Raw genomic sequence first — 126,191 nt, forward strand, 5'->3', positions numbered from 1 at the left:
GCAAAGTACGGCAAAGTAGTGGCAAAGTACTTCAAAGTAGTGGCAAAGTAGTGGCAAAGTACTTCAAAGTAGTGGCAAAGTTCGGCAAAGTTGTGGCAAAGTACTTCAAAGTAGTGGCAAAGTACGGCAAAGTAGTGGCAAAGTACTGCAAAGTAGTGGCAAATTACGGAAAAGTAGTGGCAAAATATTTCAAAGTAGTGGCAAATCATGACAAAGTAGTGGCAAAGCACGGAAAAGTGGTGGCAAAGTGCGGCAAAGTAGTGGCAAAGTACGGCAAAGTAGTGGCAAAATACTGCAAAGTAGTGGCAAAGTACGGTAAAGTAGTGGCAAAGTATTTCAAAGTAGTGGCAAAGCATGACAAAGTAGTGGCAAAGTACGGCAAAGTAGTGGCAAAGTACGGCAAAGTAGTGGCAAAGTACGGAAAAGTAGTGGCAAAATTCTGCAAAGTAGTGGCAAAGTACGGTAAAGTAGTGGCAAAGTATTTCAAAGTAGTGGCAAAGCATGACAAATTAGTGGCAAAGTACGGCAAAGTAGTGGCAAAGTACGGCAAAGTAGTGGCAAAATACTGCAAAGTAGTGGCAAAGTACGGTAAAGTAGTGGCAAAGTATTTCAAAGTAGTGGCAAAGCATGACAAAGTAGTGGCAAAGTACGGCAAAGTAGTGGCAAAGTACGGCAAAGTAGTGGCAAAGTGGTGGCCAAATACTACAAAGTAGTGACAAAGTATGGTAAGGTAGTGGCAAAGTAGTGGCAAAGTACGGCAAAGTAGTGGCAAAGTACTTCAAAGTAGTGGCAAAGTTCGGCAAGGTAGTGGCAAAGTACTGCAAAGTAGTGGCAAAGTACGGCAAAGTAGTGGCAAAGTACAGCAAAGTAGTGGCAAATTACGGAAAAGTAGTGGCAAAGTATTTCAAAGTAGTGGCAAAGCATGACAAAGTAATGGCAAAGCACGGAAAAGTGGTGGCAAAGTACGGCAAAGTAGTGGCAAAGTATGGCAAAGTAGTGGCAAAATACTGCAAAGTAGTGGCAAAGTACGGCAAAGTAGTGGCAAAGTATTTCAAAGTAGTGGCAAAGCATGACAAAGTAGTGGCAAAGCACAGCAAAGTGGTGGCAAAGTACGGCAAAGTAGCGGCAAAGTACTACAAAGTAGTAACAAAGTATGGTAAGGTAGTTGCAAAGTAGTGGCAAAGTACGGCAAAGTAGTGGCAAAGTACTTCAAAGTAGTGGCAAAGTAGTGGCAAAGTACTTCAAAGTAGTGGCAAAGTTCGGCAAAGTTGTGGCAAAGTACTTCAAAGTAGTGGCAAAGTACGGCAAAGTAGTGGCAAAGTACTGCAAAGTAGTGGCAAATTACGGAAAAGTAGTGGCAAAATATTTCAAAGTAGTGGCAAAGCATGACAAAGTAGTGGCAAAGCACAGCAAAGTGGTGGCAAAGTACGGCAAAGTAGCGGCAAAGTACTACAAAGTAGTAACAAAGTATGGTAAGGTAGTTGCAAAGTAGTGGCAAAGTACGGCAAAGTAGTGGCAAAGTACTTCAAAGTAGTGGCAAAGTAGTGGCAAAGTACTTCAAAGTAGTGGCAAAGTTCGGCAAAGTTGTGGCAAAGTACTTCAAAGTAGTGGCAAAGTACGGCAAAGTAGTGGCAAAGTACTGCAAAGTAGTGGCAAATTACGGAAAAGTAGTGGCAAAATATTTCAAAGTAGTGGCAAAGCATGACAAAGTAGTGGCAAAGCACGGAAAAGTGGTGGCAAAGTGCGGCAAAGTAGTGGCAAAGTACGGCAAAGTAGTGGCAAAATACTGCAAAGTAGTGGCAAAGTACGGTAAAGTAGTGGCAAAGTATTTCAAAGTAGTGGCAAAGCATGACAAAGTAGTGGCAAAGTACGGCAAAGTAGTGGCAAAGTACGGCAAAGTAGTGGCAAAATACTGCAAAGTAGTGGCAAAGTATTTCAAAGTAGTGGCAAAGCATGACAAAGTAGTGGCAAAGTACGGCAAAGTAGTGGCAAAGTACGGCAAAGTAGTGGCAAAGTACGGAAAAGTAGTGGCAAAATTCTGCAAAGTAGTGGCAAAGTACGGTAAAGTAGTGGCAAAGTATTTCAAAGTAGTGGCAAAGCATGACAAAGTAGTGGCAAAGTACGGCAAAGTAGTGGCAAAGTACGGCAAAGTAGTGGCAAAATACTGCAAAGTAGTGGCAAAGTACGGTAAAGTAGTGGCAAAGTATTTCAAAGTAGTGGCAAAGCATGACAAAGTAGTGGCAAAGTACGGCAAAGTAGTGGCAAAGTACGGCAAAGTAGTGGCAAAGTGGTGGCCAAATACTACAAAGTAGTGACAAAGTATGGTAAGGTAGTGGCAAAGTAGTGGCAAAGTACGGCAAAGTAGTGGCAAAGTACTTCAAAGTAGTGGCAAAGTTCGGCAAGGTAGTGGCAAAGTACTGCAAAGTAGTGGCAAATTACGGCAAAGTAGTGGCAAAGTACAGCAAAGTAGTGGCAAATTACGGAAAAGTAGTGGCAAAGTATTTCAAAGTAGTGGCAAAGCATGACAAAGTAGTGGCAAAGCACGGAAAAGTGGTGGCAAAGTACGGCAAAGTAGTGGCAAAGTACGGCAAAGTAGTGGCAAAATACTGCAAAGTAGTGGCAAAGTATGGTAAAGTAGTGGCAAAGTATTTCAAAGTAGTGGCAAAGCATGACAAAGTAGTGGCAAAGTACGGCAAAGTAGTGGCAAAGTATGGCAAAGTAGTGGCAAAGTGGTGGCCAAATACTACAAAGTAGTGACAAAGTATGGTAAGGTAGTGGCAAAGTAGTGGCAAAGTACGGCAAAGTAGTGGCAAAGTACTTCAAAGTAGTGGCAAAGTTCGGCAAGGTAGTGGCAAAGTACTGCAAAGTAGTGGCAAAGTACGGCAAAGTGGTGGCAAAGTATTTCAAAGTAGTGGCAAAGCATGACAAAGTAGTGGCAAAGCACAGCAAAGTGGTGGCAAAGTACGGCAAAGTAGTGGCAAAGTACGGCAAAGTAGTGGCAAAATACTTCAAAGTAGTGGCAAAGCACGGCAAAGTAGTGGCAAAGTACGGCAAAGTAGTGGCAAAATACGGCAAAGTAGTGGCAAAGTACGGCAAAGTAGTGGCAAAGTGGTGGCAAAGTAGTGGCAAAGTACGTCAAAGTAGTGGCAAAGCACGGCAAAGTAGTGGCAAAGTACTTCAAAGTAGTGGCAAAGTAGTGGCAAAGTACTGCAAAGTAGTGGCAAATTACGGAAAAGTAGTGGCAAAATATTTCAAAGTAGTGGCAAAGCATGACAAAGTAGTGGCAAAGCACGGAAAAGTGGTGGCAAAGTACGGCAAAGTAGTGGCAAAGTACGGCAAAGTAGTGGCAAAATACTTCAAAGTAGTGGCAAAGAACGGCAAAGTAGAAGCAAAGTACGGAAAAGTAGTGGCAAAGTAGTGGCAAAGTTCAGCAAAGTAGTGACAAAGTAGTGGCAAAGTACGTCAAAGTAGTGGCAAAGCACGGCAAAGTAGTGGCAAAGTACTTCAAAGTAGTGGCAAAGTACGGCAAAGTAGTGGCAAAGTACTGCAAAGTAGTGGCAAATTACGGAAAAGTAGTGGCAAAGTATTTCAAAGTAGTGGCAAAGCATGACAAAGTAGTGGCAAAGCACGGAAAAGTGGTGGCAAAGTACGGCAAAGTAGTGGCAAAGTACGGCAAAGTAGTGGCAAAATACTGCAAAGTAGTGGCAAAGTACGGTAAAGTAGTGGCAAAGTATTTCAAAGTAGTGGCAAAGTATTTCAAAGTAGTGGCAAAGTATTTCAAAGTAGTGGCAAAGCATGACAAAGTAGTGGCAAAGTACGGCAAAGTAGTGGCAAAGTACGGCAAAGTAGTGGCAAAATACTGCAAAGTAGTGGCAAAGTACGGTAAAGTAGTGGCAAAGTATTTCAAAGTAGTGGCAAAGCATGACAAAGTAGTGGCAAAGTACGGCAAAGTAGTGGCAAAGTAGTGGCAAAGTACGTCAAAGTAGTGGCAAAGCACGGCAAAGTAGTGGCAAAGTACTTCAAAGTAGTGGCAAAGTACGGCAAAGTAGTGGCAAAGTACTGCAAAGTAGTGGCAAAGTACGGCAAAGTAGTGGCAAAGTACTTCAAAGTAGTGGCAAAGTATGGCAAAGTAGTGGCAAAGTACTGCAAAGTAGTGGCAAAGTGGTGGCAAAGTAGTGGCAAAGTATGTCAAAGTAGTGGCAAAGTACGGCAAAGTAGTGGCAAAGTACGGCAAAGTAGTGGCAAAGTAGTGGCAAAGTACCGCAAACTAGTGGCAAAGTACGGCAAAGTTGTGTCAAAGTACGGCAAAGTAGTGGCAAAGTGGTGGCAAAATACTACAAAGTAGTGACAAAGTATGGTAAGGTAGTGGCAAAGTAGCGGCAAAGTACGGCAAAGTAGTGGCAAAGTACTTCAAAGTAGTGGCAAAGTATGGCAAAGTAGTGGCAAAGTATGGTAAAGTAGTGGCAAAGTATTTCAAAGTAGTGGCAAAGTATGACAAAGTAGTGGCAAAGTACGGCAAAGTAGTGGCAAAGTACTTCAAAGTAGTGGCAAAGTATGGCAAAGTAGTGGCAAAGTACTGCAAAGTAGTGGCAAAGTGGTGGCAAAGTAGTGGCAAAGTATGACAAAGTAGTGGCAAAGTACGGCAAAGTAGTGGCAAAGTACGGCAAAGTTGTGTCAAAGTACGGCAAAGTAGTGGCAAAGTGGTGGCAAAATACTACAAAGTAGTGACAAAGTATGGTAAGGTAGTGGCAAAGTAGCGGCAAAGTACGGCAAAGTAGTGGCAAAGTACTTCAAAGTAGTGGCAAAGTATGGCAAAGTAGTGGCAAAGTATGGTAAAGTAGTGGCAAAGTATTTCAAAGTAGTGGCAAAGTATGACAAAGTAGTGGCAAAGTACGGCAAAGTAGTGGCAAAGTACGGCAAAGTAGTGGCAAAGTGGTGGCCAAATACTACAAAGTAGTGACAAAGTATGGTAAGGTAGTGGCAAAGTAGTGGCAAAGTACGGCAAAGTAGTGGCAAAGTACATCAAAGTAGTGGCAAAGTACTACAAAGTAGTGGCAAAGTACGGAAAAGTAGTGGGAAAGTATTTCAAAGTAGTGGAAAAGCATGACAAAGTAGTGGCAAAGCACAGCAAAGTTGTGGCAAAGTACAGCAAAGTAGTGGCAAAGTTTGGCAAAGTAGTGGCAAAGTACGGCAAAGTAGTGGCAAAGTACGGCAAAGTTGTGTCAAAGTACGGCAAAGTAGTGGCAAAGTGGTGGCAAAATACTACAAAGTAGTGACAAAGTATCGGCAAAGTACGACAAAGTAGTGGCAAAGTATGGCAAAGTAGTGGCAAAGTATGGTAAAGTAGTGGCAAAGTATTTCAAAGTAGTGGCAAAGTATGACAAAGTAGTGGCAAAGTACGACAAAGTAGTGGCAAAGTAAGGCAAAGTAGTGGCAAAGTGGTGGCCAAATACTACAAAGTAGTGACAAAGTATGGTAAGGTAGTGGCAAAGTAGTGGCAAAGTACGGCAAAGTAGTGGCAAAGTACATCAAAGTAGTGGCAAAGTACTACAAAGTAGTGGCAAAGTACGGAAAAGTAGTGGGAAAGTATTTCAAAGTAGTGGAAAAGCATGACAAAGTAGTGGCAAAGCACAGCAAAGTTGTGGCAAAGTACAGCAAAGTAGTGGCAAAGTTTGGCAAAGTAGTGGCAAAGTACGGCAAAGTAGTGGCAAAGTACGGCAAAGTTGTGTCAAAGTACGGCAAAGTAGTGGCAAAGTGGTGGCAAAATACTACAAAGTAGTGACAAAGTATCGGCAAAGTACGACAAAGTAGTGGCAAAGTATGGCAAAGTAGTGGCAAAGTATGGTAAAGTAGTGGCAAAGTATTTCAAAGTAGTGGCAAAGTATGACAAAGTAGTGGCAAAGTACGGCAAAGTAGTGGCAAAGTAAGGCAAAGTAGTGGCAAAGTGGTGGCCAAATACTACAAAGTAGTGACAAAGTATGGTAAGGTAGTGGCAAAGTAGTGGCAAAGTACGGCAAAGTAGTGGCAAAGTACATCAAAGTAGTGGCAAAGTACTACAAAGTAGTGGCAAAGTACGGAAAAGTAGTGGGAAAGTATTTCAAAGTAGTGGAAAAGCATGACAAAGTAGTGGCAAAGCACAGCAAAGTTGTGGCAAAGTACAGCAAAGTAGTGGCAAAGTTTGGCAAAGTAGTGGCAAAGTACGGCAAAGTAGTGGCAAAGTACCGCAAAGTAGTGGCAAAGTACGGCAAAGTTGTGTCAAAGTACGGCAAAGTAGTGGCAAAGTGGTGGCAAAATACTACAAAGTAGTGACAAAGTATCGGCAAAGTACGACAAAGTAGTGGCAAAGTATGGCAAAGTAGTGGCAAAGTATGGTAAAGTAGTGGCAAAGTATTTCAAAGTAGTGGCAAAGTATGACAAAGTAGTGGCAAAGTACGGCAAAGTAGTGGCAAAGTAAGGCAAAGTAGTGGCAAAGTGGTGGCCAAATACTACAAAGTAGTGACAAAGTATGGTAAGGTAGTGGCAAAGTAGTGGCAAAGTACGGCAAAGTAGTGGCAAAGTACATCAAAGTAGTGGCAAACTAGTGGCAAAGTACTGCAAAGTAGTGGCAAAGTACGGCAAAGTAGTGGCAAAGTAAGGCAAAGTAGTGGCAAAGTGGTGGCAAAGTGGTGGCCAAATACTACAAAGTAGTGACAAAGTATGGTAAGGTAGTGGCAAAGTAGTGGCAAAGTACGGCAAAGTAGTGGCAAAGTACATCAAAGTAGTGGCAAAGTACTACAAAGTAGTGGCAAAGTACGGAAAAGTAGTGGGAAAGTATTTCAAAGTAGTGGAAAAGCATGACAAAGTAGTGGCAAAGCACAGCAAAGTTGTGGCAAAGTACAGCAAAGTAGTGGCAAAGTTTGGCAAAGTAGTGGCAAAGTACGGCAAAGTAGTGGCAAAGTACGGCAAAGTTGTGTCAAAGTACGGCAAAGTAGTGGCAAAGTGGTGGCAAAATACTACAAAGTAGTGACAAAGTATCGGCAAAGTACGACAAAGTAGTGGCAAAGTATGGCAAAGTAGTGGCAAAGTATGGTAAAGTAGTGGCAAAGTATTTCAAAGTAGTGGCAAAGTATGACAAAGTAGTGGCAAAGTACGGCAAAGTAGTGGCAAAGTAAGGCAAAGTAGTGGCAAAGTGGTGGCCAAATACTACAAAGTAGTGACAAAGTATGGTAAGGTAGTGGCAAAGTAGTGGCAAAGTACGGCAAAGTAGTGGCAAAGTACATCAAAGTAGTGGCAAAGTACTACAAAGTAGTGGCAAAGTACGGAAAAGTAGTGGGAAAGTATTTCAAAGTAGTGGAAAAGCATGACAAAGTAGTGGCAAAGCACAGCAAAGTTGTGGCAAAGTACAGCAAAGTAGTGGCAAAGTACTACAAAGTAGTGGCAAAGTACGGAAAAGTAGTGGGAAAGTATTTCAAAGTAGTGGAAAAGCATGACAAAGTAGTGGCAAAGCACAGCAAAGTTGTGGCAAAGTACAGCAAAGTAGTGGCAAAGTTTGGCAAAGTAGTGGCAAAGTACGGCAAAGTAGTGGCAAAGTACGGCAAAGTTGTGTCAAAGTACGGCAAAGTAGTGGCAAAGTGGTGGCAAAATACTACAAAGTAGTGACAAAGTATCGGCAAAGTACGACAAAGTAGTGGCAAAGTATGGCAAAGTAGTGGCAAAGTATGGTAAAGTAGTGGCAAAGTATTTCAAAGTAGTGGCAAAGTATGACAAAGTAGTGGCAAAGTACGGCAAAGTAGTGGCAAAGTAAGGCAAAGTAGTGGCAAAGTGGTGGCCAAATACTACAAAGTAGTGACAAAGTATGGTAAGGTAGTGGCAAAGTAGTGGCAAAGTACGGCAAAGTAGTGGCAAAGTACATCAAAGTAGTGGCAAAGTACTACAAAGTAGTGGCAAAGTACGGAAAAGTAGTGGGAAAGTATTTCAAAGTAGTGGAAAAGCATGACAAAGTAGTGGCAAAGCACAGCAAAGTTGTGGCAAAGTACAGCAAAGTAGTGGCAAAGTTTGGCAAAGTAGTGGCAAAGTACGGCAAAGTAGTGGCAAAGTACCGCAAAGTAGTGGCAAAGTACGGCAAAGTTGTGTCAAAGTACGGCAAAGTAGTGGCAAAGTGGTGGCAAAATACTACAAAGTAGTGACAAAGTATCGGCAAAGTACGACAAAGTAGTGGCAAAGTATGGCAAAGTAGTGGCAAAGTATGGTAAAGTAGTGGCAAAGTATTTCAAAGTAGTGGCAAAGTATGACAAAGTAGTGGCAAAGTACGGCAAAGTAGTGGCAAAGTAAGGCAAAGTAGTGGCAAAGTGGTGGCCAAATACTACAAAGTAGTGACAAAGTATGGTAAGGTAGTGGCAAAGTAGTGGCAAAGTACGGCAAAGTAGTGGCAAAGTGCATCAAAGTAGTGGCAAACTAGTGGCAAAGTACTGCAAAGTAGTGGCAAAGTACGGCAAAGTAGTGGCAAAGTATTTCAAAGTAGTGGCGAAGCAGGACAATGTAGTGGCAAAGCACGGCAAAGTGGTGGCAAAGTACGGCAAAGTAGTGGCAAAGTACGGTAAAGTAGTGGCAAAGTATTTCAAAGTAGTGGCAAAGCATGACAAAGTAGTGGCAAAGTACGGCAAAGTAGTGGCAAAGTACGGCAAAGTAGTGGCAAAGCACGGCAAAGTATTGGTAAAGAACGGAAAAATAGAGGCAATGTACTGCAAAGTAGTGGCAAAGTAGAAGCAAAGTACGGCAAAGTAATGGCAAAGTAGTGGCAAATTACAGCAAAGTAGTGGCAAAGTAGTGGCAAAGTACGTCAAAGTAGTGGCAAAGCACGACAAAGTAGTGGCAAAGTAGAAGCAAAGTACGGCAAAGTAGTGGCAAAGTAGTGGCAAAGCACGGCAAAGTAGTGGCAAAGTACTTCAAAGTAGTGTCAAAGCACGGCAAAGTAGTGGCAAAGAACGGCAAAGTAGAAGCAAAGTACGGCAAAGTAGTGGCAAAGTACAGCAAAGTAGTGGCAAAGTACAGCAAAGTAGTGGCAAAGTACGTCAAAGTAGTGGCAAAGTACTTCAAAGTTGTGGCAAAGCACGGCAAGTAGTGGCAAAGTACGGCAAAGTAGAGGCAAAGTATGTCAAATTAGTGGCAAAGCACGGCAAAGTAGTGGCAAAGCACGGCAAAGTAGTGGCAAAGCACGGCAAAGTAGTGGCAAAGTAGAAGCAAAGTACGGCAAAGTAGTGGCAAAGTAGTGGCAAAGTACAGCAAAGTAGTGGCAAAGTACAGCAAAGTAGTGGCAAAGTACGTCAAAGTAGTGGCAAAGTACGTCAAAGTAGTGGCAAAGCACGGCAAAGTAGTGGCAAAGTACGGCAAAGCAGTGGCAAAGTACGGCAAAGTAGTGTCAAAGTACGGCAAAGTAGTGGCAAAGTTGTGGCAAAATACTACAAAGTAGTGGCAAAGTACTGCAAAGTAGTGGCAAAGTACTTCAAAGTAGTGGCAAAGTACGGAAAAGTAGTGGCAAAGTATTTCAAAATAGTGGCAATGCATGACAAAGTAGTGGCAAAGCACGGCAAAGTGGTGGCAAAGTACGACAAAGTAGTGGCAAAGTACGGCAAAGTAGTGGCAAAGTACAGTAAAGTAGTGGCAAAGTATTTCAAAGTAGTTGCAAATTATGACAAAGTAGTGGCAAAGTGTGGCAAAGTAGTGGCAAAGTGGTGGCCAAATACTACAAAGTAGTGACAAAGTATGGTATGGTAGTGGCAAAGTAGTGGCAAAGTACGTCAAAGTACTTCAAAGTAGTGCCAAAGTACGGCAAAGTAGTGGCAAATTTAGGTAAAGTAGTGGCAAAGTATTTCAAATAGTGGCAAAGTATGACAAAGTAGTGGCAAAGTACGGCAAATTAGTGGCAAAGTACGGCAAAGTAGTGGCAAAGTACGGCAAAGTAGTGACAAAGTGGTGGCCAAATACTACAAAGTAGTGACAAAGTATGGTAAGGTAGTGGCAAAGTAGTGGCAAAGTACGGCAAAGTAGTGGCAAAGTACTTCAAAGTAGTGGCAAAGTACGGCAAAGTAGTGGCAAAGTACTGCAAAGTAGTGGCAAAGTACGGCAAAATAGTGGCAAAGTAGTGGCAAAGTACGGCAAAGTAGTGGCAAAGTATTTCAAAGTAGTGGCAAAGCATGACAAAGTAGTGGCAAAGCACAGCAAAGTGGTGGCAAAGCACAGCAAAGTGGTGGCAAAGTAGGGCAAAGTAGTGGCAAAGTACGGCAAAGTAGTGGCAAAATACTTCAAAGTAGTGGCAAAGCACGGCAAAGTAGTGGCAAAGTACGGCAAAGTAGTGGCAAAGTAGTGTCAAAGTACGTCAAAGTAGTGGCAAAGCACGGCAAAGTAGTGGCAAAGTACTTCAAAGTAGTGGCAAAGTAGTGGCAAAGCATGACAAAGTAGTGGCAAAGCACGGAAAAGTGGTGGCAAAGTACGGCAAAGTAGTGGCAAAGTACAGCAAAGTAGTGGCAAAATACTTCAAAGTAGTGGCAAAGAACGGCAAAGTAGAAGCAAAGTACGGAAAAGTAGTGGCAAAGTAGTGGCAAAGTTCAGCAAAGTAGTGACAAAGTAGTGGCAAAGTACGTCAAAGTAGTGGCAAAGCACGGCAAAGTAGTGGCAAAGTACTTCAAAGTAGTGGCAAAGTACGGCAAAGTAGTGGCAAAGTACTGCAAAGTAGTGGCAAATTACGGAAAAGTAGTGGCAAAGTATTTCAAAGTAGTGGCAAAGCATGACAAAGTAGTGGCAAAGCACGGAAAAGTGGTGGCAAAGTACGGCAAAGTAGTGGCAAAGTACGGCAAAGTAGTGGCAAAATACTGCAAAGTAGTGGCAAAGTACGGTAAAGTAGTGGCAAAGTATTTCAAAGTAGTGGCAAAGTATTTCAAAGTAGTGGCAAAGTATTTCAAAGTAGTGGCAAAGCATGACAAAGTAGTGGCAAAGTACGGCAAAGTAGTGGCAAAGTACGGCAAAGTAGTGGCAAAATACTGCAAAGTAGTGGCAAAGTACGGTAAAGTAGTGGCAAAGTATTTCAAAGTAGTGGCAAAGCATGACAAAGTAGTGGCAAAGTACGGCAAAGTAGTGGCAAAGTAGTGGCAAAGTACGTCAAAGTAGTGGCAAAGCACGGCAAAGTAGTGGCAAAGTACTTCAAAGTAGTGGCAAAGTACGGCAAAGTAGTGGCAAAGTACTGCAAAGTAGTGGCAAATTACGGAAAAGTAGTGGCAAAATATTTCAAAGTAGTGGCAAAGCATGACAAAGTAGTGGCAAAGCACGGAAAAGTGGTGGCAAAGTACGGCAAAGTAGTGGCAAAGTACGGCAAAGTAGTGGCAAAATACATCAAAGTAGTGGCAAAGCACGGCAAAGTAGAAGCAAAGTACGAAAAAGTAGTGGCAAAGTAGTGGCAAAGTTCAGCAAAGTAGTGACAAAGTATGGTAAGGTAGTGGCAAAGTAGTGGCAAAGTACGGCAAAGTAGTGGCAAAGTACATCAAAGTAGTGGCAAACTAGTGGCAAAGTACTGCAAAGTAGTGGCAAATTACGGCAAAGTAGTGGCAAAGTATTTCAAAGTAGTGGCGAAGCAGGACAATGTAGTGGCAAAGCACGGCAAAGTGGTGGCAAAGTACGGCAAAGTAGTGGCAAAGTACGGTAAAGTAGTGGCAAAGTATTTCAAAGTAGTGGCAAAGCATGACAAAGTAGTGGCAAAGTACGGCAAAGTAGTGGCAAAGTACGGCAAAGTAGTGGCAAAGCACGGCAAAGTATTGGTAAAGAACGGAAAAATAGAGGCAATGTACTGCAAAGTAGTGGCAAAGTAGAAGCAAAGTACGGCAAAGTAATGGCAAAGTAGTGGCAAATTACAGCAAAGTAGTGGCAAAGTAGTGGCAAAGTACGTCAAAGTAGTGGCAAAGCACGACAAAGTAGTGGCAAAGTAGAAGCAAAGTACGGCAAAGTAGTGGCAAAGTAGTGGCAAAGCACGGCAAAGTAGTGGCAAAGTACTTCAAAGTAGTGTCAAAGCACGGCAAAGTAGTGGCAAAGAACGGCAAAGTAGAAGCAAAGTACGGCAAAGTAGTGGCAAAGTACAGCAAAGTAGTGGCAAAGTACAGCAAAGTAGTGGCAAAGTACGTCAAAGTAGTGGCAAAGTACTTCAAAGTTGTGGCAAAGCACGGCAAGTAGTGGCAAAGTACGGCAAAGTAGAGGCAAAGTATGTCAAATTAGTGGCAAAGCACGGCAAAGTAGTGGCAAAGCACGGCAAAGTAGTGGCAAAGCACGGCAACGTAGTGGCAAAGTAGAAGCAAAGTACGGCAAAGTAGTGGCAAAGTAGTGGCAAAGTACAGCAAAGTAGTGGCAAAGTACAGCAAAGTAGTGGCAAAGTACGTCAAAGTAGTGGCAAAGTACGTCAAAGTAGTGGCAAAGCACGGCAAAGTAGTGGCAAAGTACGGCAAAGCAGTGGCAAAGTACGGCAAAGTAGTGTCAAAGTACGGCAAAGTAGTGGCAAAGTTGTGGCAAAATACTACAAAGTAGTGGCAAAGTACTGCAAAGTAGTGGCAAAGTACTTCAAAGTAGTGGCAAAGTACGGAAAAGTAGTGGCAAAGTATTTCAAAATAGTGGCAATGCATGACAAAGTAGTGGCAAAGCACGGCAAAGTGGTGGCAAAGTACGACAAAGTAGTGGCAAAGTACGGCAAAGTAGTGGCAAAGTACAGTAAAGTAGTGGCAAAGTATTTCAAAGTAGTTGCAAATTATGACAAAGTAGTGGCAAAGTGTGGCAAAGTAGTGGCAAAGTGGTGGCCAAATACTACAAAGTAGTGACAAAGTATGGTATGGTAGTGGCAAAGTAGTGGCAAAGTACGTCAAAGTACTTCAAAGTAGTGCCAAAGTACGGCAAAGTAGTGGCAAATTTAGGTAAAGTAGTGGCAAAGTATTTCAAATAGTGGCAAAGTATGACAAAGTAGTGGCAAAGTACGGCAAATTAGTGGCAAAGTACGGCAAAGTAGTGGCAAAGTACGGCAAAGTAGTGACAAAGTGGTGGCCAAATACTACAAAGTAGTGACAAAGTATGGTAAGGTAGTGGCAAAGTAGTGGCAAAGTACGGCAAAGTAGTGGCAAAGTACTTCAAAGTAGTGGCAAAGTACGGCAAAGTAGTGGCAAAGTACTGCAAAGTAGTGGCAAAGTACGGCAAAATAGTGGCAAAGTAGTGGCAAAGTACGGCAAAGTAGTGGCAAAGTATTTCAAAGTAGTGGCAAAGCATGACAAAGTAGTGGCAAAGCACAGCAAAGTGGTGGCAAAGCACAGCAAAGTGGTGGCAAAGTACGGCAAAGTAGTGGCAAAGTACGGCAAAGTAGTGGCAAAATACTTCAAAGTAGTGGCAAAGCACGGCAAAGTAGTGGCAAAGTACGGCAAAGTAGTGGCAAAGTAGTGTCAAAGTACGTCAAAGTAGTGGCAAAGCACGGCAAAGTAGTGGCAAAGTACTTCAAAGTAGTGGCAAAGTAGTGGCAAAGCATGACAAAGTAGTGGCAAAGCACGGAAAAGTGGTGGCAAAGTACGGCAAAGTAGTGGCAAAGTACAGCAAAGTAGTGGCAAAATACTTCAAAGTAGTGGCAAAGAACGGCAAAGTAGAAGCAAAGTACGGAAAAGTAGTGGCAAAGTAGTGGCAAAGTTCAGCAAAGTAGTGACAAAGTAGTGGCAAAGTACGTCAAAGTAGTGGCAAAGCACGGCAAAGTAGTGGCAAAGTACTTCAAAGTAGTGGCAAAGTACGGCAAAGTAGTGGCAAAGTACTGCAAAGTAGTGGCAAATTACGGAAAAGTAGTGGCAAAGTATTTCAAAGTAGTGGCAAAGCATGACAAAGTAGTGGCAAAGCACGGAAAAGTGGTGGCAAAGTACGGCAAAGTAGTGGCAAAGTACGGCAAAGTAGTGGCAAAATACTGCAAAGTAGTGGCAAAGTACGGTAAAGTAGTGGCAAAGTATTTCAAAGTAGTGGCAAAGTATTTCAAAGTAGTGGCAAAGTATTTCAAAGTAGTGGCAAAGCATGACAAAGTAGTGGCAAAGTACGGCAAAGTAGTGGCAAAGTACGGCAAAGTAGTGGCAAAATACTGCAAAGTAGTGGCAAAGTACGGTAAAGTAGTGGCAAAGTATTTCAAAGTAGTGGCAAAGCATGACAAAGTAGTGGCAAAGTACGGTAAAGTAGTGGCAAAGTATTTCAAAGTAGTGGCAAAGCATGACAAAGTAGTGGCAAAGTACGGCAAAGTAGTGGCAAAGTACGGCAAAGTAGTGGCAAAGTAGTGGCAAAGTACTTCAAAGTAGTGGCAAAGTTCGGCAAAGTTGTGGCAAAGTACTTCAAAGTAGTGGCAAAGTAGTGGCAAAGTACTTCAAAGTAGTGGCAAAGTAGTGGCAAAGTACTTCAAAGTAGTGGCAAAGTTCGGCAAAGTTGTGGCAAAGTACTTCAAAGTAGTGGCAAAGTACGGCAAAGTAGTGGCAAAGTACTGCAAAGTAGTGGCAAATTACGGAAAAGTAGTGGCAAAATATTTCAAAGTAGTGGCAAATCATGACAAAGTAGTGGCAAAGCACGGAAAAGTGGTGGCAAAGTGCGGCAAAGTAGTGGCAAAGTACGGCAAAGTAGTGGCAAAATACTGCAAAGTAGTGGCAAAGTACGGTAAAGTAGTGGCAAAGTATTTCAAAGTAGTGGCAAAGCATGACAAAGTAGTGGCAAAGTACGGCAAAGTAGTGGCAAAGTACGGCAAAGTAGTGGCAAAGTACGGAAAAGTAGTGGCAAAATTCTGCAAAGTAGTGGCAAAGTACGGTAAAGTAGTGGCAAAGTATTTCAAAGTAGTGGCAAAGCATGACAAAGTAGTGGCAAAGTACGGCAAAGTAGTGGCAAAGTACGGCAAAGTAGTGGCAAAATACTGCAAAGTAGTGGCAAAGTACGGTAAAGTAGTGGCAAAGTATTTCAAAGTAGTGGCAAAGTTCGGCAAGGTAGTGGCAAAGTACTGCAAAGTAGTGGCAAAGTACGGCAAAGTAGTGGCAAAGTACAGCAAAGTAGTGGCAAATTACGGAAAAGTAGTGGCAAAGTATTTCAATGTAGTGGCAAAGCATGACAAAGTAATGGCAAAGCACGGAAAAGTGGTGGCAAAGTACGGCAAAGTAGTGGCAAAGTATGGCAAAGTAGTGGCAAAATACTGCAAAGTAGTGGCAAAGTACGGCAAAGTAGTGGCAAAGTATTTCAAAGTAGTGGCAAAGCATGACAAAGTAGTGGCAAAGCACAGCAAAGTGGTGGCAAAGTACGGCAAAGTAGCGGCAAAGTACTACAAAGTAGTAACAAAGTATGGTAAGGTAGTTGCAAAGTAGTGGCAAAGTACGGCAAAGTAGTGGCAAAGTACTTCAAAGTAGTGGCAAAGTAGTGGCAAAGTACTTCAAAGTAGTGGCAAAGTTCGGCAAAGTTGTGGCAAAGTACTTCAAAGTAGTGGCAAAGTACGGCAAAGTAGTGGCAAAGTACTGCAAAGTAGTGGCAAATTACGGAAAAGTAGTGGCAAAATATTTCAAAGTAGTGGCAAAGCATGACAAAGTAGTGGCAAAGCACGGAAAAGTGGTGGCAAAGTGCGGCAAAGTAGTGGCAAAGTACGGCAAAGTAGTGGCAAAATACTGCAAAGTAGTGGCAAAGTACGGTAAAGTAGTGGCAAAGTATTTCAAAGTAGTGGCAAAGCATGACAAAGTAGTGGCAAAGTACGGCAAAGTAGTGGCAAAGTACGGCAAAGTAGTGGCAAAATACTGCAAAGTAGTGGCAAAGTATTTCAAAGTAGTGGCAAAGCATGACAAAGTAGTGGCAAAGTACGGCAAAGTAGTGGCAAAGTACGGCAAAGTAGTGGCAAAGTACGGAAAAGTAGTGGCAAAATTCTGCAAAGTAGTGGCAAAGTACGGTAAAGTAGTGGCAAAGTATTTCAAAGTAGTGGCAAAGCATGACAAAGTAGTGGCAAAGTACGGCAAAGTAGTGGCAAAGTACGGCAAAGTAGTGGCAAAATACTGCAAAGTAGTGGCAAAGTACGGTAAAGTAGTGGCAAAGTATTTCAAAGTAGTGGCAAAGCATGACAAAGTAGTGGCAAAGTACGGCAAAGTAGTGGCAAAGTACGGCAAAGTAGTGGCAAAGTGGTGGCCAAATACTACAAAGTAGTGACAAAGTATGGTAAGGTAGTGGCAAAGTAGTGGCAAAGTACGGCAAAGTAGTGGCAAAGTACTTCAAAGTAGTGGCAAAGTTCGGCAAGGTAGTGGCAAAGTACTGCAAAGTAGTGGCAAAGTACGGCAAAGTAGTGGCAAAGTACAGCAAAGTAGTGGCAAATTACGGAAAAGTAGTGGCAAAGTATTTCAAAGTAGTGGCAAAGCATGACAATGTAGTGGCAAAGCACGGAAAAGTGGTGGCAAAGTACCGCAAAGTAGTGGCAAAGTACGGCAAAGTAGTGGCAAAATACTGCAAAGTAGTGGCAAAGTATGGTAAAGTAGTGGCAAAGTATTTCAAAGTAGTGGCAAAGCATGACAAAGTAGTGGCAAAGTACGGCAAAGTAGTGGCAAAGTATGGCAAAGTAATGGCAAAGTGGTGGCCAAATACTACAAAGTAGTGACAAAGTATGGTAAGGTAGTGGCAAAGTAGTGGCAAAGTACGGCAAAGTAGTGGCAAAGTACTTCAAAGTAGTGGCAAAGTTCGGCAAGGTAGTGGCAAAGTACTGCAAAGTAGTGGCAAAGTACGGCAAAGTGGTGGCAAAGTATTTCAAAGTAGTGGCAAAGCATGACAAAGTAGTGGCAAAGCACAGCAAAGTGGTGGCAAAGTACGGCAAAGTAGTGGCAAAGTACGGCAAAGTAGTGGCAAAATACTTCAAAGTAGTGGCAAAGCACGGCAAAGTAGTGGCAAAGTACGGCAAAGTAGTGGCAAAATACGGCAAAGTAGTGGCAAAGTACGGCAAAGTAGTGGCAAAGTGGTGGCAAAGTAGTGGCAAAGTACGTGAAAGTAGTGGCAAAGCACGGCAAAGTAGTGGCAAAGTACTTCAAAGTAGTGGCAAAGCACCGCAAAATAGTGGCAAAGTACGGCAAAGTAGTGGCAAAGCACGGCAAAGTAGTGGCAAAGTACGTCATAGTAGTGGCAAAGAACAGAAAAATAGAGGCAAAGTACTGCAAAGTAGTGGCAAAGTACGGCAAGGTAGTGGCAAAGTACTTCAAAGTAGTGGCAAAGTACGGCAAAGTAGTGGCAAAGTACTGCAAAGTAGTGGCAAAGTACGGTAAAGTAGTGGCAAAGTATTTCAAAGTAGTGGCAAAGCATGACAAAGTAGTGGCAAAGTATTTCAAAGTAGTGGCAAAGCATGACAAAGTAGTGGCAAAGTACGTCAAAGTAGTGGCAAAGTACGGCAATGTAGTGGCAAAGTGGTGGCCAAATACAACAAAGTAGTGGCAAAGTATGGTAAGGTAGTGGCAAAGTAGAGGCAAAGTACTTCAAAGTAGTGACAAAGTACGGCAAGGTAGTGGCAAAGTACTGCAAAGTAGTGGCAATGTACGGCAAAGTAGTGGCAAAGTATTTCAAAGTAGTGGCAAAGCATGACAAAGTAGTGGCAAAGCACAGCAAAGTGGTGGCAAAGTGCGGCAAAGTAGTGGCAAAGTACTGCAAAGTAGTTGCAAAATACTTCAAAGTGGTGGCAAAGCACGGCAAAGTAGTGGCAAAGTACGGCAAAGTAGTGGCAAAGTACTTCAAAGTAGTGGCAAAGTTCGGCAAGGTAGTGGCAAAGTACTGCAAAGTAGTTGCAAAGTACGGCAAAGTAGTGGCAAAGTACAGCAAAGTAGTGGCAAATTACGGAAAAGTAGTGGCAAAGTATTTCAAAGTAGTGGCAAAGCATGACAAAGTAGTGGCAAAGCACGGAAAAGTGGTGGCAAAGTACGGCAAAGTAGTGGCAAAGTACGGCAAAGTAGTGGCAAAATACTGCAAAGTAGTGGCAAAGTATGGTAAAGTAGTGGCAAAGTATTTCAAAGTAGTGGCAAAGCATGAAAAAGTAGTGGCAAAGTACGGCAAAGTAGTGGCAAAGTACGGCAAAGTAGTGGCAAAGTGGTGGCCAAATACTACAAAGTAGTGACAAAGTATGGTAAGGTAGTGGCAAAGTAGTGGCAAAGTACGGCAAAGTAGTGGCAAAGTACTTCAAAGTAGTGGCAAAGTTCGGCAAGGTAGTGGCAAAGTACTGCAAAGTAGTGGCAAAGTACGGCAAAGTAGTGGCAAAGTACAGCAAAGTAGTGGCAAATTACGGAAAAGTAGTGGCAAAGTATTTCAAAGTAGTGGCAAAGCATGACAAAGTAGTGGCAAAGCACGGAAAAGTGGTGGCAAAGTACGGCAAAGTAGTGGCAAAGTACGGCAAAGTAGTGGCAAAATACTGCAAAGTAGTGGCAAAGTATGGTAAAGTAGTGGCAAAGTATTTCAAAGTAGTGGCAAAGCATGACAAAGTAGTGGCAAAGTACGGCAAAGTAGTGGCAAAGTATGGCAAAGTAGTGGCAAAGTGGTGGCCAAATACTACAAAGTAGTGACAAAGTATGGTAAGGTAGTGGCAAAGTAGTGGCAAAGTACGGCAAAGTAGTGGCAAATTACTTCAAAGTAGTGGCAAAGTTCGGCAAGGTAGTGGCAAAGTACTGCAAAGTAGTGGCAAAGTACGGCAAAGTGGTGGCAAAGTATTTCAAAGTAGTGGCAAAGCATGACAAAGTAGTGGCAAAGCACAGCAAAGTGGTGGCAAAGTACGGCAAAGTAGTGGCAAAGTACGGCAAAGTAGTGGCAAAATACTTCAAAGTAGTGGCAAAGCACGGCAAAGTAGTGGCAAAGTACGGCAAAGTAGTGGCAAAATACGGCAAAGTAGTGGCAAAGTACGGCAAAGTAGTGGCAAAGTGGTGGCAAAGTAGTGGCAAAGTACGTCAAAGTAGTGGCAAAGCACGGCAAAGTAGTGGCAAAGTACTTCAAAGTAGTGGCAAAGCACGGCAAAATAGTGGCAAAGTACGGCAAAGTAGTGGCAAAGCACGGCAAAGTAGTGGCAAAGTACGTCATAGTAGTGGCAAAGAACGGAAAAATAGAGGCAAAGTACTGCAAAGTAGTGGCAAAGTGCGGCAAGGTAGTGGCAAAGTACTTCAAAGTAGTGGCAGAGTACGGCAAAGTAGTGGCAAAGTACTGCAAAGTAGTGGCAAAGTACGGTAAAGTAGTGGCAAAGTATTTCAAAGTAGTGGCAAAGCATGACAAAGTAGTGGCAAAGTATTTCAAAGTAGTGGCAAAGCATGACAAAGTAGTGGCAAAGTACGTCAAAGTAGTGGCAAAGTACGGCAATGTAGTGGCAAAGTGGTGGCCAAATACAACAAAGTAGTGGCAAAGTATGGTAAGGTAGTGGCAAAGTAGAGGCAAAGTACTTCAAAGTAGTGACAAAGTACGGCAAGGTAGTGGCAAAGTACTGCAAAGTAGTGGCAATGTACGGCAAAGTAGTGGCAAAGCATGACAAAGTAGTGGCAAAGCACAGCAAAGTGGTGGCAAAGTACGGCAAAGTAGCGGCAAAGTACTACAAAGTAGTAACAAAGTATGGTAAGGTAGTTGCAAAGTAGTGGCAAAGTACGGCAAAGTAGTGGCAAAGTACTTCAAAGTAGTGGCAAAGTAGTGGCAAAGTACTTCAAAGTAGTGGCAAAGTTCGGCAAAGTTGTGGCAAAGTACTTCAAAGTAGTGGCAAAGTACGGCAAAGTAGTGGCAAAGTACTGCAAAGTAGTGGCAAATTACGGAAAAGTAGTGGCAAAATATTTCAAAGTAGTGGCAAAGCATGACAAAGTAGTGGCAAAGCAGGGAAAAGTGGTGGCAAAGTGCGGCAAAGTAGTGGCAAAGTACGGCAAAGTAGTGGCAAAATACTGCAAAGTAGTGGCAAAGTACGGTAAAGTAGTGGCAAAGTATTTGAAAGTAGTGGCAAAGCATGACAAAGTAGTGGCAAAGTACGGCAAAGTAGTGGCAAAGTACGGCAAAGTAGTGGCAAAATACTGCAAAGTAGTGGCAAAGTATTTCAAAGTAGTGGCAAAGCATGACAAAGTAGTGGCAAAGTACGGCAAAGTAGTGGCAAAGTACGGCAAAGTAGTGGCAAAGTACGGAAAAGTAGTGGCAAAATTCTGCAAAGTAGTGGCAAAGTACGGTAAAGTAGTGGCAAAGTATTTCAAAGTAGTGGCAAAGCATGACAAAGTAGTGGCAAAGTACGGCAAAGTAGTGGCAAAGTACGGCAAAGTAGTGGCAAAATACTGCAAAGTAGTGGCAAAGTACGGTAAAGTAGTGGCAAAGTATTTCAAAGTAGTGGCAAAGCATGACAAAGTAGTGGCAAAGTACGGCAAAGTAGTGGCAAAGTACGGCAAAGTAGTGGCAAAGTGGTGGCCAAATACTACAAAGTAGTGACAAAGTATGGTAAGGTAGTGGCAAAGTAGTGGCAAAGTACGGCAAAGTAGTGGCAAAGTACTTCAAAGTAGTGGCAAAGTTCGGCAAGGTAGTGGCAAAGTACTGCAAAGTAGTGGCAAAGTACGGCAAAGTAGTGGCAAAGTACAGCAAAGTAGTGGCAAATTACGGAAAAGTAGTGGCAAAGTATTTCAAAGTAGTGGCAAAGCATGACAATGTAGTGGCAAAGCACGGAAAAGTGGTGGCAAAGTACGGCAAAGTAGTGGCAAAGTACGGCAAAGTAGTGGCAAAATACTGCAAAGTAGTGGCAAAGTATGGTAAAGTAGTGGCAAAGTATTTCAAAGTAGTGGCAAAGCATGACAAAGTAGTGGCAAAGTACGGCAAAGTAGTGGCAAAGTATGGCAAAGTAGTGGCAAAGTGGTGGCCAAATACTACAAAGTAGTGACAAAGTATGGTAAGGTAGTGGCAAAGTAGTGGCAAAGTACGGCAAAGTAGTGGCAAAGTACTTCAAAGTAGTGGCAAAGTTCGGCAAGGTAGTGGCAAAGTACTGCAAAGTAGTGGCAAAGTACGGCAAAGTGGTGGCAAAGTATTTCAAAGTAGTGGCAAAGCATGACAAAGTAGTGGCAAAGCACAGCAAAGTGGTGGCAAAGTACGGCAAAGTAGTGGCAAAGTACGGCAAAGTAGTGGCAAAATACTTCAAAGTAGTGGCAAAGCACGGCAAAGTAGTGGCAAAGTACGGCAAAGTAGTGGCAAAATACGGCAAAGTAGTGGCAAAGTACGGCAAAGTAGTGGCAAAGTGGTGGCAAAGTAGTGGCAAAGTACGTGAAAGTAGTGGCAAAGCACGGCAAAGTAGTGGCAAAGTACTTCAAAGTAGTGGCAAAGCACCGCAAAATAGTGGCAAAGTACGGCAAAGTAGTGGCAAAGCACGGCAAAGTAGTGGCAAAGTACGTCATAGTAGTGGCAAAGAACAGAAAAATAGAGGCAAAGTACTGCAAAGTAGTGGCAAAGTACGGCAAGGTAGTGGCAAAGTACTTCAAAGTAGTGGCAAAGTACGGCAAAGTAGTGGCAAAGTACTGCAAAGTAGTGGCAAAGTACGGTAAAGTAGTGGCAAAGTATTTCAAAGTAGTGGCAAAGCATGACAAAGTAGTGGCAAAGTATTTCAAAGTAGTGGCAAAGCATGACAAAGTAGTGGCAAAGTACGTCAAAGTAGTGGCAAAGTACGGCAATGTAGTGGCAAAGTGGTGGCCAAATACAACAAAGTAGTGGCAAAGTATGGTAAGGTAGTGGCAAAGTAGAGGCAAAGTACTTCAAAGTAGTGACAAAGTACGGCAAGGTAGTGGCAAAGTACTGCAAAGTAGTGGCAATGTACGGCAAAGTAGTGGCAAAGTATTTCAAAGTAGTGGCAAAGCATGACAAAGTAGTGGCAAAGCACAGCAAAGTGGTGGCAAAGTGCGGCAAAGTAGTGGCAAAGTACTGCAAAGTAGTTGCAAAATACTTCAAAGTGGTGGCAAAGCACGGCAAAGTAGTGGCAAAGTACGGCAAAGTAGTGGCAAAGTACTTCAAAGTAGTGGCAAAGTTCGGCAAGGTAGTGGCAAAGTACTGCAAAGTAGTTGCAAAGTACGGCAAAGTAGTGGCAAAGTACAGCAAAGTAGTGGCAAATTACGGAAAAGTAGTGGCAAAGTATTTCAAAGTAGTGGCAAAGCATGACAAAGTAGTGGCAAAGCACGGAAAAGTGGTGGCAAAGTACGGCAAAGTAGTGGCAAAGTACGGCAAAGTAGTGGCAAAATACTGCAAAGTAGTGGCAAAGTATGGTAAAGTAGTGGCAAAGTATTTCAAAGTAGTGGCAAAGCATGAAAAAGTAGTGGCAAAGTACGGCAAAGTAGTGGCAAAGTACGGCAAAGTAGTGGCAAAGTGGTGGCCAAATACTACAAAGTAGTGACAAAGTATGGTAAGGTAGTGGCAAAGTAGTGGCAAAGTACGGCAAAGTAGTGGCAAAGTACTTCAAAGTAGTGGCAAAGTTCGGCAAGGTAGTGGCAAAGTACTGCAAAGTAGTGGCAAAGTACGGCAAAGTAGTGGCAAAGTACAGCAAAGTAGTGGCAAATTACGGAAAAGTAGTGGCAAAGTATTTCAAAGTAGTGGCAAAGCATGACAAAGTAGTGGCAAAGCACGGAAAAGTGGTGGCAAAGTACGGCAAAGTAGTGGCAAAGTACGGCAAAGTAGTGGCAAAATACTGCAAAGTAGTGGCAAAGTATGGTAAAGTAGTGGCAAAGTATTTCAAAGTAGTGGCAAAGCATGACAAAGTAGTGGCAAAGTACGGCAAAGTAGTGGCAAAGTATGGCAAAGTAGTGGCAAAGTGGTGGCCAAATACTACAAAGTAGTGACAAAGTATGGTAAGGTAGTGGCAAAGTAGTGGCAAAGTACGGCAAAGTAGTGGCAAATTACTTCAAAGTAGTGGCAAAGTTCGGCAAGGTAGTGGCAAAGTACTGCAAAGTAGTGGCAAAGTACGGCAAAGTGGTGGCAAAGTATTTCAAAGTAGTGGCAAAGCATGACAAAGTAGTGGCAAAGCACAGCAAAGTGGTGGCAAAGTACGGCAAAGTAGTGGCAAAGTACGGCAAAGTAGTGGCAAAATACTTCAAAGTAGTGGCAAAGCACGGCAAAGTAGTGGCAAAGTACGGCAAAGTAGTGGCAAAATACGGCAAAGTAGTGGCAAAGTACGGCAAAGTAGTGGCAAAGTGGTGGCAAAGTAGTGGCAAAGTACGTCAAAGTAGTGGCAAAGCACGGCAAAGTAGTGGCAAAGTACTTCAAAGTAGTGGCAAAGCACGGCAAAATAGTGGCAAAGTACGGCAAAGTAGTGGCAAAGCACGGCAAAGTAGTGGCAAAGTACGTCATAGTAGTGGCAAAGAACGGAAAAATAGAGGCAAAGTACTGCAAAGTAGTGGCAAAGTGCGGCAAGGTAGTGGCAAAGTACTTCAAAGTAGTGGCAGAGTACGGCAAAGTAGTGGCAAAGTACTGCAAAGTAGTGGCAAAGTACGGTAAAGTAGTGGCAAAGTATTTCAAAGTAGTGGCAAAGCATGACAAAGTAGTGGCAAAGTATTTCAAAGTAGTGGCAAAGCATGACAAAGTAGTGGCAAAGTACGTCAAAGTAGTGGCAAAGTACGGCAATGTAGTGGCAAAGTGGTGGCCAAATACAACAAAGTAGTGGCAAAGTATGGTAAGGTAGTGGCAAAGTAGAGGCAAAGTACTTCAAAGTAGTGACAAAGTACGGCAAGGTAGTGGCAAAGTACTGCAAAGTAGTGGCAATGTACGGCAAAGTAGTGGCAAAGTATTTCAAAGTAGTGGCAAAGCATGACAAAGTAGTGGCAAAGCACAGCAAAGTGGTGGCAAAGTACGGCAAAGTAGTGGCAAAGTACTGCAAAGTAGTTGCAAAATACTTCAAAGTGGTGGCAAAGCATGGCAAAGTAGTGGCAAAGTACGGCAAAGTAGTGGCAAAGTACTTCAAAGTAGTGGCAAAGTTCGGCAAGGTAGTGGCAAAGTACTGCAAAGTAGTGGCAAAGTACGGCAAAGTAGTGGCAAAGTACAGCAAAGTAGTGGCAAATTACGGAAAAGTAGTGGCAAAGTATTTCAAAGTAGTGGCAAAGCATGACAAAGTAGTGGCAAAGCACGGAAAAGTGGTGGCAAAGTACGGCAAAGTAGTGGCAAAGTACGGCAAAGTAGTGGCAAAATACTGCAAAGTAGTGGCAAAGTATGGTAAAGTAGTGGCAAAGTATTTCAAAGTAGTGGCAAAGCATGAAAAAGTAGTGGCAAAGTACGGCAAAGTAGTGGCAAAGTACGGCAAAGTAGTGGCAAAGTGGTGGCCAAATACTACAAAGTAGTGACAAAGTATGGTAAGGTAGTGGCAAAGTAGTGGCAAAGTACGGCAAATTAGTGGCAAAGTACTTCAAAGTAGTGGCAAAGTTCGGCAAGGTAGTGGCAAAGTACTGCAAAGTAGTGGCAAAGTACGGCAAAGTAGTGGCAAAGTACAGCAAAGTAGTGGCAAATTACGGAAAAGTAGTGGCAAAGTATTTCAAAGTAGTGGCAAAGCATGACAAAGTAGTGGCAAAGCACGGAAAAGTGGTGGCAAAGTACGGCAAAGTAGTGGCAAAGTACGGCAAAGTAGTGGCAAAATACTGCAAAGTAGTGGCAAAGTATGGTAAAGTAGTGGCAAAGTATTTCAAAGTAGTGGCAAAGCATGACAAAGTAGTGGCAAAGTACGGCAAAGTAGTGGCAAAGTATGGCAAAGTAGTGGCAAAGTGGTGGCCAAATACTACAAAGTAGTGACAAAGTATGGTAAGGTAGTGGCAAAGTAGTGGCAAAGTACGGCAAAGTAGTGGCAAATTACTTCAAAGTAGTGGCAAAGTTCGGCAAGGTAGTGGCAAAGTACTGCAAAGTAGTGGCAAAGTACGGCAAAGTGGTGGCAAAGTATTTCAAAGTAGTGGCAAAGCATGACAAAGTAGTGGCAAAGCACAGCAAAGTGGTGGCAAAGTACGGCAAAGTAGTGGCAAAGTACGGCAAAGTAGTGGCAAAATACTTCAAAGTAGTGGCAAAGCACGGCAAAGTAGTGGCAAAGTACGGCAAAGTAGTGGCAAAATACGGCAAAGTAGTGGCAAAGTACGGCAAAGTAGTGGCAAAGTGGTGGCAAAGTAGGGGCAAAGTACGTCAAAGTAGTGGCAAAGCACGGCAAAGTAGTGGCAAAGTACTTCAAAGTAGTGGCAAAGCACGCCAAAATAGTGGCAAAGTACGGCAAAGTAGTGGCAAAGCACGGCAAAGTAGTGGCAAAGTACGTCATAGTAGTGGCAAAGAACGGAAAAATAGAGGCAAAGTACTGCAAAGTAGTGGCAAAGTACGGCAAGGTAGTGGCAAAGTACTTCAAAGTAGTGGCAAAGTACGGCAAAGTAGTGGCAAAGTACTGCAAAGTAGTGGCAAAGTACGGTAAAGTAGTGGCAAAGTATTTCAAAGTAGTGGCAAAGCATGACAAAGTAGTGGCAAAGTATTTCAAAGTAGTGGCAAAGCATGACAAAATAGTGGCAAAGTATGTCAAAGTAGTGGCAAAGTACGGCAATGTAGTGGCAAAGTGGTGGCCAAATACAACAAAGTAGTGGCAAAGTATGGTAAGGTAGTGGCAAAGTAGAGGCAAAGAACTTCAAAGTAGTGACAAAGTACGGCAAGGTAGTGGCAAAGTACTGCAAAGTAGTGGCAATGTACGGCAAAGTAGTGGCAAAGTATTTCAAAGTAGTGGCAAAGCATGACAAAGTAGTGGCAAAGCACAGCAAAGTGGTGGCAAAGTACGGCAAAGTAGTGGCAAAGTACTGCAAAGTAGTTGCAAAATACTTCAAAGTGGTGGCAAAGCACGGCAAAGTAGTGGCAAAGTACGGCGAAGTAGTGGCAAAGTACTTCAAAGTAGTGGCAAAGTTCGGCAAGGTAGTGGCAAAGTACTGCAAAGTAGTGGCAAAGTACGGCAAAGTAGTGGCAAAGTACAGCAAAGTAGTGGCAAATTACGGAAAAGTAGTGGCAAAGTATTTCAAAGTAGTGGCAAAGCATGACAAAGTAGTGGCAAAGCACGGAAAAGTGGTGGCAAAGTACGGCAAAGTAGTGGCAAAGTACGGCAAAGTAGTGGCAAAATACTGCAAAGTAGTGGCAAAGTATGGTAAAGTAGTGGCAAAGTATTTCAAAGTAGTGGCAAAGCATGACAAAGTAGTGGCAAAGTACGGCAAAGTAGTGGCAAAGTATGGCAAAGTAGTGGCAAAGTGGTGGCCAAATACTACAAAGTAGTGACAAAGTATGGTAAGGTAGTGGCAAAGTAGTGGCAAAGTACGGCAAAGTAGTGGCAAAGTACTTCAAAGTAGTGGCAAAGTTCGGCAAGGTAGTGGCAAAGTACTGCAAAGTAGTGGCAAAGTACGGCAAAGTGGTGGCAAAGTATTTCAAAGTAGTGGCAAAGCATGACAAAGTAGTGGCAAAGCACAGCAAAGTGGTGGCAAAGTACGGCAAAGTAGTGGCAAAGTACGGCAAAGTAGTGGCAAAATACTTCAAAGTAGTGGCAAAGCACGGCAAAGTAGTGGCAAAGTACGGCAAAGTAGTGGCAAAATACGGCAAAGTAGTGGCAAAGTACGGCAAAGTAGTGGCAAAGTGGTGGCAAAGTAGTGGCAAAGTACGTCAAAGTAGTGGCAAAGCACGGCAAAGTAGTGGCAAAGTACTTCAAAGTAGTGGCAAAGCACGGCAAAATAGTGGCAAAGTACGGCCAAGTAATGGCAACGCACGGCAAAGTAGTGGCAAAGTACGTCATAGTAGTGGCAAAGAACGGAAAAATAGAGGCAAAGTACTGCAAAGTAGAGGCAAAGTAGAAGCAAAGTACGGAAAAGTAGTGGCAAAGTAGTGGCAAAGTTCAGCAAAGTAGTGACAAAGTAGTGGCAAAGTACGTCAAAGTAGTGGCAAAGCACGGCAAAGTAGTGACAAAGTACTTCAAAGTAGTGGCAAAGCACGGCAAAGTAGTGGCAAAGTACGGCAAAGTAATGGCAAAGCACGGCAAAGTAGTGGCAAAGCCCGGCAAAGTATTGACAAAGAACGGAAAAATAGAGGCAAAGTACTGCAAAGTAGTGGCAAAGTAGAAGCAAAATACGGCAAAGTAGTGGCAAAGTACAGCAAAGTAGTGGCAAAGTAGTGGCAAAGTACGTCAAAGTAGTGGCAAAGCACGGCAAAGTAGTGGCAAAGTACTTCAAAGTAGAGGCAAAGCACGGCAAAGTAGTGGCAAAGTACGGCAAAGTAGAGGCAAAGTACAGCAAAGTAGTGGCAAAGTACGGCAAAAGTAGTGGCAAAGTATGGCAAAGTAGTGGCAAAGTGGTGGCAAAATACTACAAAGTAGTGACAAAGTATGGTAAGATAATGGCAAAGTAGTGGCAAAGTACGGCAAAGTAGTGGCAAAGTACTTCAAAGTAGTGGCAAAGCACGGCAAAGTGGTGGCAAAGTACGGCAAAGTAGTGGCAAAGTACGGCAAAGTAGTGGCAAAGTACTGCAAAGTAGTGGCAAAGTACGGTAATGTAGTGGCAAAGTATTTCAAAGTAGTGGCAAAGCATGACAAAGTAGTGGCAAAGTACGGCAAAGTAGTGGCAAAGTACGGCAATGTAGTGGCAAAGTGGTGGCCAAATACAACAAAGTAGTGGCAAAGTATGGTAAGGTAGTGGCAAAGTAGAGGCAAAGTACTGCAAAGTAGTGGCAATGTACGGCAAAGTAGTGGCAAAGTATTTCAAAGTAGTGGCAAAGCATGACAAAGTAGTGGCAAAGCACAGCAAAGTGGTGGCAAAGTACGGCAAAGTAGTGGCAAAGTACGGCAAAGTAGTGGCAAAGTACGGCAAAGTGGTGGCAAAGCCCGGCAAAGTAGTGGCAAACTACTTCAAAGTAGTGGCAAAGTACGGAAAAGTAGTGGCAAAGTACTGCAAAGTAGTGGCAAAGTACGGTAAAGTAGTGGCAAAGTATTTCAAAGTAGTGGCAAAGCATGACAAAATAGTGGCAAAGCACGCCAAAGTGGTGGCAAAGTACGGCATAGTAGTGGCAAAGAACGGAAAAATAGAGGCAAAGTACTGCAAAGTAGTGGCAAAGTAGAAGCAAAGTACGGAAAAGTAGTGGAAAGTAGTGGCAAAGTTCAGCAAAGTAGTGGCAAAGTGCGGTAAAGTAGTGGCAAAGTATTTCAAAGTAGTGGCAACGCATGACAAAGTAGTGGCAAAGTACGGCAAAGTAGTGGCAAAGTACGGCAAAGTAGTGGCAAAGTACGGCAAAGTAGTGGCAAAGTATTTCAAAGTAGTGGCAAAGCATGACAAAGTAGTGGCAAAGCCCAGCAAAGTGGTGCCAAAGTACGGCAAAGTAGTGGCAAAGTACGGCAAAGTAGTGGCAAAATGCTTCAAAGTAGTGGCAAAGCATGACAAAGTAGTGGCAAAGTATGGCAAAGTAGTGGCAAAGTGGTGGCCAAATACTTCAAAGTAGTGACAAAGTATGGTAAGGTAGTGGCAAAGTAGTGGCAAAGTACTTCAAAGTAGTGGCAAAGTACTTCAAAGTAGTGGCAAAGTACGGCAAGGTAGTGGCAAAGTACTGCAAAGTAGTGGCAAAGTACGGCAAAGTAGTGGCAAAGTATTTCAAAGTCGTGGCAAAGCATGACAAAGTAGTGGCAAAGCACAGCAAAGTGGTGCCAAAGTACGGCAAAGTAGTGGCAAAGTATGGCTAAGTAGTGGCAAAATGCTTCAAAGTAGTGGCAAAGCACGGCAAAGAAGTGGCAAAGTACGGCAAAGTAGTGGCAAAGCACGGCAAAGTGGTGGCAAAGTACGGCAAAGTGGTGGCAAAGTGCTTCAAATTAGTGGCAAAGTACGGCAAGGTAGTGGCAAAGTACTGCAAAGTAGTGGCAAAGTACGGCAAAGTAGTGGCAAAGTATTTCAAAGTAGTGGCAAAGCATGACAAAGTAGTGGCAAAGCACAGCAAAGTGGTGGCAAAGTACGGCAAAATAGTGGCAAAGTATGGCAAAGTAGTGGCAAAATACTTCAAAGTCGTGGCAAAGCACGGCAAAGTAGTGGCAAAGTACGGCAAAGTAGTGGCAAAGTACGGCAAAGTAGTGGCAAAGTACGGCAAAGTAGTGGCAAAGTACGTCAAAGTAGTGGCAAAGCACGGCAAAGTAGTCGCAAAGTACTTCAAAGTAGTGGCAAAGCACGGCAAAGTAGTGGCAAAGTACGGCAAAGTAGTGGCAAAGTACTTCAAAGTAGTGGCAATGTACGGAAAAGTAGTGGCAAAGTACTGCAAAGTAGTGGCAAAGTACGGTAAAGTAGTGGCAAAGTATTTCAAAGTAGTGGCAAAGCAAGACAAAATAGTGGCAAAGCACGCCAAAGTGGTGGCAAAGTACGGCATAGTAGTGGCAAAGAACGGAAAAATAGAGGCAAAGTACTGCAAAGTAGTGGCAAAGTAGAAGCAAAGTACGGAAAAGTAGTGGAAAGTAGTGGCAAAGTTCAGCAAAGTAGTGACAAAGTAGTGGCAAAGTATGGCAAAGTAGTGGCACAATACTGCAAAGTAGTGGCAAAGTGCGGTAAAGTAGTGGCAAAGTATTTCAAAGTAGTGGCAAAGCAGGACAAAGTAGTGGCAAAGTACGGCAAAGTAGTGGCAAAGTACGGCAAAGTAGTGGCAAAGTACGGCAAAGTAGTGGCAAAGTATTTCAAAGTAGTGGCAAAGCATGACAAAGTAGTGGCAAAGCCCAGCAAAGTGGTGCCAAAGTACAGCAAAGTAGTGGCAAAGTACGGCAAAGTAGTGGCAAAATGCTTCAAAGTAGTGGCAAAGCATGACAAAGTAGTGGCAAAGTATGGCAAAGTAGTGGCAAAGTGGTGGCCAAATACTTCAAAGTAGTGACAAAGTATGGTAAGGTAGTGGCAAAGTAGTGGCAAAGTACTTCAAAGTAGTGGCAAAGTACGGCAAGGTAGTGGCAAAGTACTGCAAAGTAGTGGCAAAGTACGGCAAAGTAGTGGCAAAGTATTTCAAAGTCGTGGCAAAGCATGACAAAGTAGTGGCAAAGCACAGCAAAGTGGTGCCAAAGTACGGCAAAGTAGTGGCAAAGTATGGCTAAGTAGTGGCAAAATGCTTCAAAGTAGTGGCAAAGCACGGCAAAGTAGTGGCAAAGTACGGCAAAGTGGTGGCAAAGTGCTTCAAATTAGTGGCAAAGTACGGCAAGGTAGTGGCAAAGTACTGCAAAGTAGTGGCAAAGTACGGCAAAGTAGTGGCAAAGTATTTCAAAGTAGTGGCAAAGCATGACAAAGTAGTGGCAAAGCACAGCAAAATGGTGGCAAAGTACGGCAAAGTAGTGGCAAAGTATGGCAAAGTAGTGGCAAAATACTTCAAAGTCGTGGCAAAGCACGGCAAAGTAGTGGCAAAGTACGGCAAAGTAGTGGCAAAGTACGGCAAAGTAGTGGCAAAGTACGGCAAAGTAGTGGCAAAGTACGTCAAAGTAGTGGCAAAGCACGGCAAAGTAGTCGCAAAGTACTTCAAAGTAGTGGCAAAGCACGGCAAAGTAGTGGCAAAGTACGGCAAAGTAGTGGCAAAGTACTTCAAAGTAGTGGCAATGTACGGAAAAGTAGTGGCAAAGTGCTGCAAATTAGTGGCAAAGTATGGCAAAGTAGTGGCAAAGTATTTCAAAGTAGTGGCAAAGCATGACAAAGTAGTGGCAAAGCACGGCAAAGTGGTGGCAAAGTACGGCATAGTAGTGGCAAAGGACGGAAAAATAGAGGCAAAGTACTGCAAACTAGTGGCAAAGAAGAAGCAAAGTACGGAAAAGTAGTGGCAAAGTAGTGGCAAAGTTCAGCAAAGTAGTGACAAAGTAGTGGCAAAGTACGTCAAAGTAGTGGCAAAGCACGGCAAAGTAGTGGCAAAGTAGTGGCAAAGTTCAGCAAAGTAGTGACAAAGTAGTGGCAAAGTACGGCAAAGTAGTGGCAAAATACTGCAAAGTAGTGGCAAAGTGTGGTAAAGTAGTGGCAAAGTATTTCAAAGTAGTGGCAAAGCATGACAAAGTAGTGGCAAAGTACGGCAAAGTAGTGGCAACGTACGGCAAAGTAATGGCAAACTGGTGGCCAAATACTACAAAGTAGTGACAAAGTATGGTAAGGTAGTGGCAAAGTAGTGGCAAAGTAGTGGCAAAGTACTTCAACGCAGTGGCAAAGTACGGCAAGGTAGTGGCAAAGTACTGCAAAGTAGAGGCAAAGTACGGCAAAGTAGTGGCAAAGTATTTCAAAGTAGTGGCAAAGCATGACAAAGTAGTGGCAAAGCCCAGCAAAGTGGTGCCAAAGTACGGCAAAGTAGTGGCAAAGTACGGCAAAGTAGTGGCAAAATGCTTCAAAGTAGTGGCAAAGCATGACAAAGTAGTGGCAAAGTACAGCAAAGTAGTGGCAAAGTACTTCAAAGTAGTGGCAAAGTGGTGGCCAAATACTTCAAAGTAGTGACAAAGTATGGTAAGGTAGTGGCAAAGTAGTGGCAAAGTACGGCAAAGTAGTGGTAAAGTACTTCAAAGTAGTGGCAAAGTACGGCAAGGTAGTGGCAAAGTACTGCAAAGTAGTCGCAAAGCACGGCAAAGTAGTGGCAAAGCACGGCAAAGTGGTGGCAAAGTACGGCAAAGTGGTGGCATAGTGCTTCAAAGAAGTGGCAAAGTACGGCAAGGTAGTGGCAAAGTACTGCAAAGTAGTGGCAAAGTACGGCAAAGTAGTGGCAAAGTATTTCAAAATAGTGGCAAAGCATGACAAAGTAGTGGCAAAGCACAGCAAAGTGGTGGCAAAGTACGGCAAATTAGTGGCAAAGTATGGCAAAGTAGTGGCAAAATACTTCAAAGTCGTGGCAAAGCACGGCAAAGTAGTGGCAAAGTACGGCAAAGTAGTGGCAAAGTACGGCAAAGTAGTGGCAAAGTACGGCAAAGTAGTGGCAAAGTACGTCAAAGTAGTGGCAAAGCACGGCAAAGTAGTGGCAAAGTACTTCAAAGTAGTGGCAAAGCACGGCAAAGTAGTGGCAAAGTACTTCAAAGTGGTGGCAAAGCACGGCAAAGTAGTGGCAAAGTACGGCAATGTAGTGGCAAAATACTTCAAAGTTGTGGCAAAGCACGGCAAAGTAGTGGCAAAGTTCGGCAAAGTAGTGGCAAAGTACGGCAAAGTAGTGGCAAAGTACGGCAAAGTAGTGGCAAAGTACGTCAAAGTAGTGGCAAAGCACGGCAAAGTAGTAGCAAAGTACTTCAAAGTAGTGGCAAAGCACGGCAAAGTAGTGGCAAAGTACGGCAAAGTAGTGGCAAAGTACTTCAAAGTAGTGGCAATGTACGGAAAAGTAGTGGCAAAGTGCTGCAAAGTAGTGGCAAAGTATGGCAAAGTAGTGGCAAAGTATTTCAAAGTAGTGGCAAAGCATGACAAAGTAGTGGCAAAGCACGGCAAAGTGGTGGCAAAGTACGGCATAGTAGTGGCAAAGAACGGAAAAATAGAGGCAAAGTACTGCAAACTAGTGGCAAAGTAGAAGCAAAGTACGGAAAAGTAGTGGCAAAGTAGTGGCAAAGTTCAGCAAAGTAGTGACAAAGTAGTGGCAAAGTACGTCAAAGTAGTGGCAAAGCACGGCAAAGTAGTGGCAAAGTAGTGGCAAAGTTCAGCAAAGTAGTGACAAAGTAGTGGCAAAGTACGGCAAGGTAGTGGCAAAGTACTGCAAAGTAGTGGCAAAGTACGGCAAAGTAGTGGCAAAGTATTTCAAAGTAGTGGCAAAGCATGACAAAGTAGTGGCAAAGCACAGCAAAGTGGTGGCAAAGTACGGCAAAGTAGTGGCAAAGTATGGCAAAGTAGTGGCAAAATACTTCAAAGTCGTGGCAAAGCACGGCAAAGTAGTGGCAAAGTACGGCAAAGTAGTGGCAAAGTACGGCAAAGTAGTGGCAAAGTACGGCAAAGTAGTGGCAAAGTACGTCAAAGTAGTGGCAAAGCACGGCAAAGTAGTCGCAAAGTACTTCAAAGTAGTGGCAAAGCACGGCAAAGTAGTGGCAAAGTACGGCAAAGTAGTGGCAAAGTACTTCAAAGTAGTGGCAATGTACGGAAAAGTAGTGGCAAAGTGCTGCAAATTAGTGGCAAAGTATGGCAAAGTAGTGGCAAAGTATTTCAAAGTAGTGGCAAAGCATGACAAAGTAGTGGCAAAGCACGGCAAAGTGGTGGCAAAGTACGGCATAGTAGTGGCAAAGGACGGAAAAATAGAGGCAAAGTACTGCAAACTAGTGGCAAAGTAGAAGCAAAGTACGGAAAAGTAGTGGCAAAGTAGTGGCAAAGTTCAGCAAAGTAGTGACAAAGTAGTGGCAAAGTACGTCAAAGTAGTGGCAAAGCACGGCAAAGTAGTGGCAAAGTAGTGGCAAAGTTCAGCAAAGTAGTGACAAAGTAGTGGCAAAGTACGGCAAAGTAGTGGCAAAATACTGCAAAGTAGTGGCAAAGTGCGGTAAAGTAGTGGCAAAGTATTTCAAAGTAGTGGCAAAGCATGACAAAGTAGTGGCAAAGTACGGCAAAGTAGTGGCAAAGTACGGCAAAGTAATGGCAAACTGGTGGCCAAATACTACAAAGTAGTGACAAAGTATGGTAAGGTAGTGGCAAAGTAGTGGCAAAGTACGGCAAAGTAGTGGCAAAGTACTTCAACGCAGTGGCAAAGTACGGCAAGGTAGTGGCAAAGTACTGCAAAGTAGAGGCAAAGTACGGCAAAGTAGTGGCAAAGTATTTCAAAGTAGTGGCAAAGCATGACAAAGTAGTGGCAAAGCCCAGCAAAGTGGTGCCAAAGTACGGCAAAGTAGTGGCAAAGTACGGCAAAGTAGAAGCAAAATGCTTCAAAGTAGTGGCAAAGCATGACAAAGTAGTGGCAAAGTACAGCAAAGTAGTGGCAAAGTACTTCAAAGTAGTGGCAAAGTGGTGGCCAAATACTTCAAAGTAGTGACAAAGTATGGTAAGGTAGTGGCAAAGTAGTGGCAAAGTACGGCAAAGTAGTGGTAAAGTACTTCAAAGTAGTGGCAAAGTACGGCAAGGTAGTGGCAAAGTACTGCAAAGTAGTCGCAAAGCACGGCAAAGTAGTGGCAAAGCACGGCAAAGTGGTGGCAAAGTACGGCAAAGTGGTGGCAAAGTGCTTCAAAGAAGTGGCAAAGTACGGCAAGGTAGTGGCAAAGTACTGCAAAGTAGTGGCAAAGTACGGCAAAGTAGTGGCAAAGTATTTCAAAATAGTGGCAAAGCATGACAAAGTAGTGGCAAAGCACAGCAAAGTGGTGGCAAAGTACGGCAAATTAGTGGCAAAGTATGGCAAAGTAGTGGCAAAATACTTCAAAGTCGTGGCAAAGCACGGCAAAGTAGTGGCAAAGTACGGCAAAGTAGTGGCAAAGTACGTCAAAGTAGTGGCAAAGTACGGCAAAGTTGTGGCAAAGTACTTCAAAGTTGTGGCAAAGCACGGCAAAGTAGTGGCAAAGTACGGCAATGTAGTGGCAAAGTACTTCAAAGTAGTGGCAAAGTACGGAAAAGTAGTGTCAAAGTACTGCAAATTAGTGGCAAAGTACGGCAAAGTAGTGGCAAAGTATTTCAAAGTAGTGGCAAAGCATGACAAAGTAGTGGCAAAGCACGCCAAAGTGGTGGCAAAGTACGGCATAGTAGTGGCAAAGAACGGAAAAATAGAGGCAAAGTACTGCAAAGTAGTGGCAAAGTAGAAGCAAAGTACGGAAAAGTAGTGGCAAAGTAGTGGCAAAGTTCAGCAAAGTAGTGAGAAAGTAGTGGCAAAGTACGTCAAAGTAGTGGCAAAGCACGGCAAAGCTGTGGCAAAGTACTTCAAAGTAGTGGCAAAGCACGGCAAAGTAGTGGCAAAGTACGGCAAAGTAGTGGCAAAGTACGGCAAGGTAGTGGCAAAGTACTGCAAAGTAGTGGCAAAGTACGGCAAAGTAGTGGCAAAGTATTTCAAAGTAGTGGCAAAGCATGACAAAGTAGTGGCAAAGCACAGCAAAGTGGTGCCAAAGTACGGCAAAGTAGTGGCAAAGTACGGCTAAGTAGTGGCAAAATGCTTCAAAGTAGTGGCAAAGCACAGCAAAGTAGTGGCAAAGTACGGCAAAGTAGTGGCAAAGTACGGCAAAGTAGTGGCAAAGTGGTGGCAAAATACTACAAAGTAGTGATAAAGTATGTAAGGTAGTGGAAAATACTTCAAAGTAGTCGCAAAGCACGGCAAAGTAGTCGCAAAGCACGGCAAAGTGGTGGCAAAGTACGGCAAAGTGGTGGCAAAGTGCTTCAAAGTAGTGGCAAAGTACGGCAAGGGAGTGGCAAAGTACTGCAAAGTAGTGGCAAAGTACGGCAAAGTAGTGGCAAAGTATTTCAAAATAGTGGCAAAGCATGACAAAGTAGTGGCAAAACACAGCAAAGTGGTGGCAAAGTACGGCAAATTAGTGGCAAAGCACGGCAAAGTAGTGGCAAAGTACTTCAAAGTTGTGGCAAAGCACGGCAAAGTAGTGGCAAAGTACGGCAATGTAGTGGCAAAGTACTTCAAAGTAGTGGCAAAGTACGGAAAAGTAGTGGCAAAGTACTGCAAAGTAGTGGCAAAGTACGGCAAAGTAGTGGCAAAGTATTTCAAAGTAGTGGCAAAGCATGACAAAGTAGTGGCAAAGCACGCCAAAGTTGTGGCAAAGTACGGCATAGTAGTGGCAAAGAACGGAAAAATAGAGGCAAAGTACTGCAAAGTAGTGGCAAAGTAGAAGCAAAGTACGGAAAAGTAGTGGCAAAGTAGTGGCAAAGTTCAGCAAAGTAGTGAGAAAGTAGTGGCAAAGTACGTCAAAGTAGTGGCAAAGCACGGCAAAGCAGTGGCAAAGTACTTCAAAGTAGTGGCAAAGCACGGCAAAGTAGTGGCAAAGTACGGCAAAGTAGTGGCAAAGTACTTCAAAGTAGTGGCAAAGTACGGAAAAGTAGTGGCAAAGTACTGCAAAGTAGTGGCAAAGCACGGCAAAGTAGCGGCAAAGTAGCGGCAAAGTAGCGGCAAAGTATTTCAAAGTAGTGGCAAAGCATGACAAAGTAGTGGCATAGCACGGCAAAGTGGTGGCAAAGTACGGCATAGTAGTGGCAAAGAACGGAAAAATAGAGGCAAAGTACTGCAAAGTAGTGGCAAAGTAGATGCAAAGTACGGAAAAGTAGTGGAAAGTAGTGGCAAAGTTCAGCAAAGTAGTGACAAAGTAGTGGCAAAGTACGGCAAAGTAGTGGCAAAATACTGCAAAGTAGTGGCAAAGTACGGTAAAGAAGTGGCAAAGTAGAAGCAAAGTACGGAAAAGTAGTGGCAAAGTAGTGGCAAAGTTCAGCAAAGTAGTGACAAAGTAGTGGCAAAGTACGTCAAAGTAGTGGCAAAGCACGGCAAAGTAGTGGCAAAGTACTTCAAAGTAGTGGCAAAGCACGGCAAAGTAGTGGCAAAGTACGGCAAAGTAGTGGCAAAGTACTTCAAAGTAGTGGCAAAGTACGGAAAAGTAGTGGCAAAGTACTGCAAAGTAGTGGCAAAGTACGGCAAAGTAGTGGCAAAGTATTTCAAAGTAGTGGCAAAGCCTGACAAAGTAGTGGCAAAGAACGGAAAAATAGAGGCAAAGTACTGCAAAGTAGTGGCAAAGTAGAAGCAAAGTACGGAAAAGTAGTGGAAAGTAGTGGCAAAGTTCAGCAAAGTAGTGACAAAGTAGTGGCAAAGTACTGCAAAGTAGTGGCAAAGTACGGCAAAGTAGTGGCAAAGTATTTCAAAGTAGTGGCAAAGCATGACAAAGTAGTGGCAAAGCACAGCAAAGTGGTGGCAAAGTACGGCAAAGTAGTGGCAAAGTATGGCAAAGTATGGCAAAGTAGTGGCAAACAAACTTCAAAATCGTGGCAAAGCACGGCAAAGTAGTGGCAAAGTACGGCAAAGTAGTGGCAAAGTACGGCAAAGTAGTGGCAAAGTACGGCAAAGTAGTGGCAAAGTACGTCAAAGTAGTGGCAAAACACGGCAAAGTAGTGGCAAAGTACTTCAAAGTAGTGGCAAAGCACGGCAAAGTAGTGGCAAAGTACGGCAAAGTAGTGGCAAAGTACTTCAAAGTAGTGGCAAAGCACGGAAAAGTAGTGGCAAATTACTGCAAAGTAGTGGCAAAGTATGGCAAAGTAGTGGCAAAGTATTTCAAAGTAGTGGCAAAGCATGACAAAGTAGTGGCAAAGCACGCCAAAGTGGTGGCAAAGTACGGCATAGTAGTGGCAAAGAACGGAAAAATAGAGGCAAAGTACTGCAAAGTAGTGGCAAAGTAGAACAAAGTACGGAAAAGTAGTGGCAAAGTAGTGGCAAAGTTCAGCAAAGTAGTGACAAAGTAGTGGCAAAGTACGTCAAAGTAGTGGCAAAGCATGGCAAAGTAGTGGCAAAGTACTTCAAGTAGTGGCAAAGCACGGCAAAGTAGTGGCAAAGTACGGCAAAGTAGTGGCAAAGTACTTCAAAGTAGTGGCAAAGTACGGAAAAGTAGTGGCAAAGAACTGCAAAGTAGTGGCAAAGTACGGCAAAGTAGCGGCAAAGTATTTCAAAGTAGTGGCAAAGCATGACAAAGTAGTGGCAAAGCATGACAAAGTAGTGGCAAAGCACGGCAAAGTGGTGGCAAAGTACGGCATAGTAGTGGCAAAGAACGGAAAAATAGAGGCAAAGTACTGCAAAGTAGTGGCAAAGTAGAAGCAAAGTAAGGAAAAGTAGTGGAAAGTAGTGGCAAAGTTCAGCAAAGTAGTGACAAAGTAGTGGCAAAGTACGGCAAAGTAGTGGCAGAATACTGCAAAGTAGTGGCAAAGTACGGTAAAGAAGTGGCAAAGTATTTCAAAGTAGTGGCAAAGCATGGCAAAGTAGTGGCAAAGTACGGCAAAGTAGTGGCAAAGTACGGCAAAGTAGTGGCAAAGTGGTGGCCAAATACTACAAAGTAGTGACAAAGTATGGTAAGGTAGTGGAAAAGTACGGCAAAATAGTGGCAAAGTACTTCAAAGTAGTGGCAAAGTACGGCAAGGTAGTGGCAAAGTATTCAAAGTAGTGGCAAAGCATGACAAAGTAGTGGCAAAGCACAGCAAAGTAGTGGCAAATTATTTCAAAGTAGTGGCAAAGCACGGCAAAGTAGTGGCAAAGTACGGCAAAGTAGTGGCAAAGTACGGCAAAGTAGTGGCAAAGTACGGCAAAGTAGTGGCAAAGTGGTGGCAAAATACTACAAAGTAGTGATAAAGTATGTAAGGTAGTGGAAAGTACTTCAAAGTAGTGGCAAAGCACGGCAAAGTAGAGGCAAAGCACGGCAAAGTGGTGGCAAAGTACGGCAAAGTAGTGGCAAAGTGTTTCAAAGTAGTGGCAAAGCACGGCAAAGTAGTGGCAAAGTACGGCAAAGTAAGGGCAAAGTACTTCAAAGTAGTGGCAAAGTACGGAAAAGTAGTGGCAAAGTACTGCAAAGTAGTGGCAGAGTACGGCAAAGTAGCAGCAAAGTATTTCAAAGTAGTGGCAAAATACTTCAAAGTCGTGGCAAAGCACGGCAAAGTAGTGGCAAAGTACGGCAAAGTAGTGGCAAAGTACGGCAAAGTAGTGGCAAAGTACGGCAAAGTAGTGGCAAAGTACTTCAAAGTAGTGGCAAAGCACGGCAAAGTAGTGGCAAAGTACGGCAAAGTAGTGGTAAAGTACTTCAAAGTAGTGGCAAAGCACGAAAAGTAGTGGCAAATTACTGCAAGTAGTGGCAAAGTACGGCAAAGTAGTGGCAAAGTATTTCAAAGTAGTGGCAAAGCATGACAAAGTAGTGGCAAAGCACGCCAAAGTGGTGGCAAAGTACGGCATAGTAGTGGCAAAGAACGGAAAAATAGAGGCAAAGTACTGCAAAGTAGTGGCAAAGTAGAAGCAAAGTACGGAAAAGTAGTGGCAAAGCAGTGGCAAAGTTCAGCAAAGTAGTGACAAAGTAGTGGCAAAGTACGTCAAAGTAGTGGCAAAGCACGGCAAAGTAGTGGCAAAGTACTTCAAAGTAGTGGCAAAGCACGGCAAAGTAGTGGCAAAGTACGGCAAAGTAGTGGCAAAGTACTTCAAAGTAGTGGCAAAGTACGGAAAAGTAGTGGCAAAGTACTGCAAAGTAGTGGCAAAGTACGGCAAAGTAGCGGCAATGTATTTCAAAGTAGTGGCAAAGCATGACAAAGTAGTGGCAAATCACGGAAAAGTGGTGGCAAAGTACGGCAAAGTAGTGGCAAAGTACGGCAAAGTAGTGGAATATGTTAATATGTTTGGTGGAATAAAAATGTTGATGAGCCTAATGCACGTGGTATTCCCAGCCGGTCTCGCATGCAAGTACTAACCACGCCCGATGCAGCTTAACTAAAGTGATCGGACGAGAACTGTTGTATTCTGCAATGGTTTGGCTGTAGGCCGATTATTCGTCCGACTTGTATGTCATTTAATTCTTCGTCTATGCAAAAAATCATGGGAAAAAGTTAGTATGTAATGTGGAATAAAAATGTTGATGAGCCTAATGCACGTGGCATTCCCAGCCGGTCTCCCATTCAAGTACTAACCATGCCCGATGAAGCTTAACTTCAGTGATCGGACAAGAACTGGTGTGTTCTGCAATGGTTTGACAGTAGGCTGGATATTCGTCGGAATTGGATGTAATTTAATACATCGGCTAGGCAAACAATCCCGGGAAAAATTTAGTATGTACGGTGGAATAAAAATGTTGATGAGCCTAATGCACGTGGTATTCCCAGCCGGTCTCCCATGCAAATACTAACAACGCCCGATACAGTATAACTTCAGTGATCGGACGAGAACTGGTGTATTCTGCAATGGTTTGGCAGTAGGCTGAATATTCGTCCAAATTGCATGTCATTTAATGCTTCGTCTAGGCAAAAAAATCATGGGTAAAAGTTAGTATGTAATGTGGAATAAAAATGTTGATGAGCCTACTGCACGTGGTATTCCCAGCCGGTCTCCCGTGCAAGAACTAACCACGCCCTATGCGGCTTAACTTCAGTGATCGGACGAGAACTGGTGTATTCTGAAATAAAAATGTTCATCAGTCTACTGCACGTGGTATTCCCAGCCGGTCTCCCATGCAAGTACTAACCAAGCCTGATGCAGCTTAACTTCAGTGATCGGACAAGAACATGTGTATTCTGCAATGGTTTGGCAGTAGGCTTAATATTCGTCGGAATTGGATGTCATTTAATGCTACGGCTAGGCAAAAAATCATAGGAAAAAGGTAGTATGTAATGTGGAATAAAAATGTTGATGAGCCTACTGCACGTGGCATTCCCAGCCGGTCTCCAATTCAAGTACTTACCACGTCCAATGCAGCTTAACTTCAGTGATCGGACGAAAACTGGTGTGTTCTGCAATGGTTTGGCAGTAAGCTGAGTGTTCGTCAGAATTGGATGTCGTTTAACGCTTCGGCTAGGCAAAAAATCCCGGGAAAATGTTGGTATGTACGGTGGAATAAACATGTTGATAAGCCTACTGCTCGTGGTATTCCCAATCGGTCTCCCATGCAAGTACTAACCACGCCAGATGCAGCTTAACTTCAGTGATCGGAGGAGAACTGGTGTATTCCGCAATGGTTTGGCAGTAGGCTGGATATTCGTCGGAATTGGATGTAATTTAATACATCGGCTAGGCAAAAAATCCCGGAAAAAAGTTAGTATGTATGGTGGAATAAAAATGTTGATGAGCCTACTGCAAGTGGTATTCCCAGCCGGTCTCCCATGCAAGTACTAACCACGCCCGATACAGCTTAACTTCAGTGATCGGACGAGAACTGGTGTATTCTGCAATGGTTTGGCAGTAGGCTGAATATTCGTCGCAATTGGATGTCGTTTAACGCTTCGGCTAAGCAAAAAATCCCGGGAAAAAGTTGCTATGTACGGTGGAATCAAAATGTTGATAAGCCTACTGCACGTGATATTCCAAGCCGTTGTCCCATGCAAGTACTAACCACGCCCCGTGCAGCTTAACTTCAGTGATCGGATGAGAACTGGTGTATTCTGCAATGGTTTGGCCGTAGGCCGAATATTCGTCCGAATTGTATGTAATTTAATGCCTCGTCTAGGCAAAAAATCATGGGAAAAAGTTAGTATGTAATGTGGAATAAAAATGTTGATGAGCCTACTGCAAGTGGTATTCCCAGCCAGTCTTCCATGCAAGTACTAACCACGCCCGATGCCGCTTAACTTTAGTGATCGGACGAGAACTGGTGTATTCTGTAATGGTTTGGCAGTAGGCTGAATATTTGTCGGAATTGGATTTCAATTAATGCTTCGGCTAGGCAAAAAATCACGTGAAAAAGATAGTATGTATGGTGGAATAAAAATGTTGATAAGCTTACTGCACGTGGTATTCCCAGCAGGTCTCCCATGCAAGTACTAACCACGCCCGATACAGCTTAACTACAGTGATCGGACGAGAACTGCTGTATTCTGGAATGGTTTGGCAGCAGGCTGAATATTCGTCGGAATTGGATGTAATTTAATATTTCGGCTAGGCAAAAAATCCTGGGAAAAAGTTAGTATGTATGGTGGAATAAAAATGTTGATGAGCCTACTGCAAGTGGTATTCCCAGCCGGTCTCCCATGCAAGGGCTAACCACGCCCGATACAGCTTAACTTCAGTGATCGGACGAGAACTGGTGTATTCTGCAATAAAAAAGTTAATCAGCCTACTGCACGTGGTATTCCCAGTCCGTCTCCCATGCAAGTACTAACCACACCCGATGCAGCTTAACTTCAGTGATCGGACGAGAACTGGTGTATTCCGCAATGGTTTGGCAGTAGGCTGGATATTCGTCGGAATTGGATGTAATTTAATACATCGGCTAGGCAAAAAATCCCGGAAGAAAGTTAGTATGTACGGTGGAATCAAAATGTTGATGAGCCTAATGCACGTGGTATTCCCAGCCAGTCTCCCATGCAAGTACTAACCACGCCCGATACAGTATAACTTCAGTGATCGGACGAGAACTGGTGTATTCTGCAATGGTTTGGCAGTAGCCTGAATATTCGTCCGAATTGCATGTCATTTAATGCTTCGTCTAGTCAAAAAATCATGGGAAAAAGTTAGTATGTAATGTGGAATAAAAATGTTGATGAGCCTACTGCACGTGGTATTCCCAGCCGGTCTCCCATTCAAGTACTAACCATGGCCGATGCAGATTTACTTCAGTGATCAGACGAGAACTGGTGTATTCTGCATTGGTTTGGCAGTAGGTTGAATATTCGTCGGAATTGGATGTCATTTAATGCTACGGCTAGGCAAAAAAAATTTTTGGGTAAAAGTTAGTATGTAATGTGGAATAAAAATGTTGATGAGCCTACTGCACGTGGTATTCCCAGCCGGTCTCACATGCAAGTACTAACCACGCTCGATGCAGCTTAACTTCAGTGATCGGACAAGAACTGGTGTGTTCTGCAATGGTTTGACAGTAGGCTGGATATTCGTCGGAATTGGATGTAATTTAATACATCGGCTAGGCAAACAATCCCGGGAAAAAGTTAGTATGTACGGTGGAATAAAATTGTTGAGAAGCCTACTGCACATGATATTCCCAGCCGGTCTCCCATGCAAGAACTAACCACGCCCGATGCAGCTTAACTTCAGTGATCGGACGAGAACTGGTGTATTCTGTAATGGTTTGGCAGTAGGCTGAATATTTGTCGGAATTGGATTTCAATTAATGCTTCGGCTAGGCAAAAAATCACGTGAAAAAGATAGTATGTATGGTGGAATAAAAATGTTGATAAGCTTACTGCACGTGGTATTCCCAGCAGGTCTCCCATGCAAGTACTAACCACGCCCGATACAGCTTAACTACAGTGATCGGACGAGAACTGCTGTATTCTGGAATGGTTTGGCAGCAGGCTGAATATTTGTCGAAATTGGATGTAATTTAATATTTCGGCTAGGCAAAAAATCCTGGGAAAAAGTTAGTATGTATGGTGGAATAAAAATGTTGATGAGCCTACTGCAAGTGGTATTCCCAGCCGGTCTCCCATGCAAGGGCTAACCACGCCCGATACAGCTTAACTTCAGTGATCGGACGAGAACTGGTGTATTCTGCAATAAAAAAGTTAATCAGCCTACTGCACGTGGTATTCCCAGTCCGTCTCCCATGCAAGTACTAACCACACCCGATGCAGCTTAACTTCAGTGATCGGACGAGAACTGGTGTATTCCGCAATGGTTTGGCAGTAGGCTGGATATTCGTCGGAATTGGATGTAATTTAATACATCGGCTAGGCAAAAAATCCCGGAAGAAAGTTAGTATGTACGGTGGAATAAAAATGTTGATGAGCCTAATGCACGTGGTATTCCCAGCCAGTCTCCCATGCAAGTACTAACCACGCCCGATACAGTATAACTTCAGTGATCGGACGAGAACTGGTGTATTCTGCAATGGTTTGGCAGTAGCCTGAATATTCGTCCGAATTGCATGTCATTTAATGCTTCGTCTAGTCAAAAAATCATGGGAAAAAGTTAGTATGTAATGTGGAATAAAAATGTTGATGAGCCTACTGCACGTGGTATTCCCAGCCGGTCTCCCATTCAAGTACTAACCATGGCCGATGCAGATTTACTTCAGTGATCAGACGAGAACTGGTGTATTCTGCATTGGTTTGGCAGTAGGTTGAATATTCGTCGGAATTGGATGTCATTTAATGCTACGGCTAGGCAAAAAAAAATTTTGGGTAAAAGTTAGTATGTAATGTGGAATAAAAATGTTGATGAGCCTACTGCACGTGGTATTCCCAGCCGGTCTCACATGCAAGTACTAACCACGCTCGATGCAGCTTAACTTCAGTGATCGGACAAGAACTGGTGTGTTCTGCAATGGTTTGACAGTAGGCTGGATATTCGTCGGAATTGGATGTAATTTAATACATCGGCTAGGCAAACAATCCCGGGAAAAAGTTAGTATGTACGGTGGAATAAAATTGTTGAGAAGCCTACTGCACATGATATTCCCAGCCGGTCTCCCATGCAAGAACTAACCACGCCCGATGCAGCTTAACTTCAGTGATCGGACGAGAACTGGTGTATTCTGCAATGGTTTGGTAGTAGGCTGGATATTCGTCGGAATTGGATGTAATTTAATACTTCGGCTAGGCAAAAAATCCCGGAAAAAAGTTAGTATGTACGGTGGAATAAAAATGTTGATGAGCCTAATGCACGTGGTATTCCCAGCCGGTCTCCCATGCAAGTACTAACCACGCCCGATACAGTATAACTTCAGTGATGGGACGAGAACTGGTGTATTCTGCAATGGTTTGGCAGTAGGCTGAATATTTGTCCGAATTGCATGTCATTTAATGCTTCGTCTAGGCAAAAAATCATGGGAAAAAGTTAGTATGTAATGTGGAATAAAAATGTTGATGAGCCTACTGCACGTGGTATTCCCTGCCGGTCTCCCGTGCAAGAACTAACCACGCCCTATGCGGCTTAACTTCAGTGATCGGACGAGAACTGGTGTATTCTGCAATAAAAATGTTCATCAGCCTACTGCACGTGGTATTCCCAGCCGGTCTCCCATGCAAGTACTAACCATGCCTCATGCAGCTTAACTTCAGTGATCGGACAAGAACAGGTGTATTCTGCAATGGTTTGGCAGTAGGCTTAATATTCGTTGGAATTGGATGTCATTTAATGCTACGGCTAGGCAAAAAATCATAGGAAAAAGGTAGTATGTAATGTGGAATAAAAATGTTGATGAGCTTACTGCACGTGGCATTCCCAGCCGGTCTCCCATTCAAGTACTTACCACGTCCATTGCAGATTAACTTCAGTGATCGGACGAGAACTGGTGTGTTCTGCAATGGTTTGGCAGTAGGCTGAGTGTTCGTCAGAATTGGATGTCGTTTAACGCTTCGGCTAGGCAAAAAATTCCGGGAAAAAGTTAGTATGTACGGTGGAATAAAAATGTTGATGATCCTACTGCATGTAGTATTCTCAGCCGGTCTCCCATGCAAGTACTAACCACGTCCAGTGGGCTTAACTTCAGTGATCGGTGGAGAACTGGTGTATTCTGCAATGGTTTGTCAGTAGGCTGAATATTCGTCGGAATTTGATGTAATTTAATACTTCGGCTAGTCAAAAAATCCCGTTAAAAAGTTAGAATGTACGGTGGAATAAAAATGTTGATGAGCCTAATGCACATTGTATTCCCAGCCGGTCTCCCATGCAAGTACTAACCACGCCCGATGCAGGTTAACTTCAGCAATCGGACAAGAACTGGTGTATTCTGCAATGGTTTGGCAGTAGGCTGAATATTCGCCAGAATTGGATGTCATTTAATGCTACGGCTTGGCAAAAAATCATGGGAAAAACTTAGTATCAAATGAGGAATAAAAATGTTGATGGGCCTACTGCACATGGTATTCCCAGCCGGTCTCTCATGCAAGTACTGTCCACGCCCGATGCAGCTTAACTTCAGTGATCGGAAGAGAACTGGTGTATTCTGCAATGGAGTGGCAGTATGCTGAATATTCGCCGGAATTGGATGTCATTTAATGCTACGGCTTGGCAAAAAATCATGGGAAAAAGTTAGTATGTAATGTGGAATAAAAATGTTGATGAGCCTACTGCACGTGATATTCTCAGCCGTTCTCCCAAGCAAGTACTAACCACGTCCGGTTAGCTTAACTTCAGTGATCAGACGAGAACTGGTGTATTTTGCAATTGTTTGGCAGTAGGCTGAATATTCGTCAGAATTGGATGTCGTTTAACGCTTTGGCTAGGCAAAAAATCCCGGGAAAAAGTTGGTATATACGGTAGAATCAAAATGTTAATAAGCCTACTGCACTTGGTACTCCCAGCAGGTCTCCCATGCAAGTACTAACCACGCCCAATGCAGCTTAACTTCAGTTATAGGACGAGAAATTGTGTATTCTGCATTGGTTTGGCAGTAGGCTGAATATTCGTCGGAATTGGATGTAATTTAATACTTCGGCTAGGCAAAAAATCCCGGGAAAAAGATAGTATGTATGGTGGAATAAAAATATTGATGAGCCTAATGCACATGGTATTCCCAGCCGGTCTCCCATGCAAGTACTGACCACGCCCGATGCAGCTTAACTTCAGTGATCGGACGCGAACTGGTGTATTCTGCAATGGTTTGGCCGTAGGCTGAATATTCGTCCGAATTGTATGTAATTTAATGCTTCGTCTAGGCAAAAAAATGATGGGAAAAAGTTAGTATGTAATGTGAAATAACAATGTTGATGAGCCTACTGCACGTGGTATTCCCAGCCGGTCTCCCGTGCAAGTACTAACCACGCCCGAAGGAGCTTAACTTCAGTGATCGGACGAGAACTGGTGTATTCTGCAATGGTTTTGCAGTAGGCTGAATATTCGTCGGAATTGGATGTAATTTAATACTTCGGCTAGGCAACAAATCCCGGGAAAAAGATGGTATGTACGGAGGAATAAAAATGTTGATAAGCCTACTGCACGTGTTATTCCTAGCCCGTCTCCCATGCAAGTACAATCCATGCCCGATGCAGATTAACTTCAGTGATTGGACGACAACTGGTGTATTCTGCAATGGTTTGGCCGTAGGCTGAATATTCGTCCGAATTGTATGTAATTTAATGCTTCGTCTAGGCAAAAAAATGATGGGAAAAAGTTAGTATGTAATGTGGAATAAAAATGTTGATGAGCCTACTGCAAGTGGTATTCCCAGCCGGTCTCCCATGCAAGTACTAACCACGCCCGATGCAGCTTAACTTCAGTGATCGGCGTCTAACTGGTGTATTCTGCAATGGTTTGGCAGCAGGCTGAATATTCGTTGCAATTGGATGTCATTTAATGCTTCGGTTAGGCAAAAAATCATGGAAAAAAGTTAGTAAGTATGGTGGAATAAAAATGTTCATCAGCCTACTGCACGTGGTATTCCCAGCCGGTCTCCCATGCAAGTACTAACCACGCCAGATGCAGCTTAACTTCAGTGATCGGACGATAACTGGTGTGTTCTGCAATGGTTTGACAGTAGGCTGAATATTCGTCAGAATTGGATGTCGTTTAACGCTTCGGCTAAGTAAAAAATCCCGGGAAAATGTTGGTATGTGCGGTGGAATCAAAATGTTGATAAGCCTACTGCACGTGGTATTCCCAGCCGGTCTACATGCAAGTACTAACCGCGCCCGATGCAGCTTAACTTCAGTGATCGGACGAGAACTGGTGTATTCTGCTATGCTTTGGCAGTAGGCTGAATATTCGTCGGAATCGAATGTAATTTAGGACTTCGGCTTGGCAAAAAATCCCGGGGAAAAAGTTAGTATGTACGGTGGAATAAAAATGTTGATGAGCCTAACGCACTTGGTATTCCCAGCCGGTCTCCCATGCAAGTACTGACCACGCCCGATGCAGCTTAACTTCAGTGATCGGACGAGAACTGGTGTATTCTGCAATGGTTTGGCCGTAGGCCGAATATTCGTCCGAATTGTATGTAATTTAATGCTTCGTCTAGGCAAAAAAATGATGGGAAAAAGTTAGTATGTAATGTGGAATAAAAATGTTGATGAGCCTACTGCAAGTGGTATTCCCAGCCTGTTTCCCATGCAAGTACTAACCACGCCCGATGAAGCTTAACTTCAGTGATCGGACGCTAACTGGTGTATTCTGCAATGGTTTGGCAGTAGGCTGAATATTTGTTGGAATTGGATGTAATTTAATACTTCAGCTAGGCAAAAAATCCCGGGAAAAAGGTAGCATGTACGGTGGAATAAAAATGTTGATGAGCCTAACGCACGTGGTATTCCCAGCCGGTCTCCCATGCAAGTACTAATCACGCCCGATGCAGCTTAACTTCTGTGAATGGACGAGAACTGGTGTATTCTGCAATGGTTTGGCAGTAGGCTGAATATTCGTCGGAATTGGATGTAATTTAATACTTCGGCTAGGCAAAAAATCCCGGGAAAAAGTTAGTATGTATGGTGGAATAAAAATGTTGATGAGCCTAATGCACATGGTATTCCAGGCCGGTCTCCCATGCAACCACGCCCGATGCAGCTTAACTTCAGTGATCGGACGAGAACTGGTGAATTATGCAATGGTTTGGCCATAGGCCGAATATTCGTTGGAATTGGATGTCATTTAATGCTACGGCTAGGGAAAAATCATGGGAAAAAGTTAGTATGTAATGTGGAATAAAAATGTTGATGAGCTTACTGCACGTGGTATTCCTTGCCGGTCTCCCATGCAAGTACTCACCACGCCCGATGCAGCTTAACTTCAGTGATCGGAGGAGAACTGGTGTATTCTGCAATGGTTTGGCCGTAGGCCGAATATTCGTCCGAATTGTATGTAATTCATAATGTTTCGTCTTGGCAAAAAATGATGGGAAAAAGTTAGTATGTAATGTGGAATAAAAATGTTGATGAGCCTACTGCAAGTGGTATTCCCACCCGGTCTCCCATGCAAGTACTAACCACGCCCGATGCAGCTTAACTTCAGTGATCTGACGAGAACTGGCGTACTCTGCAATGGTTTGGCAGTAGGCTGATTATTCGTCGGAATTGGATGTAATTTAATACTTCGGCTAGGCAAAAAATCCCGGGAAAACGTTAGTATGTATGGTGGAATAAAATGTAGATAAGCCTACTGCACGTGGTATTCCCAGCAGACCCCCCATGCAAGTACTAACCACGCCCGATGCAGCTTAACTTCAGTGATCGGACGAGAACTGGTGTATTCTGCAATGGTTTGGCAGTAGGCTGAATATTCGTCCGAATTGTATGTCATTTAATGCTTCGTCAAGGCAAAAAATCATGGGAAAAAGTTAGTATGTAATGTGGAATAAAAATGTTGATGAGCTTACTGCACGTGGTATTCCTAGCCGGTCTCCCATGCAAGTACTCACCACGCCCGATGCAGCTTAACTTCAGTGATCGGAAGAGAATTGGTGTATTCTGCTATGGTTTGGCAGTAGGCTGAATATTCGTCGGAATCGGATGTAATTTAGTTCTTCGGCTAGGCAAAAAATCCCGGGAAAAGGTTAGTATGTACGGTGGAATAAAAATGCTGATGAGCCTACTGCACGTGGTATTCCCAGCCGGTCTCCCATGCAAGTACTAACCACACCAGATGCAGCTTAACTTCAGTGATCGGACAAGAACTGGTGTGTTCTGCAATGGTTTGACAGGAGGGTGAATGTTCGTAAGACGTGCATGTCGTTTAACGCTTCGGCAAGGCAAAAAATCCCGGGAAAAAGTTGGTATGTACGGTGGAATAAAAATGTTGATAAGCCTACTGCAAATGGTATTCCCAGCCGGTCTCCCATGCAAGTACTAAACACGCCCGATGCAGTTTAACTTCAGTGGTCGGACGAGAACTGGTGTATTCTGCAATGGTATGGCAATAGGCTGGATATTCGTCGGAATTGGATGTAATTTAATACTTCGGCTAGGCAAAAAATCTCGGGAAAAAGTTAGTATGTAATGAGGAATAAAAGTGTTGATGAGCCTACTGCACGTGGTATTCCCAGCCGGTCTCCCATGCAAGAACTAACCACGCCCGATGCGGCTTAACTTCAGTGATCGGACGAGAACTGGTGTACTCTGCAATGGTTTGGCAGTAGGCTGAATATTCGTCGGAATTGGATGTAATTTAATACTTCGGCTAGGCAACAATTCTCGGGAAAAAGTTAGTATGTACGGTGGAATAAAAATGTTGACAAGCCTACTGCAGGTGGTATTCCCAGCCGGTCTCCCATGCAAGTACTAACCACGCCCAATGCAGCTTAACTTCAGTGTTCCGACGAGAAATGGTGTATTCGGCAATGGTTTGGCAGTAGGATGAATATTCGTCGAAATTGTATGTCATTTAATGCTTCGTCTTGGCAAAAAATGATGGGAAAAAGTTAGTATGTAATGTGGAATAAAAATGTTGATGAGCCTACTGCAAGTGGTATTCCCAGCCGGTCTCCCATGCAAGTACTAACCACGCCCAATGCAGCTTAACTTCAGTGATCGGACGAGAACAGATGTATTCTGCAATGGTTTGGCAGTAAGCTGAATATTCGTCGGAATTGGATATAATTTAATACTTCGGCTAGGCAAAAGATCCCGGGAAAAAGTTAGTATGTATGGTGGAATAAAAATGTTGATGGGCCTAATGCACATGGTATTGCAGGCCGGTCTCCCATGCAACCACGCCCGATGCAGCTTTACTCCCGTGCAAGTACTAACCACGCCCGAAGGAGCTTAACTTCAGTGATCGGACGAGAACTGGTGTATTCTGCAATGGTTTGGCAGTAGGCTGAATATTCGTCGGAATTGGATGTAATTTAATACTTCGGCTAGGCAACAAATCCCGGGAAAAAGATGGTATGTACGGAGGAATAAAAATGTTGATAAGCCTACTGCACGTGTTATTCCTAGCCCGTCTCCCATGCAAGTACAATCCATGCCCGATGCAGATTAACTTCAGTGATTGGACGACAACTGGTGTATTCTGCAATGGTTTGGCCGTAGGCTGAATATTCGTCCGAATTGTATGTAATTTAATGCTTCGTCTAGGCAAAAAAATGATGAGAAAAAGTTAGTATGTAATGTGGAATAAAAATGTTGATGAGCCTACTGCAAGTGGTATTCCCAGCCGGTCTCCCATGCAAGTACTAACCACGCCCGATGCAGCTTAACTTCAGTGATCGGCGTCTAACTGGTGTATTCTGCAATGGTTTGGCAGCAGGCTGAATATTCGTTGCAATTGGATGTCATTTAATGCTTCGGTTAGGCAAAAAATCATGGAAAAAAGTTAGTAAGTATGGTGGAATAAAAATGTTCATCAGCCTACTGCACGTGGTATTCCCAGCCGGTCTCCCATGCAAGTACTAACCACGCCAGATGCAGCTTAACTTCAGTGATCGGACGATAACTGGTGTGTTCTGCAATGGTTTGACAGTAGGCTGAATATTCGTCAGAATTGGATGTCGTTTAACGCTTCGGCTAAGTAAAAAATCCCGGGAAAATGTTGGTATGTGCGGTGGAATCAAAATGTTGATAAGCCTACTGCACGTGGTATTCCCAGCCGGTCTACATGCAAGTACTAACCGCGCCCGATGCAGCTTAACTTCAGTGATCGGACGAGAACTGGTGTATTCTGCTATGCTTTGGCAGTAGGCTGAATATTCGTCGGAATCGAATGTAATTTAGGACTTCGGCTTGGCAAAAAATCCCGGGGAAAAAGTTAGTATGTACGGTGGAATAAAAATGTTGATGAGCCTAACGCACTTGGTATTCCCAGCCGGTCTCCCATGCAAGTACTGACCACGCCCGATGCAGCTTAACTTCAGTGATCGGACGAGAACTGGTGTATTCTGCAATGGTTTGGCCGTAGGCCGAATATTCGTCCGAATTGTATGTAATTTAATGCTTCGTCTAGGCAAAAAAATGATGGGAAAAAGTTAGTATGTAATGTGGAATAAAAATGTTGATGAGCCTACTGCAAGTGGTATTCCCAGCCTGTTTCCCATGCAAGTACTAACCACGCCCGATGAAGCTTAACTTCAGTGATCGGACGCTAACTGGTGTATTCTGCAATGGTTTGGCAGTAGGCTGAATATTTGTTGGAATTGGATGTAATTTAATACTTCAGCTAGGCAAAAAATCCCGGGAAAAAGGTAGCATGTACGGTGGAATAAAAATGTTGATGAGCCTAACGCACGTGGTATTCCCAGCCGGTCTCCCATGCAAGTACTAATCACGCCCGATGCAGCTTAACTTCTGTGAATGGACGAGAACTGGTGTATTCTGCAATGGTTTGGCAGTAGGCTGAATATTCGTCGGAATTGGATGTAATTTAATACTTCGGCTAGGCAAAAAATCCCGGGAAAAAGTTAGTATGTATGGTGGAATAAAAATGTTGATGAGCCTAATGCACATGGTATTCCAGGCCGGTCTCCCATGCAACCACGCCCGATGCAGCTTAACTTCAGTGATCGGACGAGAACTGGTGAATTATGCAATGGTTTGGCCATAGGCCGAATATTCGTTGGAATTGGATGTCATTTAATGCTACGGCTAGGGAAAAATCATGGGAAAAAGTTAGTATGTAATGTGGAATAAAAATGTTGATGAGCTTACTGCACGTGGTATTCCTTGCCGGTCTCCCATGCAAGTACTCACCACGCCCGATGCAGCTTAACTTCAGTGATCGGAGGAGAACTGGTGTATTCTGCAATGGTTTGGCCGTAGGCCGAATATTCGTCCGAATTGTATGTAATTCATAATGTTTCGTCTTGGCAAAAAATGATGGGAAAAAGTTAGTATGTAATGTGGAATAAAAATGTTGATGAGCCTACTGCAAGTGGTATTCCCACCCGGTCTCCCATGCAAGTACTAACCACGCCCGATGCAGCTTAACTTCAGTGATCTGACGAGAACTGGCGTACTCTGCAATGGTTTGGCAGTAGGCTGATTATTCGTCGGAATTGGATGTAATTTAATACTTCGGCTAGGCAAAAAATCCCGGGAAAACGTTAGTATGTATGGTGGAATAAAATGTAGATAAGCCTACTGCACGTGGTATTCCCAGCAGACCCCCCATGCAAGTACTAACCACGCCCGATGCAGCTTAACTTCAGTGATCGGACGAGAACTGGTGTATTCTGCAATGGTTTGGCAGTAGGCTGAATATTCGTCCGAATTGTATGTCATTTAATGCTTCGTCAAGGCAAAAAATCATGGGAAAAAGTTAGTATGTAATGTGGAATAAAAATGTTGATGAGCTTACTGCACGTGGTATTCCTAGCCGGTCTCCCATGCAAGTACTCACCACGCCCGATGCAGCTTAACTTCAGTGATCGGAAGAGAATTGGTGTATTCTGCTATGGTTTGGCAGTAGCCTGAATATTCGTCGGAATCGGATGTAATTTAGTTCTTCGGCTAGGCAAAAAATCCCGGGAAAAGGTTAGTATGTACGGTGGAATAAAAATGCTGATGAGCCTACTGCACGTGGTATTCCCAGCCGGTCTCCCATGCAAGTACTAACCACACCAGATGCATCTTAACTTCAGTGATCGGACAAGAACTGGTGTGTTCTGCAATGGTTTGACAGGAGGGTGAATGTTCGTAAGACGTGCATGTCGTTTAACGCTTCGGCAAGGCAAAAAATCCCGGGAAAAAGTTGGTATGTACGGTGGAATAAAAATGTTGATAAGCCTACTGCACATGGTATTCCCAGCCGGTCTCCCATGCAAGTACTAAACACGCCCGATGCAGTTTAACTTCAGTGGTCGGACGAGAACTGGTGTATTCTGCAATGGTATGGCAATAGGCTGGATATTCGTCGGAATTGGATGTAATTTAATACTTCGGCTAGGCAAAAAATCTCGGGAAAAAGTTAGTATGTAATGAGGAATAAAAGTGTTGATGAGCCTACTGCACGTGGTATTCCCAGCCGGTCTCCCATGCAAGAACTAACCACGCCCGATGCGGCTTAACTTCAGTGATCGGACGAGAACTGGTGTACTCTGCAATGGTTTGGCAGTAGGCTGAATATTCGTCGGAATTGGATGTAATTTAATACTTCGGCTAGGCAACAATTCTCGGGAAAAAGTTAGTATGTACGGTGGAATAAAAATGTTGACAAGCCTACTGCAGGTGGTATTCCCAGCCGGTCTCCCATGCAAGTACTAACCACGCCCAATGCAGCTTAACTTCAGTGTTCCGACGAGAAATGGTGTATTCGGCAATGGTTTGGCAGTAGGATGAATATTCGTCGAAATTGTATGTCATTTAATGCTTCGTCTTGGCAAAAAATGATGGGAAAAAGTTAGTATGTAATGTGGAATAAAAATGTTGATGAGCCTACTGCAAGTGGTATTCCCAGCCGGTCTCCCATGCAAGTACTAACCACGCCCAATGCAGCTTAACTTCAGTGATCGGACGAGAACAGATGTATTCTGCAATGGTTTGGCAGTAAGCTGAATATTCGTCGGAATTGGATATAATTTAATACTTCGGCTAGGCAAAAGATCCCGGGAAAAAGTTAGTATGTATGGTGGAATAAAAATGTTGATGGGCCTAATGCACATGGTATTGCAGGCCGGTCTCCCATGCAACCACGCCCGATGCAGCTTTACTCCAGTGATCGGACGAGAACTGGTGTACTATGCAATTGTTTGGCAGTAGGCTGATTATTCGTCGGAATTGGATGTAATTTAATACTTCGGCTAGGCAAAAAATCCCGGGAAAACGTTAGTATGTATGGTGGAATAAAATGTTGATAAGCCTACTGCACGTGGTATTCCCAGCCGGTCTCCCATGCAAGAACTAACCACACCCGATGCGGCTTAACTTCAGTGATCAGACGAGAACTGGTGTACTCTGCAATGGTTTGGCAGTAGGCTGAATGTTCGTCGGAATTGGATGTAATTTAATACTTCGGCTAGGCAACAAATCTCGGGAAAAAGTTAGTATGTACGGTGGAATAAAAATGTTGACAAGCCTACTGCAGGTGGTATTCCCAGCCGGTCTCCCATGCAAGTACTAACCACGCCCAATGCAGCTTAACTTCAGTGTTCCGACGAGAAATGGTGTATTCTGCAATGGTTTGGCAGTAGGCTGAATATTCGTCGAAATTGTATGTCATTTAATGCTACGGCTAGGCAAAAACAAAATTTTGGGTAAAAGTTAGTATGTAATGTGGAATAAAAATTTTGATGAGCCTACTGCACGTGGTATTCCCAGCCGCTCTCCCATGCAAGTACTAACCACGCCCGATGCAGCTTAACTTCAGTGATCGGACAAGAACTGGTGTGTTGTGCAATGGTTTGACCGTAGGCTGAATATTCGTCAGAATTGCATGTCGTTTATCGCTTCGGCAAGGCAAAAAATCCCGAGAAAAAGTTGGTATGTACGGTGGAATAAAAATGTTGATAAGCCTACTGCACATGGTATTCCCAGCCGGTTTCCCATGCAAGTCCTAACCACGCCCGACGCAGCTTAACTTCAGTGATCGGACGATAACTGGTGTATTCTGCAATGGTTTGGCAGTAGGCTGAATATTCGTCAGAATTGCATGTCGTTTAACGCTTCGGCAAGGCAAAAAATCCCGAGAAAAAGTTGGTATGCACGGTGGAATAAAAATGTTGATGAGCCTATGGCACGTGGTATTCCCAACCAGTCTCCCATGCAAGTACTAACCACGCCTGATGCAGCTTAACTTCAGTGATCGGACGAGAACTGGTGTGTTCTGCAATAAAAATGTTCATCAGCCTACTGCACGTGGTATTCCCAGCCGGTCTCCCATGCAAGTACTAACCACACCCGATGCAGCTTAACATCAGTGATCGGACGAGAACTGGTGTATTCCGCAATGGTTTGGCAGTAGGCTGGATATTCGTCGGAATTGGATGTAATTTAATACATCGGCTAGGCAAAAAATCCCGGAAAAAAGTTAGTATGTACGGTGGAATAAAAATGTTGATGAGCCTAATGCACGTGGTATTCCCAGCCGGTCTCCCATTCAAGTACTTACCACGTCCAATGCAGCTTAACTTCTGTGATCGGACGAGAACTGGTGTGTTCTGCAATGGTTTGGCAGTAGGCTGAATATTCGTCAGACTTGCATGTCGTTTAACGCTTCCGTAAGGCAAAAAATCCCGTGAACATTTTGGTATGTACGGTGGAATAAAAATGTTGATAAGCCTACTGCAATGGTATTCCCAACCGGTCTCCCATGCAAGTACTAACCACGCCAGATGCAGCTTAACTTCAGTGATCGCACAAGAACTGGTGTATTCTGCAATGGTTTGTCAGTAGCCTGAATATTCGTCCGAATTGTATGTCATTTTATGCTTCGTCTAGGCAAAAAATCATAGGAAAAATTTAGTATGTAATGTGGAATAAAAATGTTGATGAGCCTAATGCACGTGGTATTCCCAACCAGTCTCCCATGCAAGTACTAACCACGCCCGATGCAGCTTAACTTCAGTGATCGGACGAGAACTGGTGTATTCTGCAATAAAAATGTTCATCAGCCTACTGCACGTGGTATTCCCAGCCGGTCTCCCATGCAAGTACTAACCACGCCCGATGCAGCTTAACTTCAGTGATCGGACAAGAACTGGTGTATTCTGCATTGGTTTGTCAGTAGGCTGAATATTCGTCGGAATTAGATGTCATTTAATGCTACGGCTAGGCAAAAAAATCATAGGAAAAAGTTAGTATGTAATGTGGAATAAAAATGTTGATGAGCCTACTGCACGTGGTATTCCCAGCCGGTCTCCCATGCAAGTACTAACCACGCCCGATGCAGCTTAACTTCAGTGATCGGACGAGAACTGGTGTATTCTGGATTGGTTTGGCAGTAGGCTGAATATTCGTCGGAATTGGATGTCGTTTATGCTTCGGCTATGCAAAAAAATCCAGCGAAAAAGCTAGTATGTACGGTGGAATAAAAATGTTGATGTACAGCATGTGGTATTCTCAGCCGGTCTCCCTTGCAAGTACTAACCACGTCCATTGGGCTTAACTTCAGTGATCGGAGGAGAGCTGGTGTATTCTGAAATGGTTTTGCATTGGGCTGAATATTCGTCGGAATTGGATGTCATTTAATGCTACGGCTAGGCAAAAAATCATGGGTAAAATTTAGTATGTAATGTGGAATAAAAATGTTGATGACCTACTGCACGTGGTATTCCCATCCGGTCTCCCATGCTAGTACTAACCACGCCCGATGCAGCTTAACTTCAGTGATCGGACAAGAACTGGTGTGTTCTGCAATGGTTTGACAGTAGGCTGGATATTCGTTGGAATTGGATGTAATTTATTACTTCGGCTAGGCGAAAAATCCCGGGAAAAAGTTAGTATGTCCGGTGGAATAAAATTGTTGAGGTGCCTAATGCACGAGGTTTTCCCAGCTGGTCTCCCATGCAAGTACTAACCACGCCCGATGCAGCTTAACTTCAGTGATCGGACGAGAACTGGTGTATTATGCAATTAAATAGTTCATCAGCCTACTGCACGTGGTATTCCCAGCCGGTCTCCCATGCAAGTACTAACCACGCCCGATGCAGCTTAACTTCAGTGATCGGACGAGAACTGGTGTATTCTGCAATGGTTTGGTAGTAGGCTGGGTATTCGTCGGAATTGGATGTAATTTAATACATCGGCTAGGCAAAAAATTCCGGGAAAAAATTAGTATGTACGGTGGAATAAAAATGTTGATGAGCCTAATGCACGTGGTATTCCCAGCCGGTCTCCCATGCAAGTACTAACCACGCCCAATGCAGCTTAACTTCAGTGGTCGGACGAGAACTGGTGTATTCTGCAATGGTTTGGCAGTAGGCTGAATATTCGTCCGAATTGTGTGTCATTTAATGCTTCGTCTAGGAAAAAAATCATAGGAAAAAGTGAGTATGTAATGTAGAATAAAAATGTTGATGAGCCTACTGCACGTGGTATTCCCAGCCGGTCTCCCGTGCAAGTACTAACCAAGCCAGATGCAGCTTAACTTCAGTGATCGGACGAGAACTGGTGTATTCTGCAATGCATTGGCAGTAGAATGAATTTTCGTCGGAATTGGATGTCATTTAATGCTTCGGCTAGGCAAAGTATCCATGAAAAATTTTACTATGTACTGCGGAATAAAATTGTTGATGAGCCTACTGCCCGTGGTATTCCCAGCCGTTCTCCCACGCAAGTACTAACCATGCCCGATGCAGATTAACTTCAGTGATCGGACGAGAACTGGTGTATTCTGCATTGGTTTGGCAGTAGACTGAATATTCGTCGCAATTGGATGTCATTTAATGCTTCGGCGAGGAAAAAAATCATGGAAAAAAGTTTGTATGTACGGTGGAATAAAAATGTTCATCAGTCTACTGCACGTGGTATTCCCAGCCGGTCTCCCATGCAAGTACTAACCACGCCCGTTGCAGCTTATCTTCAGTGATTGGACGAGAACTGGTGTATTTTTTTTTTCTCTTTTATTAAAAGACTGACCCACTGGACAGCCTTGTTAAAAAGACATATTGCACATTCTGTTATTCTTATTGAATATAAAGTTTACATAACTATGACATGAGTTTTTATAAAAACAGTATTAATTATAACACACATTAGCGCTTGTTCCGTTGGTTAAATTCCCGGATTAATAATAAACGTTCATAGGAATACAATGTCAAATTGTGGTGCAAATCCTATCGACGATGGAAAACGTGGAATGAGGCTGAGCGTGATAGCTGTTTGTTTGTAATTCTAGTAGTACCTTGAGGGCACCCTTTTTAACCCAGAGCGATTACAGTAATTGTAATTAGTAATAACAGTAATAAAAATAAGTAAACTCTGTACAGATTCCGATGATTGAATTCCCGGATTATAAATAAACGTTCATAGGAATACAATGTCAAATTGTGGTGCAAATCCTATCGACGATGGAAACGTGGAATCGGCATGTTGTAACCATTAATAATACATGTTGAATTTCGCATCAGAGGTTGTGCATTGTGGGTAAGCTATGTGATGTTTACTTCGTATCCTTGAGTATCGACATGTTTCACTATGTGAGTGTCTTGGAAGAGACACTGGAATTGTAACAGATCATCATGATGCAAAAAGCGATCATATTCAAATTTAAGCTTAGCTTTTAGCTTATACTTAAAATATGGAATGAGCTGCATTGTTTTACTGTGCTTTCGCTGAAACAGATGCCGTGCATTAATGGAGTATTTTCCCAGACCTATTAGAAAATTTATGACCGCCCATTCGTATTTGTCCGATTTATCAAGGAAACCAAAAATAATTAATTCTTGCTTATTTGCACTAGAAATTCCTTTACAAATTTTGACGGTAATACTGAACACGTATGTCCATAATTCCTGTACTGTTGTACATTCAGTGAACGCGTGCAAAATACTATCGTTGTCAGACGTGCAGAAATTACATAAAGGGCTGTCTATAATTTTGGCATTATATAGGGTAGCGTTTGTTACAAGTGAATTATGAACAATAAGATATTCTAGGTCACAACTAATATTTTCTTTTATGCCTCCGTATATATTTTTCCAAATTCTGTCTAAGTGATCATTTGGACATTTCTCAGCCCAATAATTAATGCAAGCTGGCTTAAATAATTGTGGAGAGCTGGATTTCTGACACGAGCGAACAAGGGCAGTTAGTTGTTTAGTTGTCATTTGCATAATATCGATATTATTTGTTTCTATTTGCAATGTGACAGAAAGCGTGTCGCGCTCGTTCGAGCAGGCATTCTCAAAACAATATTGTAACCAATCACGTGGTAATGATTTTAGAAGAACTCTGTATTTATCATAAACCTGTCCCTGTCCACTCGCTTCAGAAGTTGATGTTGCAGTTACAAGCTCTGAAATAGTAGAAAATGGTAGAAAACCCGGTGTAACTTCATATGTCAGGTCCTTAACCTGAACAATCCTGGCGTTAATAAAGTCTTGAAAAAATAATGACTTGTTCTTGTGAACAATAAAAGGGTTACAGAATAATGGCTCGTACATTATTTGGTATGAAGGTTCAGGTTGACTACGGTTTTGCCGTTGGCGACCATTCCCCATGCCTTGAGAATTTCAGCATAGAATGGCGGAATATCCAATATTTTATTATTATCGAAATTAATCTTCAGGATACTTTTGCCAAGTTGCAAGTTTCTGTACTTATTCAAGTAGAATAACATTAAGTGTTTAAATTTATGTTGTGAATCGGCGTTCATGAGTTGTTTAAGCCATTTTAAACGAAACGCCATTTGTTTAAATTCTATATTTACAAGATTGTGCCCGCCTTCAGAGATAGGACCCGTGATCACTTGGTATTTTATTTGATGCCTCTTGTTACTCCAACAGAAATCTACAATACTGTTTTTAATTTTCGTTGTGTAATATTCGGGCATGCTCGAAACAGATAACGTGTACCACAGGGTCGATGAAACCAAGGCATTAGCAACAAGTGTTTTGCCGCGGAAAGTTAATTTCCGGTGGCTCCACCTTTTTAAAATGTGAAGGCATTTGTTTACCCTGTTTTCCCAGTTTTGACATTGCACTGAGCTTTTATTATTTCCCATTACAATACCTAGGATAGTTATGGCGTCGGTACAACGCTTGCAAGGATAGGGACGCTCTGAACGGTTTTTATTACTGCCGATCACGAGATATTCTGACTTATCGATATTTAGTTTAGCACCCGACGCTTTTTCGTATCGTTGCATTATGTCAAGTGTGTGGTCAACAGATCGGTCATCCCTAATTGTGAGAGCGGTGTCGTCTGCGTGCTGGTAAACTAAAGAAGTGTCAATTGAACTGGGAAATTTGATACCATGTATATCAGTACAAGCTTTGATGGCAGCATTTAATGGTTCAGCGGATAGCACAAATAGAATTGCAGAGATTGAGCAGCCTTGACTAATTTCACGAGTAACAGGAAACAAATCCGAAACAAACCCGTTTGACTTAACACAACTTTGAGCATTGTTATAGAGCACATTAATCCAATTAATAAAGACGGGTCCGAAATTGAAGGCGTTCAGCACGTTATTAAGATACATGTGTTCAACACGATCAAAAGCTTTTAACTGATCTAATTTAAGAATGACACCTGTTTTGTTTGTTTCATGAATATAATTAATTACGTCGCTTATACAAAGTACGTTATCCGCTATGTCTCTTCCCGGTATGCAACACGTTTGGTCAACGTATATGATAGACGAAATTACATTACGCAAACGACAAGCCAGTGTTTTAGAAAGAATTTTGTAGTCCACCTTCATTAGGCTAATTGGGCGCCAGTTTTTCAACATTCTTTTGTCGCGACCCAGTTTGGGGACGAGCGTGATAACTGCTTTTTGCGTGCTGGGAGGGAGAAGACCTGATTCTAGCGATAGATTGTAAATATTCATGAGATCCTGTCCTATTATGTCCCAAAAATGCTTATACCAGGCCGCTGTGAGGCCGTCAGTACCGGGGCTTTTATTGTTGTCCGTGCAAGTAAGGGATTGATAAATCTCGTTTAAGCAAAGGGGTTTGTCACACGCATGATTGTCATCCGTGGTCAATTTAGCTGTAAGAAATCTTATGAAATTATCAATATCCGATTGTAGAGGGGGAACTTTCCGGTATAGGTTTGAGTAAAATAATGCGGTTTCTGCTAGAATATTGTCGCTGGTATTTAGTGTATTACCATTATCAGTTATTAAAGTTTTCATACTTTTCTGCTCTTGGCGTGATTTTTCTAAGTTGAAGAAAAATTTTGTACTTTTTTCTCCCTCCTCGAAAAACCGCACCTTGCTCCTAATTATAGCGCCGTCGATCTTACGCTGGATGTGTAATTCTAGTTCATTTTCTAATTGTTTTAGTTTTGTTATATCATAATTACTGTATTTTCCTGCCTTCTTATACTCAAACTTGATTTGTTTTTCTAGCTTCTTTTTAGATTTTTTGTTTAATTTGCTTTTATTTTTGGCGAATTTAATTGCGTGTTTTCGAATGCCACTTTTGATGGTTTCCCACCACTCAATTTTATTTTGTTCATAGAGTTCGAGATTTTTAGACTGAGCAATTAATTGTTTGACTTCGCAGTCATAAGTACCGTCATCTAGAAGTGCGTTATTAAACTTCCAAGTACCCGGTCCTCGAGAAACATTTTCAAAGTTCATCGCGTATTTAATAGCGTCATGGTCGCTGTAAGGAAAAGCTAGTATTTCGGTTGAAATGCAGTAATGTAGATTATTTGTTTCTAAAAGGGCGTAATCAATTCGACTTTGGTGTAGTGTATCATTTATGCTGTCGTATCGCCTCCATGTGAACTGTGTCACGTGAAGATGCTGATAGCGCCATACATCTACAAAATTATTGTTGCACATAAATTTTTGGAGATGCCTACGTGACAGATCATTGTCTGTACGAATAGTTACTGAATTGTCTTTTGATGGCATTTGTTTGCAGTTAAAATCGCCGATATATATATTCACAGCATTTCTGTCAACATACTGCTCAAGACTGTCGAAAAAATTACAGCGGTCTCTGACGTTATTTGGCGCGTAAACGTTGACAATGTTTACTAAACGATCATCAATATCACAAGAGAGCTGTAAAACACGCCCTTGATGGTCTAAATTAGTTTTATGAACATTGATTCCAGATGTTTTCCTAACTAGGCAACACACACCCCGCCTCCCATGGGGCGCTATGCAGTTGTTAAAATATACATCAAAATCATTTTGAAAATAAGATACAAACTTAGCTACATTATTATCGGACCAAAATGTCTCTTGAATACATACTAAATCATAGTGACGTATCTTGAAGAGATGTAGTGAGTTCTTTATCTTGACTGGGTTGCATAATCCGTTCACGTTGATTGAGGTGATAATTACCATGATTGTTTTGATGTAACAGGTCATTTTGGTTGTCCTGAATCTTCCATGTTACCGTCTTCGTTCTGATCCTCGCGCATGGTATTTGCAGTGTCTTTGGATCTGAATGCGTTCCTCGCCTTTTCAGTATTAGGTTTTGGAGTGAGTTTCTTACGTCTGTTGATTGTATCGGTGCAAGTGGAGTCCGATGAGGAGTCGTGATGCCGTTTGTTGCATAATTTACCTCCGATTTGAGGTGATTTTGCAATGGCTCCATTATCCGGGGGTTGTGTTGTTGTAAAACAGGTTAGGTCGAGTGCTAAATGTTCATTGTTTTCAGTCTTGTCATCTTTATTTTCGTTGGGCATGTAGTCGGAATCGGCAATGGTGTCAGGCGGAGTCTGGTCGTTGTCGTTATGAACATCATCAGAAATACTAGAGCCCGGCTTATTGATTCCAAGACAGGGGCTTCACGCTTCTGATTAAGTGGTGTATCACAATCACGTGAAATGTGGCCAAATTGACCACATGTGAAGCATTTCTGTGATCTACATTTGCGCTCAGTATGGCCTTGTTTATGGCATAAATTGCATTCGTCGGGCATTGGTGAATTATATGCTCATCACTGAGGCAATGGTTACACACCTTTCTTTGGTTGTTGTGGATTAATTTCACATAATGTCCATTTTCCTCAAACTTGACAGCGTACGGTAGATATTTGATTCGGGCCGGAAATTCAACTCGTACAAAACGAATACAATTTTCAACAGTTGGAGCTTCCTTAAAGAATTTGTGAATCACAGGGCTGCGAATCATGCAACCAAAGTGTGTGAGTTTATCAATAACAGCGTCGTCGTGGATATAGAGTGGTAGATTTAGAAATGAGACAGTAGTGAAGTGTCTGGAGATACCTCGGACTTCAACCTCGCTATCTCTAATAGAAACACCTTGTTCCAATAGTAGCTCAGTAGATTCAGGCGATATCATTGTCAATTGCCAGATCCCATTAATATTCATGCATCCGATCACAGATCCCTTTGATGCTGCTAATTCAACTGACGATATTACTTCTAGAGCGGTATAGTTGTCGTCGATCAGGCTGACAGTGTTTGAATTAGTCACAATATGTCTCACACTCGGCGAGGCGGCCATCTTGGCCGACAACCCAGCCTGAACAGAATATCTGAACAGGCTGGCAGTAGCTTTCCCAGAGCACAATTACACTAAATTCTGTGCTGAGTAGTAGGAGAAACAGCTGTTCATAAAATTCCGAAAAATATAGACGTTGGATGCCTTACACACGCAAGGATGACAACGGATTTCAGGAGCACCGGTCTGAGGCGTCCATCTTGGACGAGAACTGGTGTATTCTGCAATGCTTTGGCAGAAGACTGAAAATTCGTCGGAATTGGATGTAATTTAATGCTACGGCTAGGCAAAAAATCATGGGAAAAAGTTAGTATGTAATGTGGAATAAAAATGTTGATGAGACTACTGCACGTGATATTCTCAGCCGGTCTCCCATGCAAGTACTAACCACGTCCGGTGAGCTTTACATCAGTGATCGGACGAAAACTGGTGTATTCTGCAATGGTTTGGCAGTAGGCTGAAAATTCGTTGGAATTGGATGACATTTAATGCTTCGGCTAGGCAAAAAATCATGGGAAAAAGTTAGTATGTACGGTGAAATAAAAATGTTGATGAGCCTATTGCACGTGGTATTCTCAGCCGGTCTCCCATGCAAGTACTAACCACGTCCGGTGAGCTTAGCTTCAGTGATCGGACTAGAACTGGTGCATTGTGCAATGGTTTGTCAGTAGGATGAAAATTCGTCGGAATTGGATGCCATTTAATGCTTCTGCTAGGCTAAAAATCACGGGGAAAAGTTAGTATGTGCAGTGAAATAAAAATGTTAATGTGCCTACTGTACGTGATATTCTCAGCCGGTGTGCCATGCAAGTACTCACCACGTCCGGTGAGCTTAACTTCAGTGATCGGACGAGAACTGGTGTATTCTGCAATGGTTTGGCAGTAGGCTGCATATTCGTCGGAATTGGATTTCAATTAAGGTTTCGGCTTGGCAAATAATAAAGGGAAAAAGATAGTATGTACGGTGGAATAAAAATGTTGATAAGCCTACTGCACGTGGCATTCCCAGCAGGTCTTCCATGCAAGTACTAACCACGCCCGATGCAGCTTAACTTCGGCGATCGGACGAGAACTGGTGTATTATGCAATGGTCTGGCAGTAGGCTGAATATTCGTCGGAATTGCATGTCATTTAATGCTACGGCTAGGCAAAAAATCATGGGTAAAAGTTAGTATGTAATGTGGAATAAAAATGTTGATGAGCCTACTGCACGTGGTATTCCAGGCCGGTCTCCCATGCCACCACGCCCGATGCACGCCCGATGCAGCTTAACTTTAGTGATCGGACGTGAACTGGTGTATTCTGCAATGGTTTGGCAGTAGGCTGAATATTCGTTGGAATTGGATTTCAATTAATGTTTCGGCTAGGCAAAAAATCAAGGGAAAACGATAGAATGTACGATGGAATAAAAATGTTGATAAGCCTACTGCATGTAGCATTCCCAGCAGGTCTCCCATGCAAGTACTAACCACGCCGGTGCTGCTTAACTTCAGTGATCGGACGAGAACTGGTGTATTCTGCGATGGTTTGGCAGTAGGCTGAATATTCGTCGGAATTGGATGTAATTTAATACTTCGGCTAGGCAAAAAATCCTGGGAAAACGTTAGTATGTACGGTGGAATAAAAATTATGATGAGCCTAATGCACGTGGTATTCCCAGCCTGTCTCCCATGCAAGTACTAACCACGCCCGATGCAGCTTAACTTCAGTGATCCGACGAGAACTGGTGTATTCTGCAATGGTTTGGCAGTAGGCTGAGTATTTGTCGGAATTGGATGTCATTTAATGCTACGGCTAGGCAAAAAATCATGGGTAAAAGTTAGTATATAATGTGGAATAAAAAAGTTGATGAGCCTACTGCACGTGGTATTCTCAGCATGTCTCCCATGCAGGTACTAACCACGCCCGATGTAGCTTAACTTCAGTGATCGAACGGGAACTGGTGTGTTCTGCAATGGTTTGACAGTAGGCTGAATATTCGTCAGAATTGCATGTCATTTAACGCTTCGGCTAGGCAAAAAACACGGGAAAAAGATAGTATGTATGGTGGAATAAAAATGTTGATGAGCCTAATGCACATGATATTCCAGGCCAGTCTCCCATGCAACAACGCCCGATGCAGCTTAACTTCAGTCATCGGACGAGAACTGGTGTATTCTGCAATGGTTTGGCAGTAGGCTGAGTATTCGTCAGAATTGGATGTCATTTAATGCTACGGCTAGGCAAAAAATCATGGATAAAAGTTAGTATATAATGTGGAATAAAAAAGTTGATGAGCCTACTGCACGTGGTATTCTCACCCGGTCTCCCATGCAAGTACTAACCACGCCCGATGCAGCTTAACTTCAGTGATCGAACGGGAACTGGTGTGTTCTGCAATGGTTTGACAGTAGGCTGAATATTCGTCAGAATTGCATGTCGTTTAATGCTTCGGCTAGGCAAAAAATCCCGGGAAAAATTTGGTATGTACGGTGGAATAAAAATGTTGATGAGCCTAATGCACATGTTATTCCAGGCCGGTCTCCCATGCAACCACGCCCGATGCAGCTTAACTTCAGTGATCGGACGAGAACTGGTGTATTCTGCAATGGTTTGGCAGTAGGCTGAATATTCGCCCGAATTGTATGTCATTTAACGCTTCGTCTAGGCAAAAAACACGGGAAAAAGATAGTATGTATGGTGGAATAAAAAATGTTGATAAGCCTACTGCACGTAGCATTCCAAGCAGGTCTCCCATGCAAGTACTAACCACGCCCGATGCAGCTTAATTTCAGTGATCGGACGAGAACTGGTGTATTCTGCTATGGTTTGGCAGTAGGCTGAATATTCGTCGGAATTGGATGTAATTTAATACTTCGGCTAGGCAAAAAATCCCGGGAAAACGTTAGTATGTACGGTGGAATAAAAATGATGATGAGCCTAATGCACGTGGTATTCTCAGCCTGTCTCCCATGCAAGTACTAACCACGCCCGATGCAGATTAACTTCAGCGATCGGACGAGAACTGGTGTATTCTGCATTGGTTTGGCAGTAGGCTGAATATTCGTCGCAATTGGATGTCATTTAATGTTTCGGCGAGGAAAAAAAATCATGGAAAAAAGTTTGTATGTACGGTGGAATAAAAATGTTCATCAGTCTACTGCACGTGGTATTCTCAGCCGGTCTCCCATGCAAGTACTAACCACGTCCGGTGAGCTTAGCTTCAGTGATCGGACTAGAACTGGTGCATTCTGCAATGATTTGTCAGTAGGATGAAAATTCGTCGAAATTGGATGCCATTTAATGCTTCGGCTAGGCTAAAAATCACGGGAAAAAGTTAGTATGTGCAGTGAAATAAAAATGTTAATGTGCCAACTGTACGTGATATTCTCAGCCGGTCTCCCATGCAAGTACTCACCATGTCCGGTGAGCTTAGCTTCAGTGATCGGACTAGAACTGGTGCATTCTGCAATGGTTTGTCAGTAGGATGAAAATTCGTCGGAATTGGATGCCATTTAATGCTTCGGCTAGGCTAAAAATCACGGGAAAAAGTTAGTATGTGCAGTGAAATAAAAATGTTAATGTGCCAACTGTACGTGATATTCTCAGCCGGTCTCCCATGCAAGTACTCACCACGTCCGGTGAGCTTAACTTCAGTGATCGGACGAGAACTGTTGTATTCTGCAATGGTTTGTCAGTAGGCTGAAAATTCGTCGGAATTGGATGACATTTAATGCTTCGGCTTGGCAACAAATCATGGAAAAATGTTAGTGTGTACGGTGGAATAAAAATGTCCATCAGCCTACTGCACGTAGTATTCCCAGCCGTTCTCCAATGCAAGTACTAACCAAGCCTGATGCAGCTTAACTTCAGTAATCGGATGAGAACTGGTGTATTCTGCAATGGTTTGGCAGTAGGCTGAATATTCGTCGGAATTGGATGTCATTTAATGCTACGGCTAGGCAAAAAATCATGGGTAAAAGTTAGTATGTAATGTGGAATAACAATTTTGATGAGCCTACTGCACGCGGTATTCCCAGCCGTTCTCCCGTGCAAGTCCTAACCATGGCCGATGCGGCTTAACTTCAGTGATCGGACGAGAACTGGTGTATTCTGCAATGGTTTGGCAGTAGGCTGAATATTCGTCGGAATTGGATTTCAATTAATGTTTCGGCTAGGCAAAAAATCAAGGGAAAAAGATAGAATGTACAGTGGAATAAAAATATTGATAAGCCTACTGCACGTAGCATTCCCAGCAGGTCTCCCATGCAAGAACTAACCACGCCCGATGCAGCTTAACTTCAGTGATCGGACGAGAACTGGTGTATTCTGCAATGGTTTAGCAGTAGGCTGAATATTCGTCGGAATTGGATGTCATTTAATGCTACGGCTAGGCAAAAAATCATGGTTAAAAGTTAGTATATAATGTGGAATAAAAAAGTTGATGAGCCTACTGCACGTGGTATTCTCAGCCGGTCTCCCATGCAAGTACTAACCACGCCCAATGCAGCTTAACTTCAGTGATCGAATGGGAATTGGTGTGTTCTGCAATGGTTTGACAGTAGGCTGAATATTCGTCAGAATTGCACGTCGTTTAACGCTTCGGCTAGGCAAAAAATCCCGGGAAAAATTTGGTATGTACGGTGGAATAAAAATGTTGATGAGCCTAATGCACATGATATTCCAGGCCGGTCTCCCATGCAACCACGCCCGATGCAGCTTAACTTCAGTGATCGGACGAGAACTGGTGTATTCTGCAATGGTTTGGCAGTAGGCTGAATATTCGTCCGAATTGTATGCCATTTAACGCTTCGTCTAGGCAAAAAACACGGGAAAAAGATAGTATGTATGGTGGAATAAAAATGTTCATCAGCCTACTGCACGTGGTATTCCCAGCCGGTCTTCCATGCAAGTACAAACCACGCCAGATGCAGCCTAACTTCAGTGATCGGACGAGAACTGGTGTATTCTGCATTGGTTTGGCAGTAGGCTGAATACTCGTCGGAATTGGATGTCATTTAATGCTACGGCTAGACAAATAATCATGGGAAAATTTAGTATGCAATGTGAAATAAAAATGTTGATGAGCCTACTGCACGTGGTATCCCCAGCTGGTCTCCCATGCAAGTACTAAACACGCCCGATACAGCTTAACTTCAGTGATCGGACGAGAACTTGTGTACTCTGCAAAGGTTTGGCAGTAGGCTGAGTATTCGTCGGAATTGGATGTAATTTAATACGTCGGTTAAGCAAAAAATCCCGGGAAAAAATTGGTATGAACGGTGGAATGAAAATGTTGATAAGCCTACTGCACGTGGTATTCCCAACCGGTCTCCCATGCAAGTACTAACCACGTCCTATGCAGCTTAACTTCAGTGATCGGACGAGAACTGGTGTATTCTGCTATGGTTTGGCAGTAGGCTGAATATTCGTCGGAATTGGATGTAATTTAATACTTCGGCTAGGCAAAAAATCCCGGGAAAACGTTCGTATGTACGGTGGAATAAAAATGATGATGAGCCTAATGCACGTGGTATTGGTAGAAATGTCTCCCATGCAAGTACTAACCACGCACGATGCAGCTTAACTTCAGTGATCGGACGAGAACTGGTGTATTCTGCAATGGTTTGGCAGTAGGCTGAATATTCGTCGGAATTGGATGTCATTTAATGCTACGGCTAGGCAAAAAATCATGGGTAAAAGTTAGTATATAATGTGGAATAAAAAAGTTGATGAGCCTACTGCACGTGGTATTCTCAGCCGGTCTCCCATGCAAGTACTAACCACGCCCGATGCAGCTTAACTTCAGTGATCAAACGGGAACTGGTGTGTTCTTCAATGGTTTGACAGTAGGCTGAACATTTGTCAGAATTGCATGTCGTTTAACGCTTCGGCTAGGCAAAAAATCCCGGGGAAAATTTGGTATGTGCAGTGGAATAAAAATGTTGATGAGCCTAATGACATGATACTCCTGGCCGGTCTCCCATGCAACCACGCCTGATGCAGCTTAACTTCAGTGATCAGACGAGAACTGGTGTATTCTGCAATGGTTTGGCAGTAGGCTGAATATTCGTCCGAATTGTATGTCATTTAACGCTTCGTCTAGGCAAAAAACATGGGAAAAAGATAGTATGTATGGTGGAATAAAAATGTTCATCAGCCTACTGCACGTGGTATTCCCAGCCGGTCTACCATGCAAGTACTAACCACGCCCGATGCAGCTTAACTTCAGTGATCGGACGAGAACTGGTGTATTCTGCAATGGTTTGGCAGTAGGCTGAATACTCGTCGGAATTGGATGTCATTTAATGCTACGGCTAGACAAATAATCATGGGAAAATTTAGTATGCAATGTGAAATAAAAATGTTGATGAGCCTACTGCACGTGGTATTCCCAGCTGGTCTCCCATGCAAGTACTAACCACGCCCGATACAGCTTAACTTAGGTGATCGGACGAGAACTTGTGTACTCTGCAATGGTTTGGCAGTAGGCTGAATATTCGTTGGAATTGGATGTAATTTAATACGACGGTTAGGCAAAAAATCCCGGGAAAAAATTGGTATGAACGGTGGAATGAAAATGTTGATAAGCCTACTGCACGTGGTATTTCCAACCGGTCTCCCATGCAAGTACCAACCACGTCCTATGCAGCTTAACTTCAGTGATCAGACGAGAACTGGTGTATTCTGCTATGGTTTGGCAGTAGGCTGAATATTCGTCGGAATTGGATGTAATTTAATACTTCGGCTAGGCAAAAAATCCCGGGAAAACGCTAGTATGTATGGTGGAATAAAAATGATGATGAGCCTAATGCACGTGGTATTCCCAGCAATGTCTCCCATGCAAGTACTAACCACGCCCGATGCAGCTTAACTTCAGTGATCGGACGAGAACTGGTGTATTCTGCAATGGTTTGGCAGTAGGCTGAATATTCGTCGGAATTGGATGTCATTTAATGCTACGGCTAGGCAAAAAATCATGGGTAAAAGATAGTATATAATGTGGAATAAAAAAGTTGATGAGCCTACTGCACATGGTATTCTCAGCCGGTCTCCCATGCAAGTACTAACCACGCCCGATGCAGCTTAACTTCAGTGATCGAGCGGGAACTGGTGTGTTCTTCAATGGTTTGACATTAGGCTGAATATTCGTCAGAATTGCATGTCGTTTAACGCTTCGGCTAGGCAAAAAATCCCGGGGAAAATTTTGTATGTACAGTGGAATAAAAATATTAATGAGCCTAATGCACATGCTATTCCAGGCCGGTCTCCCATGCAACCACGCCCGATGCAGCTTAACGTCAGTGATCAGACGAGAACTGGTGTATTCTGCAATGGTTTGGCAGTAGGCTGAATATTCGTCGGAATTGGATGTAATTTAATACTTCGGCTAGGCAAAAAATCCCGGGAAAACGTTCGTATGTACGGTGGAATAAAAATGATGATGAGCCTAATGCACGTGGTATTGGTAGAAATGTCTCCCATGCAAGTACTAACCACGCACGATGCAGCTTAACTTCAGTGATCGGACGAGAACTGGTGTATTCTGCAATGGTTTGGCAGTAGGCTGAATATTCGTCGGAATTGGATGTCATTTAATGCTACGGCTAGGCAAAAAATCATGGGTAAAAGTTAGTATATAATGTGGAATAAAAAAGTTGATGAGCCTACTGCACGTGGTATTCTCAGCCGGTCTCCCATGCAAGTACTAACCACGCCCGATGCAGCTTAACTTCAGTGATCAAACGGGAACTGGTGTGTTCTTCAATGGTTTGACAGTAGGCTGAACATTTGTCAGAATTGCATGTCGTTTAACGCTTCGGCTAGGCAAAAAATCCCGGGGAAAATTTGGTATGTGCAGTGGAATAAAAATGTTGATGAGCCTAATGACATGATACTCCTGGCCGGTCTCCCATGCAACCACGCCTGATGCAGCTTAACTTCAGTGATCAGACGAGAACTGGTGTATTCTGCAATGGTTTGGCAGTAGGCTGAATATTCGTCCGAATTGTATGTCATTTAACGCTTCGTCTAGGCAAAAAACATGGGAAAAAGATAGTATGTATGGTGGAATAAAAATGTTCATCAGCCTACTGCACGTGGTATTCCCAGCCGGTCTACCATGCAAGTACTAACCACGCCCGATGCAGCTTAACTTCAGTGATCGGACGAGAACTGGTGTATTCTGCAATGGTTTGGCAGTAGGCTGAATACTCGTCGGAATTGGATGTCATTTAATGCTACGGCTAGACAAATAATCATGGGAAAATTTAGTATGCAATGTGAAATAAAAATGTTGATGAGCCTACTGCACGTGGTATTCCCAGCTGGTCTCCCATGCAAGTACTAACCACGCCCGATACAGCTTAACTTAGGTGATCGGACGAGAACTTGTGTACTCTGCAATGGTTTGGCAGTAGGCTGAATATTCGTTGGAATTGGATGTAATTTAATACGACGGTTAGGCAAAAAATCCCGGGAAAAAATTGGTATGAACGGTGGAATGAAAATGTTGATAAGCCTACTGCACGTGGTATTTCCAACCGGTCTCCCATGCAAGTACCAACCACGTCCTATGCAGCTTAACTTCAGTGATCAGACGAGAACTGGTGTATTCTGCTATGGTTTGGCAGTAGGCTGAATATTCGTCGGAATTGGATGTAATTTAATACTTCGGCTAGGCAAAAAATCCCGGGAAAACGCTAGTATGTATGGTGGAATAAAAATGATGATGAGCCTAATGCACGTGGTATTCCCAGCAATGTCTCCCATGCAAGTACTAACCACGCCCGATGCAGCTTAACTTCAGTGATCGGACGAGAACTGGTGTATTCTGCAATGGTTTGGCAGTAGGCTGAATATTCGTCGGAATTGGATGTCATTTAATGCTACGGCTAGGCAAAAAATCATGGGTAAAAGATAGTATATAATGTGGAATAAAAAAGTTGATGAGCCTACTGCACATGGTATTCTCAGCCGGTCTCCCATGCAAGTACTAACCACGCCCGATGCAGCTTAACTTCAGTGATCGAGCGGGAACTGGTGTGTTCTTCAATGGTTTGACATTAGGCTGAATATTCGTCAGAATTGCATGTCGTTTAACGCTTCGGCTAGGCAAAAAATCCCGGGGAAAATTTTGTATGTACAGTGGAATAAAAATGTTAATGAGCCTAATGCACATGCTATTCCAGGCCGGTCTCCCATGCAACCACGCCCGATGCAGCTTAACGTCAGTGATCAGACGAGAACTGGTGTATTCTGCAATGGTTTGGCAGTAGGCTGAATATTCGTCCGAATTGTATGTCATTTAACGCTTCGTCTAGGCAAAAAACACGGGAAAAAGATAGTATGTATGGTGGAATAAAAATGTTCATCAGCCTACTGCACGTGGTATTCCCAGCCGGTCTACCATGCAAGTACTAACCACGCCCGATGCAGCTTAACTTCAGTGATCGGACGAGAACTGGTGTATTCTGCAATGGTTTGGCAGTAGGCTGAATATTCGTGGGAATTGGATGTCATTTAATGCTACGGCTAGGCAAAAAATCATGGGTAAAAGTTAGTATATAATGTGGAATAAAAAAGTTGATGAGCCTACTGCACGTGGTATTCTCAGCCGGTCTCCCATGCAAGTACTAACCACGCCCGATGCAGCTTAACTTCAGTGATCAAACGGGAACTGGTGTGTTCTTCAATGGTTTGACAGAAGGCTGAATATTCGTCAGAATTGCATGTCGTTTAACGCTTCGGCTAGGCAAAAAATCCCGGGGAAAATTTGGTATGTACAGTGGAATAAAAATGTTGATGAGCCTAATGACATGATACTCCAGGCCGGTCTCCCATGCAACCACGCCTGATGCAGCTTAACTTCAGTGATCAGACGAGAACTGGTGTATTCTGCTATGGTTTGGCAGTAGGCTGAATATTCGTCGGAATTGTATGTCATTTAACGCTTCGTCTAGGCAAAAAATCCCGGGAAAACGCTAGTATGTATGGTGGAATAAAAATGATGATGAGCCTAATGCACGTGGTATTCCCAGCAATGTCTCCCATGCAAGTACTAACCACGCCCGATGCAGCTTAACTTCAGTGATCGGACGAGAACTGGTGTATTCTGCAATGGTTTGGCAGTAGGCTGAATATTCGTCGGAATTGGATGTCATTTAATGCTACGGCTAGGCAAAAAATCATGGGTAAAAGATAGTATATAATGTGGAATAAAAAAGTTGATGAGCCTACTGCACATGGTATTCTCAGCCGGTCTCCCATGCAAGTACTAACCACGCCCGATGCAGCTTAACTTCAGTGATCGAGCGGGAACTGGTGTGTTCTTCAATGGTTTGACATTAGGCTGAATATTCGTCAGAATTGCATGTCGTTTAACGCTTCGGCTAGGCAAAAAATCCCGGGGAAAATTTTGTATGTACAGTGGAATAAAAATGTTAATGAGCCTAATGCACATGCTATTCCAGGCCGGTCTCCCATGCAACCACGCCCGATGCAGCTTAACGTCAGTGATCAGACGAGAACTGGTGTATTCTGCAATGGTTTGGCAGTAGGCTGAATATTCGTCCGAATTGTATGTCATTTAACGCTTCGTCTAGGCAAAAAACACGGGAAAAAGATAGTTTGTATGGTGGAATAAAAATGTTCATCAGCCTACTGCACGTGGTATTCCCAGCCGGTCTACCATGCAAGTACTAACCACGCCCGATGCAGCTTAACTTCAGTGATCGGACGAGAACTGGTGTATTCTGCAATGGTTTGGCAGTAGGCTGAATATTCGTGGGAATTGGATGTCATTTAATGCTACGGCTAGGCAAAAAATCATGGGTAAAAGTTAGTATATAATGTGGAATAAAAAAGTTGATGAGCCTACTGCACGTGGTATTCTCAGCCGGTCTCCCATGCAAGTACTAACCACGCCCGATGCAGCTTAACTTCAGTGATCAAACGGGAACTGGTGTGTTCTTCAATGGTTTGACAGAAGGCTGAATATTCGTCAGAATTGCATGTCGTTTAACGCTTCGGCTAGGCAAAAAATCCCGGGGAAAATTTGGTATGTACAGTGGAATAAAAATGTTGATGAGCCTAATGACATGATACTCCAGGCCGGTCTCCCATGCAACCACGCCTGATGCAGCTTAACTTCAGTGATCAGACGAGAACTGGTGTATTCTGCTATGGTTTGGCAGTAGGCTGAATATTCGTCGGAATTGTATGTCATTTAACGCTTCGTCTAGGCAAAAAATCCCGGGAAAACGCTAGTATGTATGGTGGAATAAAAATGATGATGAGCCTAATGCACGTGGTATTCCCAGCAATGTCTCCCATGCAAGTACTAACCACGCCCGATGCAGCTTAACTTCAGTGATCGGACGAGAACTGGTGTATTCTGCAATGGTTTGGCAGTAGGCTGAATATTCGTCGGAATTGGATGTCATTTAATGCTACGGCTAGGCAAAAAATCATGGGTAAAAGATAGTATATAATGTGGAATAAAAAAGTTGATGAGCCTACTGCACATGGTATTCTCAGCCGGTCTCCCATGCAAGTACTAACCACGCCCGATGCAGCTTAACTTCAGTGATCGAGCGGGAACTGGTGTGTTCTTCAATGGTTTGACATTAGGCTGAATATTCGTCAGAATTGCATGTCGTTTAACGCTTCGGCTAGGCAAAAAATCCCGGGGAAAATTTTGTATGTACAGTGGAATAAAAATGTTAATGAGCCTAATGCACATGCTATTCCAGGCCGGTCTCCCATGCAACCACGCCCGATGCAGCTTAACGTCAGTGATCAGACGAGAACTGGTGTATTCTGCAATGGTTTGGCAGTAGGCTGAATATTCGTCCGAATTGTATGTCATTTAACGCTTCGTCTAGGCAAAAAACACGGGAAAAAGATAGTATGTATGGTGGAATAAAAATGTTCATCAGCCTACTGCACGTGGTATTCCCAGCCGGTCTACCATGCAAGTACTAACCACGCCCGATGCAGCTTAACTTCAGTGATCGGACGAGAACTGGTGTATTCTGCAATGGTTTGGCAGTAGGCTGAATATTCGTGGGAATTGGATGTCATTTAATGCTACGGCTAGGCAAAAAATCATGGGTAAAAGTTAGTATATAATGTGGAATAAAAAAGTTGATGAGCCTACTGCACGTGGTATTCTCAGCCGGTCTCCCATGCAAGTACTAACCACGCCCGATGCAGCTTAACTTCAGTGATCAAACGGGAACTGGTGTGTTCTTCAATGGTTTGACAGAAGGCTGAATATTCGTCAGAATTGCATGTCGTTTAACGCTTCGGCTAGGCAAAAAATCCCGGGGAAAATTTGGTATGTACAGTGGAATAAAAATGTTGATGAGCCTAATGACATGATACTCCAGGCCGGTCTCCCATGCAACCACGCCTGATGCAGCTTAACTTCAGTGATCAGACGAGAACTGGTGTATTCTGCAATGGGTTGGCAGTAGGCTGAATATTCGTCCGAATTGTATGTCATTTAACGCTTCGTCTAGGCAAAAAAACACGGGAAAAAGATAGTATGTATGGTGGAATAAAAATGTTCATCAGCCTACTGCACGTGGTATTCCCAGCCGGTCTACCATGCAAGTACTAACCACGCCCGATGCAGCTTAACTTCAGTGATCGGACGAGAACTGGTGTATTCTGCAATGGTTTGGCAGTAGGCTGAATACTCGTCGGAATTGGATGTCATTTAATGCTACGGCTAGACAAATAATCATGGGAAAAATTTAGTATGCAATGTGAAATAAAAATGTTGATGAGCCTACTGCACGTGGTATTCCCAGCTGGTCTCCCATGCAAGTACTAACCACGCCCGATACAGCTTAACTTCAGTGATCGGACGAGAACTTGTGTACTCTGCAATGGTTTGGCAGTAGGGTGAATATTCGTTGGAATTGGATGTAATTTAATACGTCGGTTAGGAAAAAAATCCCGGGAAAAAATTGGTATGAACGGTGGAATGAAAATGTTGATAAGCCTACTGCACGTGGTATTCCCAACCGGTCTCCCATGCAAGTACCAACCACGTCCTATGCAGCTTAACTTCAGTGATCAGACGAGAACTGGTGTATTCTGCTATGGTTTGGCAGTAGGCTGAATATTCGTCGGAATTGGATGTAATTTAATACTTCGGCTAGGCAAAAAATCCCGGGAAAACGTTAGTATGTACGGTGGAATAAAAATGATGATGAGCCTAATGCACGTGGTATTCCCAGCAATGTCTCCCATGCAAGTACTAACCACGCCCGATGCAGCTTAACTTCAGTGATCGGACGAGAACTGGTGTATTCTGCAATGGTTTGGCAGTAGGCTGAATATTCGTCGGAATTGGATGTCATTTAATGCTACGGCTAGGCAAAAAATCATGGGTAAAAGATAGTATATAATGTGGAATAAAAAAGTTGATGAGCCTACTGCACGTGTATTCTCAGCCGGTCTCCCATGCAAGTACTAACCACGCCCGATGCAGCTTAACTTCAGTGATCAAGCGGGAACTGGTGTGTTCTTCAATGGTTTGACAGTAGGATGAATATTCGTCAGAATTGCATGTCGTTTAATGCTTCGGCTAGGCAAAAAATCCCGGGGAAAATTAGGTATGTACAGTGGAATAAAAATGTTGATGAGCCTAATGCACATGCTATTCCAGGCCGGTCTCCCATGCAACCACGCCCGATGCAGCTTAACTTCAGTGATCAGACGAGAACTGGTGTATTCTGCAATGGTTTGGCAGTAGGCTGAATATTCGTCCGAATTGTATGTCATTTAACGCTTCGTCTAGGCAAAAACACGGGAAAAAGATAGTATGTATGGTGGAATAAAAATGTTCATCAGCCTACTGCACGTGGTATTCCCAGCCGGTCTACCATGCAAGAACTAATCACGCCCGATGCAGCTTAACTTCAGTGATCGGACGAGAACTGGTGTATTCTGCAATGGTTTGGCAGTAGGCTGAATACTCGTCGGAATTGGATGTCATTTACCGCTACGGCTAGACAAATAATCATGGGAAAAATTTAGTATGCAATGTGGAATAAAAAGGTTGTTGAGCCTACTGCACGTGGTATTCCCAGCTGGTCTCCCATGCAAGTACTAACCACGCCCGATGCAGCTTAACTTCAGTGATCGGACGAGAACTGGTGTGTTCTGCAATGGTTTGACAGTAGGCTGAATATTCGTCAGAATTGGATGTCGTTTAACGCTTCGGCTAAGCAAAAAATCCCGGGAGAAAGTTGGTATGTACGGTGGAATCAAAATGGTGATAAGGCTACTGCACGTGGTATTCCCAGCCGGTCTCCCATGCAAGAACTGACCACGCCCGATGCAGCTTAACTTCAGTGACCGGATGAGAACTGGTGTATTCTGCTATGGTTTGGCAGTAGGCAAAATATTCGTCGGAATCGGATGTAATTTAGTACTTCGGCTAGGCAAAAAATCCGGGTAAAACGTTAGTCTTTACGGTGTAATAAAAATGTTGATGAGCCTAATGCACTTGGTATTCCCAGCCTGTCTCCCATGCAAGAACTGACCACGCCCGATGCAGCTGAACTTCAGTGATCGGACGAGAACTGGTGTATTTTGCAATGGTTTGGACGTAGGCTGAATATTCGTCCGAATGGTATGTAATTTAATGCTTCGTCTAGGCAAAAAATCATGGGAAAAAGTTAGTATGCAATGTGGAATAAAAATGTTGATGAGCCTACTGCACGTGGTATTCCCAGACGGTCTCCCATGCAAGTACTAACCACGCCCGATGCAGCTTAACTTCAGTGATCGGACGAGAACGGGTGTGTTCTTCAATGGTTTGACAGTAGGCTGAATATTCGTCAGAATTGCATGTCGTTTAACGCTTCGGCTAGGCAAAAAATCCCGGGGAAAATTTGGTATGTACAGTGGAATAAAAATGTTGATGAGCCTAATGCACATGATATTCCAGGCCGGTCTCCCATGCAACCACGCCCGATGCAGCTTAACTTCAGTGATCAGACGAGAACTGGTGTATTCTGCAATGGTTTGGCAGTAGGCTGAATATTCGTCCGAATTGTATGTCATTTAACGCTTCGTCTAGGCAAAAAACACGGGAAAAAGATAGTATGTATGGTGGAATACAAATGTTCATCAGCCTACTGCACGTGGTATTTCCAGCCGGTCTACCATGCAAGTACTAACCACGCCCGATGCAGCTTAACTTCAGTGATCGGACGAGAACTGGTGTGTTCTGCAATGGTTTGGCAGTAGGCTGAATATTCGTCGGAATTGGATGTCATTTACTGCTACGGCTAGGCAAAAAATCCCGGGAAAACGTTAGTATGTACGGTGGAATAAAAATGTTGATGAGCCTAATGCACGTGGTATTCCCAGACTGTATCCCATGCAAGTACTAACCACGCCCGATGCAGCTTAACTTCAGTGATCGGACGAGAACTGGTGTATTCTGCAATGGTTAGGCAGTAGGCTGAATATTCGTCCGAATTGTATGTCATTTAATGCTTCGTCTAGGCAAAAAATCATGGGAAAAAGTTAGTATGTAATGTGGAATAAAAATGATGATGAGCCTACTGCACGTGGTATTCTCAGCCGGTCTCCCATGCAAGTACTAACCACGCCTGATGCAGCTTAACTTCAGTGATCGAACGGGAACTGGTGTGTTCTGCAATGGTTTGACAGTAGGCGGAATATTCGTCAAAATTGCATGTCGTTTAACGCTTTGGCTAGGCAAAAAATCCCGGGAAAAATTTGGTATGTACTTTGGAATAAAAATGTTGATGAGCCTAATGCACATGATATTCCAGGCCGGTCTCCAATGCAACCACGCCCGATGTAGCTTAACTTCAGTGATCGGACGAGAACTGGTGTATTCTGCGATGGTTTGGCAGTAGGCTGAATATTCGTCCGAATTGTATGTCATTTAATGCTTCGTCTAGGCAAAAAACACGGGAAAAAGATAGTATGTATGGTGGAATAAAAATATTCATCAGCCTACTGCACGTGGTATTCCCAGCCGGTCTCCCATGCAAGTACAAACCACGCCCGATGCAGCTTATCTTCAGAGATCGGACGAGAACTGGTGTATTCTGCAATGGTTTGGCAGTAGACTGAATATTTGTCGGAATTGGATTTCAATTAATGCTTCGGCTAGGCAAAAAATCCCGGGAAAAATTTAGTATGTACGGTGGAATAATAATGTTCATCAGCCTACTGCACGTGGTATTCCCAGCCGTTCTCCCATGCAAGTACTAACCACGCCCGATGCAGCTTAACTTCAGTGATCGGACGAGAACTGGTGTATTCTGCAATGGTTTGGCAGTAGGCTGAATATTCGTCGGAATTGGATGTCATTTACTGCTACGGCTAGGCAAAAAATCCCGGGAAAACGTTAGTGTGTACGGTGGAATAAAAATGTTGATGAGGCTAATGCACGTGGTATTCCCAGCCTGTCTCCCATGCAAGTACTAACCACGCCCGATACAGCTTAACTTCAGTGATCGGACGAGAACTGGTGTATTCTGCAATGGTTAGGCAGTAGGCTGAATATTCGTCCGAATTGTATGTCATTTAATGCTTCGTCTAGGCAAAAAATCATGGGAAAAATTTAGTATGTAATGTGGAATACAAATGATGATGAGCCTACTACACGTGATATTCTCAGCCGGTCTCCCATGCAAGTAATAACCACGTCCGGTGAGCTCAACTTCAGTGATCGGACGAGAACTGGTGTATTCTGCAATGGTTTGGCAGTAGGCTGAATATTTGTCGGAATTGGATTTCAATTAATGCTTCGGCTAGGCAAAAAAACCCGGGAAAAAGTTAGTATGTACGGTGGAATAAAAATGTTCATCAGCCTACTGCACGTGGTATTCCCAGCCGGTCTCCCATACAAGTACTAACCACGCCCGATGCAGCTTAACTTCAGAGATCGGACGAGAACTGGTGTATTCTGCAATGGTTTGGCAGTGGGCTGAATATTCGTCAGAATTGTATGTCATTTAATGTTTCGTCTAGGAAAAAAACACGGGAAAATGATAGTATGTATGTTGGAATAAAAATATTCATCAGCCTACTGCACGTGGTATTCCCAGCCGGTCTCCCATGCAAGTACAAACCACGCCCGATGCAGCTTATCTTCAGAGATCGGACGAGAACTGGTGTATTCTGCAATGGTTTGGCAGTAGACTGAATATTTGTCGGAATTGGATTTCAATTAATGCTTCGGCTAGGCAAAAAATCCCGGGAAAAATTTAGTATGCACGGTGGAATAAAAATGTTCAACAGCCTACTGCACGTGGTATTCCCAGCCGGTCTCCCATGCAAGTACTAAGCACGCCCGATGCAGCTTAACTTCAGTGATCGGACGAGAACAGGTGTATTCTGCAATGGGTTGGCAGTAGGCTGAATATTCGTCGGAATTGGATGTCATTTACTGCTAAGGCTAGGCAAAAAATCCCGGGAAAACGTTAGTATGTACGGTGGAATAAAAATGTTGATGAGGCTAATGCACGTGGTATTCCCAGCCTGTCTCCCATGCAAGTACTAACCACGCCCGATGCAGCTTAACTTCAGTGATCGGACAAGAACTGGTGTATTCTGCAATGGTTAGGCAGTATGCTGAATATTCGTCCGAATTGTATGTCATTTAATGCTTCGTCTAGGCAAAAAATCATGGGAAAAATTTAGTATGTAAAGTGGAATAAAAATGATGATGAGTCTACTGCACGTGGAATTCTCAGCCGGTCTCCCATGCAAGTACTAACCACGCCCGATGCAGCTTAACTGCAGTGATCGAACGGGAACTGGTGTGTTCTGCAATGGTTTGACAGTAGGCGGAATATTCGTCAAAATTGCATGTCGGTTAACGCTTTGGCTAGGCAAAAAATCCCGGGAAAAATTTGGTATGTACGGTGGAATAAAAATGTTGATGAGCCTAATGCACATGATATTCCAGGCGGGTCTCCAATGCAACCACGCCCGATGTAGCTTAACTTCAGTGATCGGACGAGAACTGGTGTATTCTACGATGGTTTGGCAGTAGGCTGAATATTCGTCCAAATTGTATGTCATTTAATGCTTCGTCTAGGCAAAAAACACGGGAAAAAGATAGCATGTATGGTGGAATAAAAATATTCATCAGCCTATTGCACGTGGTATTCCCAGCCGGTCTCCCATGCAAGTACAAACCACGCCCGATGCAGGTTATCTTCAGAGATCGGACGAGAACTGGTGTATTCTGCAATGGTTTGGCAGTAGACTGAATATTTGTCGGAATTGGATTTCAATTAATGCTTCGGCTAGGCAAAAAATCCCGGGAAAACGTTAGTATGTACGGTGGAATAAAAATGTTGATGAGCCTAATGCACGTGGTATTCCCAGCCTGTATCCCATGCAAGTACTAACCACGCCCGATGCAGCTTAACTTCAGTGATCGGACGAGAACTGGTGTATTCTGCAATGGTTAGGCAGTAGGCTGAATATTCGTCCGAATTGTATGTCATTTAATGCTTCGTCTAGGCAAAAAATCATGGGAAAAAGTTAGTATGTAATGTGGAATAAAAATGATGATGAGCCTACTGCACGTGGTATTCTCAGCCGGTCTCCCATGCAAGTACTAACCACGCCTGATGCAGCTTAACTTCAGTGATCGAACGGGAACTGGTGTGTTCTGCAATGGTTTGACAGTAGGCGGAATATTCGTCAGAATTGCATGTCGTTTAACGCTTTGGCTAGGCAAAAAATCCCGGGAAAAATTTGGTATGTACGGTGGAATAAAAATGTTGATGAGCCTAATGCACATGATATTCCAGGCGGGTCTCCAATGCAACCACGCCCGATGTAGCTTAACTTCAGTGATCGGACGAGAACTGGTGTATTCTACGATGGTTTGGCAGTAGGCTGAATATTCGTCCAAATTGTATGTCATTTAATGCTTCGTCTAGGCAAAAAACACGGGAAAAAGATAGCATGTATGGTGGAATAAAAATATTCATCAGCCTATTGCACGTGGTATTCCCAGCCGGTCTCCCATGCAAGTACAAACCACGCCCGATGCAGGTTATCTTCAGAGATCGGACGAGAACTGGTGTATTCTGCAATGGTTTGGCAGTAGACTGAATATTTGTCGGAATTGGATTTCAATTAATGCTTCGGCTAGGCAAAAAATCCCGGGAAAACGTTAGTATGTACGGTGGAATAAAAATGTTGATGAGCCTAATGCACGTGGTATTCCCAGCCTGTATCCCATGCAAGTACTAACCACGCCCGATGCAGCTTAACTTCAGTGATCGGACGAGAACTGGTGTATTCTGCAATGGTTAGGCAGTAGGCTGAATATTCGTCCGAATTGTATGTCATTTAATGCTTCGTCTAGGCAAAAAATCATGGGAAAAAGTTAGTATGTAATGTGGAATAAAAATGATGATGAGCCTACTGCACGTGGTATTCTCAGCCGGTCTCCCATGCAAGTACTAACCACGCCTGATGCAGCTTAACTTCAGTGATCGAACGGGAACTGGTGTGTTCTGCAATGGTTTGACAGTAGGCGGAATATTCGTCAGAATTGCATGTCGTTTAACGCTTTGGCTAGGCAAAAAATCCCGGGAAAAATTTGGTATGTACGGTGGAATAAAAATGTTGATGAGCCTAATGCACATGATATTCCAGGCCGGTCTCCAATGCAACCACGCCCGATGTAGCTTAACTTCAGTGATCGGACGAGAACTGGTGTATTCTGCGATGGTTTGGCAGTAGGCTGAATATTCGTCCGAATTGTATGTCATTTAATGCTTCGTCTAGGCAAAAAACACGGGAAAAAGATAGTATGTATGGTGGAATAAAAATATTCATCAGCCTACTGCACGTGGTATTCCCAGCCGGTCTCTCATGCAAGTACAAACCACGCCCGATACAGCTTATCTTCAGAGATCGGACGAGAACTGGTGTATTCTGCAATGGTTTGGCAGTAGACTGAATATTTGTCGGAATTGGAATTCAATTAATGCTTCGGCTAGGCAAAAAATCCCGGGAAAAATTTAGTATGTACGGTGGAATAAAAATGTTCATCAGCCTACTGCACGTGGTATTCCCAGCCGTTCTCCCATGCAAGTACTAACCACGCCCGATGCAGCTTAACTTCAGTGATCGGACGAGAACTGGTGTATTCTGCAATGGTTTGGCAGTAGGCTGAATATTCGTCGGAATTGGATGTCATTTACTGCTACGGCTAGGCAAAAAATCCCGGGAAAACGTTAGTGTGTACGGTGGAATAATAATGTTGATGAGGCTAATGCACGTGGTATTCCCAGCCTGTCTCCCATGCAAGTACTAACCACGCCCGATGCAGCTTAACTTCAGTGATCGGACGAGAACTGGTGTATTCTGCAATGGTTAGGCAGTAGGCTGAATATTCGTCCGAATTGTATGTCATTTAATGCTTCGTCTAGGCAAAAAATCATGGGAAAAATTTAGTATGTAATGTGGAATACAAATGATGATGAGCCTACTACACGTGATATTCTCAGCCGGTCTCCCATGCAAGTAATAACCACGTCCGGTGAGCTCAACTTCAGTGATCGGACGAGAACTGGTGTATTCTGCAATGGTTTGGCAGTAGGCTGAATATTTGTCGGAATTGGATTTCAATTAATGCTTCGGCTAGGCAAAAAATCCCGGGAAAAAGTTAGTATGTACGGTGGAATAAAAATGTTCATCAGCCTACTGCACGTGGTATTCCCAGCCGGTCTCCCATACAAGTACTAACCACGCCCGATGCAGCTTAACTTCAGAGATCGGACGAGAACTGGTGTATTCTGCATTGGTTTGGCAGTGGGCTGAATATTCGTCCGAATTGTATGTCATTTAATGCTTCGTCTAGGCAAAAAACACGGGAAAATGATAGTATGTATGTTGGAATAAAAATATTCATCAGCCTACTGCACGTGGTATTCCCAGCCGGTCTTCCATGCAAGTACAAACCACGCCCGATGCAGCTTATCTTCAGAGATCGGACGAGAACTGGTGTATTCTGCAATGGTTTGGCAGTAGACTGAATATTTGTCGGAATTGGATTTCAATTAATGCTTCGGCTAGGCAAAAAATCCCGGGAAAAATTTAGTATGCACGGTGGAATAAAAATGTTCATCAGCCTACTGCACGTGGTATTCCCAGCCGGTCTCCCATGCAAGTACTAAGCACGCCCGATGCAGCTTAACTTCAGCGATCGGACGAGAACTGGTGTATTCTGCAATGGTTTGGCAGTAGGCTGAATATTCGTCGGAATTGGATGTCATTTACTGCTACGGCTAGGCAAAAAATCCCGGGAAAATGTTAGTATGTACGGTGGAATAAAAATGTTGATGAGGCTAATGCACGTGGTATTCCCAGCCTGTCTCCCATGCAAGTACTAACCACGCCCGATGCAGCTTAACTTCAGTGATCGGACAAGAACTGGTGTATTCTGCAATGGTTAGGCAGTATGCTGAATATTCGTCCGAATTGTATGTCATTTAATGCTTCGTCTAGGCAAAAAATCATGGGAAAAAGTTAGTATGTAATGTGGAATTAAAATGATGATGAGTCTACTGCACGTGGAATTCTCAGCCGGTCTCCCATGCAAGTACTAACCACGCCCGATGCAGCTTAACTTCAGTGATCGAACGGGAACTGGTGTGTTCTGCAATGGTTTGACAGTAGGCGGAATATTCGTCAAAATTGCATGTCGGTTAACGCTTTGGCTAGGCAAAAAATCCCGGGAAAAATTTGGTATGTACGGTGGAATAAAAATGTTGATGAGCCTAATGCACATGATATTCCAGGCGGGTCTCCAATGCAACCACGCCCGATGTAGCTTAACTTCAGTGATCGGAGGAGAACTGGTGTATTCTACGATGGTTTGGCAGTAGGCTGAATATTCGTCCAAATTGTATGTCATTTAATGCTTCGTCTAGGCAAAAAACACGGGAAAAAGATAGCATGTATGGTGGAATAAAAATATTCATCAGCCTATTGCACGTGGTATTCCCAGCCGGTCTCCCATGCAAGTACAAACCACGCCCGATGCGCTTATCTTCAGAGATCGGACGAGAACTGGTGTATTCTGCAATGGTTTGGCAGTAGACTGAATATTTGTCGGAATTGGATTTCAATTAATGCTTCGGCTAGGCAAAAAATCCCGGGAAAAAGTTAGTATGTACGGTGGAATAAAAATGTTCATCAGCCTACTGCACGTGGTATTCCCAGCCGGTCTCCCATACAAGTACTAACGACGCCCGATGCAGCTTAACTTCAGAGATCGGACGAGAACTGGTGTATTCTGCAATGGTTTGGCAGTAGACCGAATATTCGTCGGAATTTGATGTAATTTAATACTTCGTCTAAGCAAAAAAGCATGGGAAAAATTTAGAATGTAATGTGGAAGAAAAATGTTGATGGGCCTACTGCACGTGGTATTCCCAGCCAGTCTCCCGTGCAAGTCCTAACCATTCCCGATGCAGCTTAACTTCAGTGATCGGACGAGAACTGGTGTATTCTGCAATGGTTTGGCAGTAGGCTGAATATTCGTCGGAATTGGATGTAATTTAATACTTCGGCTAGGCAAAAAATCCCGGGAAAATGTTAGTATGTACGGTGGAATAAGAATGTTCATCAGCCTACTGCACGTGGTGTTCCCAGCCGGTCTCCCATGTAAGTGCTAACCACGCCCTATGCAGCTTAACTTCAGTGATCGGACAAGAACTGGTGTATTCTGCAATGGTTTGGCAGTAGGCTGAATATTTGTCGGCATTGGATTTCAATTAATGCTTCCGCTAGACAAAAAATCACGGGAAAACGATAGTATGTATGGTGGAATAAAAATGTTGATAAGCCTACTGCACGTGATATTCTCAGTCGGTCTCCCATGCAAGTACTAACCACGTCCGGTTAGCTTAACTTCAGTGATCAGACGAGAACTGGTGTATTCTGCAATGGTTTGGCAGTAGGCTGAATATTCGTCGGAATAGAATTTCAATTAATGTTTCGGCTAGGCAAATAATAAAGGGAAAAAGATAGTATGTGCGGTGAAATAAAAATGTTGATAAGCCTACTGCACGTGGCATTCCCAGCAGGTCTTCCATGCAAGTACTAACCACGCCCGATGCAGCTTAACTTCGGCGATCGGATGAGAACTGGTGTATTCTGCAATGGTTTGGCAGTAGGCTGAATATTCGTCGGAATTGGATGTCATTTAATGCTACGGCTAGGCAAAAAATCATGGGTAAAAGTTAGTATGTAATGTGAATAAAAATGTTGATGAGCCTACTGCACGTGGTATTCCCAGCCGGTCTCCCATGCAAGTACTAACCACGCCCGATGCAGCTTAAATTCAGTGATCGGACGAGAACTGGTGTGTTCTGCAATAGTTTGACAGTAGGCTGAATATTCGTCAGAATTGCCTGTGGTTTAACGCGTTGGCTAGGGAAAAATTCCCGGGAAAAATTTGGTATGTACGGTGGAATAAAAATGTTGATAAGCCTACTGCACGTGGTATTCCCAGCCGGTCTCCCATGCAAGTACTAACCATGCCCGATGCAGCTTAACTTCAGTGATAGGACGAGAACTGGTGTATTCTGCAATGGTTTGGCAGTAGGCTGAATATTTGTCGGAATTGGATTTCAATTAATGCTTCCGCCAGACAAAAAATCACGGGAAAACGATAGTATGTATGGTGGAATAAAAATGTTGATAAGCCTACTGCACGTGATATTCTCAGTCGGTCTCCCATGCAAGTACTAACCATGACCGGTTAGCTTAACTTCAGTGATCAGACGAGAACTGGTGTATTCTGCAATGGTTTGGCAGTAGGCTGAATATTCGTCGGAATAGGATTTCAATTAATGTTTCGGCTAGGCAAATAATAAAGGGAAAAAGATAGTATGTACGGTGGAATAAAAATGTTGATAAGCCTACTGCACGTGGCATTCCCAGCAGGTCTCCCATGCAAGTACTAACCACGCCCAATGCAGCTTAACTTCAGTGATCTGACGAGAACTGGTGTATTCTGCAATGGTTTGGCAGTAGGCTGAATATACGTCGGAATTGGATGTCAATTAATGCTACGGCTAGGCAAAAAATCATGGGTAAAAGTTAGTATGTAATGTGGTATAAAAAAGTTGATGAGCCTACTGCACGTGGTATTCTCAGCCGGTCTCCCATGCAAGTACTAACCACGCCCGATGCAGCTTAAATTCAGTGATCAAACAGGAACTGGTGTGTTCTGCAATGGTTTGACAGTAGGCTGAATATTCGTCAGAATTGCCAGTGGTTTAACCCGTTGGCTCGGCAAAAAATCCCGGGAAAAATTTGGTATGTACGGTGGAATAAAAATGTTGATAAGCCTACTGCACATGGTATTCCCAGCCGGTTTCCCATGCAAGTACTAACCACGTCCGATGGAGCTTAACTTCAGTGATCGGACAGGAACTGGTGTGTTCTGCAATGGTTTGACAGTAGGCTGAATATTCGTCAGAATTGCATGTCGTTTAACGCTTCGGCAAGGCAAAAAATCCCGGGAAAAAGTTGGTATGTGCGGTGGAATAAAAATGTTGATAAGCCTACTGCACATGGTATTCCCAGCCGTTTTCCCATGCAAGTACTAACCACGCCCGATGCAGCTTAACTTCAGTGATCGGACGAGAACTGGTGTATTCTGCAATGGTTTGGCAGCAGGCTGAATATTCGTCCGAATTGTATGTCATTTAATGCTTCGTCTAGGCAAAAAATCATGGACAAAAGTTAGTATGAAATGTGGAATAAAAATGTTGATGAGCCTACTGCACGTGGTATTCCCAGCCTGTCTCCCGTGCAAGAACTAACCACGCCCGATGCGGCTTAACTTCAGTGATCGGACGAGAACTGGTGTATTCTGCAATAAAAATGTTCATCAGCCTACTGCACGTGGTATTCCCAGCTGGTCTCCCAGGCAAGTACTAAAAACGCCCGATGCAGCTTAACTTCAGTGATGCGACGAGAACTGGTGTATTCTGCAATGGTTTGGCAATAGGCTGAATATTCGACGGAATTGGATGTCATTTAATGCTACGGCTAGGCAAAAAACAATTTTGGGTAAAAGTTAGTATGTAATGTGGAATAAAAATGTTGATGCGCCGACTGCACGTGGTATTCCCAGCCGGTCTCCCATGCAAGTACTAAGCATGCCCGATGGAGCTTACTTCAGTGATCGGACAAGAACTGGTGTGCTCTGCAATGGTTTGACAGTAGGCTGAATATTCGTCAGAATTGCATGTCGTTTAACGCTTCGGCTAGGCAAAATATCCCGGGAAAAATTTGGTATGTACGGTGGAATAAAAATGTTGATGAGCCTAATGCACATGGTATTCCAGGCCGGTCTCCCATGCAACCACGCCTGATGCAGCTTAACTTCAGTGATCGGACGAGAACTGGTGTATTCTGCAATGGTTTGGCAGTAGGCTGAATATTCGTCGGAATTGGATGTAATTTAATACTTCGGCTAGGCAAAAAATCCCGGGAAAATGTTAGTATGTACGGTGGAATAAAAATGTTCATCAGCCTACTGCACGTGGTATTCCCAGCCGGTCTCCCATGCAAGTACTAACCACGCCCTATGCAGCTTAACTTCAGTGATCGAACGAGAACTGGTGTATTCTGCAATGGTTTGGCAGTAGGCTGAATATTTGTCGGAGTTGGATTTCAATTAATGCTTCGGCTAGACAAAAAATCACGGGAAAAAGATAGTATGTATGGTGGAATAAAAATGTTGATAAGCCTACTGCACGTGATATTCTCAGCCGGTCTCCCATGCAAGTACTAACCACGCCTGATGCAGCTTAAATTCAGTGATCGGACGAGAACTGGTGTGTTCTGCAATTGTTTGACAGTAGGTTGAATATTCGCCAGAATTGCCTGTCATTTAATGCTACGGCTAGGCAAAAAATCATGGGTAAAAGTAAGTATGTATTGTGGTATAAAAAAGTTGATGAGCCTACTGCACGTGGTATTCTCAGCCGGTCTCCCATGCAAGTACTAACAACGCCCGATGCAGCTTAAATTCAGTGATCGAACGGGAACTGGTGTGTTCTGCAATGGTTTGACAGTAGGCTGAATATTCGTCAGAATTGCATGTCGTTTAACGCTTCGGCTAGGCAAAAAATCCCGGGAAAAATTTGGTATGTATGGTGGAATAAAAATGTTGATGAGCCTAACGCACAAGGTATTCCAGGCCGGTCTCCCATGCAACCACGCCCGATCCAGCTTAACTTCAGTGATCGGACGAGAACTGGTGTATTCTGCAATGGTTTGGCTGTAGGCTGAATATTCGTCTGAATTGTATGTCATTTAATGCTTCGTCTAGGCAAAAAATCATGGGAAAAATTTAGAATGTAATGTGGAATAAAAATGTTGATGGGCCTACTGCACGTGGTATTCCCAGCCGGTCTCCCGTGCAAGTTCTAACCATGCCCAATGCAGCTTAACTTCAGTGATCGGACGAGAACTGGTGTATTCTGCATGGTTTGGCAGTAGGCTGAATATTTGTCGGAATTGGATTTCAATTAATGCTTCGGCTAGGCAAAAAATCCCGGGAAAAAGATAGTATGTACGGTGGAATAAAAATGTTCATCAGCCAACTGCACGTGGTATTCCCAGCAGGTCTCCCATACAAGTACTAACCACGGCCGATGCAGCTTAACTTCAGAGATCGGACGAGAACTGGTGTATTCTGCAATGGTTTGGCAGTAGACTCAATATTCGTCGGAATTGGATGTCATTTATTTCTACGGCTAGGCAAAAAATCATGGGTAAAAGTAAGTATGTAATGTGGTATAAAAAAGTTGATGAGCCTACTGCACGTGGTATTCTCAGCAGGTCTCCCATGCAAGTACTAACCACGCCCGATGCAGCTTAAATTCAGTGATCGAACGGGAACTGGTGTGTTCTGCAATGGTTTGACAGTAGGCTGAATATTCGTCAGAATTGCATGTCGTTTAACGCTTCGGCTAGGCAAAAAATCCCGGGAAAAATTTGGTATCTACGGTGGAATAAAAATGTTGATGAGCCTAATCACATGGTATTCCAGGCCGGTCTCCCATGCAACCACGCCCGATGCAGCTTAACTTCAGTGATCGAACGAGAACTGGTGTATTCTGCAATGGTTTGGCAGTAGGCTGAATTTTCGTCCGAATTGTATGTCATTTAATGCTTCGTCTAAGCAAAAAAGCATGGGAAAAATTTAGAATGTAATGTGGAATAAAAATGTTGATGGGCCTACTGCACGTGGTATTCCCAGCCAGTCTCCCGTGCAAGTCCTAACCATTCCCGATGCAGCTTAACTTCAGTGATCGGACGAGAACTGGTGTATTCTGCAATGGTTTGGCAGTAGGCTGAATATTCGTCGGAATTGGATGTAATTTAATACTTCGGCTAGGCAAAAAATCCCGGGAAAATGTTAGTATGTACGGTGGAATAAAAATGTTCATCAGCCTACTGCACGTGGTGTTCCCAGCCGGTCTCCCATGTAAGTGCTAACCACGCCCTATGCAGCTTAACTTCAGTGATCGGACAAGAACTGGTGTATTCTGCAATGGTTTGGCAGTAGGCTGAATATTTGTCGGAATTGGATTTCAATTAATGCTTCCGCTAGACAAAAAATCACGGGAAAACGATAGTATGTATGGTGGAATAAAAATGTTGATAAGCCTACTGCACGTGATATTCTCAGTCGGTCTCCCATGCAAGTACTAACCACGTCCGGTTAGCTTAACTTCAGTGATCAGACGAGAACTGGTGTATTCTGCAATGGTTTGGCAGTAGGCTGAATATTCGTCGGAATAGGATTTCAATTAATGTTTCGGCTAGGCAAATAATAAAGGGAAAAAGATAGTATGTGCGGTGGAATAAAAATGTTGATAAGCCTACTGCACGTGGCATTCCCAGCAGGTCTTCCATGCAAGTACTAACCACGCCCGATGCAGCTTAACTTCGGCGATCGGATGAGAACTGGTGTATTCTGCAATGGTTTGGCAGTAGGCTGAATATTCGTCGGAATCGGATGTAATTTAGTACTTCGGCTAGGCAAAAAATCCGGGTAAAACGTTAGTCTTTACGGTGTAATAAAAATGTTGATGAGCCTAATGCACTTGGTATTCCCAGCCTGTCTCCCATGCAAGAACTGACCACGCCCGATGCAGCTGAACTTCAGTGATCGGACGAGAACTGGTGTATTTTGCAATGGTTTGGACGTAGGCTGAATATTCGTCCGAATGGTATGTCATTTAATGCTACGGCTAGGCAAAAAATCATGGGTAAAAGTTAGTATGTAATGTGAATAAAAATGTTGATGAGCCTACTGCACGTGGTATTCCCAGCCGGTCTCCCATGCAAGTACTAACCACGCCCGATGCAGCTTAAATTCAGTGATCGGACGAGAACTGGTGTGTTCTGCAATGGTTTGACAGTAGGCTGAATATTCGTCAGAATTGCCTGTGGTTTAACGCGTTGGCTAGGCAAAAAATCCCGGGAAAAATTTGGTATGTACGGTGGAATAAAAATGTTGATAAGCCTACTGCACGTGGTATTCCCAGTCGGTCTCCCATGCAAGTACTAACCATGCCCGATGCAGCTTAACTTCAGTGATCGGACGAGAACTGGTGTATTCTGCAATGGTTTGGCAGTAGGCAGAATTTTCGTCCGAATTGTATGTCATTTAATGCTTCGTCTAAGCAAAAAAGCATGGGAAAAATTTAGAATGTAATGTGGAATAAAAATGTTGATGGGCCTACTGCATGTGGTATTCCCAGCCAGTCTCCCGTGCAAGTCCTAACCATTCCCGATGCAGCTTAACTTCAGTGAACGGACGAGAACTGGTGTATTCTGCAATGGTTTGGCAGTAGGCTGAATATTTGTCGGAATTGGATTTCAATTAATGCTTCCGCTAGGCAAAAAATCACGGGAAAACGATAGTATGTATGGTGGAATAAAAATGTTGATAAGCCTACTGCACGTGATATTCTCAGTCGGTCTCCCATGCAAGTACTAACCACGTCCGGTTAGCTTACCTTCAGTGATCAGACGAGAACTGGTGTATTCTGCAATGGTTTGGCAGTAATAATAATAATAAATAATAACTTTATTTAATTAAGCGCAACAATTCCAACATATGAAGATCAAAGGCGCTGATACAATAAACAATCAGTCAAATATTAAAAGCACATTTAAATAAGTGCGTTTTCAGTCTGGATTTAAAAATGTCTACTGAATGGACTAGAACGAACAGACAGAGGTAATTCATTAAAAAGTTTAGGACCTAAATTTTCAAAAGCACGGTCTTTGTATAACACCTTGGACTTTTTACTACACACCTGACGAGTTTTAATAAGAAACTTTGATTCAGATCTTAAACTACGACTAGGTACATAAAATTCGATTAATTCACATAGATAATTTGGGGCAAAACCATACAAAGATTTATACACTAGTAAAAGTAATTTGAAATTGATTCGTTGTACAACTGGTAACCAATGAAGTTTAATAAAAATGTCTGTAATGTGGTCATATTTTCGAGCACGAGTGACAAGGCGGGCTGCTGCATTTTGTACACGAATAAGAGGTTTTATCTTAGTTACAGGGAGACCAGACAATAATGAATTACAGCTGTCTAAGCGAGAAGATATGAATGCATGTACCAACTTTTCAGTATCAGATTGGGATAATGATTTACGAATACGATTAATATTTCTTAGATGGGAATATCCAGATCTACAAATAGTAGAAATGTGTGTTTCCATAGATAGCTGCGAATCAAACAAGACACCTAAGTTTCTAGCACTTGACGAAGCACTAACCAATTCTTCACCAATTGCGATACTAGACAAAGGACACGAGTCTTGTGAGAATCTCCGAGACGACATGCACACAAATTCAGTTTTCGACACATTCAAAAGTAGGAAATTACAAGACATCCAATCGCTAACGTCTTGAATACATGTCTGAAGTATCACCCGGGCGCGAATTTGATCATCTTCAGAAACCGATAAATAAATCTGTGTGTCATCGGCGTAAAAATGATATTTTACGCCGTGACGTCGCAATAACTCGCCCAATGGACGCATGTACATTGAGAACAATAATGGCCCTAAGACGGAGCCCTGTGGAACACCGGTTTCTAATATAGACGTCATATCAGAAAATACATTTCCAATTTTCACTTTTTGAATGCGGTTACTCAAATACGACTCAAACCATTTGATGATGAGACCATTTAAACCAAAATTTGATCTCAACCTATCGATGAGAATCCTGTGATTCACAGTATCAAAAGCGGCTGAAAGATCCAAAAGTACGAGAGCAACTGAATTCTTAGAATTATCAATACTGCATAGTACATCGTTAGCGACCCGCAAAAGAGCCGTTTCAGTGCTATGTGCGGTCCGATACGCTGATTGAAACTCTTCATACAACGAATAATTCTCTAAATGTTGTTTCACTCTGGATGCAACGACACGTTCAAGGACTTTAGATATAAAAGACAAATTAGAAATCGGTCGATAATTGTTCAGCATGTTTGAATCCAACGATGCTTTCTTGAGCAGAGGTTTAATCAGCGCACATTTCATTTTCTCAGGAACACTTCCAGTGCGAAGTGATTCATTTATGATATCTGTTATAGGTGAAAGCAGGATAGAAAGGATCTTTTCATCTTTTAATATATTAGTGGGTAAACAGTCCAAATCGCACGAAACCGACGACGATTTTTTTATAATTTTAATTATTTCATCCTCCGTGGCTGGTTCAAAACATTTCAATTCATCACCAGAGAACTTGTGCAGTTCGTTAAAACGGTTTCCATTCAATAAATTTAGATTTAGTCCTTGATTGATTTTCTTAATCTTATCCACGAAAAACATGCTAAAACGATTCGCTAAATTTATTTTGTTATCGTGAATCGGCAACGCATTCAATTTATTTGTCGAGCCTAGAAGACCATTTACGATGGAAAACAGTTTTCTTTGGTCACCATTACAATCCGCGATCTTATCAGCGAAATAACTCCTACGTGATACATCAATAAGATCATTAACTTTATTTCGTTTAGATTTGTAGATTTGGCGATGGACAGTTAAACCAGTTCGCCGCCACGTCCGTTCAGCTTTACGGCGTTCAGTGCGGGCGTGGTAAATATCAACATTTATCCACGGCTCGGCCACACGAACGTGAACAGTCTTCTCAGTCATGGGGGCATGTTTGTCAAGCGTTTCCGATACAGCAGTATCGGAAACGCTTGACAGTAGGCTGAATATTCGTCGGAATAGGATTTCAATTAATGTTTCGGCTAGGCAAATAATAAAGGGAAAAAGATAGTATGTACGGTGGAATAAAAATGTTGATAAGCCTACTGCACGTGGCATTCCCAGCAGGTCTTCCATGCAAGTACTAACCACGCCCGATGCAGCTTAACTTCGGCGATCGGATGAGAACTGGTGTATTCTGCAATGGTTTGGCAGTAGGCTGAATATTCGTCGGAATTGGATGTCATTTAATGCTACGGCTAGGCAAAAAATCATGGGTAAAAGTTAGTATGTAATGTGGAATAAAAATGTTGATGAGCCTACTGCATGTGGTATTCCCAGCCGGTCTCCCATGCAAGTACTAACCACGCCCGATGCAGCTTAAATTCAGTGATCGGACGAGAACTGGTGTGTTCTGCAATGGTTTGACAGTAGGCTGAATATTCGTCAGAATTGCATGTGGTTTAACGCGTTGGCTAGGCAAAAAACCCCGGGAAAAATTTGGTATGTACGGTGGAATAAAAATGTTGATAAGCCTACTGCACGTGGTATTTCCAGCCGGTCTCCCATGCAAGTACTAACCATGCCCGATGCAGCTTAACTTCAGTGATCGGACGAGAACTGGTGTATTCTGCAATGGTTTGGCAGTAGGCAGAATTTTCGTCCGAATTGTATGTCATTTAATGCTTCGTCTAAGCAAAAAAGCATGGGAAAAATTTAGAATGTAATGTGGAATAAAAATGTTGATGGGCCTACTGCATGTGGTATTCCCAGCCAGTCTCCCGTGCAAGTCCTAACCATTCCCGATGCAGCTTAACTTCAGTGAACGGACGAGAACTGGTGTATTCTGCAATGGTTTGGCAGTAGGCTGAATATTCGTCGGAATTTGATGTAATTTAATACTTCGGCTAGGCAAAAAATCCCGGGAAAATGTTAGTATGTACGGTGGAATAAAAATGTTCATCAGCCTACTGCACGTGGTGTTCCCAGCCGGTCTCCCATGTAAGTGCTAACCACGCCCTATGCAGCTTAACTTCAGTGATCGGACGAGAACTGGTGAATTCTGCAATGGTTTGGCAGTAGGCTGAATATTTGTCGGAATTGGATTTCAATTAATGCTTCCGCTAGACAAAAAATCACGGGAAAACGATAGTATGTATGGTGGAATAAAAATGTTGATAAGCCTACTGCACGTGATATTCTCAGTCGGTCTCCCATGCAAGTACTAACCATGTCCGGTTAGCTTAACTTCAGTGATCAGACGAGAACTGGTGTATTCTGCAATGGTTTGGCAGTAGGCTGAATATTCGTCGGAATAGGATTTCTATTAATGTTTCGGCTAGGCAAATAATAAAGGGAAAAAGATAGTATGTACGGTGGAATAAAAATGTTGATAAGCCTACTGCACGTGGCATTCCCAGCAGGTCTCCCATGCAAGTACTAACCACGCCCAATGCAGCTTAACTTCAGTGATCTGACGAGAACTGGTGTATTCTGCAATGGTTTGGCAGTAGGCTGAATATACGTCGGAATTGGATGTCAATTAATGCTACGGCTAGGCAAAAAATCATGGGTAAAAGTTAGTATGTAATGTGGTATAAAAAAGTTGATGAGCCTACTGCACGTGGTATTCTCAGCCGGTCTCCCATGCAAGTACTAACCACGCCCGATGCAGCTTAAATTCAGTGATCAAACAGGAACTGGTGTGTTCTGCAATAGTTTGACAGTAGGCTGAATATTCGTCAGAATTGCCTGTGGTTTAACGCGTTGGCTCGGCAAAAAATCCCGGGAAAAATTTGGTATGTACGGTGGAATAAAAATGTTGATAAGCCTACTGCACATGGTATTCCCAGCCGTTTTCCCATGCAAGTACTAACCACGCCCGATGCAGCTTAACTTCAGTGATCGGACGAGAACTGGTGTATTCTGCAATGGTTTGGCAGCAGGCTGAATATTCGTCCGAATTGTATGTCATTTAATGCTTCGTCTAGGCAAAAAATCATGGACAAAAGTTAGTATGAAATGTGGAATAAAAATGTTGATGAGCCTACTGCACGTGGTATTCCCAGCCGGTCTCCCGTACAAGAACTAACCACGCCCGATGCGGCTTAACTTCAGTGATCGGACGACAACTGGTGTATTCTGCAATAAAAATGTTCATCAGCCTACTGCACGTGGTATTCCCAGCTGGTCTCCCAGGCAAGTACTAAAAACGCCCGATGCAGCTTAACTTCAGTGATGCGACGAGAACTGGTGTATTCTGCAATGGTTTGGCAATAGGCTGAATATTCGACGGAATTGGATGTCATTTAATGCTACGGCTAGGCAAAAAACAATTTTGGGTAAAAGTTAGTATGTAATGTGGAATAAAAATGTTGATGAGCCGACTGCACGTGGTATTCCCAGCCGGTCTCCCATGCAAGTACTAAGCATGCCCGATGGAGCTTACTTCAGTGATCGGACAAGAACTGGTGTGCTCTGCAATGGTTTGACAGTAGGCTGAATATTCGTCAGAATTGCATGTCGTTTAACGCTTCGGCTAGGCAAAAAATCCCGGGAAAATTTGGTATGTACGGTGGAATAAAAATGTTGATGAGCCTAATGCACATGATATTCCAGGCCGGTCTCCCATGCAACCACGCCCGATGCAGCTTAACTTCAGTGATCGGACGAGAACTGGTGTATTCTGCAATGGTTTGGCAGTAGACTGAATATTCGTCGGAATTTGATGTAATTTAATACTTCGGGAAGGCAAAAAATCCCGGGAAAACGTTAGTATGTACGGTGGAATAAAAATGTTGATGAGCCTAATGCACGTGGTATTCCCAGCCTGTCTCACATGCAAGTACTAACCACGCCCGATGCAGCTTAACTTCAGTGATCGGACGAGAACTGGTGTATTCTGCAATGGTTTGGCAGTAGGCTGAATATTCGTCGGAATTGGATGTCATTTAATGCTACGGCTAGGCAAAAAATCATGGGTAAAAGTTAGTATGTAATGTGGAATAAAAATGTTGATGAGCCTACTGCATGTGGTATTCCCAGCCGGTCTCCCATGCAAGTACTAACCACGCCCGATGCAGCTTAAATTCAGTGATCGGACGAGAACTGGTGTGTTCTGCAATGGTTTGACAGTAGGCTGAATATTCGTCAGAATTGCCTGTGGTTTAACGCGTTGGCTAGGCAAAAAACCCCGGGAAAAATTTGGTATGTACGGTGGAATAAAAATGTTGATAAGCCTACTGCACGTGGTATTTCCAGCCGGTCTCCCATGCAAGTACTAACCATGCCCGATGCAGCTTAACTTCAGTGATCGGACGAGAACTGGTGTATTCTGCAATGGTTTGGCAGTAGGCAGAATTTTCGTCCGAATTGTATGTCATTTAATGCTTCGTCTATGCAAAAAAGCATGGGAAAAATTTAGAATGTAATGTGGAATAAAAATGTTGATGGGCCTACTGCATGTGGTATTCCCAGCCAGTCTCCCGTGCAAGTCCTAACCATTCCCGATGCAGCTTAACTTCAGTGAACGGACGAGAACTGGTGTATTCTGCAATGGTTTGGCAGTAGGCTGAATATTCGTCGGAATTTGATGTAATTTAATACTTCGGCTAGGCAAAAAATCCCGGGAAAATGTTAGTATGTACGGTGGAATAAAAATGTTCATCAGCCTACTGCACGTGGTGTTCCCAGCCGGTCTCCCATGTAAGTGCTAACCACGCCCTATGCAGCTTAACTTCAGTGATCGGACGAGAACTGGTGAATTCTGCAATGGTTTGGCAGTAGGCTGAATATTTGTCGGAATTGGATTTCAATTAATGCTTCCGCTAGACAAAAAATCACGGGAAAACGATAGTATGTATGGTGGAATAAAAATGTTGATAAGCCTACTGCACGTGATATTCTCAGTCGGTCTCCCATGCAAGTACTAACCATGTCCGGTTAGCTTAACTTCAGTGATCAGACGAGAACTGGTGTATTCTGCAATGGTTTGGCAGTAGGCTGAATATTCGTCGGAATAGGATTTCTATTAATGTTTCGGCTAGGCAAATAATAAAGGGAAAAAGATAGTATGTACGGTGGAATAAAAATGTTGATAAGCCTACTGCACGTGGCATTCCCAGCAGGTCTCCCATGCAAGTACTAACCACGCCCAATGCAGCTTAACTTCAGTGATCTGACGAGAACTGGTGTATTCTGCAATGGTTTGGCAGTAGGCTGAATATACGTCGGAATTGGATGTCAATTAATGCTACGGCTAGGCAAAAAATCATGGGTAAAAGTTAGTATGTAATGTGGTATAAAAAAGTTGATGAGCCTACTGCACGTGGTATTCTCAGCCGGTCTCCCATGCAAGTACTAACCACGCCCGATGCAGCTTAAATTCAGTGATCAAACAGGAACTGGTGTGTTCTGCAATGGTTTGACAGTAGGCTGAATATTCGTCAGAATTGCCTGTGGTTTAACGCGTTGGCTCGGCAAAAAATCCCGGGAAAAATTTGGTATGTACGGTGGAATAAAAATGTTGATAAGCCTACTGCACATGGTATTCCCAGCCGTTTTCCCATGCAAGTACTAACCACGCCCGATGCAGCTTAACTTCAGTGATCGGACGAGAACTGGTGTATTCTGCAATGGTTTGGCAGCAGGCTGAATATTCGTCCGAATTGTATGTCATTTAATGCTTCGTCTAGGCAAAAAATCATGGACAAAAGTTAGTATGAAATGTGGAATAAAAATGTTGATGAGCCTACTGCACGTGGTATTCCCAGCCGGTCTCCCGTGCAAGAACTAACCACGCCCGATGCGGCTTAACTTCAGTGATCGGACGAGAACTGGTGTATTCTGCAATAAAAATGTTCATCAGCCTACTGCACGTGGTATTCCCAGCTGGTCTCCCAGGCAAGTACTAAAAACGCCCGATGCAGCTTAACTTCAGTGATGCGACGAGAACTGGTGTATTCTGCAATGGTTTGGCAATAGGCTGAATATTCGACGGAATTTGATGTCATTTAATGCTACGGCTAGGCAAAAAACAATTTTGGGTAAAAGTTAGTATGTAATGTGGAATAAAAATGTTGATGAGCCGACTGCACGTGGTATTCCCAGCCGGTCTCCCATGCAAGTACTAAGCATGCCCGATGGAGCTTACTTCAGTGATCGGACAAGAACTGGTGTGCTCTGCAATGGTTTGACAGTAGGCTGAATATTCGTCAGAATTGCATGTCGTTTAACGCTTCGGCTAGGCAAAAAATCCCGGGAAAATTTGGTATGTACGGTGGAATAAAAATGTTGATGAGCCTAATGCACATGATATTCCAGGCCGGTCTCCCATGCAACCACGCCCGATGCAGCTTAACTTCAGTGATCGGAGGAGAACTGGTGTATTCTGCAATGGTTTGGCAGTAGACTGAATATTCGTCGGAATTTGATGTAATTTAATACTTCGGCAAGGCAAAAAATCCCGGGAAAACGTTAGTATGTACGGTGGAATAAAAATGTTGATGAGCCTAATGCACGTGGTATTCCCAGCCTGTCTCACATGCAAGTACTAACCACGCCCGATGCAGCTTAACTTCAGTGATCGGACGAGAACTGGTGTATTCTGCAATGGTTTGGCAGTAGGCTGAATATTCGTCGGAATTGGATGTCATTTAATGCTACGGCTAGGCAAAAAATCATGGGTAAAAGTTAGTATGTAATGTGGTATAAAAAAGTTGATGAACCTACTGCACGTGGTATTCTCAGCCGGTCTCCCATGAAAGTACTAACCACGCCCGATGCAGCTTAAATTCAGTGATCAAACGAGAACTGGTGTGTTCTGCAATGGTTTGACAGTAGGCTGAATATTCGTCAGAATTGCATGTCGTTTAACGCTTCGGCTAGGCAAAATATCCCGGGAAAAATTTGGTATGTACGGTGGAATAGAAATGTTGATGAGCCTAATGCACATGGTATTCCAGGCCGGTCTCCCATGCAACCACGCCTGATGCAGCTTAACTTCAGTGATCGGATGAGAACTGGTGTATTCTGCAATGGTTTGGCAGTAGGCTGAATATTCGTCGGAATTGGATGTAATTTAATACTTCGACTAGGCAAAAAATCCCGGGAAAATGTTAGTATGTACGGTGGAATAAAAATGTTCATCAGCCTACTGCACGTGGTATTCCCAGCCGGTCTCCCATGCAAGTACTAACCACGCCCTATGCAGCTTAACTTCAGTGATCGAACGAGAACTGGTGTATTCTGCAATGGTTTGGCAGTAGGCTGAATATTTGTCGGAGTTGGATTTCAATTAATGCTTCGGCTAGACAAAAAATCACGGGAAAAAGATAGTATGTATGGTGGAATAAAAATGTTGATAAGCCTACTGCACGTGATATTCTCAGCCGGTCTCCCATGCAAGTACTAACCACGCCTGATGCAGCTTAAATTCAGTGATCGGACGAGAACTGGTGTGTTCTGCAATTGTTTGACAGTAGGTTGAATATTCGTCAGAATTGCCTGTGGTTTAACGCGTTGGCTAGGCAAAAAATCCTGGGAAAAATTTGGTATGTATGGTGGAATAAAAATGTTGATAATCCTACTGATTGTGGTATTCCCAGCCGGTCTCCCATGCAAGTACTAACCACGCCCGATGCAGCTTAACTTCAGTGATCGGACGAGAACTGGTGTATTCTGCAATGGTTTGGCAGTAGTCTGAATATTCGTCGGAATTGGATGTCATTTACTGCTACGGCTAGGCAAAAAATCCCGGGAAAACGTTAGTATGTACGGTGGAATAAAAATCTTGATGAGCCTAATGCACGTAGTATTCCCAGCCTGTCTCCCATGCAAGTACTAACCACGCCCGATGCAGCTTAACTTCAGTGATCGGAGAGAACTGGTGTATTCTGCAATGGTTTGGCAGTAGGCTGAATATTCGTCCGAATTGTAGGTCATTTAATGCTTCGTCTAGGCAAAAAATCATGGGGAAAAGTTAGTATGTAATGTGGAATAAAAATATTGATGAGCCTACTGCACGTGGTATTCTCAGCCGGTCTCCCATGCAAGTACTAACCACGCCCGATGCAGCTTAACTTCAGTGATAGAACGTGAACTGGTGTGTTCTGCAATGGTTTGACAGTAGGCTGAATGTTCGTCAGAATTGCATGTCGTTTAACGCTTCGGCTAGGCAAAAAATCCAGGGAAAAATTTGGTATGTACGGTAGAATAACAATGTTGATGAGCCTAATGCACATGATCTTCCAGGCCGGTCTCCAATGCAACCACGCCCGATGCAGCATAACTTCAGTGATCGGTCGAGAACTGGTGTATTCTGCAATGGTTTGGCAGTAGGCTGAATATTCGTCCGAATTGTATGTCATTTAATGCTTCGTCTAGGCAAAAAACACGGGACAAAGATAGTATGTATGGTGGAATAAAAATGCTCGTCAGCCAACTGCACGTGGTATTCCCAGCCGGTCTCCCATGCAAGTACTAACCACGCCCGATGCAGCTTAAATTCAGTGATCAAACGAGAACTGGTGTGTTCTGCAATGGTTTGACAGTAGGCTGAATATTCGTCAGAATTGCATGTCGTTTAACGCTTCGGCTAGGCAAAATATCCCGGGAAAAATTTGGTATGTACGGTGGAATAGAAATGTTGATGAGCCTAATGCACATGGTATTCCAGGCCGGTCTCCCATGCAACCACGCCTGATGCAGCTTAACTTCAGTGATCGGACGAGAACTGGTGTATTCTGCAATGGTTTGGCAGTAGGCTGAATATTCGTCGGAATTGGATGTAATTTAATACTTCGACTAGGCAAAAAATCCCGGGAAAATGTTAGTATGTACGGTGGAATAAAAATGTTCATCAGCCTACTGCACGTGGTATTCCCAGCCGGTCTCCCATGCAAGTACTAACCACGCCCTATGCAGCTTAACTTCAGTGATCGAACGAGAACTGGTGTATTCTGCAATGGTTTGGCAGTAGGCTGAATATTTGTCGGAGTTGGATTTCAATTAATGCTTCGGCTAGACAAAAAATCACGGGAAAAAGATAGTATGTATGGTGGAATAAAATGTTGATAAGCCTACTGCACGTGATATTCTCAGCCGGTCTCCCATGCAAGTACTAACCACGCCTGATGCAGCTTAAATTCAGTGATCGGACGAGAACTGGTGTGTTCTGCAATTGTTTGACAGTAGGTTGAATATTCGTCAGAATTGCCTGTGGTTTAACGCGTTGGCTAGGCAAAAAATCCTGGGAAAAATTTGGTATGTATGGTGGAATAAAAATGTTGATAATCCTACTGATTGTGGTATTCCCAGCCGGTCTCCCATGCAAGTACTAACCACGCCCGATGCAGCTTAACTTCAGTGATCGGACGAGAACTGGTGTATTCTGCAATGGTTTGGCAGTAGTCTGAATATTCGTCGGAATTGGATGTCATTTACTGCTACGGCTAGGCAAAAAATCCCGGGAAAACGTTAGTATGCACGGTGGAATAAAAATATTGATGAGCCTAATGCACGTAGTATTCCCAGCCTGTCTCCCATGCAAGTACTAACCACGCCCGATGCAGCTTAACTTCAGTGATCGGAGAGAACTGGTGTATTCTGCAATGGTTTGGCAGTAGGCTGAATATTCGTCCGAATTGTAGGTCATTTAATGCTTCGTCTAGGCAAAAAATCATGGGGAAAAGTTAGTATGTAATGTGGAATAAAAATATTGATGAGCCTACTGCACGTGGTATTCTCAGCCGGTCTCCCATGCAAGTACTAACCACGCCCGATGCAGCTTAACTTCAGTGATAGAACGTGAACTGGTGTGTTCTGCAATGGTTTGACAGTAGGCTGAATGTTCGTCAGAATTGCATGTCGTTTAACGCTTCGGCTAGGCAAAAAATCCAGGGAAAAATTTGGTATGTACGGTGGAATAACAATGTTGATGAGCCTAATGCACATGATCTTCCAGGCCGGTCTCCAATGCAACCACGCCCGATGCAGCATAACTTCAGTGATCGGTCGAGAACTGGTGTATTCTGCAATGGTTTGGCAGTAGGCTGAATATTCGTCCGAATTGTATGTCATTTAATGCTTCGTCTAGGCAAAAAACACGGGACAAAGATAGTATGTATGGTGGAATAAAAATGCTCGTCAGCCAACTGCACGTGGTATTCCCAGCCGGTCTCCCATGCAAGTACTAACCATGGCCGATGCAGGTTATCTTCAGAGATCAGACGAGAACTGGTGTATTCTGCAATGGTTGGGCAGTCGACTGAATATTCGTCGGAATTGGATGTAATTTAATACTTCGGCAAGGCAAAAAATCCCGGGGAAACGTTAGTATGTACGGTGGAATAAAAATGTTGATGAGCCTAATGCACGTGGTATTCCCAGCCTGTCTCCCATGCAAGTACTAACCACAACCGATGCAGCTTAACGTCAGTGATCGGACGAGAACTGGTGTATTCTGCAATGGTTTGGCAGTAGGCTGAATATACGTCGGAATTGGATGTCATTTAATGCTACGGCTAGGCAATAAATCATGGGTAAAAGATAATATGTAATGTGGTATAAAAAAGTTGATGAGCCTACTGCACGAGGTATTCTCAGCCGGTCTCCCATGCAAGTACTAACCACGCCCGATGCAGCTTAAATTCAGTGATCGAACGGGAACTGGTGTGTTCTGCAATGGTTTGACAGTAGGCTGAATATTCGTCAGAATTGCATGTCGTTTAACGCTTCGGCTAGGCAAAAAATCCCGGGAAAAATTTGGTATGTACGGTGGAATAAAAATGTTGATGAGCCTAATGCACATGGTATTCCAGGCCGATCTCCCATGCAACCACGCCCGATGCAGCTTAACTTCAGTGATCGGAGGAGAACTGGTGTATTCTGCAATGGTTTGGCAGTAGGCTGAATATTCGTCCGAATTGTATGTCATTTAATGCTTCGTCTAGGCAAAAAATCATGGGAAAAATTTAGAATGTAATGTGGAATAAATATGTTGATGGGCCTACTGCACGTGGTATTCCCAGCCGGTCTCCCGTGCAAGTCCTAACCATGCCCAATGCAACTTAACTTCAGGGATCGGATGAGAACTGGTGTATTCTGCAATGGTTTGGCAGTAGGCTGAATATTCGTCGAAATTGGATGTAATTTAATACTTCGGCTAGGCAAAAAATCCCGGGTAAAAGTTAGTATGTACGGTGGAATAAAAATGTTCATCAGCCTGCTGCACGTGGTATTCCCAGCCGGTCTCCCATGCAAGTACTACCACGCCCTATGCAGCTTAACTTCAGTGATCGGACGAGAACTGGTGTATTCTGCAATGGTTTGGCAGTAGGCTGAATATTTGTCGGAATTGGATTTCAATTAATGCTTCGGCTAGACAAAAAATCACGGGAAAAAGATGGTATGTATGGTGGAATAAAAATGCTGATAAGCCTACTGCACGTGATATTCTCAGCCGGTCTCCCATGCAAGTACTAACTACGTCCGGTTAGCTTAACTTCGCTGATCAGACGAGAACTGGTGTATTCTGCAATGGTTTGGCAGTAGGCTAAATATTCGTCGGAATTGGATGTCATTTAATGCTACGGCTGGGTAAAAAATCATTGGCAAAAGTTAGTATGTAATGTGGAATAAAAATGTTGATAAGCCTAATGCACGTGGTATTCCCAGCCGGTATCCCATGAAAGTACTAACCACGCCCGATGCAGCTTAACTTCAGTAATCGGACGAGAACTGGTGTATTCTGCATTGGTTTGGCAGTAGGCTGAATATTCGTCGGAATTGGATGTCATTTAATGCTACGGCTAGGGAAAAAATCATAGGAAAAAGTTAGTATGTAATGTGGAATAAAAATGTTGATGAGCCTACTGTACGTGGTATTCCCAGCCGGTCTCCCATGCTAGTACTAACCACGCCCGATGCAGCTTGACTTCAGTGATCCGGCGAGAGCTGGTGTATTCTGCAATAGTTTTGCAGTAGGCTGAATATTCGTCGGAATTGGATGTCATTTAATGCTACGGCTGGGTAAAAAATCATTGGCAAACGTTAGTATGTAATGTGGAATAAAAATGTTGATAAGCCTAATGCACGTGGTATTCCCAGCCTGTCTCCCATGCAAGTACTAACCATGCCCGATGCAGCTTAACTTCAGTGATCGGACAAGAACTGGTGTGTTCTGCAATGGTTTGACAGTAGGCTGAATATTCGTCAGAATTGCATGTCATTTAACGCTTCGGTAAGGCAAAATATCCCGGGAAAAAGTTAGTATGTACGGTAGAATAAAAATGTTGATGAGCCTAATGCACGTGGTATGCCCAGCCGGTCTCCATGCAAGTACTAACCACGCCCGATGCAGCTTAACTTCAGTGATTGGACGAGAACTGGTGTATTCTGCAATAAAAATGTTCATCAGCCTACTGCACGTGGTATTCCCAGCCGGTCTCCCATGCAAGTACTGACCACGCCCGATGCAGCATAACTTCAGTGATCGGACGAGAACTGGTGTATTCTGCAATGGTTTGGCAGTAGGCTGGATATTCGTTGGAATTGGATGTAATTTATTACTTTGGCTAGGCAAAAAATCCCGGGAAAAAGTTAGTATGTACGGTGGAATAAAAATGTTGATGAGCCTAATGCACGTGGTATTCCCAGCCGGTCTCGCGTGCAAGAACTAACCACGCCCGATGCAGCTTAACTTCAGTGATCGGACAAGAACTGGTGTGATCTGCAATGGTTTGACAGTAGGCTGAGTATTCGTCAGAATTGGATGTCGTTTAACGCTTCGGGTAGGCAAAAAATCCAGTGAAAATGTTGGTATATATGGTGGAATAAAAATGTTGATAAGCCTACTGCTCGTGGTATTCCCAGCCGGTCTCCCATGCAAGTACTAACCACGCCCGATGCAGCTTAACTTCAGTGATCGGACGAGAACTGATGAATTCTGGAATGGGTTGGCAGTAGGCTGAATATTCGTAGGAATTGGATGTCATTTAGTGCTACGGCTAGGCAAAAAATCATAGGTAAAAGTTAGTATGTAATGTGGAATAAAAATGTTGATGAGCCTACTGCACGTGGTATTCACAGCCGGTCTCCCATGCAAGTACTAACCACGCCCGATGCAGCTTAACTTCAGTGATCGTACAAGAACTGGTGTGTTCTGCAATGGTTTGACAGTAGGCTGAATATTCGTCAGAATTGCATGTCGTTTAACGCTTCGGTAAGGCAAAAAATCCGGGAAAAAGTTGGTATGTACGGTGGAATAAAAATGTTGATAAGCCTAATGCACATGGTATTCCAAGCCGGTCTCCCATGCAACCACGCCCGATGCAGCTTAACTTCAGTGATCGGACGAGAACTGGTGTATTCTGCAATGGTTTGGCAGTAGGCTGAATATTCGTTCGAATTGTATGTCATTTAATGACTTCGTCTAGGCAAAAAATCATGGGAAAAATTTAGAATGTAATGTGGAATAAAAATGTTGATGGGCCTACTGCACGTGGTATTCCCGGTCGGTCTCCCGTGCAAGTCCTAACCATGCCCGATGCAGCTTAACTTCAGTGATCGGACGAGAACTGCTGTATTCTGCAATGGTTTGGCAGTAGGCTGAATATTCGTCGGAATTGGATGTAATTTAATACTTCGGCTAGGCAAAAAATACCGGGAAAATGTTGGTATGTACGGTGGAATAAAAATATTAAAAAGCCGACTACACGTGGTATTCCCAACCGATCTCCCATGCAAGTACTAACCACGCCCGAAGCAGCTTAACTTCAGTGATGCGACGAGAACTGGTGTATTCTGCAATGGTTTGGCAATAGGCTGAATATTCGAAGGAATTGGACGTCATTTAATGCTACGGCTAGGCAAAAAACAATTTTGGGTAAAAGTTAGTATGTAATGTGGAATAAAAATGTTGATGAGCCTAATGCACGTGGTATTCCCAGCCGGTCTCGCATGCAAGTACTCACCACGCCCGATGCAGCTTAACTTCAGCGATCGGACGTGAACTGGTGTATCATGCAATGGTTTGGCAGTAGGCTGAATATTCGTTCGAATTGTATGTCATTTAATGCTTCGTCTAGGCAAAAAATCATGGGAAAATGTTAGTATGTAATGTGGAATAAAAATGTTGATGAGCCTACTGCACATGGTATTCCCAGCCGGTCTCCCATGCAAGTAATAACCACGCCCGATGCAACTTAACTTCAGTGATCGGAAGAGAATTGGTGTATTCTGCAATGGGTTGGCAGTAGGCTGAATATTCGTTGGAATTGGATGTCGTTCAATGCTTCGGCTAGGCAAAAAATCCAGCGAAAAAGTTAGTATGTACGGTGGAATAAAAATGTTGATGAGCCTACTGCATGTGGTGTTCTCTGCCGGTCTCCCATGCAAGTACTAACCACGTCCGGTGGGCTTTACTTCAGTGATCAGACGAGAACTAGTGTATTCTGCAATGGTTTGTCAGTAGGCTGAAAATTCGTCGGAATTGGATGACATTTAATGCTTCGGCTAGGCAAACAATCCCTGGAAAAAGTTAGAATGTACGGTAGAATAAAAATGTTAATGATCCTACTATACGTGGTATTCCCAGCTGGTCTCCCATGCAAGTAGTAACCACGCCCGATGCAGCTTAACTTCAGTGATCGGACGAGAACTGGTGTATTCTGCAATGGTTTGGCACTAGGCCGAATATTCGTCGGAATTGGATGTCATTTAATAATACGGCTAGGCAAACAATCATGGGAAAAAGTTAGTATGTAATGTGGAATAAAAATGTTGATGAGCCTACTACACGTGATATTCTCAGCCGGTCTGCCATGCAAGTAATAACCACGTCCGGTGAGCTCAACTTCAGTGATCGGACGAGAACTGGTGTATTCCGCAATGGTTTGTCAGTACCCTGAAAATTCGTCGGAATTGGATGACATTTAATGCTTCTGCTAGGCAAAAAATTCCGGGAAAATGTTAGTATGAACTACGGAATAAATTTTTTTATGAGCCTACTACACGTGGTATTCCCAACCGGTCTCCAATGCAAGTACTAACCATGCCCGATGCAGGTTAACTTCAGTGATCGGACGAGAACTGGTGTATTCTGCAATGGTTTGGCTGTAGGCTGAATATTCGTTCGAATTGTATGTCATTTAATGCTTCGTCTAGGCAAAAAATCATGGGAAAAAGTTAGTATGTAATGTGGAATAAAAATGTTGATGAGCCTACTGCACGTGGTATTCCCAGCCTGTCTCCCATGCAAATACTAACCACGCCCTATGAAGCTTAACTTCAGTGATCGGACGAGAACTGGTGTATTCTGCAATGGTTTGGCAGTAGGCTGAATATTCGTCAGAATTGGATGTCGTTTAATGCTTCGGCTAGGCAAAAAATGACTGGAAAAAGTTGGTATGTAAGGTGGAATGACAATGTTGATAAGCATACTGCACGTGGTATTCCCAGCCGGTCTCCCATGCAAGTACTAACCACGCCCGATGCAGCTTAACTTGAGTGATCGGACGAGAACTGGTAATGGCAAACTACTGAAAAGTAGTTGCAAAGTACTGATAAGCAGTGGCAAAGTGTTGAAAAGTGTGACAAAGTGATGAAAAGTAGTGGCAAAGTACTGAAAAGTTGTGGCAAAGTGCTGAAAATTAGTGGCAAAGTCCTGAAAAGTAGTGGCAATGTACTCAAAAGTTGTGGCAATGTTGAGGCAAAGTACTGAAAAGTGTGGCAAAGTACTGAAAAGTTGTGGCAAAGTGCTGTAAAGTAGTGGCAATGTACTGAAAAGCAGTGGCAAAGTCCTGAAAAGTGTGGCCAAGTACTGAAACGTTGTGACAAAGTCGTGGCAAAGTACTGAAAAGTGAGGCAAAGTACTGAAAAGTTGTGGCAAAGTCGTGGCAAAGTACGTAAAATTGTGGCAAAGTACTGAAAAGTTGTGGCAAAGTGCTGAAAAGTAGTGGCAAAGAACTGGAAAGTAGTGGCAAAGTGCTGAAAAGTGTGGCAAAGTACTGAAAAGTTGTGGCAAAGTGCTGAAAATTAGTGGCAAAGTACTGAAAGGCGGTGGCGAATTGCTGAAAAGTTGTGGCAAAGTACTGAAAAAGCGTGGCAAAGTACTGAAAAGTTGTGGCAAAGTGCTGCAAAGTTGTGGCAAAGTACTGACAATCAGTGGCAAAGTACTGAAAAGTGTGGAAAAGCACTGAAAAGTTGTGGCAAAGTCGTGGCAAAGTACTGAAAAGTGTGGCAAAGTACTGAAAAGTTGTGGCAAAGTGCTGAAAAGTAGAGGCAATGTACTGAAAAGTGTGGCAAAATACTGAAACGTTGTGGCAAAGTGCTGAAAAGTAGTGGCAAAGTAGTGAAAAGTAGTGGCAAAGTACTGAAAAGTTGTGGCAAAGTGCTGAAAATTAGTGGCAAAGTCCTGAAAAGTGTGGCAATGTACTCAAAAGTTTTGGCAATGTCGAGGCAAAGTACTGAAAAGTGTGGCAAAGTACTGAAAAGTTGTGGCAAAGTGCTGAAAAGTAGTGGCAATGTACTGAAAAGCAGTGGCAAAGTCCTGAAAAGTGTGGCCAAGTACTGAAAAGTTGTGACAAAGTCGTGGCAAAGTACTGAAAAGTGTGGCAAAGTACTGAAAAGTTGTGGCAAAGTCGTGGCAAAGTACTTAAAATTGTGGCAAAGTACTGAAAAGTTGTGGCAAAGTGCTGAAAAGTAGTGGCAAAGAACTGAAAAGTAGTGGCAAAGTGCTGACAAGTGTGGCAAAGTACTGAAAAGTGGTGGCAAAGTGCTTAAAAGTAGTGGCAAAGTACTGAAAGGCGGTGGCGAATTGCTGAAAAGTTGTGGCACAGTACTGAAAAAGCGTGGCAAAGTACTGAAAAGTTGTGGCAAAGTGCTGCAAAGTTGTGGCAAAGTACTGACAATCAGTGGCAAAGTACTGAAAAGTGTGGAAAAGTACTGAAAAGTTGTGGCAAAGTCGTGGCAAAGTACTGAAAAGTGTAGCAAAGTACTGAAAAGTTGTGGCAAAGTGCTGAAAAGTAGAGGCAATGTACTGAAAAGTGTGGCAAAGTACTGAAAAGTTGAGGCAAAGTGCTGCAAAGTAGTGGCAAAGTTGTGAAAAGTAGTGGCAAAGTACTGACAAGTGTTGCAAAGTACTGAAAAGTTGTGGCAATGTACTGAAAAGTGTGGCAAAGTACAGAAAAGTTGTGGCAAAGTGCTGAAATGTAGAGGCAAAGTACTGAAAAGTAGTGGCAAAGTGCTGAAAAGTGTGGCAAAGTACTGAAAAGTTGTGGCAAAGTCGTGGCAAAGAGCTGAAAAGTAGTGGCAAAGTACTGAAAAGTAGTGGCAAAGTGCTGAAAAGTGTGGCAAAGTACTGAAAAGTTGTGGCAAAGTGCTGACAATTAGTGGCAAAGTACTGAAAAGGGTGGCAAAGTACTGCAAAGTTGTGGCAAAGTCGTGGCAAAGTACTGAAAAGTGTGGCAAAGTACTGAAAAGTTGTGGCAAAGTGCTGAAAATTAGTGGCAAAGTACTGAAAAGCAGTTGCAAAGTACTGAAAAGGGTGGCAAAGTACTGAAAAGTTATGGGAAAGTCGTGGAAAAGTACTGAAAAGTGTGGCAAAGTACTGAAAAGGGTGGCAAAGTACTGCAAAGTTGTGGCATAGTCGGGGCAAAGTACTGAAAAGTGTGGCAAATTACAGAAAAGTTGTGGCAAAGTGCTGAAAAGTGTGGCAAAGTACTGAAAAGTTGTGGCAAAGTGCTGAAAATTAGTGGCAAAGTACTGAAATGTTGTGACAAAGTGCTGAAAAGTGTGGCAAAGTACTGAAAAGTTGTGGGAAAGTCGTGGAAAAGTACTGAAAAGTGTGGCAAAGTATTGAAAAGTGTGGCAAAGTACTGAAAAGTTGTGGCAATGTTGTGGCAAAATACTGAAAAGTGTGGCAAAGTACTGAAAAGTTGCGGCAAAGTTCTGAAAAGTAGTGGCAATGTACTGAAAGGTAGTGGCAAAGTGCTGAAAAGTGTGGCACAGTACTGAAAAGTTGGGGCAAAGTGCTGAAAAATGGTGGCAAAGTACTGAAAAGCAGTGGCAAAGTACTGAAAAGTGTGGCAAAGTACTGAAAAGTTTTGGCAAAGTCGTGGCAAAGTACTGAAAAGTGTGGCAAAGTACTGAAAAGTATTGTCAAAATGCTGAAAAGTAGTGGCAAAGTCCTGAAAAGTGTGGCAAAGTACTGGAAAGTTGTGGCAAAGTACTGAAAGTAGTGGCAAAGTGCTGGAAAGTGTGGCAAAGTACGGAAAAGTTGTGGCAAAGTGCTGACAATTAGTGGCAAAGTACTGAAAAGCAGATTCAAAGTACTGAAAAGGGTGGCAAAGTACTGCAAAGTTGTGGCAAAGTCGGGGCAAAGTACTGAAAAGTGTGGCAAATTACAGAAAAGTTGTGGCAAAGTGCTGAAAAGTGTGGCAAAGTACTGAAAAGTTGTGGCAATGTCGTGGCAAAGTACGGAAAAGTGTGGCAAAGTATTGAAAAGTTTTGTCAAAATGCTGAAAAGTAGTGGCAAAGTCCTGAAAAGTGTGGCAAAGTACTGGAAAGTTGTGGCAAAGTACTGAAAAGTAGTGGCAAAGTGCTGGAAAGTGTGGCAAAGTACTGAAAAGTTGTGGCAAAGTGCTGACAATTAGTGGCAAAGTATTGAAAAGCAGTTGCAAAGTACTGAAAAGGGTGGCAAAGTACTGCAAAGTTGTGGCATAGTCGGGGCAAAGTACTGAAAAGTGTGGCAAATTACAGAAAAGTTGTGGCAAAGTGCTGAAAAGTGTGGCAAATTACCGAAAAGTTGTGGCAAAGTGCTGAAAATTAGTGGCAAAGTACTGAAAAGCAGTTGCAAAGTACTGAAAAGGGTGGCAAAGTACTGCAAAGTTGTGGCAAAGTCGCGGCAAAGTACTGAAATGTTGTGGCAAAGTGCTGAAAAGTGTGGCAAAGTACTGAAAAGTTGTGGGAAAGTCGTGGAAAAGTACTGAAAAGTGTGGCAAAGTATTGAAAAGTGTGGCAAAGTACTGAAAAGTTGTGACAATGTTTTGGCAAAATACTGAAAAGTGTGGCAAAGTACTGAAAAGTTGCGGCAAAGTTCTGAAAAGTAGTGGCAATGTACTGAAAGGTAGTGGCAAAGTGCTGAAAAGTGTGGCACAGTACTGAAAAGTTGGGGCAAAGTGCTGAAAAATACTGGCAAAGTACTGAAAAGCAGTGGCAAAGTACTGAAAAGTGTGGCAAACTACTGAAAAGTTTTGACAAAGTCGTGGCAAAGTACTGAAAAGTGTTGCAAAGCACTGAAAAGTTTTGTCAAAATGCTGAAAAGTAGTGGCAAAGTCCTGAAAAGTGTGGCAAAGTACTGGAAAGTTGTGGCAAAGTACTGAAAAGTAGTGGCAAAGTGCTGGAAAGTGTGGCAAAGTACGGAAAAGTTGTGGCAAAGTGTTGACAATTAGTGGCAAAGTACTGAAAATCAGTTGCAAAGTACTGAAAAGGGTGGCAAAGTACTGCAAAGTTGTGGCAAAGTCGGGGCAAAGTACTGAAAAGTGTGGCAAATTACAGAAAAGTTGTGGCAAAGTGCTGAAATGTGTGGCAAAGTACTGAAAAGTTGTGGCAAAGTGCTGAAAATTAGTGGCAAAGTACTGAAAAGCAGTTGCAAAGTACTGAAAATGGTGGCAAAGTACTGCAACGTTGTGGCAAAGTCGCGGCAAAGTACTGAAATGTTGTGGCAAAGTGCTGAAAAGTGTGGCAAAGTACTGAAAAGTTGTGGCAAAGTCGTGGAAAAGTACTGAAAAGTGTGGCAAAGTACTGAAAAGTGTGGCAAAGTACTGAACAGTTGTGGCAAAGTTCTGAAAAGTAGTGGCAAAGTACTGAAAGGTAGTGCCGAAGTGCTGAAAAGTGTGTCAAAGTACTGAAAAGTTGTGGCAAAGTGCTGAAAAATAGTGGCAAAGTACTGAAAAGCAGTGGCAAAGTACTGAAAAGTGTGGCAAAGTACTGAAAAGTTTTGGCAAAGTCGTGGCAAAGTACTGAAAAGTGTGGCAAAGTACTGAAAAGTTTGTCAAAATGCTGAAAAGTAGTGGCAAAGTACTGAAAAGTAGTGGCAAAGTGCTGACAATTAGTGGCAAAGTTTTGAAAAGTAGTGGCAAAGTGCTGGAAAGTGTGGCAAAATACTGAAAAGTTGCGGCAAAGTGCTGACAATTAGTGACAAAGTACTGAAAAGCAGTTGCAAAGTACTGAAAAGGGTGACAAAGTACTGCGAAGTTGTGGCAAAGTCGTGGCAAAGTACTGAAAACTGTGGAAAAGTACTGAAAAGTTGTGGCAAAATTCTGAAAAGTAGTGGCAAAGTACTGAAAGGTAGTGGCAAAGTGCTGAAAAGTGTGGCAAAGTACTGAAAAGTTGTGGCAAAGTGCTGAAAATTAGTGGCAAAGTACTGAAAAGCAGTTGCAAAGTACTGAAAACGGTGTCAAAGTACTGCGAAGTTGTGGCAAAGTCGTGGCAAAGTACTGAAAACTGTGGCAAAGTACTGAAAAGTTGTGGCAAAGTTCTGAAAAGTTGTGGCAAAGTGCTGAAAATTAGTGGCAAAGTACTGAAAAGCAGTTGCAAAGAACTGAAAAGGGTGGCAAAGTACTGCAAAGTTGTGGCAAAGTCGTGACAAAGTACTGAAATGTTGTGGCAAAGTGCTGAAAAGTGTGGCAAAGTACTGACAAGTTGTGGCAAAGTCGTGGCAAAGTAATGAAAAGTGTGGCAAAGTACAGTAAAGTTGTGGCAAAGTGCTGAAAAGTAGTGGCAAAGTACTGAAAAGTGTGGCAAAGTACTGAAAAGTTGTGGCAAAGTGCTGAAAAATAGTGGCAAAGTGCTGAAAAGCAGTGGCAAAGTACTGAAAAGTGTGGCAAAGTACTGAACAGTTGTGGCAAAGTTCTGAAAAGTAGTGGCAAAGTACTGAAAGGTAGTGCCAAAGTGCTGAAAAGTGTGTCAAAGTACTGAAAAGTTGTGGCAAAGTGCTGAAAAATAGTGGCAAAGTACTGAAAAACAGTGGCAAAGTACTGAAAAGTGTGGCAAAGTACTGAAAAGTTTTGGCAAAGTCGTGGCAAAGTACTGAAAAGTGTGGCAAAGTACTGAAAAGTTTGTCAAAATGCTGAAAAGTAGTGGCAAAGTACTGAAAAGTAGTGGCAAAGTACTGAAAAGTAGTGGCAAAGTGATGGAAAGTGTGGCAAAGTACTGAAAAGTTGTGGCAATGTGCTGACAATTAGTGGCAAAGTTTTGAAAAGTAGTGGCAAAGTGCTGGAAAGTGTGGCAAAGTACTGAAAAGTTGCGGCACAGTGCTGACAATTAGTGACAAAGTACTGAAAAGCAGTTGCAAAGTACTGAAAAGGGTGACAAAGTACTGCGAAGTTGTGGCAAAGTCGTGGCAAAGTACTGAAAACTGTGGCAAAGTACTGAAAAGTTGTGGCAAAATTCTGAAAAGTAGTGGCAAAGTACTGAAAGGTAGTGGCAAAGTGCTGAAAATTGTGGCAAAGTACTGAAAAGTTGTGGCAAAGTGCTGAAAATTAGTGGCAAAGTACTGAAAAGCAGTTGCAAAGTACTGAAAACGGTGTCAAAGTACTGCGAAGTTGTGGCAAAGTCGTGGCAAAGTACTGAAAACTGTGGCAAAGTACTGAAAAGTTGTGGCAAAGTTCTGAAAAGTTGTGGCAAAGTGCTGAAAATTAGTGGCAAAGTACTGAAAAGCAGTTGCAAAAAACTGAAAAGGGTGGCAAAGTACTGCAAAGTTGTGGCAAAGTCGTGACAAAGTACTGAAATGTTGTGGCAAAGTGCTGAAAAGTAGTGGCAAAGTGCTGAAAAGTGTGGCAAAGTCGCGGCAAAGTACTGAAATGTTGTGGCAAAGTGCTGAAAAGTGTGGCAAAGTATTGAAAAGTTGTGGCAAAGTCGTGGAAAAGTAATGAAAAGTGTGGCAAAGTACTGAATAGTGTGGCAAAGTACTGAAAAGTTGCGGCAAAGTGCTGAAAAATAGTGGCAAAGTACTGAAAAGCAGTGGCAAAGTACTGAAAAGTGTGGCAAAGTACTGAAAAGTTTGTCAAAATGCTGAAAAGTAGTGGCAAAGTACTGTAAAGTGTGACAAAGTACTGAAAAGTAGTGGCAAAGTACTGAAAAGTAGTGGCAAAGTGCTGGAAAGTGTGGCAAAGTACTGAAAAGTTGTGGCAAAGTGCTAACAATTAGTGGCAAAGTACTGAAAAGCAGTTGCAAAGTACTGAAAAGGGTGGCAAAGTACTGCGAAGTTGTGGCAAAGTCGTGGCAAAGTACTGAAAACTGTGGCAAAGTACTGAAAAGTTGTGGCAAAGTTCTGAAAAGTAGTGGCAAAGTACTGAAAGGTAGTGTCAAAGTGCTGAAAAGTGTGGCAAAGTACTGAAAAGTTAAGGCAAAGTGCTGAAAATTAGTGGCAAAGTACTGAAAAGCAGTTGCAAAGTACTGAAAAGGGTGGCAAAGTACTGCAAAGTTGTGGCAAAGTCGTGGCAAAGTACTGTAATGTTTTGGCAAAGTGCTGAAAAGTGTGGCAAAGTACTGACAAGTTGTGGCAAAGTCGTGGCAAAGTAATAAAAAGTGTGGCAAAGTACAGAAAAGTTGTGGCAAAGTGCTGAAAAGTAGTGGCAAAGTATTGAAAAGTGTGGCAAAGTACTGAAAAGTTGTGGCAAATTCGTGGCAAAGTGCTGAAAAGTAGTGGCAAAGTACTGAAAAGTAGTGGCAAAGTGCTGAAAAGTGTGGCAAAGTCGTTGCAAAGTACTGAAATGTTGTGGCAAAGTGCTGAAAAGTGTGGCAAAGTACTGCGAAGTTGTGGCAAAGTCGTGACAAAGTACTGAAATGTTGTGGCAAAGTGCTGAAAAGTGTGGCAAAGTACTGCGAAGTTGTGGCAAAGTCGTGACAAAGTACTGAAATGTTGTGGCAAAGTGCTGAAAAGTGTGGCAAAGTAGTGACAAGTTGTGGCAAAGTCGTGGCAAAGTAATGAAAAGTGTGGCAAAGTACAGAAAAGTTGTGGCAAAGTGCTGAAAAGTAGTGGCAAAGTACTGAAAAGTGTGGCAAAGTACTGAAAAGTTGTGGCAAATTCGTGGCAAAGTGCTGAAAAGTAGTGGCAACGTACTGAAAAGTAGTGGCAAAGTGCTGAAAAGTGTGGCAATGTACTGAAAAGTTTTGGCAAAGTCGTGGCAAAGTACTGAAAAGTTGTGGCAAAGTTCTGAAAAGTAGTGGCAAAGTACTGAAAGTTAGTGGCAAAGTGCTGAAAAGTGTGGCAAAGTACTGAAAAGTTGTGGCAAAGTGCTGAAAATTAGTGGCAAAGTACTGAAAAGCAGTTGCAAAGAACTGAAAACGGTGTCAAAGTACTGCGAAGTTGTGGCAAAGTCGTGGCAAAGTACTGAAAACTGTGGCAAAGTACTGAAAAGTTGTGGCAAAGTTCTGAAATGTTGTGGCAAAGTGCTGAAAATTAGTGGCAAAGTATTGAAAAGTGTGGCAAAGTACTGAAAAGTTGTGGCAAATTCGTGGCAAAGTGCTGAAAAGTAGTGGCAAAGTACTGAAAAGTAGTGGCAAAGTGCTGAAAAGTGTGGCAAAGTCGTTGCAAAGTACTGAAATGTTGTGGCAAAGTGCTGAAAAGTGTGGCAAAGTACTGAAAAGTTGTGGCAAAGTCGTGGAAAAGTACTGAAAAGTGTGGCAAAGTACTGAAAAGTTGTGGCAATGTCGTGGCAAAGTACTGAAAAGTGTGGCAAAGTACTGAAAAGATGTGGCAAAGTTCTGAAAAGTAGTGGCAAAATACTGAAAGGTAGGTGCAAAGTGCTGAAAAGTGTGTCAAAGTACTGAAAAGTTGTGGCAAAGTGCTGGAAAATAGTGGCAAAGTACTGAAAAGCAGTGGCAAAGTACTGAAAAGTGTGACAAAGTACTGAAAAGTTTGTCAAAATGCTGAAAAGTAGTGGCAAAGTACTGTAAAGTGTGGCAAAGTACTGAAAAGTAGTGGCAAAGTACTGAAAAGTAGTGGCAAAGTGCTGGAAAGTGTGCCAAAGTACTGAAAAGTTGTGGCAAAGTGCTGACAATTAGTGGCAAAGTACTGAAAAGCAGTTGCAAACGACTGAAAAGGGTGGCAAAGTACTGCGAAGTTGTGGCAAAGTCGTGACAAAGTACTGAAATGTTGTGGCAAAGTGCTGAAAAGTGTGGCAAAGTAGTGACAAGTTGTGGCAAAGTCGTGGCAAAGTAATGAAAAGTGTGGCAAAGTACAGAAAAGTTGTGGCAAAGTGCTGAAAAGTAGTGGCAAAGTACTGAAAAGTGTGGCAAAGTACTGAAAAGTTGTGGCAAATTCGTGGCAAAGTGCTGAAAAGTAGTGGCAACGTACTGAAAAGTAGTGGCAAAGTGCTGAAAAGTGTGGCAATGTACTGAAAAGTTTTGGCAAAGTCGTGGCAAAGTACTGAAAAGTTGTGGCAAAGTTCTGAAAAGTAGTGGCAAAGTACTGAAAGTTAGTGGCAAAGTGCTGAAAAGTGTGGCAAAGTACTGAAAAGTTGTGGCAAAGTGCTGAAAATTAGTGGCAAAGTACTGAAAAGCAGTTGCAAAGAACTGAAAACGGTGTCAAAGTACTGCGAAGTTGTGGCAAAGTCGTGGCAAAGTACTGAAAACTGTGGCAAAGTACTGAAAAGTTGTGGCAAAGTTCTGAAATGTTGTGGCAAAGTGCTGAAAATTAGTGGCAAAGTACTGAAAAGCAGTTGCAAAGAACTGAAAAGGGTGGCAAAGTACTGCAAAGTTGTGGCAAAGTCGTGACAAAGTACTGAAATGTTGTGGCAAAGTGCTGAAAAGTGTGGCAAAGTACTGACAAGTTGTGGCAAAGTCGTGGCAAAGTAATGAAAAGTGTGGCAAAGTACAGTAAAGTTGTGGCAAAGTGCTGAAAAGTAGTGGCAAAGTACTGAAAAGTGTGGCAAAGTACTGAAAAGTTGTGGCAAAATGCTGAAAAATAGTGGCAAAGTACTGAAAAGCAGTGGCAAAGTACTGAAAAGTGTGGCAAAGTACTGAAAGGTAGTGCCAAAGTGCTGAAAAGTGTGTCAAAGTACTGAAAAGTTGTGGCAAAGTGCTGAAAAATAGTGGCAAAGTACTGAAAACAGTGGCAAAGTACTGAAAAGTGTGGCAAAGTACTGAAAAGTTTTGGCAAAGTCGTGGCAAAGTACTGAAAAGTGTGGCAAAGTACTGAAAAGTTTGTCAAAATACTGAAAAGTAGTGGCAAAGTACTGAAAAGAAGTGGCAAAGTACTGAAAAGTAGTGGCAAAGTGCTGGAAAGTGTGGCAAAGTACTGAAAAGTTGTGGCAATGTGCTGACAATTAGTGGCAAAGTTTTGAAAAGTAGTGGCAAAGTGCTGGAAAGTGTGGCAAAGTACTGAAAAGTTGCGGAACAGTGCTGACAATTAGTGACAAAGTACTGAAAAGCAGTTGCAAAGTACTGAAAAGGGTGACAAAGTACTGCGAAGTTGTGGCAAAGTCGTGGCAAAGTAATGAAAAGTGTGGCAAAGTACAGAAAAGTTGTGGCAAAGTGCTGAAAAGTAGTGGCAAAGTACTGAAAAGTGTGGCAAAGTACTGAAAAGTTGTGGCAAATTCGTGGCAAAGTGCTGAAAAGTAGTGGCAACGTACTGAAAAGTAGTGGCAAAGTGCTGAAAAGTGTGGCAATGTACTGAAAAGTTTTGGCAAAGTCGTGGCAAAGTACTGAAAAGTTGTGGCAAAGTTCTGAAAAGTAGTGGCAAAGTACTGAAAGTTAGTGGCAAAGTGCTGAAAAGTGTGGCAAAGTACTGAAAAGTTGTGGCAAAGTGCTGAAAATTAGTGGCAAAGTACTGAAAAGCAGTTGCAAAGAACTGAAAACGGTGTCAAAGTACTGCGAAGTTGTGGCAAAGTCGTGGCAAAGTACTGAAAACTGTGGCAAAGTACTGAAAAGTTGTGGCAAAGTTCTGAAATGTTGTGGCAAAGTGCTGAAAATTAGTGGCAAAGTACTGAAAAGCAGTTGCAAAGAACTGAAAAGGGTGGCAAAGTACTGCAAAGTTGTGGCAAAGTCGTGACAAAGTACTGAAATGTTGTGGCAAAGTGCTGAAAAGTGTGGCAAAGTACTGACAAGTTGTGGCAAAGTCGTGGCAAAGTAATGAAAAGTGTGGCAAAGTACAGTAAAGTTGTGGCAAAGTGCTGAAAAGTAGTGGCAAAGTACTGAAAAGTGTGGCAAAGTACTGAAAAGTTGTGGCAAAATGCTGAAAAATAGTGGCAAAGTACTGAAAAGCAGTGGCAAAGTACTGAAAAGTGTGGCAAAGTACTGAAAGGTAGTGCCAAAGTGCTGAAAAGTGTGTCAAAGTACTGAAAAGTTGTGGCAAAGTGCTGAAAAATAGTGGCAAAGTACTGAAAACAGTGGCAAAGTACTGAAAAGTGTGGCAAAGTACTGAAAAGTTTTGGCAAAGTCGTGGCAAAGTACTGAAAAGTGTGGCAAAGTACTGAAAAGTTTGTCAAAATACTGAAAAGTAGTGGCAAAGTACTGAAAAGAAGTGGCAAAGTACTGAAAAGTAGTGGCAAAGTGCTGGAAAGTGTGGCAAAGTACTGAAAAGTTGTGGCAATGTGCTGACAATTAGTGGCAAAGTTTTGAAAAGTAGTGGCAAAGTGCTGGAAAGTGTGGCAAAGTACTGAAAAGTTGCGGAACAGTGCTGACAATTAGTGACAAAGTACTGAAAAGCAGTTGCAAAGTACTGAAAAGGGTGACAAAGTACTGCGAAGTTGTGGCAAAGTCGTGGCAAAGTACTGAAAACTGTGGCAAAGTACTGAAAAGTTGTGGCAAAATTCTGAAAAGTAGTGGCAAAGTACTGAAAGGTAGTGGCAAAGTGCTGAAAAGTGTGGCAAAGTACTGAAAAGTTGTGGCAAAGTGCTGAAAATTAGTGGCAAAGTACTGAAAAGCAGTTGCAAAGTACTGAAAACGGTGTCAAAGTACTGCGAAGTTGTGGCAAAGTCGTGGCAAAGTACTGAAAACTGTGGCAAAGTACTGAAAAGTTGTGGCAAAGTTCTGAAAAGTTGTGGCAAAGTGATGAAAATTAGTGGCAAAGTACTGAAAAGCAGTTGCAAAAAACTGAAAAGGGGGGCAAAGTACTTCAAAGTTGTGGCAAAGTCGTGACAAAGTACTGAAATGTTGTGGCAAAGTGCTGAAAAGTAGCGGCAAAGTGCTGAAAAGTGTGTCAAAGTCGCGGCAAAGTACTGAAATGTTGTGGCAAAGTGCTGAAAAGTGTGGCAAAGTACTGAAAAGTTGTGGCAAAGTTGTGGAAAAGTAATGAAAAGTGTGGCAAAGTACTGAATAGTGTGGCAAAGTACTGAAAAGTTGTGGCAATGTCGTGGCAAAGTACTGAAAGGTAGTGGCAAAGTGCTGAAAAGTGTGTCAAAGTACTGAAAAGTTGTGGCAAAGTGCTGAAAAATAGTGGCAAAGTACTGAAAAGCAGTGGCAAAGTACTGAAAAGTGTGGCAAAGTACTGAAAAGTTTGTCAAAATGCTGAAAAGTAGTGGCAAAGTACTGTAAAGTGTGACAAAGTACTGAAAAGTATTGGCAAAGTACTGAAAAGTAGTGGCAAAGTTCCGGAAAGTGTGGCAAAGTACTGAAAAGTTGTGGCAAAGTGCTAACAATTAGTGGCAAAGTACTGAAAAGCAGTTGCAAAGTACTGAAAAGGGTGGCAAAGTACTGCGAAGTTGTGGCAAAGTCGTGGCAAAGTACTGAAAACTGTGGCAAAGTACTGAAAAGTTGTGGCAAAGTTCTGAAAAGTAGTGGCAAAGTACTGAAAAGTTAAGGCAAAGTGCTGAAAATAAGTGGCAAAGTACTGAAAAGCAGTTGCAAAGTACTGAAAAGGGTGGCAAAGTACTGCAAAGTTGTGGCAAAGTCGTGGCAAAGTACTGAAATGTTTTGGCAAAGTGCTGAAAAGTGTGGCAAAGTACTGACAAGTTGTGGCAAAGTCGTGGCAAAGTAATAAAAAGTGTGGCAAAGTACAGAAAAGTTGTGGCAAAGTGCTGAAAAGTAGTGGCAAAGTATTGAAAAGTGTGGCAAAGTACTGAAAAGTTGTGGCAAATTCGTGGCAAAGTGCTGAAAAGTAGTGGCAAAGTACTGAAAAGTAGTGGCAAAGTGCTGAAAAGTGTGGCAAAGTCGTTGCAAAGTACTGAAATGTTGTGGCAAAGTGCTGAAAAGTGTGGCAAAGTACTGAAAAGTTGTGGCAAAGTCGTGGAAAAGTACTGAAAAGTGTGGCAAAGTACTGAAAAGTTGTGGCAATGTCGTGGCAAAGTACTGAAAAGTGTGGCAAAGTACTGAAAAGATGTGGCAAAGTTCTGAAAAGTAGTGGCAAAGTACTGAAAGGTAGTGGCAAAGTGCTGAAAAGTGTGTCAAAGTACTGAAAAGTTGTGGCAAAGTGCTGAAAAATAGTGGCAAAGTACTGAAAAGCAGTGGCAAAGTACTGAAAAGTGTGGCAAAGTACTGAAAAGTTTTGGCAAAGTCGTGGCAAAGTTTTGGCAAAGTCGTGGCAAAGTACTGAAAAGTTTGTCAAAATGCTGAAAAGTAGTGGCAAAGTACTGTAAAGTGTGGCAAAGTACTGAAAAGTAGTGGCAAAGTACTGAAAAGTAGTGGCAAAGTGCTGGAAAGTGTGCCAAAGTACTGAAAAGTTGTGGCAAAGTGCTGACAATTAGTGGCAAAGTACTGCGAAGTTGTGGCAAAGTCGTAGCAAAGTACTGAAAACTGTGGCAAAGTACTGAAAAGTTGTGGCAAAGTTCTGAAAAGTAGTGGCAAAGTACTGAAAGGTAGTGGCAAAGTGCTGAAAAGTGTGGCAAAGTACTGACAAGTTGTGGCAAAGTGCTGAAAATTAGTGGCAAAGTACTGAAAAGCAGTTGCAAAGTACTGAAAAGGGTGGCAAAGTACTGCAAAGTTGTGGCAAAGTCGTGACAAAGTACTGAAATGTTGTGGCAAAGTGCTGAAAAGTGTGGCAAAGTAGTGACAAGTTGTGGCAAAGTCGTGGCAAAGTAATGAAAAGTGTGGCAAAGTACAGAAAAGTTGTGGCAAAGTGCTGAAAAGTAGTGGCAAAATACTGAAAAGTGTGGCAAAGTACTGAAAAGTTGTGGCAAATTCGTGGCAAAGTGCTGAAAAGTAGTGGCAAAGTACTGAAAATTAGTGGCAAAGTGCTGAAAAGTGTGGCAATGTACTGAAAAGTTTTGGCAAAGTCGTGGCAAAGTACTGAAAAGTTGTGGCAAAGTTCTGAAAAGTAGTGGCAAAGTACTGAAAGGTAGTGGCAAAGTGCTGAAAAGTGTGGCAAAGTACTGAACAGTTGTGGCAAAGTGCTGAAAATTAGTGGCAAAGTACTGAAAAGCAGTTGCAAAGTACTGAAAAGGGTGGCAAAGTACTGCAAAGTTGTGGCAAAGTCGTGACAAAGTACTGAAATGTTGTGGCAAAGTGCTGAAAAGTGTGGCAAAGTAGTGACAAGTTGTGGCAAAGTCGTGGCAAAGTAATGAAAAGTGTGGCAAAGTACAGAAAAGTTGTGGCAAAGTGCTGAAAAGTAGTGGCAAAGTCCTGAAAAATTGTGGCAAAGTACTGAAAAGTTGTGGCAAATTCGTGGCAAAGTGCTGAAAAGTAGTGGCAAAGTACTGAAAAGTAGTGGCAAAGTGCTGAAAAGTGTGGCAATGTACTGAAAAGTTTTGGCAAAGTCGTGGCAAAGTACTGAAAAGTGTGGCAAAGTACTGAAAAGTTTTGTCAAAATGCTGAAAAGTAGTGGCAAAGTACTGAAAAGTATGGCAAAGTACTGGAAAGTTGTGGCAAAGTACTGAAAAGTAGTGGCAAAGTGCTGGAAAGTGTGGCAAAGTACTGACAAGTTGTGGCAAAGTTCTGACAATTAGTGGAAAAGTACTGAAAAGCAGTTGCAAAGTACTGAAAAGGGTGGCAAAGTACTGCAAAGTTGTTTCAAAGTCGTGGCAAAGTACTGAAAAGTGTGGCAAATTACAGAAAAGTTGTGGCAAAGTGCTGAAAAGTGTGGCAAAGTACTGAAAAGTTGTGGCAAAGTGCTGAAAATTAGTGACAAAGTACTGAAAAGCAGTTGCAAAGTACTGAAAAGGGTGGCAAAGTACTGCAAAGTTGTGGCAAAGTCGCGGCAAAGTACTGAAATGTTGTGGCAAAGTGCTGAAAAGTATGGCAAAGTACTGAAAAGTTGTGGCAAAGTCGTGGAAAAGTACTGAAAAGTGTGGCAAAGTACTGAAAAGTGTGGCAAAGTACTGAAAAGTTGTGGCAAAGTGCTGAAAATTAGTGGCAAAGTACTGAAAAGCAGTTGCAAAGTACTGAAAAGGGTGGCAAAGTACTGCAAAGTTGTGGCAAAGTCGTGGCAAAGTACTGAAATGTTGTGGCAAAGTGCTGAAAAGTGTGGCAAAGTACTGACAAGTTGTGGCAAAGTCGTAGCATAGTAATGAAAAGTGTGGCAAAGTACAGAAAAGTTGTGGCAAAGTGCCGAAAAGTAGTGGCAAAGTACTGAAAAGTGTGGCAAAGTACTGAAAAGTTGTGGCAAATTCGTGGCAAAGTGCTGAAAAGTAGTGGCAAAGTACTGAAAAGTAGTGGCAAAGTGCTGAAAAGTGTGGCAAGGTACTGAAAAGTTTTGGCAAAGTCGTGGCAAAGTACTGGAAAGTTGTGGCAAAGTACTGAAAAGTAGTGGCAAAGTGCTGGAAAGTGTGGCAAAGTACTGAAAAGTTGTGGCAAAGTGCTGACAATTAGCGGCAAAGTACTGCAAAGTTGTGGCAAAGTCGTGGCAAAGTACTGAAAAGTGTGGCAAATTACAGAAAAGTTGTGGCAAAGTGCTGAAAAGTGTGGCAAAGTACTGACAAGTTGTGGCAAAGTCGTGGCAAAGTAATAAAAAGTGTGGCAAAGTACAGAAAAGTTGTGGCAAAGTGCTGAAAAGTAGTGGCAAAGTACTGAAAAGTGTGGCAAAGTACTGAAAAGTTGTTGCAAATTCGTGGCAAAGTGCTGAAAAGTATTGGCAAAGTACTGAAAAGTAGTGGCAAAGTGCTGAAAAGTGTGGCAAAGTCGTTGCAAAGTACTGAAATGTTGTGGCAAAGTGCTGAAATGTGTGGCAAAGTACTGAAAAGTTGTGGCAAAGTGCTGAAAATTAGTGGCAAAGTACTGAAAAGCAGTTGCAAAGAACTGAAAATGGTGGCAAAGTACTGCAATGTTGTGGCAAAGTCGCGGCAAAGTACTGAAATGTTGTGGCAAAGTGCTGAAAAGTGTGGCAAAGTACTGAAAAGTTGTGGCAAAGTCGTGGAAAAGTACTGAAAAGTGTGGCAAAGTACTGAAAAGTGTGGCAAAGTACTGAAAAGTTGTGGCAATGTCGTGGCAAAGTACTGAAAAGTGTGGCAAAGTACTGAACAGTTGTGGCAAAGTTCTGAAAAGTAGTGGCAAAGTACTGAAAGGTAGTGCCAAAGTGCTGAAAAGTGTGTCAAAGTACTGAAAAGTTGTGGCAAAGTGCTGAAAAATAGTGGCAAAGTACTGAAAAGCAGTGGCAAAGTACTGAAAAGTGTGGCAAAGTACTGAAAAGTTTTGGCAAAGTCGTGGCAAAGTACTGAAAAGTGTGGCAAAGTACTGAAAAGTTTGTCAAAATGCTGAAAAGTAGTGGCAAAGTACTGAAAAGTAGTGGCAAAGTGCTGACAATTAGTGGCAAAGTTTTGAAAAGTAGTGGCAAAGTGCTGGAAAGTGTGGCAAAGTACTGAAAAGTTGCGGCAAAGTGCTGACAATTAGTGACAAAGTACTGAAAAGCAGTTGCAAAGTACTGAAAAGGGTGACAAAGTACTGCGAAGTTGTGGCAAAGTCGTGGCAAAGTACTGAAAACTGTGGAAAAGTACTGAACAGTTGTGGCAAAATTCTGAAAAGTAGTGGCAAAGTACTGAAAGGTAGTGGCAAAGTGCTGAAAAGTGTGGCAAAGTACTGAAAAGTTGTGGCAAAGTGCTGAAAATTAGTGGCAAAGTACTGAAAAGCAGTTGCAAAGTACGGAAAACGGTGTCAAAGTACTGCGAGGTTGTGGCAAAGTCGTGGCAAAGTACTGAAAACTGTGGCAAAGTACTGAAAAGTTGTGGCAAAGTTCTGAAAAGTTGTGGCAAAGTGCTGAAAATTAGTGGCAAAGTACTGAAAAGCAGTTGCAAAGAACTGAAAAGGGTGGCAAAGTACTGCAAAGTTGTGGCAAAGTCGTGACAAAGTACTGAAATGTTGTGGCAAAGTGCTGAAAAGTGTGGCAAAGTACTGACAAGTTGTGGCAAAGTCGTGGCAAAGTAATGAAAAGTGTGGCAAAGTACAGTAAAGTTGTGGCAAAGTGCTGAAAAGTAGTGGCAAAGTACTGAAAACTGTGGCAAAGTACTGAAAAGTTGTGGCAAAGTGCTGAAAAATAGTGGCAAAGTACTGAAAAGCAGTGGCAAAGTACTGAAAAGTGTGGCAAAGTAC

At 43.0% G+C, this 126,191-nt stretch overlaps 1 protein-coding gene, 3 non-coding genes and 203 pseudogenes across 4 annotated transcripts; all 207 read right to left on the reverse strand.

Moving 5' to 3' along the window:
- Positions 1–39,448: 39,448 nt before the first annotated feature.
- LOC146726098 (5S ribosomal RNA) lies at positions 39,449–39,568 on the reverse strand (annotated as a pseudogene).
- Positions 39,569–39,664: 96 nt separating this feature from the next.
- LOC146726099 (5S ribosomal RNA) lies at positions 39,665–39,784 on the reverse strand (annotated as a pseudogene).
- Positions 39,785–39,999: 215 nt separating this feature from the next.
- Positions 40,000–40,119, reverse strand: LOC146726100 (5S ribosomal RNA; annotated as a pseudogene).
- A 96-nt stretch (positions 40,120–40,215) lies between these two features.
- LOC146726101 (5S ribosomal RNA) lies at positions 40,216–40,335 on the reverse strand (annotated as a pseudogene).
- A 96-nt stretch (positions 40,336–40,431) lies between these two features.
- On the reverse strand, positions 40,432–40,551 carry LOC146726102 (5S ribosomal RNA; annotated as a pseudogene).
- Positions 40,552–40,647: 96 nt separating this feature from the next.
- Positions 40,648–40,767, reverse strand: LOC146726103 (5S ribosomal RNA; annotated as a pseudogene).
- A 96-nt stretch (positions 40,768–40,863) lies between these two features.
- LOC146726104 (5S ribosomal RNA) lies at positions 40,864–40,983 on the reverse strand (annotated as a pseudogene).
- A 96-nt stretch (positions 40,984–41,079) lies between these two features.
- LOC146726105 (5S ribosomal RNA) lies at positions 41,080–41,199 on the reverse strand (annotated as a pseudogene).
- A 96-nt stretch (positions 41,200–41,295) lies between these two features.
- Positions 41,296–41,415, reverse strand: LOC146726106 (5S ribosomal RNA; annotated as a pseudogene).
- A 214-nt stretch (positions 41,416–41,629) lies between these two features.
- Positions 41,630–41,749, reverse strand: LOC146726107 (5S ribosomal RNA; annotated as a pseudogene).
- Positions 41,750–41,845: 96 nt separating this feature from the next.
- On the reverse strand, positions 41,846–41,965 carry LOC146726108 (5S ribosomal RNA; annotated as a pseudogene).
- A 96-nt stretch (positions 41,966–42,061) lies between these two features.
- On the reverse strand, positions 42,062–42,181 carry LOC146726109 (5S ribosomal RNA; annotated as a pseudogene).
- A 99-nt stretch (positions 42,182–42,280) lies between these two features.
- On the reverse strand, positions 42,281–42,400 carry LOC146726110 (5S ribosomal RNA; annotated as a pseudogene).
- Positions 42,401–42,496: 96 nt separating this feature from the next.
- LOC146726111 (5S ribosomal RNA) lies at positions 42,497–42,616 on the reverse strand (annotated as a pseudogene).
- Positions 42,617–42,712: 96 nt separating this feature from the next.
- Positions 42,713–42,832, reverse strand: LOC146726112 (5S ribosomal RNA; annotated as a pseudogene).
- A 214-nt stretch (positions 42,833–43,046) lies between these two features.
- On the reverse strand, positions 43,047–43,166 carry LOC146726113 (5S ribosomal RNA; annotated as a pseudogene).
- Positions 43,167–43,262: 96 nt separating this feature from the next.
- LOC146726114 (5S ribosomal RNA) lies at positions 43,263–43,382 on the reverse strand (annotated as a pseudogene).
- A 96-nt stretch (positions 43,383–43,478) lies between these two features.
- On the reverse strand, positions 43,479–43,598 carry LOC146726115 (5S ribosomal RNA; annotated as a pseudogene).
- A 99-nt stretch (positions 43,599–43,697) lies between these two features.
- Positions 43,698–43,817, reverse strand: LOC146726116 (5S ribosomal RNA; annotated as a pseudogene).
- Positions 43,818–43,913: 96 nt separating this feature from the next.
- Positions 43,914–44,033, reverse strand: LOC146726117 (5S ribosomal RNA; annotated as a pseudogene).
- Positions 44,034–44,129: 96 nt separating this feature from the next.
- On the reverse strand, positions 44,130–44,249 carry LOC146726118 (5S ribosomal RNA; annotated as a pseudogene).
- Positions 44,250–44,463: 214 nt separating this feature from the next.
- Positions 44,464–44,583, reverse strand: LOC146726119 (5S ribosomal RNA; annotated as a pseudogene).
- Positions 44,584–44,679: 96 nt separating this feature from the next.
- Positions 44,680–44,799, reverse strand: LOC146726120 (5S ribosomal RNA; annotated as a pseudogene).
- Positions 44,800–45,326: 527 nt separating this feature from the next.
- LOC146726121 (5S ribosomal RNA) lies at positions 45,327–45,446 on the reverse strand (annotated as a pseudogene).
- A 527-nt stretch (positions 45,447–45,973) lies between these two features.
- On the reverse strand, positions 45,974–46,093 carry LOC146726122 (5S ribosomal RNA; annotated as a pseudogene).
- A 97-nt stretch (positions 46,094–46,190) lies between these two features.
- Positions 46,191–46,310, reverse strand: LOC146726123 (5S ribosomal RNA; annotated as a pseudogene).
- A 313-nt stretch (positions 46,311–46,623) lies between these two features.
- On the reverse strand, positions 46,624–46,743 carry LOC146726124 (5S ribosomal RNA; annotated as a pseudogene).
- Positions 46,744–46,839: 96 nt separating this feature from the next.
- On the reverse strand, positions 46,840–46,959 carry LOC146726125 (5S ribosomal RNA; annotated as a pseudogene).
- Positions 46,960–47,055: 96 nt separating this feature from the next.
- On the reverse strand, positions 47,056–47,174 carry LOC146726126 (5S ribosomal RNA; annotated as a pseudogene).
- A 97-nt stretch (positions 47,175–47,271) lies between these two features.
- Positions 47,272–47,391, reverse strand: LOC146726127 (5S ribosomal RNA; annotated as a pseudogene).
- Positions 47,392–47,704: 313 nt separating this feature from the next.
- Positions 47,705–47,824, reverse strand: LOC146726128 (5S ribosomal RNA; annotated as a pseudogene).
- A 304-nt stretch (positions 47,825–48,128) lies between these two features.
- Positions 48,129–48,248, reverse strand: LOC146726129 (5S ribosomal RNA; annotated as a pseudogene).
- Positions 48,249–48,346: 98 nt separating this feature from the next.
- On the reverse strand, positions 48,347–48,466 carry LOC146726130 (5S ribosomal RNA; annotated as a pseudogene).
- Positions 48,467–48,561: 95 nt separating this feature from the next.
- LOC146726131 (5S ribosomal RNA) lies at positions 48,562–48,681 on the reverse strand (annotated as a pseudogene).
- Positions 48,682–48,777: 96 nt separating this feature from the next.
- On the reverse strand, positions 48,778–48,897 carry LOC146726132 (5S ribosomal RNA; annotated as a pseudogene).
- A 96-nt stretch (positions 48,898–48,993) lies between these two features.
- LOC146726133 (5S ribosomal RNA) lies at positions 48,994–49,113 on the reverse strand (annotated as a pseudogene).
- Positions 49,114–49,209: 96 nt separating this feature from the next.
- Positions 49,210–49,329, reverse strand: LOC146726134 (5S ribosomal RNA; annotated as a pseudogene).
- A 96-nt stretch (positions 49,330–49,425) lies between these two features.
- Positions 49,426–49,545, reverse strand: LOC146726135 (5S ribosomal RNA; annotated as a pseudogene).
- Positions 49,546–49,641: 96 nt separating this feature from the next.
- LOC146726136 (5S ribosomal RNA) lies at positions 49,642–49,761 on the reverse strand (annotated as a pseudogene).
- Positions 49,762–49,857: 96 nt separating this feature from the next.
- Positions 49,858–49,977, reverse strand: LOC146726137 (5S ribosomal RNA; annotated as a pseudogene).
- Positions 49,978–50,537: 560 nt separating this feature from the next.
- LOC146726138 (5S ribosomal RNA) lies at positions 50,538–50,657 on the reverse strand (annotated as a pseudogene).
- Positions 50,658–50,753: 96 nt separating this feature from the next.
- LOC146726139 (5S ribosomal RNA) lies at positions 50,754–50,873 on the reverse strand (annotated as a pseudogene).
- Positions 50,874–50,969: 96 nt separating this feature from the next.
- Positions 50,970–51,088, reverse strand: LOC146726140 (5S ribosomal RNA; annotated as a pseudogene).
- A 97-nt stretch (positions 51,089–51,185) lies between these two features.
- Positions 51,186–51,305, reverse strand: LOC146726141 (5S ribosomal RNA; annotated as a pseudogene).
- A 313-nt stretch (positions 51,306–51,618) lies between these two features.
- LOC146726142 (5S ribosomal RNA) lies at positions 51,619–51,738 on the reverse strand (annotated as a pseudogene).
- A 304-nt stretch (positions 51,739–52,042) lies between these two features.
- On the reverse strand, positions 52,043–52,162 carry LOC146726143 (5S ribosomal RNA; annotated as a pseudogene).
- A 98-nt stretch (positions 52,163–52,260) lies between these two features.
- On the reverse strand, positions 52,261–52,380 carry LOC146726144 (5S ribosomal RNA; annotated as a pseudogene).
- Positions 52,381–52,475: 95 nt separating this feature from the next.
- LOC146726145 (5S ribosomal RNA) lies at positions 52,476–52,595 on the reverse strand (annotated as a pseudogene).
- A 96-nt stretch (positions 52,596–52,691) lies between these two features.
- LOC146726146 (5S ribosomal RNA) lies at positions 52,692–52,811 on the reverse strand (annotated as a pseudogene).
- Positions 52,812–53,123: 312 nt separating this feature from the next.
- LOC146726147 (5S ribosomal RNA) lies at positions 53,124–53,243 on the reverse strand (annotated as a pseudogene).
- Positions 53,244–53,339: 96 nt separating this feature from the next.
- LOC146726148 (5S ribosomal RNA) lies at positions 53,340–53,459 on the reverse strand (annotated as a pseudogene).
- Positions 53,460–53,555: 96 nt separating this feature from the next.
- Positions 53,556–53,675, reverse strand: LOC146726149 (5S ribosomal RNA; annotated as a pseudogene).
- Positions 53,676–53,771: 96 nt separating this feature from the next.
- Positions 53,772–53,891, reverse strand: LOC146726150 (5S ribosomal RNA; annotated as a pseudogene).
- A 304-nt stretch (positions 53,892–54,195) lies between these two features.
- Positions 54,196–54,315, reverse strand: LOC146726151 (5S ribosomal RNA; annotated as a pseudogene).
- A 96-nt stretch (positions 54,316–54,411) lies between these two features.
- On the reverse strand, positions 54,412–54,531 carry LOC146726152 (5S ribosomal RNA; annotated as a pseudogene).
- Positions 54,532–54,631: 100 nt separating this feature from the next.
- LOC146726153 (5S ribosomal RNA) lies at positions 54,632–54,751 on the reverse strand (annotated as a pseudogene).
- A 96-nt stretch (positions 54,752–54,847) lies between these two features.
- Positions 54,848–54,967, reverse strand: LOC146726154 (5S ribosomal RNA; annotated as a pseudogene).
- Positions 54,968–55,181: 214 nt separating this feature from the next.
- Positions 55,182–55,301, reverse strand: LOC146726155 (5S ribosomal RNA; annotated as a pseudogene).
- A 96-nt stretch (positions 55,302–55,397) lies between these two features.
- Positions 55,398–55,517, reverse strand: LOC146726156 (5S ribosomal RNA; annotated as a pseudogene).
- A 429-nt stretch (positions 55,518–55,946) lies between these two features.
- Positions 55,947–56,066, reverse strand: LOC146726157 (5S ribosomal RNA; annotated as a pseudogene).
- Positions 56,067–56,163: 97 nt separating this feature from the next.
- Positions 56,164–56,283, reverse strand: LOC146726158 (5S ribosomal RNA; annotated as a pseudogene).
- Positions 56,284–56,589: 306 nt separating this feature from the next.
- Positions 56,590–56,709, reverse strand: LOC146726159 (5S ribosomal RNA; annotated as a pseudogene).
- Positions 56,710–56,923: 214 nt separating this feature from the next.
- Positions 56,924–57,043, reverse strand: LOC146726160 (5S ribosomal RNA; annotated as a pseudogene).
- Positions 57,044–57,139: 96 nt separating this feature from the next.
- LOC146726161 (5S ribosomal RNA) lies at positions 57,140–57,259 on the reverse strand (annotated as a pseudogene).
- Positions 57,260–57,355: 96 nt separating this feature from the next.
- Positions 57,356–57,475, reverse strand: LOC146726162 (5S ribosomal RNA; annotated as a pseudogene).
- Positions 57,476–57,571: 96 nt separating this feature from the next.
- On the reverse strand, positions 57,572–57,691 carry LOC146726163 (5S ribosomal RNA; annotated as a pseudogene).
- Positions 57,692–63,545: 5,854 nt separating this feature from the next.
- LOC146726164 (uncharacterized) lies at positions 63,546–94,679 on the reverse strand. Its single transcript, XM_085496252.1, has 2 exons — positions 93,831–94,679; positions 63,546–63,677 (listed from the first exon to the last, which is right to left on the reverse strand). The coding sequence occupies exons 1-2, from the start codon at positions 94,677–94,679 to the stop codon at positions 63,546–63,548; spliced, it is 981 nt and encodes a 326-aa protein (XP_085352378.1).
- On the reverse strand, positions 64,420–64,539 carry LOC144356971 (5S ribosomal RNA; annotated as a pseudogene).
- On the reverse strand, positions 64,856–64,974 carry LOC144356973 (5S ribosomal RNA; annotated as a pseudogene).
- On the reverse strand, positions 65,071–65,190 carry LOC144356972 (5S ribosomal RNA; annotated as a pseudogene).
- On the reverse strand, positions 65,287–65,406 carry LOC144360417 (5S ribosomal RNA; annotated as a pseudogene).
- On the reverse strand, positions 65,711–65,830 carry LOC146726165 (5S ribosomal RNA; annotated as a pseudogene).
- Positions 66,136–66,255, reverse strand: LOC146726166 (5S ribosomal RNA; annotated as a pseudogene).
- LOC144360409 (5S ribosomal RNA) lies at positions 66,352–66,471 on the reverse strand (annotated as a pseudogene).
- On the reverse strand, positions 67,646–67,765 carry LOC146726167 (5S ribosomal RNA; annotated as a pseudogene).
- On the reverse strand, positions 67,862–67,981 carry LOC146726168 (5S ribosomal RNA; annotated as a pseudogene).
- Positions 68,286–68,405, reverse strand: LOC146726169 (5S ribosomal RNA; annotated as a pseudogene).
- On the reverse strand, positions 68,501–68,620 carry LOC146726170 (5S ribosomal RNA; annotated as a pseudogene).
- Positions 68,717–68,836, reverse strand: LOC146726171 (5S ribosomal RNA; annotated as a pseudogene).
- Positions 69,150–69,269, reverse strand: LOC146726172 (5S ribosomal RNA; annotated as a pseudogene).
- On the reverse strand, positions 69,573–69,692 carry LOC146726173 (5S ribosomal RNA; annotated as a pseudogene).
- LOC146726174 (5S ribosomal RNA) lies at positions 69,788–69,907 on the reverse strand (annotated as a pseudogene).
- Positions 70,004–70,123, reverse strand: LOC146726175 (5S ribosomal RNA; annotated as a pseudogene).
- Positions 70,220–70,340, reverse strand: LOC146726176 (5S ribosomal RNA; annotated as a pseudogene).
- Positions 70,437–70,556, reverse strand: LOC146726177 (5S ribosomal RNA; annotated as a pseudogene).
- Positions 71,079–71,198, reverse strand: LOC146726178 (5S ribosomal RNA; annotated as a pseudogene).
- On the reverse strand, positions 71,502–71,621 carry LOC146726179 (5S ribosomal RNA; annotated as a pseudogene).
- LOC146726180 (5S ribosomal RNA) lies at positions 71,717–71,836 on the reverse strand (annotated as a pseudogene).
- Positions 71,933–72,052, reverse strand: LOC146726181 (5S ribosomal RNA; annotated as a pseudogene).
- LOC146726182 (5S ribosomal RNA) lies at positions 72,149–72,269 on the reverse strand (annotated as a pseudogene).
- Positions 72,366–72,485, reverse strand: LOC146726183 (5S ribosomal RNA; annotated as a pseudogene).
- Positions 72,790–72,909, reverse strand: LOC146726184 (5S ribosomal RNA; annotated as a pseudogene).
- On the reverse strand, positions 73,006–73,125 carry LOC146726185 (5S ribosomal RNA; annotated as a pseudogene).
- Positions 73,430–73,550, reverse strand: LOC146726186 (5S ribosomal RNA; annotated as a pseudogene).
- Positions 73,647–73,766, reverse strand: LOC146726187 (5S ribosomal RNA; annotated as a pseudogene).
- Positions 74,071–74,190, reverse strand: LOC146726188 (5S ribosomal RNA; annotated as a pseudogene).
- On the reverse strand, positions 74,287–74,406 carry LOC146726189 (5S ribosomal RNA; annotated as a pseudogene).
- On the reverse strand, positions 74,711–74,831 carry LOC146726190 (5S ribosomal RNA; annotated as a pseudogene).
- On the reverse strand, positions 74,928–75,047 carry LOC146726191 (5S ribosomal RNA; annotated as a pseudogene).
- On the reverse strand, positions 75,352–75,471 carry LOC146726192 (5S ribosomal RNA; annotated as a pseudogene).
- Positions 75,568–75,687, reverse strand: LOC146726193 (5S ribosomal RNA; annotated as a pseudogene).
- LOC146726194 (5S ribosomal RNA) lies at positions 75,992–76,111 on the reverse strand (annotated as a pseudogene).
- LOC146726195 (5S ribosomal RNA) lies at positions 76,208–76,327 on the reverse strand (annotated as a pseudogene).
- LOC146726196 (5S ribosomal RNA) lies at positions 76,424–76,543 on the reverse strand (annotated as a pseudogene).
- On the reverse strand, positions 76,640–76,760 carry LOC146726197 (5S ribosomal RNA; annotated as a pseudogene).
- Positions 76,857–76,975, reverse strand: LOC146726198 (5S ribosomal RNA; annotated as a pseudogene).
- On the reverse strand, positions 77,279–77,398 carry LOC146726199 (5S ribosomal RNA; annotated as a pseudogene).
- On the reverse strand, positions 77,495–77,614 carry LOC146726200 (5S ribosomal RNA; annotated as a pseudogene).
- LOC146726201 (5S ribosomal RNA) lies at positions 77,711–77,830 on the reverse strand (annotated as a pseudogene).
- LOC146726202 (5S ribosomal RNA) lies at positions 78,143–78,262 on the reverse strand (annotated as a pseudogene).
- LOC146726203 (5S ribosomal RNA) lies at positions 78,567–78,686 on the reverse strand (annotated as a pseudogene).
- LOC146726204 (5S ribosomal RNA) lies at positions 78,783–78,902 on the reverse strand (annotated as a pseudogene).
- Positions 78,999–79,118, reverse strand: LOC146726205 (5S ribosomal RNA; annotated as a pseudogene).
- Positions 79,423–79,542, reverse strand: LOC146726206 (5S ribosomal RNA; annotated as a pseudogene).
- Positions 79,639–79,758, reverse strand: LOC146726207 (5S ribosomal RNA; annotated as a pseudogene).
- On the reverse strand, positions 79,855–79,974 carry LOC146726208 (5S ribosomal RNA; annotated as a pseudogene).
- LOC146726209 (5S ribosomal RNA) lies at positions 80,286–80,405 on the reverse strand (annotated as a pseudogene).
- LOC146726210 (5S ribosomal RNA) lies at positions 80,501–80,620 on the reverse strand (annotated as a pseudogene).
- Positions 80,717–80,836, reverse strand: LOC146726211 (5S ribosomal RNA; annotated as a pseudogene).
- Positions 81,149–81,268, reverse strand: LOC146726212 (5S ribosomal RNA; annotated as a pseudogene).
- LOC146726213 (5S ribosomal RNA) lies at positions 81,573–81,692 on the reverse strand (annotated as a pseudogene).
- Positions 81,789–81,908, reverse strand: LOC146726214 (5S ribosomal RNA; annotated as a pseudogene).
- Positions 82,005–82,124, reverse strand: LOC146726215 (5S ribosomal RNA; annotated as a pseudogene).
- Positions 82,429–82,548, reverse strand: LOC146726216 (5S ribosomal RNA; annotated as a pseudogene).
- Positions 82,645–82,764, reverse strand: LOC146726217 (5S ribosomal RNA; annotated as a pseudogene).
- On the reverse strand, positions 82,861–82,980 carry LOC146726218 (5S ribosomal RNA; annotated as a pseudogene).
- Positions 83,285–83,404, reverse strand: LOC146726219 (5S ribosomal RNA; annotated as a pseudogene).
- On the reverse strand, positions 83,501–83,620 carry LOC146726220 (5S ribosomal RNA; annotated as a pseudogene).
- On the reverse strand, positions 83,717–83,836 carry LOC146726221 (5S ribosomal RNA; annotated as a pseudogene).
- LOC146726222 (5S ribosomal RNA) lies at positions 84,148–84,267 on the reverse strand (annotated as a pseudogene).
- LOC146726223 (5S ribosomal RNA) lies at positions 84,363–84,482 on the reverse strand (annotated as a pseudogene).
- On the reverse strand, positions 84,579–84,698 carry LOC146726224 (5S ribosomal RNA; annotated as a pseudogene).
- Positions 85,011–85,130, reverse strand: LOC146726225 (5S ribosomal RNA; annotated as a pseudogene).
- Positions 85,435–85,553, reverse strand: LOC146726226 (5S ribosomal RNA; annotated as a pseudogene).
- Positions 85,650–85,769, reverse strand: LOC146726227 (5S ribosomal RNA; annotated as a pseudogene).
- Positions 85,866–85,985, reverse strand: LOC146726228 (5S ribosomal RNA; annotated as a pseudogene).
- LOC146726229 (5S ribosomal RNA) lies at positions 86,082–86,201 on the reverse strand (annotated as a pseudogene).
- LOC146726230 (5S ribosomal RNA) lies at positions 86,298–86,416 on the reverse strand (annotated as a pseudogene).
- On the reverse strand, positions 86,513–86,632 carry LOC146726231 (5S ribosomal RNA; annotated as a pseudogene).
- Positions 86,728–86,847, reverse strand: LOC146726232 (5S ribosomal RNA; annotated as a pseudogene).
- On the reverse strand, positions 86,944–87,063 carry LOC146726233 (5S ribosomal RNA; annotated as a pseudogene).
- Positions 87,160–87,278, reverse strand: LOC146726234 (5S ribosomal RNA; annotated as a pseudogene).
- Positions 87,375–87,494, reverse strand: LOC146726235 (5S ribosomal RNA; annotated as a pseudogene).
- Positions 87,591–87,710, reverse strand: LOC146726236 (5S ribosomal RNA; annotated as a pseudogene).
- On the reverse strand, positions 87,807–87,926 carry LOC146726237 (5S ribosomal RNA; annotated as a pseudogene).
- LOC146726238 (5S ribosomal RNA) lies at positions 88,023–88,142 on the reverse strand (annotated as a pseudogene).
- On the reverse strand, positions 88,357–88,476 carry LOC146726239 (5S ribosomal RNA; annotated as a pseudogene).
- LOC146726240 (5S ribosomal RNA) lies at positions 89,000–89,119 on the reverse strand. Its single transcript, XR_014928635.1, has one exon. It is a non-coding gene; the product is annotated as a 5S ribosomal RNA (ribosomal RNA).
- On the reverse strand, positions 89,216–89,335 carry LOC146726241 (5S ribosomal RNA; annotated as a pseudogene).
- Positions 89,432–89,551, reverse strand: LOC146726242 (5S ribosomal RNA; annotated as a pseudogene).
- LOC146726243 (5S ribosomal RNA) lies at positions 89,857–89,975 on the reverse strand (annotated as a pseudogene).
- On the reverse strand, positions 90,072–90,191 carry LOC146726244 (5S ribosomal RNA; annotated as a pseudogene).
- Positions 90,288–90,407, reverse strand: LOC146726245 (5S ribosomal RNA; annotated as a pseudogene).
- LOC146726246 (5S ribosomal RNA) lies at positions 90,712–90,831 on the reverse strand (annotated as a pseudogene).
- Positions 90,928–91,047, reverse strand: LOC146726247 (5S ribosomal RNA; annotated as a pseudogene).
- LOC146726248 (5S ribosomal RNA) lies at positions 91,144–91,262 on the reverse strand (annotated as a pseudogene).
- On the reverse strand, positions 91,359–91,478 carry LOC146726249 (5S ribosomal RNA; annotated as a pseudogene).
- Positions 91,790–91,909, reverse strand: LOC146726250 (5S ribosomal RNA; annotated as a pseudogene).
- On the reverse strand, positions 92,006–92,125 carry LOC146726251 (5S ribosomal RNA; annotated as a pseudogene).
- Positions 94,680–94,834: 155 nt separating the features above from the next.
- LOC146726252 (5S ribosomal RNA) lies at positions 94,835–94,954 on the reverse strand (annotated as a pseudogene).
- A 96-nt stretch (positions 94,955–95,050) lies between these two features.
- On the reverse strand, positions 95,051–95,170 carry LOC146726253 (5S ribosomal RNA; annotated as a pseudogene).
- A 96-nt stretch (positions 95,171–95,266) lies between these two features.
- On the reverse strand, positions 95,267–95,386 carry LOC146726254 (5S ribosomal RNA; annotated as a pseudogene).
- Positions 95,387–95,698: 312 nt separating this feature from the next.
- LOC146726255 (5S ribosomal RNA) lies at positions 95,699–95,818 on the reverse strand (annotated as a pseudogene).
- Positions 95,819–95,914: 96 nt separating this feature from the next.
- Positions 95,915–96,033, reverse strand: LOC146726256 (5S ribosomal RNA; annotated as a pseudogene).
- Positions 96,034–96,129: 96 nt separating this feature from the next.
- Positions 96,130–96,249, reverse strand: LOC146726257 (5S ribosomal RNA; annotated as a pseudogene).
- Positions 96,250–96,345: 96 nt separating this feature from the next.
- Positions 96,346–96,465, reverse strand: LOC146726258 (5S ribosomal RNA; annotated as a pseudogene).
- A 96-nt stretch (positions 96,466–96,561) lies between these two features.
- On the reverse strand, positions 96,562–96,681 carry LOC146726259 (5S ribosomal RNA; annotated as a pseudogene).
- Positions 96,682–96,895: 214 nt separating this feature from the next.
- Positions 96,896–97,015, reverse strand: LOC146726260 (5S ribosomal RNA; annotated as a pseudogene).
- Positions 97,016–97,537: 522 nt separating this feature from the next.
- LOC146726261 (5S ribosomal RNA) lies at positions 97,538–97,657 on the reverse strand (annotated as a pseudogene).
- A 96-nt stretch (positions 97,658–97,753) lies between these two features.
- LOC146726262 (5S ribosomal RNA) lies at positions 97,754–97,873 on the reverse strand (annotated as a pseudogene).
- A 96-nt stretch (positions 97,874–97,969) lies between these two features.
- Positions 97,970–98,089, reverse strand: LOC146726263 (5S ribosomal RNA; annotated as a pseudogene).
- Positions 98,090–98,401: 312 nt separating this feature from the next.
- Positions 98,402–98,521, reverse strand: LOC146726264 (5S ribosomal RNA; annotated as a pseudogene).
- Positions 98,522–98,617: 96 nt separating this feature from the next.
- Positions 98,618–98,736, reverse strand: LOC146726265 (5S ribosomal RNA; annotated as a pseudogene).
- A 96-nt stretch (positions 98,737–98,832) lies between these two features.
- LOC146726266 (5S ribosomal RNA) lies at positions 98,833–98,952 on the reverse strand (annotated as a pseudogene).
- Positions 98,953–99,048: 96 nt separating this feature from the next.
- LOC146726267 (5S ribosomal RNA) lies at positions 99,049–99,168 on the reverse strand (annotated as a pseudogene).
- A 96-nt stretch (positions 99,169–99,264) lies between these two features.
- LOC146726268 (5S ribosomal RNA) lies at positions 99,265–99,384 on the reverse strand (annotated as a pseudogene).
- Positions 99,385–99,598: 214 nt separating this feature from the next.
- Positions 99,599–99,718, reverse strand: LOC146726269 (5S ribosomal RNA; annotated as a pseudogene).
- Positions 99,719–100,240: 522 nt separating this feature from the next.
- On the reverse strand, positions 100,241–100,360 carry LOC146726270 (5S ribosomal RNA; annotated as a pseudogene).
- Positions 100,361–100,456: 96 nt separating this feature from the next.
- LOC146726271 (5S ribosomal RNA) lies at positions 100,457–100,576 on the reverse strand (annotated as a pseudogene).
- Positions 100,577–100,881: 305 nt separating this feature from the next.
- Positions 100,882–101,001, reverse strand: LOC146726272 (5S ribosomal RNA). Its single transcript, XR_014928636.1, has one exon. It is a non-coding gene; the product is annotated as a 5S ribosomal RNA (ribosomal RNA).
- A 96-nt stretch (positions 101,002–101,097) lies between these two features.
- LOC146726273 (5S ribosomal RNA) lies at positions 101,098–101,217 on the reverse strand (annotated as a pseudogene).
- Positions 101,218–101,313: 96 nt separating this feature from the next.
- Positions 101,314–101,433, reverse strand: LOC146726274 (5S ribosomal RNA; annotated as a pseudogene).
- A 96-nt stretch (positions 101,434–101,529) lies between these two features.
- Positions 101,530–101,648, reverse strand: LOC146726275 (5S ribosomal RNA; annotated as a pseudogene).
- A 96-nt stretch (positions 101,649–101,744) lies between these two features.
- Positions 101,745–101,864, reverse strand: LOC146726276 (5S ribosomal RNA; annotated as a pseudogene).
- A 304-nt stretch (positions 101,865–102,168) lies between these two features.
- LOC146726277 (5S ribosomal RNA) lies at positions 102,169–102,288 on the reverse strand (annotated as a pseudogene).
- Positions 102,289–102,593: 305 nt separating this feature from the next.
- LOC146726278 (5S ribosomal RNA) lies at positions 102,594–102,713 on the reverse strand. The gene has a single exon (XR_014928637.1). It is a non-coding gene; the product is annotated as a 5S ribosomal RNA (ribosomal RNA).
- Positions 102,714–102,808: 95 nt separating this feature from the next.
- On the reverse strand, positions 102,809–102,928 carry LOC146726279 (5S ribosomal RNA; annotated as a pseudogene).
- Positions 102,929–103,024: 96 nt separating this feature from the next.
- Positions 103,025–103,144, reverse strand: LOC146726280 (5S ribosomal RNA; annotated as a pseudogene).
- A 96-nt stretch (positions 103,145–103,240) lies between these two features.
- Positions 103,241–103,359, reverse strand: LOC146726281 (5S ribosomal RNA; annotated as a pseudogene).
- A 96-nt stretch (positions 103,360–103,455) lies between these two features.
- On the reverse strand, positions 103,456–103,575 carry LOC146726282 (5S ribosomal RNA; annotated as a pseudogene).
- A 520-nt stretch (positions 103,576–104,095) lies between these two features.
- Positions 104,096–104,215, reverse strand: LOC146726283 (5S ribosomal RNA; annotated as a pseudogene).
- Positions 104,216–104,311: 96 nt separating this feature from the next.
- Positions 104,312–104,431, reverse strand: LOC146726284 (5S ribosomal RNA; annotated as a pseudogene).
- Positions 104,432–104,736: 305 nt separating this feature from the next.
- On the reverse strand, positions 104,737–104,856 carry LOC146726285 (5S ribosomal RNA; annotated as a pseudogene).
- A 96-nt stretch (positions 104,857–104,952) lies between these two features.
- On the reverse strand, positions 104,953–105,071 carry LOC146726286 (5S ribosomal RNA; annotated as a pseudogene).
- A 311-nt stretch (positions 105,072–105,382) lies between these two features.
- LOC146726287 (5S ribosomal RNA) lies at positions 105,383–105,502 on the reverse strand (annotated as a pseudogene).
- A 96-nt stretch (positions 105,503–105,598) lies between these two features.
- LOC146726288 (5S ribosomal RNA) lies at positions 105,599–105,718 on the reverse strand (annotated as a pseudogene).
- Positions 105,719–105,814: 96 nt separating this feature from the next.
- Positions 105,815–105,934, reverse strand: LOC146726289 (5S ribosomal RNA; annotated as a pseudogene).
- Positions 105,935–106,147: 213 nt separating this feature from the next.
- LOC146726290 (5S ribosomal RNA) lies at positions 106,148–106,267 on the reverse strand (annotated as a pseudogene).
- Positions 106,268–106,579: 312 nt separating this feature from the next.
- On the reverse strand, positions 106,580–106,699 carry LOC146726291 (5S ribosomal RNA; annotated as a pseudogene).
- A 96-nt stretch (positions 106,700–106,795) lies between these two features.
- LOC146726292 (5S ribosomal RNA) lies at positions 106,796–106,915 on the reverse strand (annotated as a pseudogene).
- Positions 106,916–107,220: 305 nt separating this feature from the next.
- On the reverse strand, positions 107,221–107,340 carry LOC146726293 (5S ribosomal RNA; annotated as a pseudogene).
- A 96-nt stretch (positions 107,341–107,436) lies between these two features.
- On the reverse strand, positions 107,437–107,556 carry LOC146726294 (5S ribosomal RNA; annotated as a pseudogene).
- Positions 107,557–107,655: 99 nt separating this feature from the next.
- On the reverse strand, positions 107,656–107,775 carry LOC146726295 (5S ribosomal RNA; annotated as a pseudogene).
- A 96-nt stretch (positions 107,776–107,871) lies between these two features.
- On the reverse strand, positions 107,872–107,991 carry LOC146726296 (5S ribosomal RNA; annotated as a pseudogene).
- A 311-nt stretch (positions 107,992–108,302) lies between these two features.
- On the reverse strand, positions 108,303–108,422 carry LOC146726297 (5S ribosomal RNA; annotated as a pseudogene).
- A 311-nt stretch (positions 108,423–108,733) lies between these two features.
- Positions 108,734–108,853, reverse strand: LOC146726298 (5S ribosomal RNA; annotated as a pseudogene).
- Positions 108,854–108,949: 96 nt separating this feature from the next.
- On the reverse strand, positions 108,950–109,069 carry LOC146726299 (5S ribosomal RNA; annotated as a pseudogene).
- Between the last annotated feature and the right edge of the window lie 17,122 nt (positions 109,070–126,191).

The sequence above is a fragment of the Saccoglossus kowalevskii genome, unplaced genomic scaffold, assembly GCF_978046115.1.
Source record: "Saccoglossus kowalevskii unplaced genomic scaffold, keSacKowa6.1 SCAFFOLD_24, whole genome shotgun sequence".
Taxonomy (NCBI): Eukaryota; Metazoa; Hemichordata; class Enteropneusta; family Harrimaniidae; genus Saccoglossus; species Saccoglossus kowalevskii.

What these genes read in the sequence shown, in the direction of transcription:
- LOC146726164 (XM_085496252.1), bottom strand. Translation starts at nt 94,679, where the DNA reads ATGACTGAGAAGACTGTTCACGTTCGTGTGGCCGAGCCGTGGATAAAT. An exon ending in TTTTGCGGGTCGCTAACGAT is followed by an intron (nt 63,678 to 93,830) that starts GTACTATGCAGT and finishes ACGAATTTTCAG; the next exon opens with TCTTCTGCCAAAGCATTGCA.